Below are 144179 nucleotides of genomic sequence, written 5' to 3'. Positions count from 1 at the left end.
TAAATGCCCTCTCTAGACACAGATTTGCCATTTGCAAACTACCTAATCAGCTAACGTTACGAAGCAAACAATACTAGATCCAGGACATATGTAACCTGACACCGCCAGATGGATTGATTCACATGATTCACATTTGCACTGCATATCCATCTGGGAACTCTCTGTTGGAGATCTTTTTGGAAGGGGCAATAAGACTGGTTCCATATGTCTATCACCACCTATGTCGGTGATAGACAGCGGCTTGCTCTATATCTGCGCTCATTCCATCTGTGGGAGCCGCCATGTTGTTTACACTGAACAGTTGCTCCACCTGAACTCTGGAGAAAAACACACCGGGTACGCAAAAGTGGGAAGCAAGGTCAGGGCTATAGAGGAGGGTCGAGACGGGACCGGCTTATGGAGAGGAGAAGATTTAAGCCGTGTCTCTCCTCTGTTCTCATGGGCAATGTACGGTCTCTGTACAACAAAATGGATGAACTGACGGCGCTAATTCAGAGCCACCTGGAGTACCGTGAGTGCAGTCTGATGTGTTTCAAGGTGACATGGCTGGACACAGACGTTACAGACGAGAATGTCTCTGTGGATGGCTTCCACACCATTCATGCTGACCGTTACTGCACTGAGAGCAGTAAGCGGAAAGGAGGGGGGCTCGCCATTCTAGACTCAGACTCAAAATCAGGGAGACTAAAGATAATTATAGGAGAAAGCTTGATAGCAAACTCCAGCGAAACAACATGAGGGACGTGTGGACTGGCATGAGAACCATCACCGGGTTCCAGAAGACTGGTAGCACAGGGTTGGAGGACCGTGCGGACCAGGCCAACGAACTGAACCTATTTTTCAATAGGTTTGATACGGCAGCCAATCCCCCACATGACTCAGCTGCTGGCGGCCCCTTAAATACTGCGACTTTACCTCCCCCCCCTCCTCCTCCTCCTTACAGACTCCTTAGGGCGTGATCACACTATCCTTTTGGCCGCGGCCAAAACCGTTTTTTCAGCTAAAGTCTAGTACCTTTAAGTAGTGTGAGCGCACCCGCTCCGCGCTCAACTGGGGCCAGCTGGCCCTCCACGGCCCGCTTGAAATAGGTGGGCTTTAGCGGAGCCGTTTGCACATGTACGAGCACGAGCGTGCACACGTGTACGCGCACGAGCACGAGCCCTACGGCAGTAGCGTTATGTCCGCCTGTTCGGACATGTAAATAGAAGGACGGACCATACGCGGATATTTAACAACAACAACAATGGTGGTGAAAGGTTCATGTTGGTGTGGTGCGGAGGTGGAGTGTTTACTGCAGATTTGGTCGGATGAAAATATTCAAAAACAGTCGATAAGACGCACAAAAACTCTGAGGTCTGTGGAAAGATTTGTAAACAAAGCCACACACACGCGATCAATGCGTGTGACGTGTTACGGCTTGAAGGCGTATGGACAGCAAGAAGTATTGGCCGAGGCCCTGGTAGTGTGAGTACAAACGGGGCTGGGGCGCGGGGGGAGAGGGAGGGGGGACAAGTACCCTAAAGTCCGGGTCTCGGTCCGGGAGGATAGTGTGAGCGCGCCCTTACTCTCCCCTCACCACCTCACTTCACACCTACCTATTCCACCCCTCCCCCCTGCTCTACATCATGTCCTCCACAACCCGACGACCTCAGCCCTCTCCCAACGGACACCTCCACAGTGTCCCTCACGCCTGACCTGGTGAGAAGACTGTTGACAAGACTCCACTCTGGCAAAACTGCATGCCCAGATAGTGTATTTCCTAGGGTGCTTAAAGCCTGTGCCCCCCAGCTGTGTGGAGTACTGAGTCAAGTCTTCAGCCTGAGCCTGCACCTCCAGAGAGTCCCTGTGCTGTGGAAGACATCCTGCCTTGTGCCTGTGCCAAAGACGCCACTTCCCAGTGGCCCCCAGGACTACAGACCGTTGGCCCTGACATCCTACATCATGAAGACCATTGGAGAGACTCGTCCTGGAGCGCCTAAGGCCTAGGCCCTTCACTGATCCACTACAGTTCGCCTACCAGCCCAGCTTGGGAGTTGAGGACTGCATCACCTACCTGCTGAACAGAATCTACAGTCATCTGGACAAGCCTGTGAGCACAGTGAGAGTCATGTTCTTTGACTTCTCCAGCGCATTCAACACCATCCGTCCAGCTCTACTGGGTGAGAAGATGGCTGCGATGCAGGTGGTAGCCCCAATCGGTTCCTGGATTGTGGATTACCTGATCGGCAGAACACAGTTTGTACGCCTAGAAGCTGTGTGTCTGACAGGGTGGTCAGCAACACTGGGGCGCCACAGGGGACTGTCCTCTCTCCCTTTCTCTTCACCCTCTTCACCTCAGACTTCAACTATTGAGTCCTGCCACCTTCAGAAGTTTTCTGATGACTCAGCGATAGTTGGCTGCATCGGAAAGGGGGATGAAAGTGAATACAGGACTGTTGTGGGCAACTTTGTCACTTGGAGTGAGCTGAATCATCTGCAGCCCAACGTGACTAAAACAAAGGAGCTCGTAGTGGATCTGAGGAGGCTGAAAACACCTGTGACCGCTGTCTCCATCCAGGGGGGCCTTGTGGAAACTGTAGAGGAGTATAAGTACCTGGGGGTGTACTTTTCATAATAAGTTGACCTGGACTAGAAATGCTGTCTACAAAAAGGGCCAAAATCGACTCTTCTTCCTGAGGAGGCTGAGGTCCTTTAACATCTGTCGGACGATGCTGATGATGTTTTATGAGTCTGTTGTGGCCAGTGCGATCTTCTCCGCTGTCACATGCTGGGGCAGTGGGCTGAAGGTCGCCGACACCAACAGACTGAACAAACTGACCAGGAGGGCCAATGATGTCGTGGGGGAGAAGCTGGACACCCTGATGACCGTGGCATAGAGGAGGATGCTGTCCAGACTCCAGTCTATCCTGACAATTTCTACCACCCTCTCTACGACACACTGGCCGCAGAGGAGCACCTTCAGCAACAGACTCCTCGCACCCAGATGCACCACAGAGTGGCAATGGAAATCTTTCCTGCCTGTGGTCATTGAACTATACAACACATCCCTAGGAGAGTCGTTGGAGTGACAGTCGTTGGTGGGAAGTTGGTTTCGACTTTGTTAGTGCTCCATTGAGTCTTAACGACAGCCGTTGGAGTCACAGGAGCCCATTTGTGAACAGTTGTTCTTTGAGGTTAGATTGTTGAATCTCCTGGGAAGGGATGAAAGGGCAGCATTGTTAATTGGAGATAAGTGGTGTCTCAGACCTCCTCCTCTGTTTAGCGATTGTTTCTCTACTTTTACTTAGATGGCTTATTTTACTCGTCTTTCAAACCATCTGTCCAGGGTGTGGACATTGTTGTCATTAAAGGAGTGGGCTTTCTCCTTGAGATGTAAGTGGACAGCAGCGTCCAGGCCTGAGGAGTTAGCTCTCCTGTGTTGGGCCATGCGTTCATGCAGTGGTTGTTTTTGTTTCTCCATTGTAGAGATCTTTGCGTTTCCTCGTTTCATTGAACAGCATAAACCAGATTGCTTTTGTGGGTGTGTGGTGTTCTGTCCTTGGGATGTACTAGTCTCTGTCTGAGTGTGTTACTGGGTTTGAAATACACAGGGATGCAGTGTTTGTTGAACATCCTCCTGAGTTTCTTTGATACCCCAGCCACATACGGAATGACTATGTTGTTTCTCTTGTTTTCTTTTTCTTTCTCAACCACTTTGGTTTTCTTTCTGGAAGCAGCTGCCGTTTTCACAAAGGTCCTGCTGGGGTAACCACAAGTTGTGAGGGCGCCTCTCAGGTGCTTGCGTCCTTCCCCTTGGGCCTGTGAGCTGGTGGGTATGTTATCAGCTCTGTGTTGCAGTGTTCTGGTAACTCCAAACTTGTGTTCTAGGGGGTGGTGAGAGTCAAACAGTAGATATTGATCTGTGTGAGTGGGTTTTCTGTATACCCCAATGTGGAAGCTCCTGTCATTCTCCATATGAACGTCACAGTCTAAGAAAGGCAAACTGTTGTCCTTGACTTCTTCTCTGGTGAACTTGATGTTTCTGTCACCAGAGTTTATATGTTCGGTCAAAGTTTGCACCTCTTTGGATTTGATTTTAACCTCTGTGTTGTCAACATATCTGAAACAATGGCTCCATGTTATTCCTTTGAAGGAATTCAAAGCCTTGTTCTCTACCTCCTCCATTTACATATATGCCAAAATAGCGGATACTGGTGAACCCATGGCACAGTCGTGTTTTATCTTTTAAAAGTGCCATTAAACTGAAAATATGTGGTGTTCAGGCACAAATCCAGTTGGCAAATGTGGTCTGGTTTGAGATTTGTTTGGTTGTCTAATGAGTTGTCCTGTTTGAGCCGCTGTCTTACTGTGGCCAGAGCCTCCATGGTTGGAATACAGCTGAACAAGGAAGTCACGTTGTAGGATACCATGGTTTCACCTGGATCCATTTTTAAGTCTCGGACTTTGTTCGCAAAGTCTTTGGAGTTTTGGATGTGGTGTGGGGTGTTGCCTGTGCTTCACAATGCTGTAGGTGACAATGGGCCTGAGCGGGGCCCCCTCTTTATGGATCTTTGGGAGTCCATATAAGCAGTGGGTTGAGTCCCGGGGATAGAGCCTGTAATATTGTGATTTGTCAATGACCCCTTCTTTTTGCAGTTGCTGCAGACACTCTATAACCTTCTTTTTGTAACCGCTGGTAGGGTCTCGTTTCAGAGTTTCATAAGTGTTAGAGTCACTGAGTAGTGCAGAGATCTTTGCCTGGTAATCACTTGTGTTGAGAAGAACTGTGTATCCACCCTTGTCAGCTGAAAGGATTGTGATGTTGTGGTCTTTGCTCAGTGGTGTTGCTGCTTTTCTCTCCCCAATGGTGAGGTTCGACGAGGAGACCTTAGCTTGTGACAACATCATCCCGTATATGTCTGGGGTATCAGAGAAACTCAGGAGGATCTTTAGCAAACACTGCATCCTTGTGTATTTCAAACCCGGTAACACACTCAGACAAAGACTAGTACATCCCAAGGACAGAACACCACACACCCACAAAAGCAATCTGGTTCATGCTGTCCAAAGCAACGAGGAATGCAAAGATCTCTACATTGGAGAAACAAAACAACCACTGCATAAACGCATGGCCCAACACAGGAGAGCTAGAAAGCCCACTCCTTTGATGACAAAAATGTCCACATACTGGACAGAAAGGACAGATGGTTTGAAAGAGGAGTAAAAGAAGCCATCTATGTAAAAGTAGAGAAACTATCACCAAACAGAGGAGGAGGTCTGAGACACCACTTATCTCCAATTTACAATGCTGCCCTTTCATCCCTTCCCAGGGGATTCAACAATGTAACCTCAAAGAACAACTGTTCACAAAGGGCCTCCTGTGACTCCAACGGCTGTTGTTAAGACTCAATAGAGCACTAACGAAGTTGAAACCTACTTCGCACCAACGACTGTCACTCTAACGGCGGTCGTTGGCACTTGGAGCACAAATGGTTTCAGTAAAATCCTCGGCTTTGTGAAAGGTTAAATACCTGGATCTCCACACTAGATAGTTGGACCAGTCCCAGCCTGGTCAGATGCGTACATGAACTGATGAAGCCTCTTGGATGAGAGGTGAAATGTCTTCCTAGACAAATAACTAAGTCAAGTTGCTTTTGACTGAAATTGCTCTGGGGAGGGTTTTAATTACATTAATATTATTATCATTTTCTTCACATTTTTTTTTTTTTTTTTTGATTGAGGTCTAATTTTTATATTTCTCCGTCATCCTCAGCTTCCTGATCTAACAACTGATTTTGTCAACAGCTCCCCAACAAGCGCTTATCCACTGGTGAGGCACCTCCCCAATGGGCAGACAATCCCTCTCCTGCCCAGTCCTGTGCAGATGACCGGGCAGACAATCCCTCTCCTGCCCAGTCCTGTGCAGATGACCTCAGTTATATCTGTAAGCCTTTTTCATAACTTGGTAAAATATATAGTAAGTGGCGTTTTTCTAAAAAAAAAAATCTTTAAATTTACCATATTCCTTCTGTTTCTCTTTCTGTCGTGTATTTGTTGTAATGTGGAGCTTGCAAGGCCAGTGAACTCGGTGCCTAATATCCCTGGGATTCCAGGACCTCCAGTTGGCGGGGCCAGCAGTGGGTCTTCCTCTCCGTCTGGGTATAGTCTACACTCTGAGACCAAGATGGTGAGATTATTAGTCATATTGGTATTATTTTGTTTGTTGCAGGCTCTGAAAAACAGTGTTCACTTAAATAAACAATAAAAAAAAAAAAAGGCTTCTACGCTTAAAGGGATACTATTTTAGTCCAGTTCTGTGTCATGGCAACATGAGCAGTGTGTATTAATGAATGGTGTTTGGCTTCTCTCATAAAGAAAGAAAAGAAAGGCATGCCTTTATTAGTCCTGCAAGCGGATATTCACTTTTCACTCTATTGTTGTTTTATTATTTAAACACACATACACAGGCCTCAAGTATGCACACATGCACAAACAGGTCCTATACATTGCATTAATGGAGAGATGTCCAAGCGAGTTGCTGAAATTCCCCACGGAACGAAACATCGGAGGTCTGCCAATATCCGCAGCACGTCATTTGGCATAATCTTGCTAGGATATGTAGTAGTTTTTAAGTTTTAAGTATTCTCGTTTAAAACTAAAGCGTTTGTACTAACCAGATCCTGTAAAAAAAATAAAATAAAAAATAAATTCAAATCTGCGCTTTTTGACTCAGCTGTCACCTGACATGACAACAAAAAATGCCCAGAAACTGCTTGGGGTTCAGCAGGCTAAAGAGCTGTAAAAATAGTAATTCACCACATGTGATTCCGCACATTTTTAGTGAGCCTAAAGTTAAATGAGCTACATGGAGTATTGTCTGTGTGTCTGTTGTAGCGGCTGAAGGCAGCTCTAACTCATCAGGGCCCAGGAGCACAAGATGGGGCTGGTGGGGGGGCAGGATCCATCCCTGCTGTCCCTCAGCGACAGGAACAGAGCCAACAACCCACTCAAAACTCTGATGCACCATCACCTGCCCAACCCCAGGTCACCCAGGAAACGTAGCATAAGCTTACATACAGATCCTAACTAGGATCAGACAAATAAATGCTGACAGGTTACATGGGGGACCTTTTTATTGACATGAATGTATACATTGTAGGGATGTAACGATACACTGAACCCAGGATCCGCTATTCAGAGTATACAATGTGAAATTTTTTTTTTTCTTTTTTTACAAAATTAGATTAAAGACAAATTGAGTAAAAATTCCCTTTTATTAAAATCTACAAAATATAGTTTCTCTTTAGGGCTGCCACTCATTTCTTAACTCTGCAATTTCCCAGTTTGGGATCAATAAAGTATTTTTATTTTATTCTACTCTATAAGAAATTTTATTCTATTGATTAATCTATCGACTATTTTATTGATTAATCTAAACAAACCATTTTCCTCCAGAAAAGTGTTTTCATTCATGCTATACGTTCATTTTTAATTTAACAAACTGTATGTCAATGTATAATGCAACAAAATCTAAAATGTAAACATGTTTACATATTAAACTGAATAACTGTAGGTTCAAATTGGCAAAAGCAACTGCTCTGCTCTGTGTGTGTAGCGCCACAACCACACAGACCACCATGAAATTTTATTAACACCGCTCAACAGCACTGCCGCTGCACATTTAAATCTTCACGCATTTAATTCCAATTTTTAACTGTCTCTCAATGCATCATTACATCCATAATACAGTGACTTGCATCCAGTGTTTTAGTCTTGGATGCTTAGGTTTGAAACAATACAGAAAATGTGTCACTTCTGAATGAAAGCTCGCCATTCAGCGCCTACATGGTGTCTCTGCTGTTAGCCCATAGCAGTGATTGTATTCCTATAAAACAAAAAAAATGGCAGTAATGCACTTATTAAAAACCTTCAGTGCCACATCATGTAATTTAATTGTGCCTTTTGAGGAAAATCACAAAATTATAGTAATTAAACTAAAGGTGTGCAAAACTCAGGACATGCACCTAAAAGAGTTTGCTGCTTTCCCCCCCTCCTTATTCCTCAGGTGTCCCCTGCTCAGCCAACAGGGGGTCGGCGGAGGAGAGCTTCTGAAATGGACCCTGACGAGAGGAGGGAGCGCTTCCTGGAGAGAAACCGCGCGGCTGCCTCCCGCTGCAGGCAAAAACGAAAGCTGTGGGTTAACTCTTTGGAGAAGAAGGCAGAAGATCTTGCCAACATGAATGTGTCCCTGTCGGTGAGTCGTCCATTTCCTTTCTCTGTCGCTCCAGGGTTGTTACAGGACTTTTTTTTTACCATGCGCACATATTGCTCATGCTGGGAATGATTTGAGCGTTCTGTGTTGTATGTTGCCGTCAGACTGAAGTTAGCCTACTAAGGAACGAGGTGGCGCAGCTGAAGCAGCTCCTTCTGGCCCACAAAGACTGTCCGGTCACTGTAATGCAGAAGAAGGCAGCTTTCTTAGGTAACCATTGAGCTGACCTCCATTCTTCCTGTATCACTGCTTTTGTCAGGATCCATCTATCATCTCATCCATCTAATACATTCTTTTTACTCGCTCACCTCTCTTAAGGGTGAATGTTTCTTTCTCTGTCTTTAGCTGCAGGAGGTGAGGAAACCTCCAGGGAGACTTCCAGTGAACCCATCGGCTCCCCAGCGGCAGTTATCCAGCACGGCCCGTCACCACCCGCCTCGGCCTCCAGCCCAGGGGCCACCATCAATGGGATGAGTGTCCGCGCTGCGGAGGCGGTTGCCATGTCGGTCTTGGCCGGCATGGGATCGGGCCAGCCGGGAGGCGTTGTCATGGCGACGCAGCCACAGTCAGCCCCAAGATGATGTGCTGACGCAGGTAGCCAGGATGAACTCGAGTGGCATTTGGAGGCCGGACTGGTGCAGAGCGTTTGAAAAGGAGGGACCCGCCCCCTGAAAAACCCTACACCCAACTAAGATACCCTCTCCCCTCACAGCCAATGATAATCACACAGACACGGCACAGTGCCTCTGTCATCCGCTCCAGTCACAGCAGGCTCCCTGTTCAGAGACGCTTCATCACTCTCCGTATGTAAATATGAATTTAATGTCAGACACTCACTCTGCAGGGTTTGGGGTCATTTTTTTGTTCAGTCGTGGCCATTGGAAAAGGTTTTAGATTGGAATGAAAAGTATGAATGAAAACTTTTTATGTCAAAATCATCAGTTTATTTTCATTTCACTTAAAAATGCAGCTTCAGTCCAACTTCAGTTCCACACGCTGGCTGTGATGAGGTTTGTTGCTTTCCAGGCTGACAATTTTACTTGTATTTTTCATTTGTATGAATAGATTTTTATGGTCATCGACACAACGTTTGCTGATGCAGTGAAAGTACAGTGCGAGATTGGCTGGCTGATTTCAGTAAAAGGCAGCCTGGAAAGGTTTTTTTTAATGCTCTTTATGTTTACTTTTTAACCTGTCTTTAAGTTTTCTGTCTGTGTTCCTGAGTTCGTTCTCCTTAAAATACACATGACGGTTTAGTCAGCTGAGTGCATAACAAACCAAATTATAAATGTGTACACAGTTTACCCTGTGAGTGTGTCTGACTTTTTTTTTTTTTACCATCAGTTGTAACCAATTTGGAATGGATGGATATCATTACATTAGTCATGTGTGCCTGTGAATGTTCTCATTTGTCCAGGTCATCGTTATCCTCAAAGCTATTTCAGTCAAAAGCAACCAGACTTGGTTATTTGTCTAGGAATACGTTTCACCTCTCATCCAAGAGGCTTCATCAGTTCATGTACGCATCTGACCGGGCTGGGACTGGTCCAACTAACTGGTGTGGAGATCCAGGTATTTAACCTCTCACAAGGGCGATGATGTCACTGGAACCCTTCGTGCTCCAAGTGCCAACGACCGTCGTTAGAGTGACAGTTGTTGAAGGGAAGTAAGTTTCGACTTTGTTAGTACTCTATTAAATTCTGTAGCTGTAATCAACTCCACTATGGGTACCTCTTTTGGTGTCAAGTACAAGCCCTTGGCTAAGACCTTCTCTGGGTGGGTAAAATCTGTCTGACAAATTCTTAACCCATCTATTGGCAAAAACACAGAAATACTCACTTGGAGGCAAAAACTGACACTCCGGCACAGAAAGAAACACATAAATGATGGGTTAAGAATTTGTCAGACAGAGATCTTACCCACCCACAGAAGGAGGTCTTAGCCAAGGGCTTGAACTTTGCCATGACACCAAAAGAGGTACCCCTAGTGGAGTTGATCACAGCCACAGAGTCTGCTATAAAGAAAAACAACCTTACTGGAACTGAGGCTGAACAGCTAAGGTTAAAAGTGTCAGCAGCGTTGTCCCAAGCTAAGGTCCTGCCATCCAACCTCACCATTGAGGAGAGAAAAGCAGCAACAGCACTGCAAAGACCACAACATCACAATCCTTCCAGCAGACAAGGGTAGATGCACAGTTGTTCTCAAAACAAGTGATTACCAGGCAAAGATCTGTGCACTACTCAGTGACTCTAACACTTATGAAACTCTGAAACGAGACCCTACCAGTGGTTACAAAAAGAAGGTTATAAAGTGTCTACAGCAAATACAAAAAGAAGGAGTCATTGCCAATTCACAATATTACAGGCTCTATCCCCGGGACTCAACTCCCTGCTTATATGGACTCCCAAAAATCCATAAAGAAGGGGCCCGGCTCAGGCCCATTGTCAGCAGCATAAACTCGGTCACTTATAATATTACCAAGCACGTTGCCAATATTCTGGCACCACTGGTGGGCAACACCCCACACCACATCCAAAACTCCATAGACTTTGTGAACAAAGTCCGAGACTTAAAAATGGATCCAGATGAAACCATGGTATCCTACAACATGACTTCCTTGTTCAGCTGTATTCCAACCATGGAGGCTTTGGCCACAGTAAGACAGCGGCTCACACAGGACAACTCCTTACACAACCAAACAAATCTCAAACCAGACCACATTTGCAAACTTCTGTATTTGTGCCTGAACACCACATATTTCCAGTTAATGGCATTTTTTAAAGACAGAAACACGGCTGTGCCATGGGTTCACCAGTATCCCCTATTGTGGCAAATCTATACATGGAGGAGGTAGAGGACAAGACTTTAAACTCCTTCTAAGGAGTAACCCCGAGCCATTGTTTCAGATATGTTGACAACACAGAGGTTAAAATCAAATCCAAAGAGGTGCAAACTTTTACCGAACATGTAAACTCTGTGGACAGAAACATCAAGTTCACTAGAGAAGAAGTCAAGGACAACCGTTTGCCTTTCTTAGACTGTGACGTCCATATGGAGAATGACAGGAGCCTCCACATTGGGGTATACAGAAAACCCACTCACACAGATCAATATCTACTGTTTGACTCTCACCACCCTTTGGAACACAAGCTTGGCGTTATCATAACACTGCAGCATAGAGCTGATAACGTACCCACCAGCTCACAAGCTCAAGGGGAAGAACACAAGCACCTGAGAGGCGCCCTCATAACTTGTGGTTACCCCAGCTGGACCTTTGTGAAAACAGCAGCTGCCTCCAGAAAGAAAACCAAAGTGGTTGAGAAAGAAAAAGATAACAGGAGAAACAACATAGTCATTCCGTATGTGGCTGGGGTATCAAAGAAACTCAGGAGGATTTTCAACAAACACTGCATCCTTGTGTATTTCAAACCCAGTAACACACTCAGACAAAGAGTAGTACATCCCACGGACAGAGCACCACACACCCACAAAAGCAATCTGGTTTATGCTGTTTAATGCAACAAGGAGCAAAGAACTCTACATTGGAGAAACAAAACAACCACTGCATAAACACATGGCCCATCACAGGAGAGCTAACTCCTCAGGCCTGGACTCTGCTGTCCACTTACATGTCAAGGAGAAAGCGCACTCCTTTGATGACAACAATGTCGACATCCTGGACAGAGAGGACGGATGGTTTGCCACTCTAACGACGGTCGTTGGTACGTGACATCATCGGCCTTGTGAGAGGTTTAATACCTGAATCTCCACACCAGATAGGTGGACCAGTCCCAGCCTGGTCAGATGTGTACATGAACTGATGAAGCCTCCTGGATGAGAGGTGAAATGTCTTCATAGACAAATAACCAAGCCCAGTTGCTTTTGACTGAAATTGCTTTGGGGATATTAGTCATGTATGTATCAAAGCCTATTGACTGCATGGATTACTCAAGGCTGCAGAATACCACTGTTTGTATGTGCATCATCATACTATCACTGTATTGATCGGCTTTCCTTCCTGTTTTAAAACATCAAAGGATGCAAAAATTAGTGTTATGTAAGGATTCCATCCTCAGTCCTAATAACACGTAACACATTTGAAATGGTTAGCTTTAGAAGACCTTTTAATGATAATCAAACGTGATAGATTTGAAATCATTTACCCAGTCATTTCAGTTGAGGAAAAGAGTAGTGCAATATATTTTTCTATATTGAATATCAATGTTCTTTCATTTATTTGTCATGTGTAGCCCAGCCGCTGAGAGGTGACCAGAGAAAATGTGAAGAGGAGTATTCTCGAATGAATGAGATAGGTGATTAGTGCACACCTGTAGAGAATTACAGATGTCCTAGTCTTGGGTGCTTTCCAACATTTGAAAAGCCCTCTAGTATCGCGAAGTAGACGTTAATCATTTTGCAAGGATCTTCTTTTTGAGATTTTGAGTTTTGAAATGCAAATTATTTTATACCGCAGTGTACTTCCAAAACGATCATGTTTTTCCCCCCTTGCCACTGTTTGTGTTGTTTTTTAAATAACATGTCATTGTTTCAAGATGTTCATTTTTCTCTGTGGGCATGTCAGGCTCTTTTCCCATCATGTGATTGGTATGTTCCTTTATTTTGTTGAAGAGTATAGATGTGTTTCATGTGTTTAACACAAGTTGAACCACATAAAAAAGGTCTTTAATATATGGAGAGAGTTTGTCAAATACTCAGGCTTCAGGATGGGAAAAATTACTTGTGTATAGTCTCAACTAAAGAATATGTTGTCTCGGGCAAATAATAAAAATAATTAATAAAAAATAAGTTTCCACCTATCTCCTCATTAGCATTACGTTCGGAGAATTAAGCATACATTTTTTTTCCAAATGATAAATACCTAATGATCAATACTTAATGTAGGCAATTTCCTTACATATATCTGCCTAAAACATTAGCTTTAAGACCTCCTTGTATGTAAAAAGGCATGCTAACAGTGATGAACACAGAATTATCACAAACTTTTCAAACCAAAACTGCTTTTTTACTAGATTGTAAACATGTTTATTTCTGCTGCAGTGTTGCTGGAATTTTAACACCGGGGTCTGTGGGGATTGACTGACTTTTGGAGCCATTATCAAAAGGCCATTTCAGGCACCTGGGGTTGCTGCTTTACATTTACAGTAACTGTTAACCAGAGTTTTACCTGTAGTATCTTCCATATCATTGTTTTGATGCCCACATTACTTGGGGTAGGCAATGTTGAGCAACAAATCCATCTTTCATCATGTTGTAATTCAAATGTTCTAAGAAAACTTGACTTCTGCACTCACTCAGCTTAAAATTCTGGTGTTTTTGGGGAGGATTGGTTTTCAAGATTACAAGTGAAACGGTTCAGCTCAGTCGTTTCGTGTTTCTGTGTAGCAGGACCACGCTGAATCTATGGGAACAGAATTCTAATGAAACCGCCCCAGATTTTCCGTAGATTTAATACAAAATAAAACTCAGTGTCTACCCATATCCACCACAAGCAAAAAACATTCAGCTAACTTCTGCAGATTTTCATTCGGGATCACCGCTGAAAACTGAAAAGTATCCTCAGATGCCGTTTGGGTCTGCTGTTTAGGAGTCTAACGGCAGGTCCTGAGTGTATTGGGTGAACTGAAAGATTTAAGGCCATTAAGGAACTTAAAAACTGATAAAAATAACCTTAAAATCAATACTGGACCCATTTTTCACACAACTCATCTCTCCTTAACATTCTGAAACCAAAATGGCATTTTCAGAAGGATGGATCAGGAGAAAATTAACTTTGTTTGAGACCTGTTTCTGTCTCTGCAACAAAGTCTTGCGAGGTCTGTAAACACAGCTAAACTAACGTCGTCTAAAGTTTTACAATTCTAAACATGGCTGTTAGCTGTGTAAATATCTAATGTTGGCAAATGAAAATATAAATAAGTGATGTACATATAACTTTTCATCCATCCACATTTATTCAAATCAAATTAGCTCTATTTACAGTATACTGTATAGCACCTTTCATACATATAGAAATACAGCCCAAAGTGCTTTACATCAAAATAAAATAAAACAAACCCCCTTGACATCCCATCTCCTTCAATCGTGTAACACACACAAACACTGATAGGCTGAGTGAGGAAACACCATCCTAAGGTGGCCATCCCCACCGAGAGTCATCCAAGCCCACTTCTACAGGGGAGGCCACATTAAGCCCTGGGTCAGGACTCCCCAACTATCCAGGACCGGACAACCCCCAGGACAGCATCCCCGCAGGCAGGCCAGACAGAGCTCTCGGAGTGGGGGGCCCCCACGAGGAGAACAATGGAGCTGGAAACTAAGAGACAATAAATAAAAATGAAAAACCTCCTAAATGTTAATATGAATAACAAAAAAAACAGTGCATTTCAGTCCTTATCCAAGGTGGTGTAGGTTTGGTTGATATTGTTTTTGTGGAAAGTGGAGCCACTGAATTCAGGGCTGACCTAAGTTTACTGTTGAAAATGTTAATGATAAAATCGCAGGGTGCAGGTAAAATGTCAGCAGTGCTATTGTAAAAAAAATCAATAAAATTTGCAGCCACTTCAGAAGTAAGTTAGCACTTCCTCACTGTTCTCACGTTTCAAACAAGGCTGTGCCCACTTAGGAGACAGGAAATGTAGACCCTTGCATTGGCACTGCCTGAGGTCTATCTCCTGTATAGAGAATCTTTGTTTTTACCTATTGCAGCTTTGACTGTTCTGATTAAGTTTTGCTCTCGTGGGTCCATTAATGGCCACAGCAGGAAGCTCTTTCAGGGAAGAAGCTCTAAAAACCCACTGTACATAACCTGCCCAGCATCTAACCTTATGAACATAGTGGAGCATTTAGCAACTAAAGAGCCAGATGTTTCCCTCAGGAGTTGCTGAAGAGCAAATATGACATGGCCAGAAACATTGCTCCAAATGAATGCTAATATTTCTCTGTGGCTCCAGCTGTTGGATGTGTAAATAGGCTACTGTTAGCTAAGTTATTTATTACTATTTTACTTAAAATCTCAGTGTTGTGTGTTTGTACCTTTCTGCTGCCTTCATGTGGCCACAATTGCAGTTGTAATGCCGTCTTTAAATGGGTTTGTGTTTACTTTCCCCCCTCATGTGGTATTCATGACCTCATAAGTGGAAGTTTTCTGAAGGCTCAGAGTTCGCCAGTTGTTTACATGACTTTCCTATGTCGGAAGTTCATGATCTCAATTTGAAGGCAGAATACCAACTATCTACTGTTTAAAATATTAAAGCATTGTATATAAATACACTGGAGATTAAAATTAGAGAACAAGTTATTAATACTTGATTTATTCTTCTTCAGAATGGCTATACCACTACTGTAGTAGCATGTATTTTAAATAACCAAGGCACTTCAACCAAAACCTTTATTTTCTAAAAAAAAAAAAAAAAGGGGGGGGGGGGGAAATTAGAGAACACTTTCAGATTCCTCCCAGTTATTGGTGTTAATTTGGCACCTGGTGACAATTGACTTCATTGTCGGACACACACTATTTATCTGCAGCTCTCCTGGTTACTTTGAAAGATATCAGCCGCTCTTAGGTGACTGAAACCGTGAGACAGCAGGTCGTCTAGATGAAGGCCAAAGGGTTGACCCTCTCAGCCATCAGAGAGAGGTTGGACGTTCACAGTGATTTCAAGAATATTGAAACTTTACAAGGACAAAGATTAATAATATCACTTTAATATCACTTAAAAAGGCCGGTCCATGTAAAACAAGAGCACTAGAGGACAGGATTAATAGGGAATCAGTTCAACACTGCAGCTGGAGTTGCTCTCCAATTCAGTTCAGTGCCCTGTGCTGAACAGGGCAAGGATCTGTCTCAGCACAGTGTCTCGTCATTTAAGATAATTTGGACTGAAAGCCCACTCTGCAGTGACCAAACCTCTCATCAGCAGAAAGAATAAAAAGGTGAGACTTGTCTTTACTGAGGAGAATGTTGTGTGGACAGAGAAGAACTGGTCCAGAGTGACTTCAGTGATGAGAGGACGTTCAGTTTTTTGTGTCTGATGGGAAACATTATGTTCGGGGTAGGACTGGGGGGAGACTGAACCCAAAGTGTGTAAAGAAGGAGGAGGAGGGAGTGTCATGGTTTGGGGGATGTTTTCTGCAGCAGGAGTTGGGCCTCTTGTACAGCTACATGGCAGGGTGAACACAAATGATTATGTTTACCTCCTTCGGCAACATGCAATACCTTCACTGCTATTGTCTCCCAATCAGCTGCAATTTTTATGCAAGACAGTGCCCCCTTTCACACTGCAAAACAGGTTAAGCAGTTCCTTGAATGAATGAATATTGAAAGAATGAAATAGCCAGCCCCGAGTCCAGATCTAAACCCCAAAGAGAACCTTTGGAAAATCCTCAGCAACAAGGTAATGTCATTTTTTAATCCTATAGCTCTAAGCAAACATTGTTTAAATCTTCTCATCTGACACAGTGATTACTGTTCTTACATATTTCTCATTTTTTTGGACAAAATTAAGGTATATGCCTTGGTTATTTAAAAAAGAAAACATGCTAGTACAGCAGTGTTATAGCCACTGCGAATATTCTATCAAATTCTGAACAATAAAAAAATAAAAGTATTTCAGAATAAATCAAGTATTAATCCTCAAAGCAATTTCAGTCAAAAGCAACTGGACTTGTTTTTTTGTCTAGGAAGACGTTTCACCTCTCATCCAAGAGGCTTCATCAGTTCATGTACGCATCTGACCAGGCTGGGACTGGTCCATACCCAGGACCAGGCTGGGACTGGTCCAACTAACTGGTGTGGAGATCCAGGTATTCAATGATGTCACTGGAACCCTTTGTGCTCCAAGTGCCAACGACCGTTGTTAGAGTGACAGTCAATGGTGGGAAGTTGGTTTCGACTTTGTTAGTGCTCTATTTGTTCATAACAACAGTCGTTGGAGTCACAGGAGGCCATTTGTGAACAGTTGTTCTTCGAGGTTAGATTGTTGAATCTCCTGGGAAGGGATGAAAGGGCTGCATTGTAAATTGAAGATAAGTGGTGTCTCATAGTATTAATACTTTGTTCTCTTATTTGGATCTCTACTGTATATATTTTGTATGAAAATATAAAACAATGATTACACGTTTTTTTTCCGGTGACGTCATCACACCGAATGGCAGCCTAAACCAATAGCTCCTACGAAGAAAGAATAACTTCGCCCCGTTAAATCGTCTAATTTAAAAAACTGGGATAATACTTGAACTGGCAAGTGGGGCAACAATGGGAAAAAAGGATGGAAGCAAAAAAAGCACCGCCGGAGAACGAGCAAACGAAGAAAATGCGGAGAACAGCTCACCTTGAGAGGTACAAGATGAGCTGAATGAAGCTAACGCTAGCGTCACCTCTAGCGCTAATCTAAATGACTCTGCAAATATAGCAAAAGTTCTGGAGGAGATACGTGACTTCCGCAAAGACACAAAGCAACAACTGAACGATATTAAATCCGAGCTCACCAATGTTAATCGAAAAATAGTGGAGGCAGAGACACGAATTGAAAAGACGGAAGACCGTGTTCAAAACGTGGAACGGGTGCTAAACAAGATGATAAAAGTGATAAACCAACAACAAAATAAACTTCTTGATCAAGAGGGGAGGTCGCGAAGAGAAAATTTGAGGGTATAGAATGTCCCTGAAGGAGCAGAGGGGTCGGCTATGGTGGAGTTCATGGAGAATTTACTACGGGACACGTTGGAGATTCCCCAGACTACGAGCCTGGACATAGAGAAAGCACACCGGGCACTCGCCCCGAGACCTCCCGGGGACAGAGAAGACAAACCACGGTCAATCATCATCAAATTCCTCTGCTAGAAGAGATTCTACGTAAAGCTTGGGGAAAGAAGAAGGTGCTTTTCAACGGGAGATTAATTTATTTTGACCAAGACTACCCACGAGCAGTCCTGCAGAAGCACAAGGAATACTCTGAAGCGAAGCGAGTTTTGAAGCAGAGAAAGATCCGCTTCCAGACTCCGTTCCATGCTAAACTGCGAGTGTTTTATGAAGACGGGGTGCGGCTCTACCAGACAGCGGAGGAGGCGACTACAGATATGAAGGATAGAGGTCTACCTGTCAATGTGATTACACTGAAGGAGAGCCTGGCTGAGCAGCTATCCCTTCAACTTCGCCTGGGAAACGGTGGGAGGACCGAGACAGCGGGAGATGGGAGAGGGACGAGAGAAGAGCATCAGGGAGAGACTGCGAGCTTTCAGGAGACAGCACTCACCCCATCCAGAAGAGCTGTGAGCTCTGACTAACTTTATAAGTGTTGGTGAGTTAAACAGAATCTAAAATAGACGGTGTACAGAACTTGAGAAATACATATCCAGTTTGGTTCCTTTTTGAATCCACTCCTTTCCCCCATCTAAATGAGAATGTATACATGGGAGGAATGCACAGGGAAGCCCATTCTGTGTAATGGACAGAGACTTTTCTCTTCCTTTCGGGAGCTGCAAAGGGGGCCCTCAGCCTACGGGTAAGAGAGGCTTTCCCCCTCAGCTAGATGTTCCTTCTAGCTCAGCCCAGGGTCAACTAGAGACCCCAGCCTTGGAATCTAACCTTTTTCTTGCTTTGTTCTCTTATAGTTCTTGGTTCTGGTTTGTTCAGGGAGTAGATATGTTAAGTTTTCTTTGTTTCAATAAATTCAACAATATATTGGTAGGTAAATGGCTAACGAGGAAGTAAAATTCATCTCTTTCAATGTCAATGGGCTGTTAAACCCAATCAAACGTAGTAAAATCTTAACTAAAATGAAGAAGGAACAAGCCCATGTGGTATATTTACAGGAAACTCATCTGAATGACAAAGTACATGCCAAACTAAAGAGGATGGGCTTCACCAGTCTGTTTTTTTCTTCATACAAATCAGGACATAGGAGAGGTGTTGCTATTCTCATCTCAAGCAAATTAAAATTTGAAAAAGTATTTGAAATGGGGGATAAGGATGGCATATTTATTTTAGTAAGGGGGAACATAGATGGGAAGTCAGTTACTTTAATGAATGTATATGCACCCCCAGGAAGTGACATTCATTTCTTTCGGAAAATCACTAAAATCATGATAACAGAAACAGAAGGTCTTCTGATATGCGGAGGAGATTTAAATATACATTTGCAACCAAAGCTCGACTCATCTAGTAGAAAAATTCATGATAAAAACCCTATACACAGAAGGGTTAACACACTGTTTGAAGAAGTCGGGCTGGTGGACATATGGAGGGGCCTTTTCCCCAACAGAAGGGATTACACTTACTACTCTACCCCCCACTCCCTGTATACAAGAACAGACTATTTTATAACATTTGGAAAAGATAAAAGCAAAATAAACACTTGTTGAATTGGAACAATAGATTTAAGTGACCATGCACCTATATACTTATCTGTTGATTTTAACCTGCGACTGAAGAATAATAATTGGAAACTAAATTCAAGTTTGATGAACGACCCCCATTTTAGAGAGCAAATTAAAAAGGAAATTAATCTCTACCTAGAATTCAACGATAATGAAGAGGTCTCACCTCCCATTCTGTGGGATACTCTCAAAGCTGTTTTAAGAGGGAAAATGATATCATTGTCCTCATACAAGAAGAAAATGAGACATAAAACATTAGAGGCATTACAAAACAAGTTGAAGGAACTAGAAGGAAAACACAAACTGAATCTGTCTCAGGATATATTGACGGAAATTAAAAAAATTAGGAATGAAATCGATAATTTGACAACACATGAAATCAAGAAAAATCTAATGTTTTTAAAACAGAGACACTATGAAAGTGGAACTAAGTCTATCAAGATATTGGCATGGAACCTAAAGAAAAAGATAGCAGAAAACATGATTCATAAAATTAGGCATCCAAGAACAAAAGTTACCAAGAATAAAATAAGTGAGACTCAGGAAGCTTTTGAAGTGTTTTACAAAACTCTATATTCAAATGTCCTAGGGGGAAGCGTGACGCAAATTGATACTTTCTTGAATTCTCTGGACTTACCTACTCTAAATGAGGATGAAAATAATGCGCTGACTGCTGATATAACAGAAAGTGAACTAAAAGTTGCAATTAGAAGACTTAAATTAAGCAAGTCACCAGGTTCAGACGGTTATACAGCGGAGTGGTATAAGGAATTTAAGAAAGAATTAACACCTGTCTTACTCCCCACACTAAACTGGGCTTTAAAAAAGCCACAAACGCCTCCCAGCTGGAAAAAGGCAATAATTTCAGCAATACCAAAAGAAGGCAAAGATAGAATGGAATGTGGGTCGTTTAGACCAATATCTGTCCTAAACGTAGATTATAGATTATTTACCTCCATCATGGCCAAACGATTAGAGGAGTTCCTGCCCAAATTGATACATAATGATCAGACAGGTTTTATACAACAACGGCAAACACAAGACAATATTCGAAGGACGTTACACATTATGGATCATATACAAAAAAAATCAAATTGAGGCAATAGTGATAAGCGTGGATGGTGAAAAGGCCTTCGATTCCGTTAGTTGGGATTTCCTTTATAGAGTTCTACATAGATTTGGTCTACATGATACAATTATTAAAACCATACAAGCAATGTATGACAGTCCCACTGCCAGGATTAAAATCAATGGATATTTATCAAATAGATTTACCTTAGAGAGAGGGTCGAGACAGGGATGTGCATGGTCACCGCTACTCTTCGCATTATATTTGGAACCATTAGCGCAATACATCAGACAAAACAAGGATATCAGGGGAATCATTATTAAGGGTAGAGAGCATAAATTGGCGTGCTATGCAGACGACATTTTGATTTACCTAGGACAACCAACATACGGTCTACATAATTAAAGCAGTCATTTGAACAATATGGTCAACTATCAGGATATAGAATTAATGTAAACAATATGATATGCTGGTGCAACCCATCATATGCTGCTCAATGGAAAGGCATTGAGGAGAGCGTGTCTCCCATTCCCATACAAGCAATCATAGCCGATAATAATCTATAAAGTCACATAAACACTATTGATAACCCATGGGCGAAATCTACTCTTAAAACATGGAAAACTATTATAAAAGAACACAAATTAGAGGAAAATATGGTAATCCTTAAATGGTGTGCATACGACTCAGACTTTACACCCAATAAATTGGATACTAGATTCAAAGACTGGACAGCTAAAGGAATAACAGCTATTTGTAATGTAATGAAAGAAAGAACACTGCTCAGTTTTGAAACCCTTAAAGAGAAACATTCATTAGAAAAGCATGACTTTTACCGTTACTTGCAGATGCGGCATTACATTTGTCTAAAGATGAAAAACATGTCTGAGACAGGTAGGTGTTTGATAGAGCTGTTCAGGAAGGCATATAACTCAGACACTGGTGGCAAGATTATCTCATGTTTGTATAAGAGTCTGTTAAATCTTAAAATGCACTCAACCTCGTATGTTAAAACAAAGTGGGAAAAGGAAGGAGGAATTGTTCTATCCGATGAAGACTGGACAACAATATGGAGATACCAATGGAAGTGCACCAGTTCACAGAAATGGAGGGAATTTGGGTGGAAAAATCTAATAAGATATTTTATTACACCCACACAGAAATCCCACTATGTTAATAATCCCCCTGTCTGTTGGAGAAACTGTGGAAACCAAAATGCGAACCATTATCACATCTTCAGGGAGTGCTCTGTTGTTAAAGACTATTGGAGGGAGATACACAAGGCCTTACAAGACATTTTTAAACGTGAATTACCTTTTGCAAGTAAAACCATATATTTTGGATATATACCTCAAGACTGGTCAAAAGGAGATAAACTCCCAATGAATGCACTTCTTGTAGCCGGTAAAAAAAACTCTTACCAGGAAATGGTTATCTCAGGAGAGCCCAACTTTAAATGCATGGATGGAAATTACAATGGACATTTATAAAATGGAGAAGATAACAGCATTTGTCAACTATAGATCAGAACAATTTGCTTCCTGCTGGCAGAAATGGGTTTCCTACGTAAAGCCTCTTAGGCCTGATTTTACTTTTACTTATCAATAATAAGGTTACAAAGAAAATGTCACTCCCTAAAAGTTCTATTTTTTCTGTTTGTTTATTTAGTTTTCTTCTTTCCTTCTTTTTTCCTTTCCTCTGTTTGTCTGTTATGTGTATATACACAAACAAAAAGACTGGGAATTGTAGCAAATATGAATACATGAAGAATACATATATTTGAAATGTACTTTGTGAAGAAGCATATTTGTCTTGATGATGAAGAATGTCAATAAAAAATGAATTACAAAAAAAGAAAATATAAAACAATAACCCACAATGCATTATATCAATGTAGTGGTAAAGGTGTGGATGATAAAACTTTCATTTCGTTTCACGTTGTACAAATTGATCACAGACATGTGTCATTCTGGCTTCCATCTTTGTTTGGTTGGACAGCAACCCATAGCTACATGCACAACCTATTTTCATTTTCATTTTGAAGCAGACTGAATATTTACCATCCAGATCTTTAGAGGAGTCTTTTTGTATACTTTGTAAATACCCCCCCCCACACACACACACATACACACACACACACACACACACACACAAACACAGTTAAAAGCAGCAAAGAAGAAGAAAAAAGTAAAATAAAAAATAAACAAAAAAAGTCAGTAGCTGACTGGGAGCCAATGTAAGGTCTTAAGAACTGGGGTGATGTGATCTGACCTCTTTGTTCTGAGCTGCAGCTGTTTGATAGTTTTTTTTGAGGGTGTTCAGTCAGAAGACCGTTACAGTAGTTGAGTCTATTGTGAAACAAAACCCTTAATTCTGGATATGTTCTTAAGTTGATAAAAGGTTTATTTGGTGACTGCTGAAAGTCAGATCTGAGTCTATCAGCACACCAAGGTTTCAGACTTGGTCTTAAGTTTCTAAAGACAGTGACTGAAGGTGTTTACCGACAGCAACCCTCTTCTCTTTATTGCCAAAAACAATGATCTCAGTTTTTTTCTAGATTTTACTATAGTAAATTTGGGTCCATCCAATTTTTCACTTGCTCTAAACAGTGACATAATGACTCTATTGGACTGCAATCATCTTGAGAAGGTGCAAGATATATCTGTGTGTCATCTGCATAACTATGACATTAGAATTCTGCAGAATATCAATGGTCACAAAATAACACTTCAAGAACAAGAACCACTCTGAACCCTTTTAGGACTGTCCCGCTGAGTCCTGTTCAGCAGTATATTGTGATCCACAGTGTCAAACGCAGCACTGAGATCCAACAGGACCAGAACTGACACCTTCTCTGAGTCAGTGTTCAACCTAATGTCGTTTCTGTACTGTGGTGAGGTCAGAAGCCATCCATATTCAACCACTTGTCCCTATTGGGGTCGCGGGGGGCTGGGGCCGATTCCATACATCCTGGACAGGATGCCAGTCTATTGCAGGGCACATAGAAACAAACAGAGACGGATAACCATTCACACTCACATCCACACTCACAGGCAATTTAGAGTAATTAATAAACCTAACACGTGCATGTCTTTGGACTGTGGGGGAGGAACCTGAAGGAGAACATGCAAACTCCACACAGAAGGGCCCCAGCTGGGATTCGTACTTTCTCAACGATCTTGGCTATAGAAGGAAGATTTGAGACGGGTGTGTAGTTGGTTAAAATGGTGATATCCAAGGTTCTCTTTTTTAAGAGTGGCTTGATGGCAGCTACTTTTAGGGGTTTAGGAAACGTGCCTGATTGAAGTGAACAATTTATTATTTGCTGCAGATCAGTTTGGACAGAGTTTACAATAGTTTTAAAAAATTCAGATGGCATTTTGTCAAGACCAGACATTGATGATTTAAGATGCTGAACTGTTTCGTCTACCGTTCAACTGTATTAAACTCTGACATTACAGTTGATTTATTCCTAGTTGATTTTAGGGATTGAATCATTGTATTATTTTGCTGATTTGTGTGGATATTTAGCCTTATAGATTGGATTTTTTCATTGAAAAAGCAAGAGACCTGACCTCACTAAGGGGGCCCCAATCACTCCATCCAAATTTTTTTAAAATGTCAATATTCATATTTAGAAAATAACCAACTTTGAAACATAGGCTGTATAAAAAATGGACGTAGCCTCTCCTTTGGGGTCCACTCTCTCAACTTGATCCAATCGTACTCACCTCACCTACGGGAGCCGCCATCTTTGACTCCTTCTCATTTCCTCTGACCAAAATAGGGCATTGATATGACGTTCGGCGGAGGGAGATACATTAGTCTGTCTGACGTTTACTGGATTAGCCACATTAGCTCCACCGCCTGGAAGTTGTGAATAATCACAGTCCAGGTTGAGATGACGGAGTTAGCGGCTAATCCTGACAACTAGCATCCAAGGAGAAGTGAGGGCCAGAGGCTAGCTGTCACTCAAGAGACAACACCCCTAATTATTCATTAACTTTAACCTCCAATAAAATAAAAATAGCCTGTTACAAAAAAAAATCCCCCACCTAAGTGTTGTCATAGAGTCCTAAGTAGGTTTTAGTATGCTGTGAAAATGGCCTGTTTAACATGGGGGTCAATGAGAAACTGCTCTATTGTGCAAACGGCTCCTAGTGGCCACTCTCTCAACCAGGAAGTCGCTGTGGTGAGGGCTTGCTTTGAAAATATCTAAAATGTGCACTTTTTTTTTTTTTTTTACATTTCACATTTTTTATAACATAATGATGATGAGCGCTGGTCCGAGGACCCCCGCCCCGTGAATGTTTGCCCAGGGCCCCAACAGACCCTAGAACCACCTCTGGGTGGCAGCAGGTGAGTCGGATGTGGAGGAATGCCGTTTCTCCTCCTCCAGCTGTAAAAACACGACAGCAGAGGGAGCAGAGAGCCTGCTTCATCCCACCGTCCTGTCATGTGACGGACAGACTCCTCTGCCGAGTGGAGTTGCTCACATCTCCTATAGTCATGGCGGTGTCGGGGAGTCGCGAAGATGGAGTAAACACCACCACCACCACCACATCTTGATCTATCCTGCTCTTAGCTCCATGCTGGACTGTTCCCTGCAGTCATCACAGATATCGCAAACATCCGCTGCAGGCTTCTGTGCTTCAAACGATGGCCGACCGCGGCGTTGATCTGTCGGCTCTTCCTAAAGAGGTCAGGGACCAGCTGGCGGAGTTGGATCTGGAGCTATCCGAAGGTAATGTTTCCGTACAGCGGGGTTTAATAGTTTGAGCTGCGGCTGTAATCAGTGCGAAGGGAAGTTTTTAAGTGCGGATCTCGTGTTTACATGAATCAGCCACAAACAGTCGTCCGTGTGTCAGCTGGGTGAGAGTGCTGCAGTGGATCCCGGCACGACTACAACAAATGATTAAAAACACACTGACCTCCTTTTTTCAAGCTGTCATTTATACATCAAGTGTCCTTGTTGCTTTTATTCTAGGCCTATACATACAGGCATTTATTTATGTACATAGCTTGCGTTACAAACTAAGGTCTCTATGTTATTGATCTGACATGTTTTAGACTGTTTTCTTGTTTTAATCCACATTATATATCTGCCTGCATATATGTCATCAATTGCTCATCACCACAGCTATTTAAGCATAAACACTCCTGTCGAGGAAAAATGGGTCAAGATTGTCATCCCTGAGGCCGTGTGTGTGTGTGTGTGTGTGTGTGTGTGTGTGTGTGTGTGTGTGTGTGTGTGTGTGTGTGTGTGTGTGTGTGTGTGTGTGTGTGTGTGTGTGTGTGTGTGTGTGTGTGTGTGTGTGTTCAGCCTGAGACATCAGTGGACACTAAATCCAACACTCAGCTGAACTGTCAGAGGTTGAACCCTGAAACTGCAGCAGATAGGAGGGTTGTTTGTTTTATAAGAAAGAGACTGTGGGAAATGGAAATATGGCTGTTATGCAAGTCTCCTCCTCACACTGTGAATCACAGTGCAGCAGCTTGATTGGTGCTGTGAAAGCGCTCAGGTGCCCGGGGGTGGATGAGTAATGTTGTGTTTCACATGGAGAGCCAAGCGAGCGGGGATGTATTGGCCACTAATGATGATGCATCAGTCCCCCACTTTTGCGCAAACAGATACCTCGAGATGTCCTGGCCATGTAAAAGAACAGGTGAAACTTAACATGACATGAGAAACTTAAGTGGCAACAGGCATCCTCACTGTGCACGTGTTGCGTCTACTTTCAGTCATTTGAGTTGTAGTAACAGAGGAGCAGTGTCTGGTATGTGTTTCTCTCATTCATGAAAAAGCAACAAATCTTTCAGGACATGTGTTTGAGGATTTAAGTAGACAAACTAGCTGGCAGTCTTTCGATTTGTTGCACAACCAGCTGTGGATCTCCATGGTTCTCCCGGCCACGACGACCAACTCAAGCTCAGGCCTTTAACGTATACACTACAAGATGTAAACATTTGTTATTTAGCAAAGCAATAACCCACCTGTTTACTTTGACTTCTTTATTTATTTGTCAAATTAACGGGGTGTCACAGAGTGGTGCCGTGCTATGCTTTGACCTGAGCCGCTGCAGAGTTGAGTGTGTGTGTTCTGGTTAATAATAGACACCAATTAACTGTGTGATAATGAGGCTGTGTAACGGAGGAGGGGGTGTTCACCCTGCGTTCAACTCATTTAACATGAGTTAGAGGCAGTGGATTATGGGAAATCACTGTGTAATAATCAAGTATGTACTGTACATAATAGCAACAATATTTATCCTGCAGCACGTACGTGTCAGGGATGTAAGGCAGGTATAATAACAGATTAATTTGCCAATCATACCAGTTTTATGGTATGATTGCAAAAGCCCTTCTTTTGTGTGCTTTTGATTTTGTAACTGTTTACAGGAGTCACACATTTTCAATCAAGTCTAGAGTGAAAATGTATAATAATAATAAAAAAATGGGCAGAACAGTCAACAGCCAACGTAAAACGAGTCATTACACCTTGTTAATTGTTTATTGTTAAAAGGAGCCCCATTAGCCATCAAGTTGGATGGGCTAATCTTCCTGGGGTCAACAACAACAACAACAACAACAACAACAACAACAACAACAACAACAAAAACATCACTGAACAATGATAATCTAAAAGCAGTAAAACATTGAAGACATCATTATAAAAATCCTCCGAAAATATTCAGAATAAGCTATTACAGCGTTACATTCATTACTATATCCATACAGTAACTCACAAAATTAAATAGTGCATTCTCAGATGGTACTTGAAAGATACTTTGCTATATATATATATATATATATATATATATATATATATATATATATATATATACCTGTGTATATATATATATACCTGTATATGCACCTTTTTGTTTGAATATTATTTTAAAAGACTGAAAACTAATATCTGTTTTAACATTATCAAATTATATTCATAGAACAAAAAGTTTTTAATGGCTGCATCTATATAGCTGCAGCCTATGATTATATTTACATTATATATGAATTATTTTCTGGTGACAATTGGCCATCACATTCAATTTACAGGGATATAAAATAGAGAAGATTATTCAATGGACTAATCGTTTTTCAAAATAAATGAGAAACCTGTCATCAAATCCAAGTGTAGAAGTAATTCGCTTCATCTTGTCTTTCAGGTCTCAAGGTAAATAAATTGACCCAAGTCAGGATTGAGGTGAGGTCATGAGACTTGTGCCCTCTCCTCTTTTTCTCTCTCCATCTTTGAGTACAGTCAGAAATCACCGACCATCCACGCACAGCCAGCATTATCGGAGCCTGAAAACGGTATCTTTTGAAACCGGGTCCCAGAGTGGGAAGATTTGAAAATGCCCCCCATGGTGTTGTCGTTGTCCTTGTTGGTGTATTTCTGTTACAGCACCACATCCAGGACTGACATGTGTATTACAGCGTTTTGAGTCGGTTTCACTGGTTTCGTGTGGATGCAGATATTTCTTGAGTCGAGGCTGTGTGGACAGAAAACTTTTTACCAGGGAGAAAAAAAGGTTGTGTTTAAAGGCTAAAGAGTGAGTGAGTGGTAAGGTGACACCCCCAGAACGAGTGAGCGTCTGCTGGGGCCACAGAGGACGACGTCGCCATTATTTGTAACTTTAGATCAGAGACAACTCTCTTGCTAATATAAAAAAGGCCCAGTACTGTCCAGATGCCCTGCGCCCGTATCCACTTCTTCGAGCTCGATGAAGTGCGTTCGCCGTCTGCTCAATGCTGACGGGACCAGGCGAGCAGCAGCTGGCTGACCAATGAATCTGAAACCTTCTCATGGATATCTTTTACATGGCAACAATCACCCCATTGTTGCCCGACACATGGGACTCCCCTAGCAACCAACTGAAGAAAATATGCATCAGCAGTTTATTTCAGAGCAATAGTTGGCTGCATTGTGTGTGTTTGTGTGTGTGTGTGTGTTTGTGTGTGTGTGTGTGTGGGCAATGTGTGTGCAAGTGTGTATATGAGAGTGAGAAAGAGAGCAACTCAACCTACTACTACTAACCTCTGTGACTGTAAGGACACAACGAAAGCCATTGAGGGGATCAAAGACTTGGTGATTTAGCCGGACTGGAATTTAGAGCACTGAACCACAACTGTTTAAGCTGCTCAGCTTGGGAGTGTGTGGGCATCGTAGTGTTTGCAGCTCTTGTATTTATATTGTGTGAGTGATTTCGTGACAATGACCATAGATGATCTGCTTTGAAAGGCTGCTGTTTACAGAAGATGTCAGGCAGCACATGGCATCGATCGTGTCTCTCACAGAGATCTTGAACAAGTACAGAGAGTTGGCATTAAATGTCACGTTCAAAGTTTTTTTTTTCCTTAGCTATTGTGTGGCCGCTTGTATTTACACATAAATGAATAAAGCATCTTGTAGATATTCTCTAAGGTAAGGTATCACCAAGATTTGGACCCATTTGAGAACTGAAAAAATGCAGTTGGCTCATTTACTTTAATGGAGCTGTACTTCGGCATAGCAGGGGACTTAAAACAACGCAGGGTCAGCAAAAAAGTTGAATCATAGATTCTCCATACTAAAGATACTGCATTTCACGCTGCTTCAGTGGAATTAAATGTTATGCACTTCCTGTCTCCTAAATGGACACAGCCTTGTTTGAAAGTGTAGGTAACGGCATGTGGAAGGATGAAAAGTTATACGATAATTTTACTTTACGTTAGCTTAGCTGTGTTCCCAGATCTCGCGCGTGTTTGTTTCAGGCACATCAACATGTCTCACACAAAGTTAATATTCTCCTGATTTGTCCCAAAAAAAGGAGAGATGTGGCTTGTGAAAAATGAGTTCAATATTTACTTCAGTGATTATGAGGCTAAGGGATCGGTCATAATCTGTGTTCACGTTCTCCTAAAGAGGTGAGGCTGTGATGAAACATATGTGATGCAAATACAGGAATTGACTGAGCTACACTGTCTCGCTTCTTAACCATCTGCATGCAACACGTAATCCAACACAATGCTACACAGGCCAATCACATACATGCAAGTGCACATTCCTGTTAGATTACTTTGTAACATGAAAGCTGCATTTCTACCGTTTCCCTCACAATGATGGAAGACACAATAGAAGCTGCTGTGATATTTTAAACAACCTAAATCTACCTAAACAACACGTCAATGCAGTCCCCTGCGCTGTCTTAAAGCAAGGAGGTTTTTGGTCCCCTACAGTCATGCCTCTATGAGGCTGTATTTTGGTGAGTGCTGCCTTTTACTAAATGCAGGGTCAGCATGCTAATTTGCTCTCAATTACAATGCTAACATGCTGTAGTGCTTACCGTGTTCACTATCTTAGTTTAATTTGTTCACATGCTTAAATTTGATAATAAGCAGTAAACAAAGTACAGCTGAGACTGATGGGAATGGTATTCATCTAAGCAAGGTATTGGTCACATTTACATTTTGACCCGGCAGTGGTGCTAGAGAGTAAGTTAAAGGATCACCAAAGTTATTACAATTAATTCTTGGGCAACGTGAATGTCTGTACCAAACTTCTTGGCAATCCATGCAATAGTAGCTGATAGACAGACTGTCACTGTGTCCCCAGAGGAATGCAGCTAGCATGGCATGGCGTTGAAAATCAGCACTCGTGTTGATACTTTTCAAATGATACACAGCATGCCATCTGCACAGGCCCTTTAAATGAGTATAAATGTATCACATCCCCAGTAAAGCACTCGGACAGTTTTGCACAGATCGCACAGCTACATGTAGTAACTACTCCTTCATTGATTGCCGTCTTGTTCTCTACTGTAACTGCCCAGCTGATAAGTGGATGTTTGGATTTTCTAGTGACTAGCATCCATCCAGTCGCCCGTCTGAGATGCTGCTGCTGCCGCTGCTGCAGAGAGACAGCTTTTCATCTCCGCAGCCTGTTCCATACTGAGAGAGAGGGAGAGAAATTAGAGATTACGGTCCTGCCTGCATCTCTCAATCTAGGTCACAGAGCATCAGGGGGCAACACGCCTGGCTCATTTAGCCTGTGAGTCACACTAGGCCAGGACTGCTGCTGGGGATCTCTCTCTCTCTCTCCCTCACCCACCCATCCTGACACCAACTGCCTTCTCTCTCTCTCTGTCACGCTGCCGTTATTCAATGCTTTACTTATTGACAACAATTCCATGAAAAGACTAAAACCAACGATGCATCAGGCCAACTATCAATACATTTCAACTTCACAACCTCGTCTGTCCATTCATTCCTGAAATGGTTCACAAATGTATTGATTTTTTTTTAGTGCATTTGTTTTGAGTATTTTCAGCCGTTACAGTAGCTGAATATACAGTTAGTGCGCTAGTGAGTATTTATGGAAGCTGGATGATATATATGGGATCAAGAGCTGAAACATCAATGAATCCATTCGACAAAATTAATCAGAAGCCAATTTGATAAATTTGTTGAGTCGTCAGATTCTTAGCACAAATAGCAAACTCTTCACATGCACTTTTTTACTGTTTTCTGACATTTTATAGTAAAAACAATTTAGACATTTAGACATACATTTAGAAAATAATTGCAGACTAATTGAGAATGGAAATAATTGTTAGTTCATTACAAAGGAACATGTCACCCAGTAAAGTAGCCCACTGTTGTGTATGTGGCGGCCTGACAGCCTGGATCAATACTGGTGCATATGACCTAAAGCGCTTTTATGAAAAAATATTTTTTAATTGTTGAAAGTTCAATTAAATGGAATTGTTTGAAATTAAATATTGCAAGTAAGCCTAAACATTTGAAACCATTCATTTATCAATCGTTATGTTTTTTGAGGATATTGATAAAAAAAGGGACAATATGAGCTGTTCTGTGTCTGTGGACATTTTATTGACACACAATTTTCTCAGTGTTTCTTCCTAGAACAGGTTTTATTTTTGTATCAGTAAAAGGTCTTCTTAATTTTTGGCATAGTCGCCCACCAGCCGCAGCTGGGAATTACTCTATATCAGGCTTTAGATACAATACTTGTTTGTAGGATCAGTTGGTTGCTGATATTTTCATGGGATTTGTTGACAATAAGAAAAATATATCACCAAATGCATAAATTAGGACTGATGGGCTGGAAAACACTGGCTGTGTGTGTGTCTGTGCACATGTGTCACTGCGCTTATGCAAGCAGTTATTCATGCATGTGTGTACACACAGCATTGACAGGAACAGGAAGGAAGCTGATTTACCCTGTCTATTTAAAAGCTCATTAACTGTTGGAAAGGAGCTGTACTCTGATCTCCAGCCAGTGCTGCAGGCCACAGACTTGGTTTTACACCACAAAAAGAAGGACTCTTCTGCCACCAATGTCACACAGAAACACAACAGGATTAAAAAAACAAAAAACATCTTATGTTTATATAACACCCTATGTGTCTAATTTCACCATGCACATGGACCCACACAGGCATAAACACCGAGGATGCACTGAAGCCTTGTTTACAAAAAAGACTGAATAATTTAGACTAGACTTGAGCGCACACCCGACACAGACACGCACTGTCGCCTGGCTAGCTGAAGCACCTCACTTTCAAGTCCATAGCAAACTGCAGGTGAGCTCTCAACCTCTTCTGGGTTTAAAGCTGGGATTCACTAAACCTTCTGGTAATTCAAATCAACCTTCCTCTGATCGAACTGTTCTCTTACTTCTGCAGCTGGAAGCTAAAATAAACAACGCAAAGAAATGACAGTGGTGGAGGGAGAGGATTAAGTAGTGGTCAGGTCACTGTGCTGTTCACTGAATTATTAAAAAATGCCAAGTTGAAGTAGCTGCAGTCAGACTGCATGTAGTGTGCGCTTCAGACTCTGCACAGCAGTGAGTCCACTGCCGTTTAATCCAGGTTTCTTCCTATCTTATTACATGTTACTGTACACGGACCAAACTTGTACTTGTTATTTGTCAGTTCAGGAGTAATGATTGTGTAATTGACAGTGCGTTAATATTTCAATAAACTTTCAGTCTGAGACACTGAGTTAATTAATCATCATCTATTTTGATAGCCTCTTAAATCCTTTTATCAAATGAAAATGTCAAACATTCTTTAATCCCAGCTTCTCCAATTTGAGGAGTTTCTGCTTTCTTCTGTTTAATATTTTTGTAAATTGAATATCGTCACCTCGTGCTCTAGGAACTTGTAAGGGCCATGTCAATTGTTATCACTCAAATAAATAACTGGCAGATTAATCAAGATAGAATTGTTTGTGGCTGCCTTAATCAAAATAGGACATCTTCATATTGCTTGTTTTTATCAACAGCCAAAAACTCAAATACATTCTGTTAATGAGAAAAATAAGTGAATCATCACATATGAGAAGCTGACACCACTGAATGTTTTGAGTTTTTCCTGACAAATGACTCAATTATCTGACTGACAAACAGCTTCCTTCTGTCAATGTATTTATCTCACTCTTCTCAGTGCTGGCCTTTTATCATTAGTGTGGTTTTACATCTCCCTCTTGCAGCACCACATGGACCTGGTTGCTATGGACATGTCCCATGTGGTACCCTGACGCTCCGCCCCCAACACCCCCCACCCCGCCCGCTTACACACACACACACACACACACAGACACACACACACAGACACACACACACACACACACACACACACACACACACACACACACACACACACACACACACACACACACACACACACACACACACACACACACACACACACACACACACACTTTTACTTTGTGAATTCTCCATGAAGCCTCAACAGATTAGAAAGGCCATATGTTGGAGCCGCATGCCCACTGACACAATGGAGCGTTCTACTAAGCTGTTAAAACCATTACAGGGGAAACATGAGGTTTCTGCTACCCCATCATAACATGTCGACAAGATGTACCGTTCCAAATTCTGCTCCAAATCTTGAGAAGACGTAGCAGTTTCTTGCTTGAATTTGGAGCAAAAATACAACCTGTTCACAATAAGGTGTCCGGGCACTCTTGAAAGTACGTGACCATATTGTATTTCCCTGACATCTCGTGATAAACCTGTATGAGTGTTAAAGAAGTTCACCCACAACTGATATTAATATAAAAAAAATTTCATACTGGACTTATTTCCTTGGAATTATTCTCTGGAGCAATTTTCTGAAACTAGTTTTGTATACTACATGACTGTATTACAAACATCTTGTTGGGTTATAATGCCTGTCTGTAAAAAAAATCTTTCCATTCATTATTTATAAATGCCTTTTCCCCACCTATAGCTCCTGTTGCGGTATATTCTCAGTGTTTTTGTGGAGGAGGTATCGCCTCTTTAAATTCCTTTTTTTGCCTTGTGTGCTGTGTTTGAGGTTGTTTTTTTCTTGTCCTTTTAGAGCGGTTGGGCTGGAACCGTGCCTCCATTGTGGGCCTGCAACGCACATTGAGACATTGTGTGTGAAAGTGGGCTGTGCAAATAAACTTGACTTGACTTGACTGGTGAATCTGCTCACTGGATCATCTTCAGTGACAGCGTCAAATAAAAAATAAAATGTATCGCTTGGCCTGCTCCACGATGTTTCATACCAGTGTGTAAATCCAACAGGAGAATATTCTCTTGTAGGTGTTATGTTACCCAGCTTTGCCACTAAGTGTTGGAGTGTGTGTAAAGTGTAGTGTGTCAGGTGTGTCTGCCTCGCCCTCCTCTTTCATTCTGTCTTCTGTGCACAGAGAGCAGAAAATTTCAAGGTGGAAGGGAAACACCGTCTGAGTCACTTCCTCTTTTCGGTTAACTCGCTGCACTTTGCTGTTGTGCTTTGTAACCCCTCTTATTACTTCTACTGGTAATAACAGGGGCGCACGCGCGTGTAGTCGCTCCCTGTTGGAGTTGAGTTTAACAAGTGCGTGGAGTGAAACATGAATCACTCTGTTACCTGAGTTGGCCACACCCTGCCTGTTACTCCAGAGGGAGAGAAAGTGTGTGTGTGTGTGTGTGTGTGTGTGTGTGTGTGTGTGTGTGTGTGTGTGTGTGTGTGTGTGTGTGTGTGTGTGTGTGTGTGTGTGTGTGTGTGTGTGTGTGTGTGTGTGTGTGTGTGTGTGTGTGTGTGTGTGTGTGTGTGTGTGTGTGTGTGTGTGTGTGTGTGTGTGTGTGTGTGTGTGTGTGTGTGTGTGTGTGTGTGGGCTCTAGGGTTTAAAGCACTCACCAATGCCTGCATTACCAGTTTTATTGCTTGAGTCAATATGTGTTCATGTATATCTCCTTAGAAAAGATTATGCATGGTGAAGGAATAAATAGTTTAAACAGGTACCAAGACAACACAATACCGTTTAGCATCTATCCATAAGTGCTAAAAGCAGTAAAGTACAGGGTATTTTACATAATGTCAGTTCAAATAAATCATGACAAAAGTTATATCAGGACACCTAGAGTATTTCCATATAGAGTAGGTCTTGACCAAACTCTGATTTATTTATGATGAACAGAGACCCAACAATTCCCCCTTGAGCAAACAGCAAGTTGTAACAGCAGCATCAGAAAACAGTGACTTAGAAACAGTGGTGATGAAAACCTTTTTGTGGGAGGAATGTGTGACAGGCCCTAGGCTGTATGGTGAGAGGGCAACTACCTTGGCCGGTTTGGGGGGGGGTGGAAACCAAGAGATGCATAGCAACCACAATAAAAACATTAACAACCATGAGGATAACAGAATAATTGTGGCAGTGGAAATACTAGCATGATATGAATAGTAACAATAATAGCAGTAATAATAATAATAATAATAATATTGATGATAATAATGGAAATATGAGTAATTATAGCAGTAGTAGCAGGAGACGTCAAACAGGATCAAGGCAGCACGTTCTCATTCAGAGCAATAGCTCAACTCTCTGTCTCCCTGTATGACAGGAAAACCCCTCCGTAGGTAGACCAGTCTGCCTCTGGTAGATGGGTAAGGAATGACCATATTTGGTTAGCTCTTATCTTATATGCCCAGCATGAGTTTAGTCTAGTAGTAATATACATAATGAATATAATAGACAATAAAAGCCGGGCCACACCGCACACGTCAGCAGCGTGTGTGCGTTGCAGAACCTGTTGCTTTCTATTTGGCGCGCTTGTGAACAGGTTGGTGCAGCCACACTGCCTGCTTGAGCAGCGTGGAAACTAACGTTTCGATGTGTATATGTGACATACAATATGCAGACCATTGAAACAGCTGTCTGTGGAACAAGTTCATTCAGTTGGCTGTCAAGGATATTTTAATTTATTATAAGGTTATTGACATAGAAACACAATGGTATTGGTTTATGTCATACTGGCACAGTTTTTTAGACATTTAACCGTCTTGACCTTAGCACAGATAAAAGGAAATTTTGGAGGCAGTGGAGCACTTTTTGTGACTCTTTCTAGTGAGTCCAAAGATACCAAAGAATATGTCAGGTAATGCAATGATGCAACCATTACACTGCATATAGTCTTGGGTTTGAAAGTTTCACTCAACTTAGACATTATAGCTGGAAGGAAAGTTTGTCAAAAGATGATTTTTACAATAAAGCTGCCTAAAGGGAAATAAGAGTAAAATATGGCTGCTTAGTGGGTGATTAAAAATGTAATAAGTTTTGAATTTTGTCTACGCTGTCATCCTGAGCATCAATCACACAGTAACCTGAATGTTCTTTTTGAAAAACTTGCAGTCCTTGAACTCTGAACTGTCTGCTCCTCCCCTGAGATTTTTGGATCATTGACAAGCAGACAGCAAGTACCCACATGCATAGAGACACACCTGCCCTGCCACATATGCATACGATTAGATATGATCCTACCTTTAAATGTCAAACCACTTTTCACTCTGACTATATATATATATATTCTACAAAGTGTGAGTACAGTTTGTGACAATGTTAGACTCTCTCTTATTTTCCTAACAAGAAAACTGCATTTGTTTTTGCCAACTCAGCAAGAAAACTCTGTCAGAAGACAAATATGAAATACTGTCTGGAACATACATGTGTGTCCTGTAGCTGTGGTCAGACTGTGTGTGTGTGTGTGTGTGTGTGTGTGTGTGTGTGTGTGTGTGTGTGTGTGTGTGTGTGTGTGTGTGTGTGTGTGTGTGTGTGTGTGTGTGTGTGTGTGTGTGTGTGTGTGTGTGTGTGTGCATGTGCGTGTGTGTGTGTGTGTGTCTGTGTGTGTGTGTGTGTGGACACAGTGAGTGGGTGATCTTTGGCTGAAGGGGATGCATTGGCCTGATAAGTAAGTGAGGCAGCTGGGAGGTTTCAGTGGGTTGTTTGTTCTATGGATAAAAATGTACTGGCTCTTGAGGCTCTGGGAAGGTTGATTTGGCAATAAACAACCCCCCCACCCCACCCCATGACAATAACACACTTGAACTCATATCAACAAATGCAGAGATGGCATGGTACTAAACAAAGGGGGTCCCATTTGTCATTCTTGGTTCTGGACTTTAATATGTTCTCGTCACATAACTAAAGTCTTGATTTTAACTGGCTAATTACATTTGAAGATCTGACTTGGAACTGTAAAGTGGTGTTGCCTGGTGGTTTATCTTCAAATCTGGCTGGAGTTGCCTGTTTTCTGTGAGATATCAGCTAGAAATACCTGTTTGATCATTTTTGGCGAACGGGTGGGACATGTTCAAACTGTTATCCTGAGAAAGCAACTGAGTGAGATGCGATGAGGGAGAAAGAGAGAGAGAGAGAGAGAGAGAGAGAGAGAGAGAGAGGGAAAAAGCAGGGAAAGAGAATAGGAGGTTGGTATCTAATTGCTATTCAGATGGAGTGCCCGTGGGGTAGAAGGAGAAAGCAGTCTCGCTGCGATTCAAATAATCCCAGGCTAGCGAGTGCAAGAGTGTACGAGGAGGCACAGCTTTGATGTTTTCTCTCTTCACACTGTGGAAAAATAAAGCATACCCTCCGAGGTGAATAAGTCTTCTTCGCCAAATGCATTTGTCAAACCGAGACGAAAAGAGGATAGCTGTGGCAGCTCCGTGAAAAGCCCGACTGTTGTACTGGTCGCTGAAATGTTTTTTATTGTAGTGACCTCCACCGTCAGGACAGACGGGTCACTGTGGGGGAAAGTGGGTTAATGAGTGAGGCCCTCAACACCTCAGTGGAGCCACGCTTTGCCTCTCAAGCAGGTCTCTTTGACTGATTCTCATCTTTGGTTTGGTATACTCTCATATACATTTTTCTCATATTCAAGTTGTCAGTTTTGCCACATTTTCATTTCCTGACTGATATTATGCAGCTCTCTTCACTGTAGCTCACTTATTGGATGCAGCCCTTTAAAGAGTTTTAACTCTTCAGCTTCTACTGCTGGAGCCTGGATCTGATGATGCAATAATAAAAAAAAAACCTGAAAACAGATGCATTTCAAATCATCCAGATGGAAGAGTGATTACTTTGAGATTCATTTAATGCCATGCCAGCCCCTCCCCCACCACTGACTCCATATCTCTCTCTCTCTCTCTCTCTCTCTCTCTCTCTCTCTCTCTCTCTCTCTCTCTCTCTCTCTCTCTCTCTCTCTCTCTCTCTCTCTCTCTCTCTCTCTCTCTCTCTCCATGTGTGTCTTTCTGCAGAGAAACTGCCTGTTCACATGAGCTAAAAATAAATCATGTGATGAGCGAGGCCAACTGTACCGCTCATGCATTACTTATGGAAGTGTTTTTTTTTCTGTCCTTAAAGTAGATATTGTGTTGGAGTGGGCTCTTAGGCTATATCCTCCAAACATGAGCAGCGCTCTCATTTCTGTCCACTCTACTGTAGTGTGTCATCAGTGTAGTGGTTTATCTGAGTAGACGTGCAAGAACTGCGATAGTTGTAAAGATGTTAGATCGCATATATTGTACAATTAAATATTATCACTCAAATATTGTGCATGTTCAGATTTGGTTTCATCTCACATATAAAGTGGTTTAGAAAATCTGACTAAACTGTTGACAATGAAACTCTATTCTTGACCTTGGGGGTTGACCAGGAGTCTTCAATCAGGAATCTTTTATATATATTCCTTTTTATATATACATTTATACATCATGTTTTTATGTTCAGCATAAACTTGGAAGGCACAGTGAGTCCCTAAGCCTTGCTGTATCTGTGGATACTTCAGTAGCTACCATACATTAAATGTTTTTGTTTTTGTTTTTTTCATGAAAAGGTAAATTTATCTTTGCTAATAATATGTTGGATTCTTTTTTTTTCAATGTCAGTATATCCCTACCCTCCACCAACATGAACACTTACTGTACCTACATACATAGGCCTCCATGCATATCCAGCAAATCAAAGCAAAAACAAGAAAAACAATCCTACCAGTAATACTGATAATATTTTTCATAATAATAATAAAAATAATAAGACGAGACAATAAAGGGGAATAGAGAAGGGTTATCATAACATCATAGCATCATAACATTACATAAACTGGATTAATAATAATAAAATATGGTATTTTAATGTTTGGGAAAAACGTGGTAAACAATAATTTGTTGTAGAATGCAGAATTATCCTTTAATATGGTGGTATATTCTTATTGCTATTGCAACTGAAGTCAACTATAACTCCCAGCCCCAGGATTGCACTATACTGTATGCTGTGTGTGTGTGTGTGTGTGTGCATGCCCAAAAATCAGTCATCTAATCTAACTCTCCTCTGTTGTGTATTTGGGAAGAGTTGACATTGGCAAACATCTTCAACCTTTCATCACTGTGCGTCTCCGCAGTCAAATTTTGTAATCAGGGATTAACTGTCAGAGCTCCAGGAAAGTATACAAATAGTTACTGCTGGTCACAAAATCAGACTGGCCAACATCATACAGGGTGGAAACATCCCAGCGTTGTTACACAGACAGCAGCAGGCTTGTTTAATCTTAGTTTCTTATTCTTACACATACTTTGTTTGAGAGCAGCCGGAGCAGCCTTTGGTGGAGATACTGAATGAATCATCACTGCAGCTCAGCACTAGAAAAGTGACTGCAGGCTTTCCAGATGTTTTTTTGGTACGTGTTTGAAAGTTGAACAGTTTTGCCCACAGAAGACTTTGGCAGTCACTGTCTCGCTTCAGGGCCAGCGGAGAAGCTCAGCTGGCCCTGTGCTCTGTCTGGTGGTGGTGGAGGAAGATGCAGATGGGCTGTCGCGCGCTCGTCATTTCCCTCATGTCCCCCACCTCTCTCATCCTCCGTTTATCTGTCTGTCTGTTTGCTCTTGGTTTCTCTGAATCCTCGTGTCTCTCGCCCACACATCCATATGTTTCCAAATTTAGTCTTGTTTTGTTGTTGTTGAGGCTGGAACTGAGCCACAGCCATCCCTGGAGATTACTGCAACAACGTTGTAAATCCATCTGTGTTTCCATCTTGTCCTATACAAAGTTTTTTCTTTTGTTTTTGTGGTCAGTAGTTTTTTTTTTTATAGTTATATACATTTAGATGCATCATATGGCTATGTAAGAGCTGAGAGGCAGGACGTAGCACGTAAGGACAATACTTTGCTGGCAGATGAGTTAGTTATTGAGGTTGGGTTATCCTCTAATACATGCAGAGGTCTCAGACTCCTTTAATAAAAGGAGATGTAATTTGCCCCCTGAGCATAATAATCCTTCACCTAAAAAAGAGCGACCCTCATGGGCTGCCACAAATCCCATCTGAGAGAACCACTCCCTGGCAGGTGGTAGGGTGATCGTTTTCTGTTCTGTGACTTAACAGTATGCTTTCTCTCCAGCTGGGATGTCTGGACCCAGTCCGACTGTGCTACAAGGAGGGCTTGATTTCACAAAGTTTTCTCCTCTCTGTTGCTCTATCGCCATTGTTGTGTTTGAAATGTGCTGCTAGATCACATCCAGACACACCAGAGAATGTAGTTCAGTCTAGAAGTGTTCAGTGTATCAAACTATGAAAATTATGCCCTTACTGAGTCAGTTTTTATTCTTAAAATGACACTTTTTAAAATCCAGAATATAGAAATATCTGTTATGTAAAGATGTTAGTGCTGCTGGCAATGTGAGTGAAATGATGTATATTCTAATCTTATTCAATATAAGTTGATTGCACTTCGCCTAATTGTGCCCAGTTGGTATGGGAAGTCACTCTTCTCTCTGATCTTTTACAGGTGACATTACACAAAAGGGCTATGAGAAGAAAAGGACCAAACTCCTGGCTCCTTACATCATCCATACTCCAGGTAAAAGAAATCACCTCTTTTGCTTTTTTTTTTTTTACCTATCTCTCTTTCATTTTCTCCTCCGGTTATACACAAAGGAAAATACCATGCCATGTCTGTACTATGATTTTTAGTGTCTTATTTCCATCAGTTATTTCATCCACTGATTTGGTATTTGTAAAGTCTGTTTGGCTGGAGTTCGTCATACGTATGCTGTATTTATAAAATATATATCTAATATTTATTTGAATTTTTATTTGTATAATATTTATTTGTATTTCATTTCATTACAGAATGATTGCAGGAAATGTAATTAATCTGTAGTTTGCAGTACATGTTATGTAAATACTGATGACGCTCACTGCTGCCTCCTAGTGTTACCATCTCTCTGCCCATCTCTCCTCATCCCACTGATGGTGGAGTGATGATGATGAATTATTAGCTCCATCTCCACGTGAAGAATCGGATGGTTTGATGACCAAGTAGCCGGAGGAATTTACTAAAAAATCTAACTGATGAAAATCAAATGTTTCCTGTTGTTCATCAAGTTACTGAATGTGACCGTGTCCTTGTGATAGGATTTCATCTGCTATTTTCTATTGGGATTGGCACGAATCACCCTCATCTGTGACCTAATGTAGCCGTTGTGTTTACTGTGTGCAGGCCTTTTATACGTGATATTAATATGATATTATTATTATAAGATATATAGCGTACAGCAATAGTAGAAATCACATTTACTGACATTTTCAAAGATTCCCAGTCCGGAACTAGTTTTTCACCACATGAATGCGTCACAAATGTCCTCTCTAGCAATGTTGACTATAACCAAACTGAAACATAATGTGCCCCATGATTGGGATTTGCACGGAAATTTCAGGGGTTCAGGGATTTTTGACCCGTGTAACACATTTCTTCCAAGTTTCATGAAAAGAAAAGTTTCACGAAAACCGTTACAGGAGTTGTTCTGCCATCCTGCTGATAAACAGACAAACCAATAGACCTCATTGGGACCAGAGGTGATAATGATAATAATAATAATAAATAAACAAAATAAACACAAGAGAAGGAAAGGCTGAAAGAAAAATACAAAATAACCAGCCAAATAAAGTTAGTCTAATTCCATAATAATGAAATCAAGGCATTTAATTGTGCAATGAATTACACATATAATGTTTGGTAATCAAGATAAAAAAGTCCCATATCAGATATCCTGTTAAAGTTAAGTACATGATTGTTCTCCAGAAAATCAAAAGTTCTCACTTTTAGCGACTCAGAAATAGTAAAGCTGTCTTTTTTTCTTCTTCTGTGGACTTCGGCTTTCCATCGATTTCAAAGAGGCAAAAGTTAAATTGGAGATCGATCGCTTTCAGGCAGCGACAGAAACAAGCAAATAAGCAAGATTCTTATGTGTTAATAATACAGTTAATGAATTATGTTTCTTTGACAGTGGAACCGCCCCGTCAGAATGCCGTGCAGTATCCTGCTCCCAGTTCCTCCTCCAGCCACGCCCCTCCCCCGTCCAGCTCGTCCCGTTACCGAGAACGTCGCTCCCGCAGAACGCATCGCAGTGGAGGAACCAGGGATGACCGCTACAGATCAGGTCAGAACTCCAGCATCAAAAAAACTACACTGGGGCGGTCGGTGGCTGAGTGGTTAGAGCAGTCTCCCCATGTAAAGAAGCTGAATGACCTTGAGGTAGCGGCACCCCCGCTCTCTCTCACCCCATTTCCTGTCTGTCCTATCTAATAAAAAGGCTTGAAAACTGCCAAAAAATAATCTTTAAAAAACAACATTCAGCTTCACCTTTTCCCCAAATGTAAAACACCTCTGATGCACTGGAGACATAATATTTTTCTCGGATAACTGTGCACCGTTGAAGCCCACATCGGCTTCACTTGTTGAGCCAGCCTGTTTTTAAGCTCAGACACTGGGCTGCTTCAAAGGGACCAATTAAAGCAGAGAGAGAGTGTGTGTGTGTGTGTGTGTGTGTGTGTGTGTGTGTGTGTGTGTGTGTGTGTGTGTGTGTGTGTGTGTGTGTGTGTGTGTGTGTGTGTGTGTGTGTGTGTGTGTGTGTGTGTGTGTGTGTGTGTGTGTGTGTGTGTGTGTGTGTGTGTGTGTGTGTGTGTGTGTGTGTGTGTGTGTGTGTGTGTGTGTGTGTTAGAGAGAGAGACAGACAGACGGCAGTGAAGCCCTGCAGCTGCGAAGCACCACAGTGAGGACCCCCAGTCTGTGAAAACAGAATGATTCCTCTGCTTGACTATGTGTGAGGAGGTTTTGAGGAGAACAGAGGGGATACTGATCTGGAGGGGAGAACCTGATGTTGACGAAAACAAAACGAAAACAGATCAGTAGAGTTGTTGAAAGAGCACAGGGCACGTGAGGAGGATGTTAGAGTGTCTGTTAGCCAAGATTCAGACGGTAAAAGCATCCTCCCTCCAGGCCGGTCCATACCCTTCTGTTTCTTTCCTTTCTTCCTGCTCGTCTTTTCAAAATTCTTGCCTCCCTCACGCTCCAGTATGCTAAATATCAAGCTGACAAATCTAAAGTCTGTTTGGCTGGAGTTCGTCATAGAAAATCTGTACCAGTAAGAGAATGCATTTTATCTGATTGAAGGATTCAGATGGAGATTGGGGAGGAGGATTCGACACAGAGAGGATTAGAGTAAAAATAGATTTCAAATTGAGATTGGTGCAATGTATCAAGACTGGACTGAGGGAAAGTAGTGCAGCATTGTCTTGGGCTATAAGTGTGCAGCGTAGAAGTAAAGTTTTGTAGGACTGACGGGTTGAAAGAGACGGCCTGCAGGAGAAGAAAATAATTTTTTGCCGTATAATGAGCCGTCCATTTGACTCTGTTCAGTGTTCTACAATTCCTATGCATTAAAAGTGCCATTTCATCTAGGCTGTCATCGGTGAAGTGTCTGAAGTGAACGGAAATCCGCTGAGAAAACACTCATACATAGGGGCTGATGTATTTAAGAGTACACATGGATTTGGATGAAGTCAGAGCTAATACTGAAACAATCAATAGTTTACTCTGTACTGAGCAGTAAATTGAGATTTCACACACATATGATTAATCATAATTTTTGTGGTTCACCTACAAGTGTAGTAAATGGACTGAATTAATGCAGCTCGACCTTCTGGACGACCTTCTTGAAAGGCCAGGACATCAACACAAGTCCGTAAGAGTTGTCTTCTGGAAACTATACTGTTTTTACACAATTTCATCCAGAAGTTCAGTCAGCACAAACAGACAAGCTATGCCATCCCAAGAGCTACGCTGCTGGCGCAAGTTTTAAGAGACCCAGCCTAAACAAATAATAAGAAACCACAAATCGCTGCAGTAATGAGAAACCGAAGAAGTTAAGGCCTTTATCTTTTTATGGCCTGCAGAGAAAGTGCAGAACAACCTTAATCTAAATATCTCTCCTCTCCTCAGGCTTCCTCCAGTTATTAAACAACCTTCAAAACTGCGTTCACCAAAATACAATATCGACAGGTTTGAGGCTGCTGCCTCTACAGTTACACATGTATGTTAATGATTCCACTTATTAAATGTGTAAACCCAAGAGGTAGGTATGAAAGATAATACCCGACTGTGCCTACGTCTCAGTGTTAATTGGAGTTGGTGTAAAACACATCGCTAGCCTCCCATAAACCCCACGGTGCTTATCGCCACGGAGACAGCCCTCATTCTCCCAGATATGTGTAAGCAGTTCTCCTGATGCTCCTGTGTGAGGGTGGACAATGGTGCGTTAGGAAGAGGATTTAGTCCCGAGAAATCTGTTCAGCAGAATGCCAGTTATGTAATTATGGTCCCCACTGCTGCTGTGTGATGAGCTGTGCTTGATGGAAATGGTTTCCCCTGAGTTAATAGATGTGATTTGTCATTTGGCTTTTGTTGCACATGTTTAGTTACGTAGTCTGAATGTGTGGCTGTTCATGTGGTCCCTTTTTAATTTGCCTGTGGGTGTCATCAAGTGAAAGTGTCTCTGCATTTATTACTGCGTGTAGGAAAATGTGTGGGCTAAAACGCAGCTTCGCACTCTCCTCCCGTTGTGGTTTCCTGATATTTTAATTAGCTGTGTCTTCATCAACAAAGCCTCACCGAAACAGACCTGAAATTATGCTGTCAAAAATGACTGGAAAGGAATGAAGCTGGTTACCACCGCATCTTGTGTTAATTGTGTATGAGCTGAGAGCAGAGTAACCAGTGATTTTTCCTTCTCGGATTATTTAATTCTGATATTATTGTGATAAAAAATAAACAATTTTGTTTAGCAGATATGTGCTATTATTTTTTTCACAACCTGTTAAATGAGATTTTTATTTATTTTTGTTTGTTTTTTATTATTTTTATTTCTTGTTATTTTTATTTCTGGAGGGTAGCTTACATTGATAAGAATTCAGGATAGGCATATATAAGCAGTATGCTTCTGCCTGTGCCTTTTCAATCATTACTTAACACTTCTGTATGCTGACTGAATAAAAACACTGCTACAAAATACTAGTAGATGAATCTGATCAGATTTTTTTCTACTTTACATAATAATTGTACAATAGTTCACATCATCACTGCATTAACTTTTTTTCGGGACATTCTTTGTTTGTAGGATTCTTTACCTGCCTTTAGACTTGAGGAACCAGGATCTAAACTTGGTTCCTCGGCCGTGGTTTCTTTCCTTGGCTTATTTTGAAGCAGAACAAATGAGCGTTGGGTTATCCGATCCCCTTGGTTGGGACCCCACTGATCTAGAGGAGAAAATAACACAGTTCAAGCAGCAGTTAGCGAAATTATTATTAAAGAACAGAATATGGCTATGTGTTGTGGGCAGAGTGGCTCTTCATTAGTTAGTCTTAAAAGCTGTTTTCATTGATTCCTTCGTTGTTTCTTTGCTTTGAATCAGATCCAAACTTGCCATTCTTAACTCAGAGTGTATTATGTCTATGCAGATATTCACACTGAGGCAGTACAAGCTGCCCTGGCTAAACATAAGGAGGAGAAGATGGCATTGCCCATGCCTACCAAACGACGTTCCACATATGTCCAGTCTCCAATCGAAACCCGCACACCACCAGGTAGGACAGGAAGAAGCACAGTCGTAAATAATAATTTACCTTTTAATTAGGATGATATAATACTTTGTGCTCTCTCTTGCTCTCAGACTCCTCGTCAGGTTCTGAAGACGAGATGTCTGCGCGCAGGCAGTCATCTGTGGTCGCTCCTCCGCCCATGGTCAATCCCAGTCTGCAGAGTCCAGACTCTTGGATCAACCGCACCGTCCAGGGCTCCTCCACCTCCTCTTCTGCCTCCTCCACCATGTCCCACGGAGAGGCCAAGCCGCAGCCTCAGAGCCAGCCTAAGCCTCAGCCTCAGCTCCAGTATAAGCCACAGTACCAACCACTGTATCAGCCTCACTACCAACCCCAGTACCAGCCTCAGTCCTCAGCCCACACTGCAGCTGTGACGGACATGCTGGCTCACAGTCGCATTGGTAGGACGCTAAAATATTCATGAACACCACTACTTTTATTGGTATTAGTTGATAACAAATGCAACGGTTGTTCACTGAAAGGATTTAGATCCAAAAGAACAATATCATTACATGTTTTAAATGGATTTAGATTTTCCCCTTTTTCATACTTACTTTATTTCAGAGTAGATACTGCTTTCTATTGCGCTCAATTACATAATATTCAGTGCCTTGTATTGTAATTAGAAAACATGTTGAAAGTTAAGAATGGCTTCAATCAGACTGTCCTCCCTCTCTTCACCTGCAGCCCCCTCAGACAACAGCGCCCCCCCTCCAGATGTGACAGCCGTAGCCCCTCCGACCAGAGGCCCACGGGTCGACCTGCCCTCCAACAATGCCGCGGTCAGAGGAATGAGCCGTGGTCAGAGCCGCTCAAGCATGATGGAGACTGCGGACGGTAAAGGCTACACCGTATTACGTTTTTATTTGTTTGTGTGTGTTTGCGGGAGCCGGTGTCTGACCCCACACACAGATCTCTTCTCTCTTCGAAATAAGTGTTGTCTTCCAGCAATGACGTATCATTAATCAGACTTTACTCCTTTCTTTTTCTTCTTCTTGATCTTTCTCTGCCTTGTCACATGTGTATTTGACTGGCTGATAGGAAGAGGTAATATCCAGAGTAAGGAAACTCCTTAATGTATAATGTCCATAGCCTTCTGTGTTTGCTGTTGTACCCTTTCTCTCCCTATTGTTATTAGTGTAGTTAAGTAATAATTAAAAAATAATAGCCACAAAAACAACATCCACGCACAGAATGAATCCTCACGTGTGATCCCAGACCAAAAAATAACAACCTTTACCCCAAGTGGTCACTGTGTTTTCCTTGTGTTGTTGCCACCCACGTATGCTGCTTCTCATTCCCAAAAGGTATGAAAATAAGTAATTATAAATTAAATCTGAACTAAAGAATAGAGTCTCTTGTGGATGAGGAGCAGCAGACTTTGAGATGGTAAGAAGTTCACACATGTAGCATTTTGTCACTGGATGTTCAAGCCACTTTGTGTGTGTTTGTGGTTTTCCTGCCGCTGCACCTCTGTACCTTCATCCAACTTGTAGGAGTTCCTGTGAACAGCAGAGTGTCCACTAAGATCCAGCAGCTGCTCAACACTCTCAAGAGGCCCAAGAGGCCGCCGCTCAGCGAGTTCTTCACTGACGACGCAGAGGAAATTGTAGAAGGTACGAGGCTTCATGAAACACTCGACCACCGTATTCCCAATAAGCCCCTTAGCGAAATGCTCTCTGGTAAGCAGTAATGGAGTGTAACGTTATATGTCTAGGGCTTTATTATGAAAGGTGAGAATGGAAGTAGTGAAGTTGTAATGTGCTGCTGTAGTGTAATGTGGAGGGCAAAATAGTTTGCCATCTTGATTTTGACTACGAATGCTCTGTGTTATTGCTGTGTAACCTTCATAAGTACCGGCACAATTAAAGCTTCCATAACGATATCACAGTAATCGGTTACATACCTAAAAGTGTTCTGTTGTCTCTCTCACAGTGCCCCAGCCAGACCCCAACGTACCCAAGCCGGAGGGCCGTCAGATCATGCCGGTGAAAGGGGAGCCTTTGGGAGTGGTCAGTAACTGGCCCCCAGCCCTGCAGGCAGCGTTGGCCCGTTGGGGTGCCACTCAGGGGAAGAGCCCCGCCCTCACTGCTCTTGACATCACAGGCAAACCGCTCTATACACTGACTTATGGTGAGACACAAGACTGTTAATATACAAATGTACTCTGCTGCATTGAGAGCTGGTTCTAATGAGTTCCTGTTAAAAGTTCAAGAGTTCATTTAGATAATAGAGCGAGAGAAGACTTATAACCTGCCCTCCTTACTAACCTCCTCCTCCCCACTCCACCTTCTGTCTGTTAGGGAAGTTGTGGAGTCGCAGCGTGAAACTGGCGTATACCCTCCTGAACAAGCTGGGCACCAAGAACGAGCAAATCCTCAAACCTGGCGACAGGGTGAGAGACCTGACGCACAACAATACACACAACAATACACACAACAAAACGTATGACAAAGGAGGTGTCATGTTAACCAATTAAAGGTCCCATATCATGCTCATTATCAGGTTTATACTTGTATGTTGTGTTTCTATTAGAACATGTTTACACGTTTTAAAGTTCACAAAAAAATTGTTTTTCTCATGCTGTCATGAATATATTTACATTTTTGTCGTAGTGCCTGTCTCTTTAAGGCGGGCAAAAAATCCATAATAATGTTTCATGATATTGTAATTCAAGTGTTCTGATAGAAAACTAGACTTCTTCACTTCGTCTTGGTTCTGTTTTCAGCCTTAAGGAAATCTAGCCAGTAACAGGAGGCTTTAGCCAAATTGCAGCTTTAAGCCCCCATCCTGAAAAATTATTGGTCAGTGTCAACAGGTCTGTCACATCAGTGCTCTCTTCATACTGCACTGTCATTGCAGCTAGTGAACAACTGTAACAGCTCTGTAGCGGCACTTTCTACCTATACAGTATATAGTACATAAGTCCTGACAGCCCGTTTAAAGACACAGTTTCTGAATACAGGTTGTGTGCTTTTCTCTGTGGATTGAGCTTTTTGATACTTTTGCAGTATTTATAGAGCACCTCGACCTGCTTTATAATAAAAAACATGTTTTACAATATGGGACCTTTAATTTAGCGCAGAGGAATACAGTGTTTTGCAGTATTTGCAACAACAAGGTGCTGAATGTAAAGTGTAATGTTTTGGCAGGTGGCACTGGTGTACCCCAACAGTGACCCTGGTATGTTCTGGGTGGCCTTCTACGGCTGCCTCCTGGCTGAAGTTATACCTGTACCTATTGAAGTACCACTGTCTCGCAAAGTAAGAAAACTATTCAACATTTTGAGTATAAATATTGAAATATATATATATATATATATTTCTGTTTAATTATGAATATGTGTGTGGTGTTTTTAGGATGCAGGCATCAGTCAGGTGGGGTTTCTGCTCGGTAGCTGTGGTGTTGGTCTCGCTCTGACCAGTGAAATCTGTCTGAAGGGTTTACCCAAAACACCCACTGGGGAAATACTGCAGTTTAAAGGTCAATAAGCTTTTTCTGAGATTATTAAACTTCATTAAATAATTGGAAATGTATCTTGTTTAAAAAATATACTCTTTTATGAACTGTTGCTGTAGAAAATATAATCTCAGGCCATCATCAGACTGTTTGGGAAGCATTGTATTCTGTTTTAATGAAGACGCTCCTGGTGCCTTTCTCTGATAGGCTGGCCTCGAATGAAGTGGGTAGTAACAGACTCAAAATACCTGACCAAGCCTTCCAAGGATTGGCAGCCGCACATCCCCACTGCTAACACTGACCCTGCATATATAGAGGTAACAGAGCTGCTGACTGGTGTGTCAACTGATTGCATGAACCAGTCGATGCTTTTAAGGAGACTAATATTGCATAACTGACTCTAGTCAACCTGCATCCTGATAAAAAATAATATGAAAGGTAAAGCGTGTTCATAAAGTAGTCATCTTTCCCTCGTTTTTCCTCTATGTGTAGTACAAGGCCAGCAAAGACGGCACAGTGGTGGGCGTGGCTGTGTCTAAAGTAGCCATGCTGACCCACTGCCAAGCACTGACGCAGGCCTGCAACTACTGTGAGGGTAAGTGCTGACGCGGCTTGTCATCATTACCGATCTTCTGAAGGTTGATATCATCAACACAGTTGTTATGAATCTGAAGTTACTTCTGTCTTTCTTTTCACTTTAAGGGGAAACTCTTGTGAATGTCCTTGACTTTAAAAAGGATATGGGCCTGTGGCACGGAGTTCTCACGGTAAATGTCATTAAAGAACAAAAATTTGTTTGGGCCATGATGTGAAAAAAAAGCAGTGTATTGTATTAACCGCTAAATTGTTTGTTTCCAGGCTGTGATGAACAGGATTCACACCATCAGTGTTCCCTATGCAGTAATGAAGGCTTGTCCTCTCTCCTGGGTACAGAGGGTCCACATCCACAAAGGTAACACTGGTCTTTCAGCTTGAGTAATGCCGTATAACAGTAAAAATGAAATAAATGTTTAACATGACATGACATGCCACTCTTATTTTCCTGCAGCTCGTATAGCTTTGGTGAAGTGTCGTGACCTACACTGGGCCATGATGGCTCATCGGGAACAGAGAGACACCAGTCTGGCTTCGTTACGTATGCTGATTGTTGCTGATGGTGCTAATCCCTGTGAGTACTTGTGACCCACCAGCCTTTTTAAATCAATTTTTTTTCAAACGACACACATTAAATGTAATATGTTGAATCCCCTATCTGTGGTCGTCAAGGGTCCGTGTCATCCTGTGACGCCTTCCTGAACGTGTTTCAGTCCCACGGGCTGAAACCTGAGGTCATATGTCCCTGTGCCACCTCCCCTGAGGCTATGACAGTAGCTATACGCAGGTATGTAAGCACTGACCCATATTTATTTTTTGTATTGGATTGTTTTAGCATTATATAAGAGAAAAAAGACAAACAAAAAAGAATATAGAAACACCTTCCTTATTGTAAGTCTCTAGTCCCACCTAAAGGCATTACATGCTCAAGGCTGATTTTCATTTTTACCGGTCTAGCAGGGTGGATGAAGACGTAGTGTGTTGTGGTGGGTGGTGGGCAGATGGCTAACCGTAAGAACAGATGGGATGGACAGAGATGCTCATGTTCGATCGAACTCTCTCCTCTGTGCAGAGCGGGAGTGCCGGGCACACCCCTCCCTGCCCGTGCCATTCTTTCCATGGGCGGCCTGAGCCATGGCGTCATCAGGGTCAACACAGAGGACAAGAACTCCGCTCTTACCGTACAAGATGTGGGACACGTCATGCCTGGAGGTGAGGATTAAAGGAAAGGATATGTGACTCAAAAGGAAAGCATGAAAAACAAATGACAGATAGGTGCTTTTGGAAAGAGCTACGGTATGTCAGACATTTAAGCCAAATAAGAAAATATGAATGTTATGGAAAAGATTTATTTTGAAATTTGGTTCTGGTTGGTTCTTACACAGGAGTGTCGAATCTTGAATGTTGGATCTTTCCACAAGCACCTGGACACACAGACAGGAAAATGCTCTCATCTGCATTAACACAAGAAGATGAGATAACTTAACACTAAATGTTCCTACCAATGATATGGGACCTTTAACCATTATTTAACCTTATTTCCATGATGGTGATGATTTTTTTTACAAGTCTGTGTTGACACTTTTATATAATTGTTGTAATACCTAAATATAATACAGAAGACAACAGGAATCACTTTCCATATATCCGAAGTTACACGGAAAATATATGCTGCTCCTGAATACTTTTGAGTCAGCAATATCGGAAGAAAACCAATTTAGGATCTTTAGCTTCTAGGAAAAAGCAATATGTCAACGTAAAGTTTATCATCTAGAGGGGAAAAGTCATGTGGTCCAAAACCAAACTGTGCTAAAGTGTGCAATGTAATTCAGTCTATTTTTAAAAGCTGTAGTTGTCTGAATGTTGTCTTTGTGCTTCTCCAGCTCTGATGTGCATTGTTAAGCCAGACGGGCCTCCTCAGTTGTGTAAAACAGACGAGATAGGTGAGATAATAATCAACTCCCGCGCTGGAGGCAACATGTACTACGGCCTGCCTGGAGTGACCAAAAACACCTTTGAGGTATAAAGTAGGATTATTCCCACAACCTGACTGTGCTGATACAATCAATTACTTAGTTTCTTTCTGTCCTTTGCGTGTGGTTGTGTTCAGGTGATACCAGTGAACGCTAACGGAGTTCCCATTGGGGAGATTCCATTTGTGCGGTCAGGACTCCTGGGGTTCGTTGGCCCAGTAAGTAAGACCGTTTCATTACAGTACACCATCTGTGGTAACTTGAGCCATCCTTGAGACCATCCGTCTCTCTCTTGTCTTTGAATGAGTCTGTTTCTTTCATTATAATGACCCCGCTGTGTACCCCCCCTCCCCCGGCTGCGTGCAGGGCAGTCTGATCTTTGTGGTGGGGAAGATCGAGGGTCTGCTGATGGTGAGCGGGCGGAGACACAACGCTGACGACTTGGTGGCCACTGCTCTTGCCGTGGAACCGGTCAAGACTGTGTACCGTGGGAGGTGAGAAAATTATTCTTTACAACACAAAGTGTGTGTAGAAAGATGGTGAGCACCTCCGTTGGTCAAGTGTGAATCCTTATGTATCACTACTGACATCTGGTGGTACAAAAGAAACACAGCAGCCCCAAAACTGATCTTGACTGGACGTAATAAATAATAAAAACATTTGTTTGTGTGTTTGTCAGGATTGCTGTGTTTTCAGTCACAGTGTTTTATGATGAGAGGGTAGCTATTGTGGCGGAGCAGAGGCCAGACGCCAGCGAAGAGGACAGCTTCCAGTGGATGAGCCGAGTGCTCCAGGTAGATTAACTCATCATCTTCTTGCAAATGCTTTTATTGTAACCATTTTTGGTGTATAAACGTGAAAATAAGACAGTATCAAAACACTCAATCCACAGAGAAATGCACACAGCCAGTATTCAGAAACTGTGTCTTTAAATGAGCCGGCAGGACTTCTGTACAGTTGTGATGTCACAACAACCAATCAGAGCAGACTGGGCTTTTTTGGGGGGCGGGTCTTAAAGAGACAGGTGCTTAAACAGCGTTTCAAACAGAGAGTGACTACAGGTGTATTCGGACAGACAGCTGCTCCTATTCAAATAGTGTGTTTTATGAACATTAAAGCATATAAACATGTTTTAGTAGAAATACCAAATACAAGTATGAACCTGAAATGAGCATAATATGAGAACTTTAAAAACAGATTTGTGTAATTGTTTATTTTGTAAGAAACTTTACTGTTGTTGTTTCCTCTGCAGGCTATCGATAGCATCCACCAGGTGGGCCTCTACTGTCTGGCTTTGGTCCCGGCTAACACCTTACCTAAAACACCCCTGGGTGGCATCCACATCTCTGACACCAAGCAGTTCTTCTTAGATGGCAACCTGCACCCCTGCAACATCCTAATGTGTCCCCATACGTGTGTCACCAACTTGCCCAAGCCCCGCCAAAAGCAGCCAGGTAGGCATCTCTTATCTGTCCCTCAAAGATTAGAGAAATTGTTGACTGTTATGCATGTGAGAGTCAGTCAGGGTTAAGAAGCGTCTCTGGTCAGTAATGTTGCATAATGCACGCATAACACTTTCTGAATTTAGAAAGCAATGTTTCTGCCACATTGGTTCCTAGCTGTGACAGCAAATGTCACGCAATCCACATACTTGAACACTCTGGATTAGTTTTGTGACATATGTGTTTCCTAAATAGTAATGCAGTTTAGGATGTCTATTTCCAGTTAAGTAAGAATTAAAATCATGGTGGATTTTTACAGGATTTCAACAGGTTTTCCGTTGTCTAAATGGTGCTTTATTTCAGAATGTGCTGTTTTTTTACGAGCATTTCTCTTTATCTGTTCTCCTTTCCTTCTGTCTTTGTCTGTCTGTCTCGCCCTGTCCTGCCTACCCCGTCCCTTCCTCTGTCTCTCTCACACTCTGGCTCTCTTGTAGTTGGCGTAGGTCCTGCGTCTGTGATGGTGGGCAACCTGGTGGCAGGGAAGAGGATTGCCCAGGCTGCAGGCAGAGACCTTGGCATGATCGAAGACCAGGATCTTGTCCGGAAGGTAACATGACCATGAACATTGTAGCTCTCACTTTCAATCAGCCACTAACTCTGCATCTGAGAACTTTTTAACCACTTTTCCAATGACAAATGAGCCACAAGCATGTCGTTCAGAATCAACAGGACACACATGACCAGTACCAATGCTCACATTGTTTTATAATGGTGAATATTTTGGTTTGAAGGCTTCCCGCTGCCAGTGTAACAATGGTCAAGGCTCAGCCACAGCTCAGTTTTATAGATGTAAGAAACAAACTGGACTCTTCTCTTTTTTCTGCTCTCATCTCTCTTTGGATGTAGCTCTGTATGTGGCCCACTGTGATGGTAAGAAAGTCTGCCTTCTGGTACCCCCCCCCCCCCCCCCCCCCCCAACCCCCCACGCCTTGTCATGCTCTAATGTATATCATATTGTAGTTTAATTTTGTGAGCTTATGTTCAAATGTAACACAAGCAAAAATTTGCATGTTTTTTCATGTTTTATCTGTTGAAAGATATGCACCTTCTTTTACTTTCCCTTGTTTTTACTGCACCTCTTGAGTTATTGTTCATTATTTTAAGAGCTGGATTGGCTCAAGAGTATGTGGTGTAAATTGTTTGCACGTTGGCCAGAGATAATTAATGCCTGGAAGCTGTGTACTGAGGTATGCAGTCTCTGAGCACCACCTTATTTTGTTTTATTAAGGAGTAATAAAGCGATCTATAAAGGAACTCCTCCCCTGTATAAGCCTTCCATAGTTGTCTTTGTAGTAATGTATACATATTATTTATTCACACCCTCAAATAGACAGTACAAACATATATATATATATATATTTTTTTTTTTTAATTTCAGCATCAGTATTTGACAGAGGCTCTACAGTGGAGGGCACAGACAGACGCAGACCACGTCCTCTTTGTTCTTCTTAATGCTAAGGTAACAAACTGATCTGTCCAAACGCTGAGAAATACAGTATGCATACTTTGACTGTAATGCGCAAGATTAATGATATTGCTACATTAATTACTCCTTGTGTTTTTGGTGACCTTCTGTCTCTTCCTCTTTGCATTATTTCCGCTCTTCAGGGTGTAACAGTGAGCACGGCGACCTGTGTCCAGCTTCACAAGCGAGCGGAGAAGATAGCCGCAGCGCTCACTGAGAAAGGCAGCATCAACACTGGAGAGAACGTAGTTCTGCTTTACCCACCTGGTTGGTTCTGCCTCTGGCTTCTTGTCGGTGTTGACATTTTATTCACACTGTGATTTATTCACACTGAGCTTTCTCACTATTTTTTTTAACTACTCCATCTTTCTCTCAGGCATTGATTTGATAGCTGCCTTTTACGGCTGTCTCTACGCTGGATGTGTGCCTGTAAATGTCAGACCTCCACACCCTCAGAACCTTGCAGCCACGCTGCCTACTGTCCGAATGATTATTGATGTAAGTTGGTTTGTCTTATTGCATGCAAATGACTTGGTGTGTACATACATGTTTGTTCTTTCATTACCTCTGCCAATGAGGTTATGTTTTTGGCTTGGGTTGTCTGTTTTTTGTGTTAGGTTGTCAGTCTGTCTGTCAGCAGGGTAATGAAGACACTACTCTCCTAATGTGCCCAGAACTTGGTAGCATGAGCCAAGAAAAAAAACATTACATTTTGGAGCGGATGTAAATCATATTTCATGGCTCACCTGATCCCTTTTCTTTAATCTTCGTTGTCACACAAATACTGGAAACAGCTATTGTTTAAATGCTCAGAGCAATAAAATATAAAGACATTTCTTTGTAGTATCCATGTTGTTTCCACATTACAACTTAAAGCTTATTGCCGGATCCCACATCAATTGACTTTTCTCTTTTTTCAATTGACAGTCACATGTCAGTTCACGTCCTGGGCACTGCCGAGATACCCTTGATCAAGGCACGGGTATTTCAGGCTGTTTGTGTGTAATACAATAACAGTGAAGTAACAGTGAAACAGGGACATTAATAAAGTATCTCCTCGTTTTCTTAAAGGTTGACAATTTAAGCAGCTGCTCCTATTCAAATGATCATGCTTGTGTTTTGTTACCAGGTCAGTAAAGCTGCATGCATTCTTACCACTCAAAGTCTCATGAGGACTCTGCGCTCCAAAGAGGCTGCTGCTTCTGTAAACATTAAAACGTGGCCAACAATCATTGACACAGGTAAGATACCAAATTATGGGTGTTTTGTCCAACATTTTGCCTCATGGAGTCAACTGGAATTCATTCATCATTTATTCAATGATTTACACCTGCTCTTCCGCCTGTGACATGTCAGATGTCTTCTGTGAAAAGGTCATATTCTCATACTCTGGCAAAACTACACCATATGTGAATACCTCTTATCATGAGGTCATTTATCAGTAAAGTTGTAATACTCCAAAGGTAATACTCCAAGTGCCTGGTGCATGTCATTATTGCGCAATATAATTTAATATTTACTTTGTTCTCTGTAAAACAGGCATTGTTCTTTTTTTGCAGATGACCTTCCTCGCCGCCGGCCTCCGCAGATCTATAAGCCACCCACGGCAGAGATGATCGCCTATCTGGACTTCAGTGTGTCCACTACAGGCATGCTCACCGGGGTCAAGGTGAGACTCATGAGCTTCACATTAAAACACTGCACTGTTGCTATGATCCCAGTCCAATACCCACATGCTATCACATATACCGCTGCTGATCTTCTTCTGATGTCTTTTTCCTTCATTCACTGGGGCTCACACCTTAAAAGTGGTTATAACTGATATTCTTATTGTAACAATGTAAAACTTGGTGAGGTGACAACAACAAACCTTCAGTGATATATCACCCGCTCTACAGAGGTTTATAGTGAGTTACAAGTCGTCCTTTTTGCTGTCCGGCCCACAACTGTACTGTTTTGGTTCACTGTCACGGCTCTCATAGCATTCACAGCATCCATAGTGTATCCAGGACCACATTTTGCCATGATTACGCACACACACACACACACACACACACACACACACACACACACACACACACAACCACACACAACCATACACACACACACATATACACACAGACGCACCAGCGTCACTATCGTGGCTGGTAAACAGAGTGAATATTAGACTTACATTCATCCTGGGGCCAGACAGGCTGCCATAGAGAAAACAAATGAAATGCTGATGTTGCGTAACTGCTGGATGTCTAAAATGTTTAACAATTTAAAACATTAGCAGAGAAAGTTGATCTTATTTTCAGACTGGAAAAGGCCCATTGAGAGTGATGATGAGACTCGTTCCATCATAGAAAAGATACAAAGGCTCCAAAGTCGAAGCAGGCAAGAGTGCTTGACAGAACACTCCTGTGGCGGGTTTCACAAAAACAGACTTTGACCTTTGGCTTAATTTACTGCTAGTTAGACTTTAGATAGATGTCTAAATTCATTTTAATAACATAGTTAGTCAGGCTTAAAATAGTCTAAAATATCTACACTAATCTAGCCGTAAGACTGGTCTAACACTAAAGACAAGTCTAAACTATCTTTGTGATAAGCAACAGTGTTAATGTGACATTTTCCTTTGAGTGGGTCTTCTTGTTTGTTGCAGGTCTCTCATGCAGCGGTCAGTGCAATTTGTCGCTCTATAAAGCTGCAGTGTGAATTGTACTCCTCTCGCCAAATAGCCATCTGCCTGGATCCTTACTGTGGTCTGGGCTTCGTCCTGTGGTGCCTCGCAAGGTTCAGTAAAGCTACAATACACGTATGCTATGTACTGGAGGCTCCTCTGTCGTATTGTTCCTCCTCCATTCATCGACCTTTTTCCTCCCTTGTGTCTTGTCTTATAGTGTTTACTCAGGTCACCAGTCCGTTTTGATCCCTCCCTTCGAGTTGGAGAGCTGCTTGTCTCTGTGGCTGAGCACGCTCAGTCAGTACCGCATCAGAGACACCTTCTGCTCCTATTCCGTCATGGAGCTCTGCACTAAAGGACTGGGTACTCAGACTGAGTTACTCAAGGTAAGGACAACATATATACATAGAGAGTCATGAATTGACGAACGTAGTATTTCTGAAGGACTCAGTCATTTTGCGTGTGTGTGTTTCAGGCTCGTGGTGTGAACCTGTCGTGTGTGCGGAGCTGCGTGGTGATAGCAGAGGAACGCCCACGACTCACCCTCTCACACTCCTTCTCCAAGCTGTTTAAGGACATCGGGCTGTCGTCCAGAGCTGTCAGCACAGCTTTTGGTTCCAGGGTTAACCTAGCCATCTGCCTGCAGGTACACAGACCAACTTAACCTGACTTCATATAGAAGTACACTTTCAGTTATACCTAGGTAAGAGCCAGATGGGCCTGTTCTTTGTGTGTTACAGGGCACCACTGGTCCTGATCCCTGTACAGTTTATGTAGACATGAAGTCCCTTCGCCATGACAGGTAAGACAGGTTGAAAGGAAAATTTTAAAGGGGTCTTAAGTGTCATAAACTTAGCTTTCTAAATTTAAAGTTCATTACCCCAAGTGAAGGAGTTCAAGTACCTTGTGATCTTGTTCACGAGTGAGGGGATGATGAAGTGTGAGTTTGGCCAGAGAATCGGAGCAACGAGGGGGGTGTTGCAGTTGCTCTACCGCACTGTTGTGACAAAAAGAGAGCTGAGCCGGAAGGCAACGCTCTCGATCTACCGGTCAAGCTTCGTTCCTACCCTCACCTATGGTCATGAAAGCTGGGTCATGACCGAAAGAACAAGGCCGAAATGGGTTTTCTCAGAAGGGTGGCTGGAGTCTCCCTTGGAGATAGGGTGAGAAGTTCAGCCATCCGTGAGGAACTCGGAGTAGAGCCGCTGCTCCTTTGGGTTGAAAGGAGTCAGTTGAGGTGGTTTGGGCATGTAGTAAGGATGCCCCCTGAGCGCCTCCCTAGGGAGGTGTTCCAGGCACATCCAGCTGGGAGGAGGCCTTGGGGAAGACCCAGCTGCCCCTGCCACCCGACCCAGGATAAGCGGTTGAAGATGAATGAATGAACGAAATGTCTTACATCTGTCTTATTGTATACAGTTTATAGTTTAGGTCTTAGCTGATGTTTCAGAGATCAAATGTGGATTGTATGTATACAAATGATTGATTGTATACATCTGCTTATGTATGGGAATTTTTCAGAGTGAGGCTGGTAGAGAGGGGAGCACCTCAAAGTCTTTCTCTGATGGAGTCTGGCAAGGTGAGATGCTACATATGTATACCTTGTGGTGCATGTTGACAATGTACAAAACTGTACCCTTTTTCAACCAGAATAAGCACATACTGTATATGCAGGCTTTTAAAATGCTGGAAACTTTGCTAAAAATAGGCGATAGTCTCTGTTCCCATTGCCAGTAGACGATAATGCCTTTTTTAAAAGGGTTTCATGTCTCCACTGATTGCTGCTCAGTCATAGCGTCACTTTTTCATGTACAGATACTACCAGGTGTTCGGGTGATAATTGTGAATCCGGAGACCAGAGGTCCACTTGGTGATTCTCATCTAGGAGAGGTGAGATGTATAAGCTGTACAACATGACAGTATTTTGAAAAAGCCTTCTTCCGTCTGAAACCAAGCTGTGACCCGGTGCGTGCTTCTCTATCTTAGATCTGGGTGAACAGCCCTCACAATGCCAGTGGCTACTACACCATCTACGGAGAGGAGAGTCTTCAGGCCAACCATTTCAACACCAAGCTCAGCTTTGGAGACCCGCAGACCTTATGGGCCAGGACAGGATACTTGGGTTTTGTGAAGAGGACTGAGCTGCTGGAGGCAAACGGGGGTTAGTACAGTAAATCCTAGCAGAGCTAAAGTCTAGATTTAAAACAAAATAGATCGGACTGATGAGTTTATCATCAGATATATTGTAGATCATGAACTTTTTACTGCTCCCCCCACCCCTCCTTCAAACAGGAGTCTGAATTGGACTATTTTATTATTACTGTTTCAAAAAAATTGTGATATATCTTGTTTTTACTGTCATGTAAAAGAGGAAGCACACTCCTAGTTGCTTACACATTTTCTTTTACATTGTCTGAATACTTTTCTGGGTTCATTATGTTGCCTGTATTTCTGTGCTCAGATCGGCACGATGCTCTCTTCGTGGTTGGCTCACTGGATGAGACTTTGGAGCTAAGAGGGCTGCGCTACCACCCAATTGACATTGAAACCTCAGTGTCTCGAGCTCACCGCAGTATAGCTGAGAGGTGAGAATGATCCTTATATACATACTTTCTTGACACACACTTTTGTTCCAAGGAAACTACATGTTGACCAGTGGAGATATGCTAATCCGATACTCAGTAGCTGTGTTCCAAATCGTTCCCTCATTCACTCACTCACTATTCCCTATATAGTGTTTATTAATTAGTGCACTATATAGGTACCAAACAATATTTCGGACACTACATAAGAATTTTCTAACAAATCGTTGCATCAGCAGATGTGCCAGATATATGTGGGACGGTAGTGGGTGCATCCAGCTGCAATCCCATTTTCCAGTCTGTTTATAATACAAACCTGCTCTCAGGAGGACAGTCAAAGGTTATATTGATGTTGCATGTTCATTGTAATGTTAAATCCCAAATAAATTTCGATGGTATTAAAGTGTGGATTTGTTAACAATGGTTGTGTGTCCCGATTAGAAGCTGTAATAGCCCACAGCTAATTTATTTCACGAGTGGGTAACAGTAGTAAGCTTGTGAGTAACGGTTGTTCGTAACTGTAGTTATCTCTGAGATACCTGGCTACCGTTAGCACCACTTCTGCTTTCTTTCTTCTTCTCCCCCGTAGTCATTGATTGTATAAAAAATGGACGTAGCATACTTGTCGTGGTCCCTTCTCTCAACTTGATCCAATCGTACTCGCCTATGGGAGTCGCCATCTTGTCAGACTTTGATTCCGCCTCATTTCCTCTTACCAAAAAAGGGCATTGTTGTGACGTTAGGGGGAGGGAGATACGGCCATCTGGCTGACGTATACCTCCGAGGAGAGGTTAAAAAAAAAAAAGTACCCCCTTTAGTGTTGTCATGGAGATATGACCTAAACATACAGACTACAATGTTTTTTTTGACCAGGCCTTAGATAGGTTTAATTATGCTGTGAAAACGGCCTGTTAACATGGGGGTCAATGAGAAATGGTTCTATTATAAAACCTGTCCCTAGTGGATACTCTTTGAACTGCAATTTTTGGCACTTCCTCATTGGATCAACCAGGAAATTGCTGTGGTTGGGGCTTGATTGTGGTATACAGAGTAAAATATAGTTTACATCGTATGTACACTCAAATTACTTGTGCATTCTGGGTATTTCAAAGTGGACTTTATGGTGAATGAAATTAACCTTGGAGAATTTAAACACCACTACAGGATTGTGTACACCCTATATCAGGGCTTCCCAATCCTGCTCCTGGAGGGCCACTGTCCTGCATCTTTTAGGTTTCTCCCTGCTCTAACACACTTGAGTCTAACGATTTTCAAACCTGTGACACACTTCAGCTGCTTGATAACGGGCACATCATTAGATTCAGGTGTGTTGGAGCAGAGAGAAGCCTAAAACGTGCAGGGTTGGGCAGCCCTGCACTATATATTGCACTACTTCTATGATAGGGAATGATTCTGAACACAGCTAGTGTGAGGTAGATACTGGCCAAAATCACAATATAATCCGACCCATACTGCTAATCCGTACTAGAAAACTGTGAAAACAATGTTCAGAGCCATGAAAGGAACTGCCAGCTGCCAGGTTGCAGTTGCTGTGTGCGATGTTTTATAATGGGTTTTTTTCCTGGCCTTGTCTTACCTTTTCCTTCCTCATTCCTCACAGTGCTGTGTTTACGTGGACCAACCTTCTGGTGGTGGTGTCAGAGCTGTGTGGTTCAGAGCAGGATGCACTGGACTTGGTGCCTCTGATAACCAACGTGGTCCTGGAGGAGCACCACCTCATCGTGGGTGTGGTGGTTATCGTGGACCCCGGGGTTATACCCATCAACTCCAGGGGAGAGAAGCAACGCATGCACCTTCGTGACTCTTTCCTCGCTGATCAGCTGGATCCCATTTATGTTGCTTACAACATGTGAGGGGTTCGTGGTGGTCCGGGCTCATTTAGCCATCTTCCACAGTTTAGATGCTTCTGCCCCATCACTTCTGCCCCAGCACTCGACTACGACTTTGGCAGAGGGTGAGAAGGAAAAGCATTGCCACCCAGCGCTGTGTGACACCAGCATATCTTGGCCACTGCATGTCTGTGATTGGACCTACCATGTTTGGAGTTCTTCACTGTGTTTTATAGATAGAATTTTGCAATTGGGACAGAAGCAACATGTACTGCATATGGAAAAGAGGAAAAAAGACCCCTGTTGCACTTTTTTTAGGGAAAGGGTGAGCGAACACATACAACAGGATCACTTTTGAAATTAATTATAAATTAACGTCTTTGTGAAAAAAACATTGTCTTGTTCTGAACCGACCACAAACCTCTTAAACACTTTCCCTTCTGTGTCTACACAGATTCCAAGAGCTACTAAGTAGATCAATAACTTGAAATATTTTTTACATGCAGCTTTCAAACAAACACATGCACTGAGCCCTTGCCATTTCTCACTAACATGGATGAATAAAAGAGGGCAGATGAAAGCAAACCATTAAACACGTAGCCAGTATGTCCCATGATAATAAAGCCAAATGCATCTTCACAACTTTCCTGCCCTAATATATTTCCTGCCTTATAAAACTTCAGCCATACATTCCTATCTTAATTTTTAATGAATATGTTATTAATGGCTGTTTAATCTCCTTTGGTTTTGACTAAAACTGGTAATCCTGACAGATATCCAAAGGTCTCAAAATAAGAGGAAATAGGCCATATTCTGTACTGTACCTATAAAGGCCTGTTGTATTTTAGATACTGTACGTTACTGTATAGATATTTTTAATTGTATAAATGTATAAATGGTTGACTGGTGTTTCTCGGTTGATGGTTTATGGATAGATAACCCATCTGAGATGATAGATGATAACTGTAGCAGAGAGGATTGTAAATAAGATTTAACAGTTTTGACAGTACTTTTGAAATGGAATATAAGTTGTATAATGGAGGGTAAACATAAGAAGCATTGTTAGTCAGGATAGATATAACATTGCACTTTCTCAAAAAATATCTATTTTATTATAACAATGAGGCATTATAACTAACGGTTCAGGAATATATATTATTCTAGGGATTCTTGCTTGAGGAGCTTTGAGAGTTTACCGGAGGGCTATCACTGTTAATGCCAGGGAACTTTCCTGTTGGCCATTGAAAAAAAGAAAGAAAGAAGAAGAACTGTCCGTTTTCAGGCTACCGAATATTTTGTAAAATGTAAAGAATTAGGCCCACAACTGTTCATCTAGTATCCATTGCCATTATACTTTGTATTGCTAAACAGTCATACCCCTCTCGGTTTTGTATTGCGTAATAGAGCGAGTGTTTGAGAATATGGCCCTTTCCTTCTCCTCGTCACAGTCAAAATGTATTCGAACTGTGTTTTGTCTTTGTGCAACTTTGTAAAGAATTACTTTGAATTCCAACAGAATTGTTGTTGGCACTTAAAGTCCGTAGTCAATAGAGGCAAGTCATCATGTATCTGGATTATTTTCTGCATTCTTTCACTGGATTTAAAAGCACTTGTGAATTCAATTGCAAAGCTGAGCCACATCTGAACCATCTTTGGTTGGCAAGTGAAGTGTATTAAAAAAAAGGTTAAAAAAACAATCATATATATTTGCATCAAGATGTATTTGGTTTCCTGTAATCTTGTGCGTCCCTTGTGCTCCTTGCCATAATTTATAGATTCTTTGTACTGGATTATACTGTATTTCAGTGATGAACACTTAATGTCAACATGTAAATAGTTTTTCTGTTATTTTTGGACTTTTGCAATTGTCCCATTATGACATTCAATCATGCCAAACACAATATTAGAAAGATGTTTAATCATTTAAACGTAAATGGGAATATGACCCATTGAATTACTGCACTTTGCACTGGTGGTACTTACAGTAGGTGTCTACTGTGTGGACTAACTATCCCCATTTCATGTTATATTAAATGTGTTGCTAATTTTAGAAAATATAATACTTGACTTTTGCTTTTGCCCAGTTTTAGAAAAAAGACTTATAGCACTTCAGATTTAGCTTTAACATTGCATCCTTCATTTGCAGCAGAATGTTTGCATGACTCAGCCGAGCACACAAAGAAATCAGCTTGAGGCACATTTCATCTCGAGGCACACGTAGAAGATACATATATGTATGAAATTGTATATTCAGGGAACAAAACTAATAACACAGGGATGGACCAGGTGGTCCCTTGGTGCAATCTGTGAATAATACCCACAAAATGTAGACGTTTGTCAAGACAAATCTCCTTGTAATGAAGGCAGACCTAATGAGCAAAAAGAGGGGTTCGTGACGAACGACGTCCATCTACCATCTACCTGCTTCGCTGGGAAGTCTTCAAGGGCTTCGTTTGGTTTCCAGCTCTTTTTCTCCGTCAGAGTTCTTACACACTATGCAATCCCGAAGACAGTGCAATTTAATTTAAAATCTTGCACAGTCTGGTGAAATAAACATGATGCTTAAACATTTTGTAACAACTATGAACAGAGGACTGATTAAATTTAACCAGTAGTGTACTTAAGACTGTATTAATCTCTCTTGAGTTGATCTATCAATATTTTGTGTTTACACTCTTGGTATGATGTATATTAATTATTTGGTGAATTTTAAACTGCTCCATGAGGTTGTGATCCACTGGTGAATCTTTAATGTTAGAGAGGTGTTTTAAGTTGTATAGTTATGAAATCAAGGTGGTGCACCTCTTCCCATTGTTCTCACTTATTTTCTATTTTGGTTTGTTGTACTTTGTTTTATACTTTATGTAAAAGTAATACAGAATAAACAAAAGCATTTAATCATTTCAGCGGTCCTGATATTGAAGAGTTCAGCAGTAACAGTAACATTTAGGTTGACTTAAAAGCATAGTCTATTTGGATTATCACTCAACTTGAATCCTTATAGTGAATGCATGTCTGAAAATGTGTCGTAATGGACAGGAAAATGACCCCCCCCCCCCCCAAAAAACAAAAAAAACTCCAGTGGACGGCTTGCTTAAAAGCCCAACTGTCTGTGAAATATCTCCCTTTGAAGTAAAACAGGGAAGCCTTACTTTTATCACTGGCCAGACTGCAATTTGATATATTACATATTAAGCTGGAGAGCCTATAACATTTGCTATCAGTCACTCATACCTCAGCTCCCTGTCTGTTTCTTCCCTTCACAAAGATTAGTTGCAATATTTATATATTTGCAGTAGTACAAACTGGATTTCTGTGGTGACCATAACTGGTAGTGACATTCACGCAAAAAAAAAGGTTGTATTACAGTTTTTCTCTTGCCTGATATCAGTCAGAGTTGTCAACTCAGGCAATTGGTTCTCCATTGTATTCACGCAAACACAAACACACACACACACACACAAATGTAACTATGTAAACAATTCTGAAAGCTTGAATCAACAACTCTCCAGACTGCTAAACTGACTTTTCACTCAAATACAAAATCTAAGTCAATCAGACCTGAACACTTAAATGTTGCCAGTTTTGCCATAGGTTGTTGGAAAGCAGCTGGTAGGGAATAAATAAATGTAATTAAATTTAAATATGAATGAATGATTGAGCAAATCAACTTGCATTATATTTATGTATCAACACACTTTGTTGCCAGTTTGTTCAAACGCTTTCACCAATCACAGAGCCCAGAGGAACTATTACGTAATGCGTCTCTGCCGTTTAGCACCGCCCATTTCCTTTGGGAAAAAAGTGGTCAGCTATTTTTTTTTTTTAGCTGACATCTTGGTATTTTTAGCTGTTAGCCACTGCTGCTAAGTAAACTTTTCAAGGTATTTCTTGTATCAAAGTATACTGAAGAATTTCACGAAGTCCACGCTGTGAGCAAGAGCAGTTACGCGGCACTTGAAAAGGTAAATTTTGGCCGGCTGATTGATAATTTAATGCCCATCTGTCTGGCTTTCTGCTCCGCTGTGAAGTAATGGCGGCGGTTGCTTCGTCAACTCCTCGCCGTTTTACGAAAAGGGAAGGTGTAGTTAGCTTAATGGCTCCCCGTATCGCTGACGTCTATTGACGCGGTAACTTGCGTGCCAGTGACAGTGTGTTACACATATTTGCCCATTGAGACAAAAAGCTCATCCATCCTGTGAACCAGAGTAACAAAACTCAACCCGCATGCAGCTCTAAAACGGTTGTTTTTAACGGTTTCAACCGGTTAACGTCCGTTTAACTGAACGTTAGCAGCCGTTGACTAGCAACGGTCGAACAGTAACGTAGCAGTAATGATCGAAAGGATAACTTTACATTTCGGCTGTTACACGTTTGTTTGGGATGAAGTCACCCGCGTAAAAACGTAAACATTTGCATTTAAATCATTAGGGTAAAAAAGTTAACAATATTGACTGTCGGGCCTAGCAATGTTCCGTAAATCCATGTTAACGTTATTGGCTAACACGATTGAAGCAAAGAGGAAGTCGTTTTTTTCAGTTTAGTTAAATTCACCTGTTTATCTTTAGAATAAACGGTTAGCCAACGTTAAATTAACAAACTGTGTGATTTTTATATCGATCGGATTTATTGCACATTGTTCGGGAAGAGTTGTTTATTTTATCAACAAATAGCGTTCACGGCGGAGTAACTTGCAGCATTTTACAGGCAGCGCCAATGACAGTTGTTACATTAGTGCGATTGTAAAACGTTAATATTTATTTATTTGTCCCCAGCTAATATGGAAGAAGTACAGCAGGGCAGCAATGGCACTGATTTACAGACTGCCACCACCATCACACCCGCTCAGTTCTCACAGATAGCCCAACAGGTAACTAATAGATCCCTTTCAAAAATATCATTAAAAAGCTCATAATGCTGCCATTCTATATTGACACTGTAGCCATTGCACTGCTAATACCAAAGGTCTAATTTGTTTATGAAATCCATGCTGAAAGTACACTTTAAGGTCTTTAAATTGGCTTATTAACACAGCTACATTTTCAGGTTTATAGATAAATGTGTAAGATGGATCCAGGAGGACAGTCATGTTGATCATGAACCAAGTCCACATAACTCTCATCTTGTCAGCCTACTGTATATCAGCATAGTAAAAGAAAGGCAATTGAAATCTAATCGTTTTTTAAAGGTGTTTTTTTTTGCATTTTTTCAAGCCTTTATTATATGGGACGGAGAGGAAATGGGGTGACTGCTCTAACCACTGTGCCAGCGGCCGCCCCAAAATCTAGTCTTAAAGATTGCATCGCAAACAAAAATCGAATAAAGTAATCTGCACGATGAAATTTGAAGTACTTTAGTTTTTATTTTAAGTCTTATCTGGCAATTTTGTAATATAGGGAGGCACTACTGAATCTGGGATTTAGTGTTACTAGTCAGTTTGATGGAGTCTTGCTCCTCTGTAGATGTCTTACTTCCACTTTCTATCTTGACAGTTAAAGCAGAAAACAGTTTGGTCCTTCAGGACATGACGTTCCTGTTTGAGTTTATTGCATCTGATAAGGCAGTGGTTCTCAATTTTATGGACGTTTAAGTATGCTTTAAAGTGTAAAATATCTTAAATGAATACATGCTTAAACATATTGCCATTATGTATTCACTTCACCCAAATTACACGTTTTCCATCGATTCCTTGTGCTTTATAGTCATGCAGATAGTTTTATAAGCTGTCCATCTAGATGGATAAAAAACCCAAACTGTGCGTGTCATCCCCCCTCTCTCTCTCTCTCTCTCTCTCTCTCTCTCTCTCTCTCTCTCTCTCTCTCTCTCTCTCTCTCTCTCTCTCTCACCACTTTCTTGTCAAGCAGCTTTTCTAAAAAAAAAAAAAAAAGGAAATAAAAGACCCCCCCCAAAAATGCATTAAAAAAAAACAATAGAAATTAGGCCTAATCCAGAGTAACCGGGGTAAATCTGAGGAATATAATCAAAATTCCCTTCACTTACATTGTATTACAATGGTGGCAGAAGCGTCAGTGGTAGATATCTCAATCCTCGGCACGTAAAACCAAAACCGTATCCATGGCTTGATGCCCCAAGAGTTACTTGGGAAAACATGTTTTGTGTAATTTGGGTGAAATGATGACCCTTTTTAAACTATTTTATATGAATGGTCTCTGCAAGCTTTTGAAATCACTTTTTTTGCACACATAAATTGCCAGCAATTACCATGATAAGTATGTTGTTGTTTCGTGAATTTAAATTGTTTTTGGTCTTTTTGTAGATGTCCCTGGGTGGTAATTCTGTGGCTGTTGTACAGCTGCCAGGGGGTCAGTTTCAGGTTCAAGGAGTGATCCAATCTGCACAGTCGTCAGTCATTCAGTCCCCTCAGATGCATACTGCACAGGTGGGATCACCTGGTTTTCTTGGCACTGTAATCATTCTTTCTAAATGATAGCCTATGTTTAATTAATCTCCTTAGTTTATTTTTACAAACCGTCAATATGCTATTTTATATGATTACTCATATGCACATTTTTAATCCACCTCCCTCATACCAAGGCCCTGGATTCAGATAGTGATGATTCCCAGGACTCATCAGACAGTGGTGCTACAGCCCATAAGACCAGAGAAATACTGGCAAGACGGCCTTCATACAGGTAAAAACCAAACAAAAACACAAGCATAGACACAACACAGACAGTCTTCTGAGGTGAATACTAACTCAAGTTACCCTCCTCCTCTCAACCCCTAGAAAAATCCTGAATGAACTTTCATCTGAGGAAGTGACACACACTGAGGGAAAGGATAACAGCCCGGTATCCACAGGTGTTGCAGTGCCCTCCACACAAATCTACCAGACCAGCACCGGCCAGTACAGTATGAATGTCTCCCTTCAATAATACATGCATGAAAAAGAGTTGGCCCCAAAGTTGGATCAGTTGGCCTCTGAAATTGAGAATTTGTTTTCAAATGTTATGAATTAGTAGGCTATTGAATTAATGAAAAAAACATGTTGGATTTTTGCAAAGGGAAATTTGGGGTAATTATGATGGTACACAATATTACTTATTGTATGCTTTCCTTTAGTATGCTTATCAAACCTTCAAGCTCATGGGAAAAATTACCAAAAATTCTGTATGATTTAAAAAAATATATATATTTTTTTGCATTACTCTGCAGTACCCAGATTATTAACCCAGCCAGCTGGAATGTGATTACTATGTGTGCTTTACCATAATCTGTTGCCATCTGTGATTAATTCAGTCACTATAGCTGCCAATGGTACAATCCAGCTGGCGACTTCGGGGTCTGAAGGCATTCAGGGGCTACAGACTGTCTCCATGGCCAACTCTGGTGGAGCCCAACCAGGCACGACTATCCTTCAGTATGCCCAGACACCTGACGGCCAGCAGATACTGGTGCCTAGCAACCAGGTTGTTGTACAAGGTGAGCAAAAAATGGCACATTATGAGAAAATTAATCTTAATTTCCAAGATTTCTAAGATGATTGGAATTTGATAATGTATTCACCTTTTATAAGGCGATTCCTATGGCTCATTTGACTGCTGGGAAGATGTCAAAATGTGTTAGATGTTCAGACAGACAATAGCACTTAGTTAAAGAATACGGTCGTTACAGTTATTTGAATTAGAGGGGGTGCTGCCACAGAAGACTTTGACAAAGGTAAAAAGTTGACACTAGCTCAGCTTCCTGCTGTGTAATTTATTTGTGCCTGTTATAAATTCCCTTAAGAGTATGCAAATACAGGTTAAAAAGGTGTTAATTAGTTGAATATAATCTGATTTAGGTGTTTGAATATTTAGTCAGGCATCTTTTAGTTAGCCCGTTATTTGGTCAGGCTGTATATCGGACAGCTATTTTTGGGTTGCTGGGGTCCTTACAGTGAGTGTGTTTACATGTGTTTACGCAACTAGCAGCGTTTTTCTTCATATAAAATAAGTGAAACGTCGACGGTGTCCCTCGTATTCTCTTACCGCAATATGCAAACAGGTGAAGAGTTCAATAGTGACTGATAAGCCTTTCTTCATATTTAAGCAGCTCACTTGTAGTTGACCTGAAGTCACTTACCCCACCAATGCAGCTCCTTGATCTCTTTGACACTATGGCTTTAGTTCAAGGTGCCTTTCTTCCAACAGAATTGTTTGATTAGAGTGTAATTAATATCTAGGTTCAGCGTTTTTAGAAGTCTGTCCCAAACGTTAAAATAGCTCATCCAATGGGCTACTATGATATGTGTGTTAATGGTTAACAGAATAACTGTAAATATCTCTTAAGTCTTAATACTGTGTGGCAAAGTGGTTATAACCCCTGCTGCCGTCTTTTGACTGTCATGTTTCCCCTCAGGTGCAGGAGGAGAGATGCAAACATACCAGATCCGCACAGCACCCACATCCAGCTCCCTTTCTCAGACTGTAGTTATGACGTCTCCTATGGGACTACCTCAGGGCAAGAGTGACGACCCAACAATGAAGAGGGAAATCAGGCTTGCAAAAAACAGGTAAGTCTTCCGTTTTTTTTCTGAGTTTTGAATAGAAAAATTAAAGTCAGAAAAATGTGAAATCACCTTCTTGATGAAAAAAGTCCAACCGTATTTGTCTATAATGAAACTATTAAGTATATTAAACGAACATAGATGGATACAGCAAAGGAGATTACTGTTTCGAGTGAAATTGAAGTTGAGATGTCACGATACCAAAAATTCAGTAGTCTGTGCCAATACCAGTGAAATTACATTCTTAACGATACCACAGTAAAGATCCCATTTACTAAAACATTAATTTTTTTTAGCAAATATTAAAATGGCATTTCTATAACAGAAATACAGAATATAGCATAACAGAACACAGTACAGCTGTTGGTCAAAGTGTAACAACTTAAAATTCATACATTCGACAGAAAGAACAGTTTGGCACGCACACATGCAGACCTAATTACTTACAGTAGATGCAGTTATTTTTACAGACATGGTGGTGGCAGATTGATAAGACCGGCTGAAATGTAAAGAGGCGTGCTAGCCGAGGCTGCATTACTACGAGCTACAGGCTAACGTTAAACCTACAGCACTTATGCTACATAAGATATGGCATTATTGCAACAGATGTGCTCAGGAGCCATCCCAAACATCATGTAACGTATATTTCAGTTTGACAGATAAAAAAAGAAAAAGTTAACTAATTAAAATCTCTGGATGCTGTTATATATATATATATTTATATATATATATATATTTATATATATATATTTATATATATATATATATTTATATATATATATATATAAATAAATCGAAAATCACTGTGGATTAGTAGCTGTATCGTAGCTGTCCTCATGAATGCCTCCAATGTTAAACGTTACGTTACCTATCTGATCTGTTTTTATAGTTTTCTTTTGAGGAAATGTGTCAGTTGCATGTTGAGCGTTGCTTGTTGTTACAGTTAACGCTAAAACGGAAGTATTGTCTCCCTTGGTCTGAAAACTGCAGTAGCATCGTTTGCATAGTAGCTTCAGTGGATTGATGATAACGCCACGGTTTATCAACTAGTCAGGGGATTGCTGTAGTTCACTTCCACATTGGGTTTGTTATGTCATGTGAGTTCCACTTCTCCGTGACCTCCTACATCTGAATGCAAGTCTGACGGGCACACTCTATACTGCCCCCATTAGTTCAGGAAGAGTCACTCCACCGAAACCTACGGTGCTTCGGGTGCCTCAAAAAAATTATTATATGAAAAATAAAAACATTTAGTTAGTTTTCTTATTTTAGAATCAAAGGGTATCACAAGTATCAGTTCTCGTGACATCCCTAAATTGAAGCTCCTCTCATTAATGTTTTATTAAAGGATGCATGTTCTGTTCTCTACTTGTTTTTATTTTATGTCGCAAAAGTGACAGTACTGTATATTCATTTCCTAATCTTTCAGACTAAGTGCACATTTTTGTCTCTATTTCAGAGAGGCAGCCCGTGAATGTAGACGGAAGAAAAAAGAATATGTTAAATGTCTGGAAAACCGCGTAGCTGTTCTTGAAAACCAAAACAAGACCCTGATTGAAGAACTCAAAACATTAAAGGACCTTTATTGTGTTAAATCAGGATAACCTGTTAGAATAGAGGTAGAGGACATAAAGTTGGAGTGGACCAGCTCAGCCATTTGGACATGAGCAGGGATTCTGGGAACACTTTATTTCAGGCTGAGATTTTTTTACTCTGTTTGATATAAAAGTGACTTGTGCAGTAAGATATACTCAAACAAAAAAAGAAATTGGCCATTTTTCCACCTGCTGTTTTTTAAGAGTTTGCTAATGCTATAACATTTATAGTTGTGTACATTTTTCATACTGGGAGGATTGAAATTGTGAGCTTTAACTTTAAGTCTCAGTTTTTAAATGTATCGCTTTTCTTTTTGTCTGCTGTTGGAGTCTTTTATTTTTTAAATCCTCTAACAGCATCTGTATAATTACCACACAGACATAATTCCTGTTTATATTGTGAACCAGCAATTCTCCTCATTTCCCTATAAGGAGATGTTACAATTGTCATTCCTTATTTTTGTGCAATGGAATATAAAGGGTAACAGAAATGACGACATTGAGTGTGTTTTGTTTCTTGGCAGTTACTTAGACAATCAGGGAAAAAAAGCACACCGTCCAGGTAATATTTATTATGTACATCTTGGGAGGGTGGGGAAAAAGAACAAACAGTGTATGAAATGTTGCCGATTCTGTAAGTAAATAAATATATTTTCACTCAGTAGATGCAGTGTGGCTAATGTGTTTCTTGTTCAATGGAAATTGAAATCTATAAAAATGACTGCTTTTGGTAAAATTAAACCTGCAGACTCACTTAAGACCCAGTGTTTTCAAATTAATGTTACAGACGGACCACTTAAAATGTTGGTAATTAAGGTGCATAGAGACAAACTTTAAAATTATAAGAATATATTTAGCAGCGCTGTGACTAATGACTGCATTTAGAGTGAAAATACTAGAAACCTTCTGAAGCCTGTAAGAGGCACATGAAAGCCCATTCCACCCTGCAGTCATTTAATGGAATATCCCATGATGTGTGGTCTAATCATCAGAGTAACCTCTGGAGCCTCAATGTGTTTTAGGTGAAGTTCAGAGAAACCAGCTGTCTCCAGATATTTCCATGTTGCTCTGGTAGTTATGCACCCGTCTCCGAGGTAGTACCACAGAGGCTCAAACACATGCTGGAAGAAGAATGTCCAGGAGGAGGGATCTGAGACAACATGCTCCAAAAAGTAGAAAGCTCCACCCTGTAAGAGAGCCAACAAAGATGGTTGTACACTGGAGATCAAAATAAGAGAACAAATTGTAAATACTTTATTTATTCTGAAACATTGTTCATTTTTACTGTTCAGAATTTGGTCCTTGCATGTTTATTTTTGTTAAATAGCCAAGGCACTTCAACAAAAATTTTGCTATTTTGTGAAAAAAATAGCAAAATTAGAGAAAAGTAACTACAGTGTATCAAATTATGAACAATAAAAAATAACTGCATTTCAGAATAAATCAAGTATTAATAATTTGTTCTCTAAATTTAAACGCCATGTATGTTTCATCAAATCAGCTTCTGTACCTTTGAAACAAAAACTACACAATAGATGCAGGGCTTGGTTTAAAATAAATATAAGTTAATATAATATATAATTAGTAGCACATAACTATTACCTGGCCGGTTCTACATGCTACCTCGTGCAAGGCTGGATTACCATGCGAACCCGGACCCCTAGAGGGCCCAAAAACGCCCAAGATTCACTGCCCATCAACTGTTTTTTGGACACTGGGATTTGCAAAACTTGAGTGCAACTATCAACTAAGGCATGTCATGCATTATTTGTTTCCTACTCTTTCAGCCGTGTCTTGTAAAAAGGGCCCTGTGACAAAATCTAAAATATTTATTTTAGCACAGGTTGGTTTGTGGGTCTGTGTGTGTGCACGTCTATTTAATATGAATTTGAAAGCAGCCAGAGTGTGTGTGTATATCTGTCGGTTGGGTTTGTTTAGTGCCCCATGCCCAACTAACAGGTAAATCCAGTCATGTAGCCTACGACTTGTATCTTTAACTACGTCATTAATGTGCATTACGTCTCTAATAAAATATTTCCTGCAGCACATGAAGGCAGCACATTGAGACTCACTGTTTTGAGGATCCGTCTGACCTCCTGCAGCACGCGCTGCACGTCGCTGACAGAGCAAAGGACTAAAGTGCAGACAACAACGTCCACTGACTCGTCCTCCACCTCCTCCATGTCCTCCCCGCTCACGACTTTAAACGTGTCATAGGTCAAATGCGTGTTCGCATCCATGCTCATCCGCAGGTACTTCTCGAAGTGCGGGTTGGGGTCTGTGCAGATCACCGTGCAGCCGTAGGGGTAAAACTTGAAGTTGGCCCCGCTGCCACAGCCGATCTCAAGCAGGCGAAGAGTGCCGTCGTTGTTTGCAAATTTGCCGACGTTTCGGAAAAGATCCCTCTTCGTTGTGTGCATTTTATCGTTGTATGAAAATGTTATATTGTAGGCAAGCAAGGGGAACAGGCGTTTGTACATACCGTACAAGCCTGTGATCTCCATTAGATGTAATGGTAAAGTCAACACAAAACAAAGCAGTCTGCATAATTTCATGAAACAAGACCTCATTTTATCCTGAGCGAAGCAAAGCCTTGTAAGGGGGATTTTACAAGATCAAAAGATTACACTCCTGAGCGATGAAGTCTGATGTATTTTTACCACACGGTGGCGCAAATACACTAGATCAGGGGTCTTCAACTTTTGTTTAGGCCAAGGACCCCTTAGCTGAAAGAGATGAAATATACTGCTGCAAATATTGTTTTAAATTGAGTTGCAGATTAAATTTGACCCGACAGCTCGGGCTGCCTAAAGCCTATACACACAGCTTGTTATGGTGCTTACTATACTAAAATATTACAATGATACTTTTTAACATATTCATATGTTAATGTTAAACATACATTATGAAGGCACATTGAATCCTTCAGCTCAGTTGTATCTGTGCATGGATACCTTGCCTATAAGACAGTAAGCCTATCATTAAGGTTGTGTAAATGTATTTTTTTTCACAAATGTATCTTTGCTAATAATACATTACATTAATGTTAATGTATATTTTAAGCCAGTTTCTTTTACTTATCAAACAATTTGGCAAACCCCCTGTTGAAGGTCTCTGCTGTGCATGCTTGGGGAAAATGTGAGTCCAAAGTACCCCAAGATTTTTGACTTTCCGGTCCAAACTTTCCATATCAATATTTGTTTAATAAGAAAATAATAATTCAGCAGGGTCAAACGATTTAATCGCCAACATTAATACACAACACAATCTTCATCACAGCTAAAATATTGTTTTATTTAGTGACACAACTGTAATGTCATAAATCAAACATTGAATCCAGCAGTAACACACTAACACTGATTCTTTATGGCAGCCTCATACCGCATCATTAGCAAGCATTTTGGAGATGGGAAATAAGATCAAACAAACGTGTTTCATGTGCTGTCTATGTAATATTTTTAATAAACTTGCTAAAATAATGGGTCTATACAAAACAGGATTATTGTGTTCCAATACAAAAATGAAATCAGAATCAAAGTGATTGGTGTTATTTCCATCACTGTTGATCAATCATATAGAGAAGATTAAAGGTGCTTGGCATATTCATGCACTGCTTGTCAGGCAAGCTTACTACGAAGCTAATGAGATCATTTATTTTACCGCATAACCTAGAATGTGTGGTTTGATCATGAACATGAGCGGCGCTTTGATGTGTCTCAGTTTGAGGTCAGAGAATCCAGCTGCCTCCAGATGTTTCCATGTGTCCCGGATGCACTCACATCCATCCCCAAAGTAGTACCACGGAGGCTGCAGAACATGCTGGAAGAAGTATGTCCAGGTTGAGGGATCTGCAACAACATGCTCTAGGAAAAAGAAGGCTCCACCCTGCAAAGCAAATATTACATGTGTATACTGTGCAAATTCACAATGAATCCATTCAACCTGATGCACGTTGACTACTTTTCTCCCTGGAAAAAATGGGTTTCCGTACTCTTCACATGTCACATGAACATATTTTCTTACATTTTATGTTGTAAGGCCTCCTGTTTGAAACTGAGGATCCTTTGGTCCATATTCAATGAAACTTGATTGAGTAGATACCCATAGAGACAGAATAACAGTAGAATGGACATTGAACTGTTTGCCAGGGTCATGTTCAGAAATTTATAAATAGAATTATATATATATTTATACATATGTGTGTGTGTGTGTGTGTTTTATACTCTTTGCTCGGAAAGTGGTAATCTGAGCACTCGAGGCTGTAACCCCCAAACTGGGACAGTGGCTCCAGCCAACTCAAGAACAACACGTGAGATCTCTGTCCAGAAGAGCGCAGTCCTAGGAATAGCTTAGATACTGTGAAGAAGCCTCAGGCTCCTAGGCCTCTGGCAGAGGACCCGAGCTTGGAGGAGAAATGACGCCCAGGATGGGACGTGTGGGGAATTTAATAGAGATGCACCAATCCATTTTTTTTCCGATCCAATCCGACACCCGATACCAATTCAATACAACTGTTGAGTGAATGAACCGTATACCTGTCCATGTGAGTGAAGGCATCAGGCTTAATATAAACATCTAGCCTTGTTAAAAAAAGGTAACAAATGAACACAGCTATAAATGTACTTAATATTATTTAACGTATGCACTATATTTTGTTTCTGATATGTTATGTAGCTACAGGCTGGCTGGTTAAAGGTATCGAGCAACCGTTAAGGGTTGATAAAAGGCATTGAGAAATTCAGGGGCATCAATTTATGGATTAAATCATTTCAAATAATTAGTCCTTGGCTGCTGCACCTGTGGGGGATCATGTCTCTGCTTTCCATGTTTCCGTTAATACATCATATTAAATAACTAGAAATAATTGAAGTAGACTTTTTTGTGTAGTTAGGCTAGTTAGTTATGAATTTCCACTGGTGAATGATTAATCCAGTAGTTGCACAGTATTACAACAGAAGCTTCACTCTAGTACCATGGACACTTTGACTGTTTCACAACTGCTTAAATACACTGGAGATCAGAATTAGAGAACAGAGTATTAATTCTAGATTTATTCTGAAATACTGCTGTTTTTTATTGTTCAGAATCTGAAAGAATAACAGCTGTGGCTGTACCTGTTGTAGTGTGACTGTGTCTTGGTTATTTAAGTAATTAAGTTGCTAGTACAGCAGTTGTATTGATTGATTAGAATCTAACTTCAATAACAGGCTGTGGCAGCATTTATTGTGAGTATAGGCTATTTATATTTCAGCAGCCATAGATGACTTACTGGTCTCAGCATGCGGCGTGCCTCTCGCAGAGTTTGCGGTATGTTGTTGACAGAGCAGAGCACCAGGGTGCAGACAACAGCGTCTACCGACTCGCTCTCAATTGACCCCATGTCCTCCCCCGACGCCACCACAAATCTCTCAAATGTGAGGTGGTCATTCTCGCCGATGCTTTTCTTCAGATATTTCTGAAAATGAGGGTTCGGGTCAGTGCAGATCACCTTGCAGCCAGGCGGATAAAACTCAAAATTTGTTCCTGTTCCGCAGCCGATCTCCAAAATTGTTAAGTGCCCGCCAGGCTTGTTGAACTCGGGGAGACTGCGAAACAGCTCCTTCTTCTTGTCATACATTTTCTTGTTGTACGATTTAGAGATCCGGTATAAACAAAACGGGAAGATGCGTTTGTATATTTCATACAGGCCGAGCGCCTCGGCCAGATGAATGGGCAAGCATAACACATTTACGACTAAAGTGCAAAATTTCCTTAGGAAAGCCATTTCTACTGCCCAGTACCCACGACCTCCGTGACCAGACAGTGGTCAAGCTCACCTGTTGCTGCAGGCGATCAGCTAAAGAAGGAAGTGAAGTCTTTTCCGGTTTTCAAAATAAAGGTTGACATGTAAAAACGTAACCCGTCACTTACCGTTAATGTGAATTAAGAAATGAAATAACCACACGGTAAATCCTATTTTTGTGCATACTCCATGTTAGCAAACAGCACATCGGTGGTTTACTCCATCTTTCTTCCCCCTTTTTAAGGATCAGACTATAGAGTGGTGTTCAAATGACATAACCATTTTCTGTAAGGCTGTTTAGGCACTGTTTTTGACGTCGCAATAGAAAAGACATATAAAAATCTATATGACAGACTTTTTATTTAAAACTTTTTCCAGCATACACAATATGGTGCGGTATAGAGTACAGAGCCAAAAACAACAATCAGTGTCCCACTACTTCTCTAATCCTCAGTTATTCTACTGTACCTTTAGATAGATAGATAGATAGATAGATAGATAGATAGATAGATAGATAGATAGATAGATAGATAGATAGATAGATAGATAGATAGATAATTACAATACAATAGAATAAAAATAAGATAATCCTGTTTGGGAAAAGTTGTGGATGCTGAATTTTTTGTGTAGTGACTGCACTTCTCTTTAATATTTTCAAAAATACTTAACATCCATTTTTTGAGTTTGAGAACATTTTTGGTTTTGTAACATAAGAGCATGTATAAGAATATAATCACATATATGCCAGATCAGACCACCCCCCCCCCTATCCTATTCTTAAGTATTTCCATGGCTCAGTATATTGAAATGCACTGAAATGCAGAGTAGCTGAATGAATGCAACTCCATGCCAGCCTTTTGATTTCCTGTCCTTCAGACCTTCAGCTGCAGTTCTTCAAAAGTCCACCAGATAGAGACATTGTTTTGTTAAATTCAAAACAGCTTCTTTATAAAATCTTTCAGCCCTGTATTTTGAAGGGTGAAGCCTTAGACTAAAGGTCACAATAAAGTGAATGGGATTCTTTTTTTAATTTAATCTGAGCATTGTCTATGTATTTGTACTCTCAAATTTGCAAACAAACAAAAAGGCTTCTCCTGCTTCGGACAGCATTGTAGAATATTTATGGAACAACAAAAACACTCTAAAAATGGGCACACAGTTACACACACAGCTGAATGACCAATATAAATTTTATAAATTTTCCCCAAATGCTTTATTGAATTTTGCAGACAATCAAACAACAGCAAGTACAACAGTTGTGCGGTGTATCAAGGCGTCTGCCTTAAAGTGAAAAACAGGAATAAAAACAAAAAACCCCAACATAAATCCCACTATCCCTCCCAAGAACCTTTGTCAGACATGGTCACAGTAACCAGCTTAAGTAATTGAATAACATATACCATAAGTAGATAAGTAAGGTACGATGAAACAAAATAGAGTAAAACTATAGCTAATAGCAAAAATAAATAAAGTAATTCAAGAAAAAGAAAACGAAAAGGGGGCAGGGGAGGGGATTTGGTCCTTCCAAGCATTAGGAAGAATCCTCAGCATCATCAGGAGTAACAGTTTTACTCATAAAAGCCAGCAGCGTTTTGTGGAAAGCTGTCAAAGATCCCCTCTGTGAAAACCAAACTTCTCTAACTGTAGCCATTGTAAAATTTCATGCATCCAACGGTTGTGAGTCGGTGGAGAAACACGTTTCCATTTAAGGAGAATGTTACGTCTGGAGAGCAGGGTGGTAAAAGTCACGACACGCTGTGTAGTAATGGGCAGATTTTTAGATGGAGGAAGCCCAGAAAGAGAGGTCAGAGGATTTGTGTGTTAAGAGTCTGTTTGAGGATTTGAAATATATTGGAGCAAAATTCAGCAAGCTTCAGGGACGTCCAGAACATGTGTGCGTGGTCGGCTGAGGACTGCTTACAACAGTTACAAGCATCACTGTGACTAGGGTGTATCTTAACCAGTTTAGTGTTGGTGAAATGGGCTCTATGAAGCACCTTCCACTGTAATAGGCCGTGCCTGGCACAAATCAAAGATGGGTGGACCAGTTTCAGAATGTCCCTCCACTGGTCATCAGTAATGTCTACCACCAAATCCTTTTCCAATGCATTTTTAGGCGACACAGTGGGGACTGGGCTCAGAAGAGCAATCTTATTATAAATGACACATATCAGTCGTTTGTGTTGTACGTTTAGAGCCAGGAATTGGTCCATCTCAGCTTCAGGGGGGCGGTTTGGAAAATGAGGGAATTGCTTTTGGTTAAAATGTCTCATTTGACGGTATAAAAAAGTGTCTATTAGACAGGCTGTATTTGTCCAACATAGATGCAAAGGACACAAAAACCCCTTCATCATACAAGTCATTAAGCGTTTTGAGGCCCTTATCTGACCATATGCGGAACATAGGATCAGTGCAGGAAGGGAGAAACGCAATTATTCAAAACTGGGCCAAGGATCGAAGCACTTTGCAAGCCGCACTGCTTCCTGAACTGTATCCAAATTTTAATGGTACTGGTTTAGGGGAGACCTTAAGGGCAGTTATGGGGAGCTGTGAGCAAATCGTAGAAGGCAAAGAACAGGAAGAAATTTGTTATCTCAGTATGAGCCCAGGGTGGGCAGACGTCTGTAACTCCACCACAGAGTCAATATAAAAGTTCATTAATGTTGCAGGCCCACAAGTAGTGGCGGAGATTAGGGAGTGCTAGTCCCCCTTCAGGTTTAGGGAGTTAAAGAATATGTTTTTTGATATGGGCGGGTTTATTATCGTATAAGCGTTAATTTGTTGATCTAGATTAGTAAAAATTATTTATTAAGACAAATTGGGAGGTGTTGAAAAAGATACAGAAACTTTGGTAAAACCATCTTAATAAGATTAACCTGGCCTGCAAGGGACAGGAGGAGGCCCGCCCATCTAGACAAGTCTGACTTGCATTTACCTGTTAGCAGCTGGAAGTTCTTTTGAAAAAGGTCCCAAGCTCCAAATACTTGAAACCCCTTGTCAGCTGTTTTAAAGGGAATATGGGTTGTGGGAGTGATCTCGCCAAATTGTTGACAAAAAATAGCTCACTTTTTTGAATATTCAATTTTTACTCTGATAAATGCCCAAACTGATCCAGAATTTATAAAACTGACGGGGGCGGTTGAAATTAATAAGAGAAGGTCATTAGAATATAAGGTAAGTTTGTGGACTAGACCAAAATGAATGATGCCTTCAAATTCATTATGGTTTCTAAGCCAGATGGCTAATGGCTCGATGGCTATGTTTGAAATATGCTGAACGGACACCGTTAGTGTTTACATATGCAGAGGGGGTTACACAGAGAAGCTTAACCCAAGAAATAAAATTAGAGCCAAAGCCAACTTTCTCAGAAATGAAAAATAGAAAGCCCCACTCTACCTGGACGAAAGCTTTCTCTGCATCTAGCGCCACTACACGACCCAGGTGAGAATATGATGTTGAGCAGCCTTCTGGTATTGGAGAAAGGATGTCTCTCTATAGTGAAGCCTGTCTGGTCTAGTGAAATTACTGATGACATCACACTTATGAGGCGGAGGGTGAGGACCTCAGCAAGGATCTTACAATCCACGTTTAAAAGTGAGACCGGTCTGTAGCTGCCACATGAGGTAAGATCCCTGTTTTTTTTCAGGAGCAATGAAATGGATGCCTCATACAAGGTCGCTGGCAGTCTGCCTTCAGTAAAGGAGTCGTTAAACATTCTCACAAAGATGGGAGCTAATAGCATCGAGTATGCTTTAAAGAACTCAACTGTAAAATCCTTGGGACCAGGAGATTTCCTGTTTTGCATAGACTTGATCGCTTCATGCACCTCCAACAGAGAGATGGGTCTACCGAGTTCCCTAGAGATATTTATATCAATCTGAGGGTATGTTGAACGGTCTACGGGATTAGGGGTCGCTGCAGTAATTGCCTGCATTCAGAACTATATAGTGCGGTGTAGAAATGAGAAAAAAGACTTTATGATAATCACTGGATCAGAAGTGTGGCTACTGTCCGGTAGTTGAATTCTAGAGATCAGTCTAGAAGCACTAGCTGCGTGGGCCTGCTGTGCCAAGAGTCTTCCTGCCTTATCATCCTGCTCAAAAAAGCTTTGTTTTGATTGTCACAGCTGTCTCTCCACTACGTGTGTCATTAAAAGACTGTGTTCTGCATGTAGTAGTAGCCGTTTCTTATATAAATAAGGGGGGGTGGGGGGTTGTAGAGGTAGAGTAAATTCCAACAAGTTTTTACAATTCCTCTGCAATTTCCACAAGAGCGGATTTGAGTCAAAACAAAATCTTTAAACTTACTATCCGACCGTAATTGTGAACTGAACCTCCATGCTTAACGGGGAATTGTATTCTGTGGAAAACTGATGTCAACTGTAGTAGGAGCATGGTCAGAATTGACTATTGGGTGATATTTACATGCATTCACACAGGCGAGGAGATTGTTATTGGGTAAAATGAAATCAATTCGGGAGAATGTGTTGTATACACGGGAAAAAAGAGAAAGGATTTCTAAACCTTCAAGGATCCAAAATTCCGAACCGTGATGCATATGTTTTTACTACATGTGCTGGTTTCAATAGTGTAGTCTGTGTAGGGGAGGATCTGTCAAGAGTCACATACTGCACTAGGTTGCAGTCCCCACTCATATTAATGCAACGACTTTAAGCGTTTGAGATTTTTGCAAATAGCCTTCTGAAAAACTGTTCATCGTCCCAGGTGGGCGCATAATCCGAAACTAAGACCACTTGTGTGTTCTGAAGTTTGCCCAAAACTATGACATAGCGGCCGTCAGTATCTAGGATTACATTTGGTGGCTCAAACAAGACCCTTTTATGAATGATGATAGCTGCCCCTCCAACTCTATCAGTAAATTTCGAATGGAATAAGTGGCTCATCCACGCCCTCTTAATACGTGAGGTGTCGGCTGTTTTGAGATGTGTTTCCTGCAGAAACACCACATCCCCCTTAACCTTTGTATGGTATTCGGGTCAAAGTGACCCGTTTCAAGTTTGTGCAAGAAGAAAAATGGTACAAGTATAATTTTTCTACCTGTAACTCAATGGCTTCAGCTTATTTTATGTGATAAACATGAACAAACAAAGAATAATAATTGAGCATGCATACAACTATTCCCCACACATTTACAGCCTTCATATGGTCTTCAGTGTGACCCGCAGTCACAGAGGCAAACAGAAACATGCCCACACACACGAACACAAACATGCACACACACGTACCCCCACACACACACACACACACACACACACACACACACACACACACACACACACACACACACACACACACACACACACACACACACACACACACACACACACACACACACACACACACACACACACACACACACACACACACACACAGATAATGTTACATTATTATAATCTAAGCACAAAGAAGGTGTTTCCGCACTCTTTACCCTCTGTAATGTTAATTGTGTTCTAGTAAATTGAAATTGAGATAAAGACATTATATGTTAATGGTTTATGAAGTAAACTTTTTAAACCCCAAATATGTCCTGGGTCAATTTGACCCGAGGGATACCAGAGGGTCCCAAAAGTGAGGACCAGACAACGGTTAAGGTGCTTACAGATTTTAATTGTGTTGTTCTGCCCTTAGTATTCCAGGAAACTAGACGCATTCTAGTACCTGTCTTTACAGCATTAGCCATAGAAACAATAATAATAAGTTAGAATGGCACTGCGTGACCTGAAGTATTCTGTAGTGAAATGGAGGAAGAGAGTGGGGAGAAACGGTAGCTTAAAAAACACACACAAAACAGAACAAAACAACATAAAAGGGAACAAAACAATGCCCTCACGATGACAAGCCTGGCAGAGTATAGCAACACAGGTTTGAAGCCCAGGTTGTAAAGCTCCAACATCACCCCTATGTATTTCTGGCGTTGTTCCACCACCTCCGGCACGTAGTTCTCGTAGATGGCGATGGGGGAGCCTCTGTACTGTAGCTTGCCTCTCCTGGCCCGGGCTTCACGTATTTATTTTCTCTTTCACCTGGTATCTGTGCAGCCTGATAATGACTGGCCGTGCTCTCGCCCCCGGCTTTGACTTCTCGGATAGCGTGCTGTGAGCCCTGTCACATTCTGGCAGTGAGTCTAGGAAACCTTTGCCGAAAACCTCCATGAGCAGCTCTGCAAAGAAGGCTTACGACCGTTGCATCTCCACTGCTTCAGGTAAGCCAATGACACAAATATTGTTCCACCGGCTCCTGGACTCCAGGTCGGTCAGTTTAGCCAGTCGCTCAGCGTTGCTCTGCATTTTTCTCGAGGGAGCCTATCTTCTGAGCGTAGTCGGACACTGTGGCGTGGACGTGGTCCCGCTTTGCTTCGAGCATTGAAATGGAGACTTTAAGGTCAACGGAGAGGGCTTTGAACTCGGTGGATAGGGCTGTGCGGTGTCCTTTCCAGAGGTTAGCAATAGCTGCCATGCTAATCTTTCCACCTGCCTCGTCTGCGGTGCTAACCTTCACCTCCTGGTCTTTTACAGTCAGTCTGATCGCATATCTTGACAGATTTCGGTGGTGTATCCGTCAAACGAGACAAATATTACTATTTGTTGTGACTTTAGGGATCCTATCAAAAGTAGCAGGAGCGAGACTCGACCCGCGTCTGCTCCATCTCAGCCAAACCGAAGGTCCCCAGTACACATTTTAACAGTCTGTATATTTAAGACAGCATGGGGTAGAGGGAACTGTATTAGTTAAAGTTATGTAGAACATGCATTTATGCATTATTTGTGTTCAAATTATTATTATGTAGATACAAAATAAAGTGTCAGAAATGTTGTGTCAAACTGTAGTTTCAAGAATTGGTAAAGAGGTTTAGATAACATTGCCTTGGTCACTTTAACTTCCATTATATGCTCAGGCTTGTCTTAAATGTGTCACATCCTAACTTAGGTTTGATTCTAAAGATAATGTAAGTTAGCTTAATCACACACTTAGGCTTAAGTTATTTTCATAGCAGGTCAAGATGAAAGCAAATATGTTGCCAATCGCAATACCAACCCCAACCAGAAGATCAATGACTGTTGTTACATGAACAGTGATTTTTTTTTCTGCTTACGATGCTGCGGTCTCTTGTCCGTTATTGAAACTAAAGGCATTTACCGACACTCCCTAACAATTTGCTGAGAGTCATCAATTATGCAGGGTAGCCGCACGCACTGGGAAGGGAGATAGCAGCAACAATATGGCGACAGCCGCAGTTACTCTCGACTGTTCTCTACATCTGCAGTCCAGTGACAGCTGTCTGGATATCTGTTAATGCGAGAAAAAGTAAGTAGACAATCTGTTTTTCTCTGTCTGGTATTACGTGTCGTGGGATGGATTGCAGTCCTACTTTGTCGACTGACTGCATCCCAGTGCCGCAGAGCGGTTCCTCTCTCAGCATCTTTTCCTAGCGTCTGTGGAGGGCTCCTTGCCAGTACATGGATAAATATGTATGCGAGGTGCCGGTTAGAAGAAGGGAAGATATGATTTTTGAAGGGGGAACATGGATGTGTGACAATACGCGGTAGAAAACAGGGAGACAGCGGGTTATTTGGGGTGTTGGCCTGCCTCTGGATGGAATGACATTTCACTGTGTCAGAATGTGAAACATACGCATATGGGATGTAGAAGTAGGATCACGTCAAACTTCTCTGAGTGGCGACAATAACTCGCCTGCATGCTCTAAGTGCACGAATAATGCGTCGCTTGCAAAAATCATTTTAGGTAGCAATTTCCTCGCTATTATTTTATAACTATGACAGTTTACCCCCCCACCCCCATACACCACCTCTGCGCCCCCTCCCTCTTGCAATCTCGTTGGATACTGTATTGCGTGAGGAGGTAGGTGCGTCTTTAGTTTGGCAGTCCTCAAAGGGGCCGCGGCACCCTTTTGTGGTCTTTTCACGCAGTCTCAGCTATTAAAAACACATTTCCTCATCATGGCATTACTCTATAAACCTGCACCATATAGTCTCTAGATTCATGTCGCCAAGACATTATTTCTACGGGTGTGGTATAGCTTTCAGGCCGTTTTAGTTTCTTCCTTTTTAGTTGCTGTAAATAATTTCACCTTTGTATGTGTAATATTGTTGCGCTGATGTGCTATCATGCTTTGAGTTGAGGCCGGGGATGAGTTGTCAGGACACGGTTTGTGCATCCAGCTGACCTACTATGAGTTTGTTAGAGCATATAGTAGCAATAAACCACACTGCAGTATTTTAGGCTTTGGCCCTATAGGACAGCGGCGCGCCTCCGTATTAAAAAGTGGACTTTCCCGAGGACTTCATGGGCCCCGAATCACTCTCAGGAAATGTATGGTACCTACACAATGTGAAGGGGAGCGGGTGGTCTTCACCTCACACGGGAAGAAAGTTCTCCGAGAAGTGGAAAGGTTTTCTTAATCTGTTTACAGTGGACCATATGTCCCATATTTGAGAAATTCCACCTTTCAATCTCACCCCTCGTCTTTCCTCTTGATGGGGAAAAACGTGTTTAACTGAATAATCATAACTCGTCAAAATGTCCAGTCAGGACGTCATAACTTTACCTGAAACTGACTCAGCTCGGGCATGAAGTTGCACCCACCCGTATGGGATATGAGGGACCTCTTTATAGGCTTATTTGGCTGCCAAGTTATTATCTCAGTAATGTTTGACTTGGGCCATTTCGGCTCACATATTATCAGTGATGCTTTGGATTTGGTCCGTTTTAGGGACAGGCAAGGTTGAGGCACGATTGCAGGAAATGAGTAATTCAGACGGCAACAGCCTCACTGTGTCTCCGCGGTGTCCGGTTAGCTCCATCAGATGTCAGGATATCATCAACAGTGCATAGAGCACAATAAAAGATTTTTCCAGGACAGGTGTCGGGACAGGGGGCAGTGGTGCGTTTGGGTGTATCTCTCAGCACGGAGGACGCATTGTAGGATCAATAAAGCTGCTGAACCGGACAGCGACAAGTTTGTCTGTTACTTGGAGGGCAAACGAGGGTGCCGGAGTTGTTAGTTTTCGATGTCATCCATCAGTTTTTTATTTCCGGACTCACTTGAATGATAACATATTTAACAGAACACAGAGCGGTTATGGACTGCGCGCCTTTGGAGATGCTGATTACGAGCGCTTATAGAAGTCATTGTAATTGATTAGGACTGGACCAAGCTATGTTTTTAAATTAAAACGAGTTAGTCAGATTGTTGCTTTTCTTGCCGTGTTTTTCATGTGACCTATTAAGCTAGTGCACTTCATCGAAAGCATTGAGCAACATCTGCAACATTTTCAGGCAGTTTCCCCCGCTCGCCTTGCAGTTTTACTGCCTGTTTTAAGGATGATCCCAGCGTTATGTACAAAGTGTACATGCACTGCTGGTCATGCTATTGCATCCTGTTTTGAATCACCTTGACGGTAGATCAATTGATGTAGCATTGGTGGAAGGAGAGTTGGAGGTTGTGCCGAGGTTGGGTTACTTGAACCAGACTTCATCCCTCTTCTGGTTTGCTGTGCTTTTTCTCGAAGGTACTGGGCTGTTGGATCTTCAGTATATCTGCCTGTGGAGTTCTGATTTTTTTCCTGAGTTCTTTCCAGGTTTGTACCATTGTTACTGCTTCCATGAATGTTTGCACACTGTCTAATTTTTGATAGTGTGGACTGTGACTTGCCTCACAAATATGTTGTATCGAATAGCATGGCTATCAGCCAGCTGGGGAGAGAAATTAAAATGTTGAAGGAGCCTGGAAAGATGCAGTAGATAATAGGGCTGGGCAAAATGTTCAGAATATTCTATCCCGATATATGCAATTTCATATCTCAGTAACGATATATGTCATGATATAGCATGGTAATGCCTGTTTATGTATTCTCTACGGAATTAGATACTTTAATTAGTTTAAGAACATATTGCAAAATTAACATACTCTGCAAATATCTATGGGATCAATGCAGTTCAGCTGCTGGTGTTTGGAAATTGGACATTATCTATTGTTTTGCCGATATCTGGGCCCCCTCCTGGGCAATATGACAATTTTGATTATTAAACCAAAACTGACATTTTCAAATAATATTCCCTCAGGTATTTCAGATAACATTCTCTGAGAAGTTTAAGGTAATATGCTCGTTATAATCAATTCAGACTGTGTAATTGTTTATCATGATATCTCGATATATGATTTCATCATGATATGATTCAATTAAAATACAATAAATCACTGTATTGAATCATCGTCCAGCCCCAGTTGATAATCTTACCGTTTAAACAATTAATCAAGGCGCCAGAGGCTGAATGATTTCGTTCTTGCAATCATTCTTTTGACAAACTAAAACTCTTTAGAATGCTTAATTATCATTCACTAGGATTCAAGACACCAGAATTCACACTGTGGCCTGTGTTGGGTGCACTGTTTCTATGATAAACATGGGCCAGGTGACATTTGTTTTTAGTTTTCTAAATCCAAGAAAAGGACCAGGTTGCTGGAATTGTTTGTCACAACAAAACAACAAACACAAAACAACAACACATGTTTAATACGTATTTAAAGTCAGTTCAGTCAGTTCATCCTCCTTCAACAAATTATTACGCAATCAAACCCATCTGTTCTTTTCTTTATCATAAATCCTACAAACATGTAGCACTACACACTTTGCTAACTTAGGGCACTCTCACACTGTTCATCCGTACCGTGCCCAAGCACGTGTCACGGCTAAAGTCTAGTTCGTTTGACCAGTGTGAGTGCAACTGTACCACGCCTAGGTGCGGCACGCTCGCCGGTCACGGCCCGTTTGGGAGAGGTGGGCTTTTGTAAAGCACGTTTGAACATGTAGGAGCACGAGCGTGCGCATATGTACGAGCATGAGCGCGAGGCCTACGGCAGTTCTGACGTCAAAAAAAAGAAGGACGGACCATGCGCAGACATTTAAAACAATGGCGGCTAAAGGTTCACGTTGGTGTGATGCGGAGGTGGAGTGTTTACTGCAGACTCAGTCAGATGAAAATATTCAAAAACAGTTTGACAAGACACAAAAACTCAAGGTCAATGGAAAGATTTGTGAACAAAGCGACGCATCGCGATGACGTCAGTCAATGCGTGTGACGTGTTACGGCGTGATGACGTATAGGCAGACAAGAAGCATTCCGCCGAGGCCCAGGTAGTGTGATTACAAACGGGCCTGGGCCGCGGGGGGAGAGGGAGGGGGGGACAAGTACCCTAAAGCACGGGGCACGGTACGGATGGACAGTGTGAGTGCGCCCTTATACATCTAGCATTATTATTGGATGCTTTACCAATGTTGATAGCTAAAGAACAAAATGGTTAATGACTGTTATATTTGTTGATTTTTTTTCACATTTAGGTTCAGCTGCACAATTTTTTTAAAGAGAGTTGATGACAATATTTAAGTTTTAATATCTGTCTCTCTTGACTTTAGATTGTTTGGCTGATAGCATGTAATATCCTGTGTGCAGGAAGCCCCTTTATTTTATATCGTTTGTTGGTGAGAGCTGTTTGGACTCAACCAGAGAGACCTCCAAGCTAATGTAGTATTATTAATGAGCTTAAAGCTGCATAGAGCTGCAGGCCTGCATGCCTATACTCAGTGAGACCAGCAGTGCTACCAACACATTCACAACATATTCCTATTCATTGAAACACAACTCTAAATGCTTAATTTTGGTATGGTTAAATACAAAAGAAATTAATGAAACCTTATGAAAGAGAGAGTCAGACGGATGAGTTTCTGGTGGGATAAAGAGCCCATCATTTGTGAGCATAAACACAAGAATAATCAACTTGATATGGCTTCTTGTTGTTCATAAAGATGAGAGCTAAATAGGATTCAGTGCTGTCTACTGTCGGTGCTGGGTACCGGAGTTTAGGTCATTTGGGTTGATGGAGAGAGCAGAAATTGTGCCTACTGGCCCATGTTCCAAATGTTTCGACTTTTTTTTTCCAGCCCTATTTTGCTTTGTTTGCGTTCCCTGGCAGAACTAGAAAATTCCATCTGTAAGGCTTATGACGACACTGAAACTGAAAAGGATGCAAATGTCTAACAAATATGTATACGAATTTAATTATAGGCCTCTGTCCAGTCATTCATAAAATGACAGTGACAATTAAAAACACTAGACAACATTATTTTAAAGGAGGATTTTGTTGTACCTGTCACTTTTCTAATTGATCAATACCATATGCTCACACTTTCTCACCCTGTGTCCTTCTCTTCCTCTCAGAGTTGAATGCCTGGGATGGAAAACAAATAAAGAGGAAATAGCTGCAGGATGAAAACATGGCCGCACCGCTTATGGCACCCCCAGGACCTGACAGCTTCAAGAAATTCACCCCGGAGTCGCTCGCTAACATCGAGAAGCGCATTCAAGAAGAGAAGAACAAGAAGCCACCCAAGCCCAAATCGGACAGTAGTCACCGTGACACGTATGACGAGAATGAACCCAAGCCCAACAGTGACCTGGAGGCTGGGAAGAGCCTGCCGTTCATCTACGGCGATGTTCCTAATGGAATGTCGGGCACACCGCTGGAGGATTTGGACCCATACTATATCAACCTGAATCTGAAAGTGAGTTGTCACACATGCCAAATGCAGTAGTCAAATGAACAAAGCATTTGCTTAATGTAGTTGAGAGCTTTATACATAGTGAGGACACTGACAGATGTATTCTTTAGCTGTTGTGCTGAGCATTTGAATGAGGTTGGTCTTTACTTTTCATACGTGAAATTGCCAGCATTGTGAACTAGACATATAATAGTAATATGAAATATGCTGTCATAAAAGATTCATGTATCATTCAATTCTTTCAAAATGAAAGTTATTTTGTTCACTACAGAGATGTGGATAAGATAATGGCAAAGATGACCTTGAAACATTTAGAGCTTTTGAGTACTTTTTAGTCCCTTCTACAGGGGCATAAAGACAGCCACTGCATCCTTACATCATACAAGGCCTGTGAGTTTCTTAGTGCACCTGAACAATGAAAGCAGAGGCAGAGGGACGCAGTGACTAGTAGTGAGACCTCAAAGGAAAACTCAACAGAGGGAACAGCAAACATTGTAATATTTTGACACCGGCGCTCTCGTCCAAAACCTTTCACACACTGAATAACGGCCGTCATCTTCCGCCGGCAGGGGATCCTAGTGCAGTTACTGATCGACTGCTTCTCAGAAAGACACTTTACATGTCCGTGGAGGTCGTCCTTCATCACAACTATAGCAAACTAAATTATTTTGTAACAAAACACACTTACAGATGACAAATACTCTGTCCAGGAGTAGGCCTGTCTTATGGCTTACCAGCATGTATTCAAGGCAGTGGAATTATCATTTTTATCATGTATTTCAGGTATTTATGCAGTTTAAAGTTATAGGTACAGCACTAATTAATAGACATTTCGGCCGTAAATGTACCAGTTAAACCATCTTGGCTGATTTTCAACTACAGTTCCCGGGCAGGTCCCTGGGACCAGTATTGCTGTGCTGTTATATATAATATATATATATTCAATACGAGTGAATGTAGTGTCCCCGGCTGATTGATGGTCGGATTCTTTAACTGATGGTTCACAAGTGTTTATTTTTGAGCAGAATAGATGATACAGTTGCTCCATTAAATCTTTTGACACCTTGAAGACTCTGAACACGCCGTGAACACACCATGAACAGACCGTGAACACACCGTAAGAGCTATGGAATGAAACAAAAATATATATATTACCATCTATGTAATAGCATGTTCAACAATATCAAAATGAACTGTCTTTTACAATCATGATGTATCCCCTTTTAACCTATTTTAGCTTAATTACAACCTCAGAATAAACAAACATATCTAACTTAAAAAAAGATATTTTAACTGTTTAACTGTTTGCAGCTTTAACCTCCAAAAACTGTTATTAATGCACACAAAAATAATGCTGTATTTATTAAATACTAGCAAGCAGTTTACTGAAATAATCGTCCCCTTCAGAACAACAGATGCCCTGAATCATGCCAAAACAGCGTTATTAATGGCTTAAAATACACCTGTATAAAACGATGCAAAGCAATAAAAGGACATCACATTTTGATTAAGCATTAAGCACCACATTAAAACAAAATGATGACAAACCTTGTGCACTTATCAGCCAGGTGCTAAACGAACCTGTTTTCTTAACCTTTTGCCCTTTTAATAGACCTATTTGCCGTGCACTTAACTTCATGTAACTTTGTCAATTTTTCTTTTCAGGTTACACTCTATCAAAATAAAAGCACAGACCTAAAAACAGAAAAAAACGTAAAAATAAACTCATTTTAAGAGATTTCTTATGAAATGAATACTTATCACAACTACACATTTTGGGAGTATGCTGTGCTATATTGAAGGTAATTTACACTCCCACCAAATTATGAGTGATTTTCAAAACAATATGGAGTGCAATGCATGAATAATTTCTAAACTCAGTGTGACCTTTCACTCTTAAGACTTTAGTCTATGAGAATGTCCATGAATAAACTCTTCATATTCTAAAGGATAAAGCTGTGGAGGAAAGAGGGTGGTTAAACAGTCTCTAGGAGCAGGATCAGTTTCTGCACTGGACGTTTGATGATGGATGGATTGCTAGAACGCTGATCCTCCTTTCCCATCTTCTGGTCTCCAACACAAATCTTTACTTTCATCCATCTTTATCAGTCACTGTATATATTACTTTAGCCAACTTCCACTCGTTTCGTGACTCCATGACGATGTCACCCACCGTGAGATTTCTTCTAGGAGTATGCCAGGGCTGTCTGGTGGCAATATTAAAGAGGTATGTTCTTCTCCAACGACTCCAGTATTGCTCTGCAAGATGTTGAACATGACGCCATGTCCTCTCTGATGAATCTGCCAGGAGGTGTGTTAGGGTTGTGAGGGTTTTCATGGTGAGCAGGTGAGTGGCCGTTAGTGTCTCTGGACTCTTTGGATCACTCAGGTTGTCTACTATCAGAGGACGACTGTTCAATATGGCCATAGCCTTATACAAAAATGTCTGCAGCGAGGAGTCATCCAGCCTGCCTGTTGAGAGTGAAGAAGTAGAACATTCCTCACCGTTCTAATTTGCCTCTCCCATACCCCTCCCACATGGCTTGAATGAGGGGCATTCATGCTGAAATCACACTGCCTCTCAGCCAAAAACATCCAATTGCTCAAGAGCTTCATTTAGCTAATTTTTAGCCCCAAAGAAATTAGATCCTTGATCAGATCTTATCTGACATACTGCTCCTCTTATGGCAATGAAACAACGGAGGCCATTGATGAAGGCATCTGTTGACATGTCGTCCAACATTTCAATATGGATGTCTCGACAGCAAAGGCAGGTGAAAAGGAGGCCGTATCACTTTTGCCCTTTGCGTCCTTGTTTGGTGAAGAACGGACCGAAGCAATCCATTCCAGAGTAATTGCATGGAGGTGATGGGTCTACAAGCTCTGAAGGCAGATCTGCCATCCTCTCTTCTTCTGTAACTCTCCTGAGTTTCCGATATGTAACACATTGATGCAGATGTGCTGCTGCTGCTTCCTGGGATCCAGTATCCATTTGATCTGATCTCATTGATTTTCATGACATTGTGCAATTATCATCTTGGTGATGGCATGATCTTTTGGCATGATCACTGGATGCTTAACTGAAGTAGGGATAGATGCATTTTTCAACCTTCCTCCCACCTTGAGGGGTCCATCTTGATCAAGAAAGGTATCCAACTGACGCAGTTTGCTCTGAGAAGAAAGTGGAATAGTCTTACTGAGCAACTTTATCTCTACTGAGTTTACTCGTCTCTGTAGGTCCTTTATGATGATGCAGCGCGCATCCTTTCGTTCCTGTACAGTGCTGTGATCTGTTGACTTATCACCCCTTGCATGACGGATGAGGTGAGCGATGACTTGAGTTGCTTTTGACCACAACAAAAAGTTTGACAGGCGATCAGAAAGACTCACTTGCTCGGATGTGTGTAGTGTCTGAATCCTTTTGACTTCCAGATCTCCAATCTGTACTTGATGATGACATCTACTGCTAGGGGTATCTCCTCCTCCCATAAGAACTGGGGTCCTGAGAGCCACTGTGATGTGAGAATCTCACTTGCTTTTAAACTTCTAGAGGCAAGATCTGCAGGGTTATTGTTGGTAGAGACGTATTTCCACTGCCGTGGAGCTGTGCTGAGGTGTATTTCCTGTACTTGGTTTGACACAAACGTGTGGAAATGACGTGCCTTGTTAGTGATGTACCCCAAGACCACTTTGGAGTCAGTCCAGAAGTATCAATATCGGCCAAACCAAGCTCCTCCTTTAGGGTGTTGCTTGCTTCGACTGACACAACAGCAGCTGTCAGTTCCAGTCTGGGGATAGTTGTGACTTTAATAGGAGCTACTCTGGATTTTCCCATAACCAGAGCACAGTGAACATCTTTATCTTCATTTACATGTCTTAAGTAGGAACACTGGCCATAACCATATGTGCTTGCATCGGAGAAGTGATGTAGCTCCTTTTTCAGGACTTGTCCAAAGCAAGCAGGCACATAGCAGCGTGGCATGGTGATTTTCTACAAGTTTGCAAGATCATTCTTCCAACGTTCCCATACTGGTTGCAGTTCACTGGGGAGGGGGGTCATGCCAGCTTGTGCCGTGCCTGCACATATCCTGAAGCACCTTTTTTCCCAGTGAGCAGAGAAGGGGCAACAAAGCCCAGTGGATCATACAGAGAGGCAACTTTGGATAGTATGCCACGTCATGTTGCTGGCTGGTCTTTTAGGCAGACACGAAATCTGAAAGTATCTGATTCAATATGCCAATGGATATTGCATTAAGGTTGACATGTTTCCACCAGAGGAAAGTAGATAGTCTCTGTTGGCTTCACACACATGGAACTGATGAAACATCTTTTCAATGTCACAAATCAGTGCTACGTGGTGCTGTCTGAATCTGATGAGTACACCGATTAGGCTATTCAGCAGGTCAGGGCCTGACAGAAGATGATCGTTCAGGCTTGTTCTCTTGTACGTAGCGGAGCAATCAAAGACCACACAGAGTTTGTCAGGTTTTTTGGAGTGATAGACTCTGTAGTGGGGAATGTACCAATTCTCTCCTTCCTTTTCTTGATCATGTACCTGCCTCACCCCTTCAGCATCCTTTGGCTGGATCCTCGGCCACTTTGCCAGTTTTTCTCTAAACGCTCTCTGTATAATGAAGGGCTGACCACACCTTTTCGTTGAAAGGTTCCATGAAGTGTATAGGCGCCGTCATTACTTCTTTAAAATATGCCATCAAGTGTCTTTTGTGCTGGACCTCCCACATACTTTGTCAGATAATGCAGTTTGTCATCTGAGGAAGTATTCCTTTTGTCTATGAATGAAATTAATGAGGCTTTCCACTTGATGAACTAGACTGGGTCGCAAGTGAATAAAGATGGTTCTGGATTTGGGAGCCTGTTCATAGTTATGCTATCTTGGACTGCTTGAGCCAGGTAGGTCACATCTGTCTGTGAAGGTGATGATGTTGTTGGGACATATGTGGACTGCTGGATGGGAGCTGAAGACACAGGTTGCTGTATGAACAGCGGTTGTTGTTCACTATTGCTGTGATCAGCGGAACAGACACTAGCTTCCTGCATTGCTTCTTGGTTATAGGTTACCAACCTATCTTATGTCTTATATCCTTTTCTGCCTTTGGTATTTCTAACTCACGTTTCTGAGCTTCAAGATCTTTTCTCTGCTCTTCCTCTAGGAGTTGGATTTTTACCTTTTGTCTTTCCTCCTGAAATATCACTTCATACTCTGCTTCCTTTGCTGCTAAGTCTGCTGCTGCATCTGCCCTTTTAGCTGCTATCATGGAGCTCACAGAGTGTTGGCTAGAGTGTCGACTTGAAGGTGAGGCCATGGATCCATAGATGGAGCGAGCATAGTCTCTGTTAAGCAGCTCACACACTCGTTGTTTTACTGCTTCACTGTCAAATTCCCCATATATGCCTGCTATCCTTTCATATGCAATCTTAACAATGTCGCTTGTCACTGCTTCACGGGCATCAATACGAAGTCTTGTCTCGCTGGATGGATTAGGTGACCTCTGATTTCCACATAGATACAAATAAAATCCTCCATTCCTTTCTCTAGTGTGTCTACAAGAACCGCAATCTCTTTCTCAGGAATGTCTAATTTCTCTCTAGTCTTTGGTCTTCCATAGTTCATAAAGGTGATTGAGCCTTTTTTCCTTTTATTTGAGCCTCCTCTCTCTGAAATGCAAGCATCTTCTCGGTGGGGTTCTTTGGTGACCTTCGCTGTCTTTACAGATATCCATTAGCTGGTCTGAGTCTCTATTGTCTAGAGGTGCGTTTTCTGATGCTTCCATTTTGTGAGTGGGTGCCACAACCTTAGACCATCACATCGAGTCTCTCCACAGTCATCCTTGGACATGAGTGTGGTGGGACTGTTGAGGTGAAGCTCTTACTGTAGCGCCCCCGGCTGATTGATGGTCGAACTCTTTAACTGATGGTTCACAAGTGTTTTTCTTTTTAGCAAAATAGATGATACCGTTGCTCCATTAAATCTTTTGACACCTTGAAGACTCTGAACACACCGTGAACACACCATGAACACACCATGAACACACCGTGAACACACCGTAAGAGCTATGGAATGAAACAAAAATATATATATTACCATCTATGTAATAGCATGTTCAACAATATCAAAATGAACTGTCTTTTACAATCATGATGTATCCCCTTTTAACCTATTTTAGCTTAATTACAACCTCAGAATAAACAAACATATCTAACTTAAAAAAAGATATTTTAACTGTTTAACTGTTTGCAGCTTTAACCTCCAAAAACTGTTATTAATGCACACAAAAATAATGCTGTATTTATTAAATACTAGCAAGCAGTTTACTGAAATAATCGTCCCCTTCAGAACAACAGATGCCCTGAATCATGCCAAAACAGCGTTATTAATGACTTAAAATACACCTGTATAAAACGATGCAAAGCAATAAAAGGACATCACATTTTGATTAAGCATTAAGCACCACATTAAAACAAAATGATGACAAACCTTGTGCCCTTATCAGCCAGGTGCTAAACGAACCTGTTAGTCGACATTTTCTTAACCTTTTGCCCTTTTAATAGACCTATTTGCCGTGCACTTAACTTCATGTAACTTTGTCTATTTCTCTTTTCTGGTTAACTCTATCAAAATAAAAGCACGGACCTAAAAACAGAAATTAACGGTAAAAATAAACTAATTTCTTAATTTCTTATGAAATGAATACCTATCACAACACATTTTGGAAATATGTTGTGCTATATTAAAGGTAATGTACAGTGAATGCGATTGCACCGCAAGATGTGTTCTATGCAGCTTTTTAGTTTCTCACCCCCTATTTTCATTTCACAAAAATTTTGTATTAAATAAGAAACTGTGTTTCTGCTATTTGACAAAAATACAGTACTTTTATTATTATTTGTTTCTGTAACACTCCTTTCCCGGCACTAGTCCTGTGGTGGTGCAGTAATTAACAACTATTATGTGTATTAGATAATCATTAACCCTGTCTTTGGTATCAAACATGAAACTAGGACAGATTTCACAGCTTGGGCATTTGTATCATTTCTCTCTATTTCTTTTTGTTACATTGTTAATTGCCTCTAAACTGCTTCTTCTATTTTTACATAGGACATTTTGAGTTTGGTGTTGTTTTTTTGAGTTTCAGTGCTTTTGTGAGGGTTGAAACAGATAAACACATCCAACGATAACCTTCTAAAAATCTTAGAACATAACAGCTTTGAAGGTCATATCAGTGTTACCGTTATTGAAGATCATATTGGTTTTTTTTTTACCTCAGAAATAAATCCCCCCTTTTCTGCTGTACTATCACAAACAGCAAAAAGCCCCCCAAAAATATTAAAGAAGATAGTTGGCCCACTTAACCCCAGGCTGTGCCCTTACTGTAGCTCTGCACTAGGGAAAGAGAAATAAGGAGTGAAGGCAGAAGATGGCAGGAGAGGACAAGAACTAAAAGGGCAGGAGTATGCTGTAGTGCCCTTAGCTGTTAGACGTGTGGACTAGCCTGTCTCCTGTGTGGTGGCAGTGGTAATGTGTCCGCGGCCTTTACAGCAGTAAGCAGCCCAGTCAGCAGGACTGGCAATCTCAGCCAGCAGCACTCCCTTGTAGGGCGGATGAAACCATCAAGTGTATGTGCCTTTTCTGATCTATTGATCCATAACCCTAGTTCAGTGGTGGCCACAGGAAGGGTTGCATTCTTGTCTTATTATCCTTCCCCACTTTGCTTATTGCCCAGTGCATACTTTTTTACCTCTCTTACTTTCCTTTTTGGTGTCTCATGCTGCAGAGTTTAACATGGCCTCCTCTCACATGTAGGACTAGGTATCTCCACTGATTTTCTTTTTGGATATTGATTCACAAGGTCCCAATTCGAATTGATTAGATGTATTTTAATTACAATACTAATCTGACTTGGATATAAAAATGATTCGTAGAGAACTAAATCTATAAATGGTTAGCCTGATATCAGATAGAATTGTCAACTATTTACACTACGTTTCCATCTTCAGTCTGAAATTTCCTGCATTCTAACTAATTACCATGGGGGTAGGGGATTCAAATCACAAGAGATTTACGGCCTAACTTCCGATTTTGGGGTATGCTAACTTGAATGTGGATAAAATAATTCAATCAATCAGATAATGATATTGAGATGAGTCATTTCACAGAATTTGCAACCCTCAAAACAATTCATCCACAGTTTTACACATGCAACAGTAGTGACAACAGACGGTAACAACGGAATGAATGGAGTAGGCTACGGAAAAGCACGGCAGAGCCTCTGATGTAAGCATGTTTCACTAACTTGGTGATTGGCTAGTGATGTAAACATGCAGCTTGACAACCCTGTTAGTCCCAACCATGGTGCCGATTGGCTAAACGTTAGTTCCCCCCTCATTGGCTCATCTATGTTTTTAAACGAGAAACCACAGTTTCATGTCATGGTGCCAGAAGAATCAGTCAACTCTGTGGAATGGGTGCGTTCTAAAATCTGGACCCAGGTAGGTAAATTGTACAAGGAACCCTCTAATCTGGTGCTATAATAAAAATATTGATGTGTACATTAAGAACACAGACTGTATAAAATATGGATGTTGCCTCTGTGATGTCACCCATAGGTTTCAGATTTGACAGAATATAGCTCAAAGTCGGCGGCTCCTGTTGGCATACATTTTAGTGCATGTGGCCGTAAAAAACAAGTGAAGTCACAATTTCATGTATTGGGTAACGGGTCTGTGAGAGCTGTATGGAGGCAGTTCCAGACCAAACCCTTTTGGAGCCTGCCTCACGTGGCCGTTCGAGGAAATGGAGTTTTGAAACTTCTGTGTTGGCTTCATTTCTCAGGCCAGAGGTTATCACTTGATCAAGAATTGATCCAAAAGCAGTTACATTAATTTACTTTTATTTAAAGGTATAATGTAATAAGTATCACTTACTGTTAGTAAACACACAGCATTCTGCTCCTTCTCTCCTCCTCGGCTCAAGGGTCAGAGAGAGAGTGAGTGAAAAGAGCCAGCATCGTTCAGTGAGGACAAAGCGTCTAAAAATACGTGGATGATCCTTACTACTTCTGCACTATTGGGCTCATAGAGTAGGCACACTAGAGACTTCCGCCAGCTGGCTACTTATGGTTTAGCACTCTAGCTAACTTGAATGGAGATTAAATGATTTAATTGTTATGGGACCATATGAAAATTCTGATGTTACCACAAATCATTTTGCAGGGGGTTGTGATGCTTGAAAAGATGTATCCAAAGATCTCTTTTGCCATGTAAGTCAGTAGGTAAAAGTCTTTTTGGGCCGCATGGCATCACTTGACAGACACAGAAGCTGTAATACCACCGTTTGGCCACTATGTCAAATTGGACATAGTGCACTTCCTGGGGGCTGGGTGTAAACACCCTCAAATGTCCCACACGTACAAAAAATAATAAGAAAAGAGAAAATCCAAGTTGAGAGTAGGGTCTCTGCAAATACACCACCACAGAATCCTAGTGGGTCATAAGTGATGATTGAGAGGGATTACTTTTGTATTGGTTTATACATTGTTTTTTTAAGGATAATTCTACATATTATACCTTTTAACATGGACACACTACAACATGTGCAACTCTACTGACTCTACAGTCAGTGAGTATTGAGTGACAACAAAAGTGCATACTTAAGTGCAGAGGGTGTGGTGCAGAGACAGTGTATCTACCTAAAGCCATACATTCATAAAGCGGTCAACTCTGGAACGTTATTCAGCCCCCTTCCTGGCAAGTTAGTATGACATAATACCTTGCCTTGGGTCTTCTGGTTTCATATGGTTTCAATATGTCCACTCTATCTTTAAAAGGCTACAGCCTCTTAAAGAGGTTGAGATCACTGATTGTCTAGCGGGTCTCTTAAAGCTCTAAAACCGAGCATGCTGCAGCCTCTTAAAAGATAGAACTCTGTATTTTATATCATTTAATCATATCGGATGATTCAAATGATGCTCAATTTGAATGATAAAATCAAAATTTTAAACCCAGCCCTGTTCACCCATCTCCCATTCCTGCATATATAACAAGATATGATGGTTTCCAAATGGTGTTTTCTGTGATTAGTTAGTTGATTCGAGCATTTGCTACATTAAATGAAAGCTCATCCAGATGGTTAAACACAGTGCAAAAAGGAGTCTCAAAGTTTCCGATACTTAAGTATAGTAGGTTACTGTACACATTTTGCCTCTTTGCGCAAAGCTTCAAAGCATTGTTTCTTACAGTTTATGTGGGGAAAATGATGGTATGATGGTAATTATATATCATTTGTTCTTGTTTTTGTTTGATAATCTATTCAGTCGTATATAAACATTGATATGGCCCAGCTCTCCATAACCTCAAAATTACAGGGCAACCTCCAATTTTTGTTTTTCTCAAATTATTTTGGCAAAAGTTGTGAAATATGTTTATACCTATATTACCCCTGACCGTTCATCTACAAAATTAATGATATTTCCAGATAACTTTTGGTTAGAATAGTGTGCCATTACAAAGATTAGTGAAATGTTAGCTGGTACAAAAGCCAGCGGAATAATTGTCTGATAACAGATACTTGCTGCAGGTAGTAGGCTTTTAGACTACTAGTTAGTTTATCTAACTAGGCTACTGCCTATCACCATATTAATACAGGTTCTGATTTCTCGTCATTTTGCTTAGTCAAGATCTGCTGACCTCATCATACCCATCCATGTGTTGTGTCAGCAAGTTCAATAAGTCACAGGTTAAGACCTAATCTTCCCTCTTTGTCTTATTATCATTCATATAAATAATTATCCTCATCCACTAACATATTTGTTCTGAGGTAGTCCCTCTAAGTGTATTCATTGTTAGCGTCCATTGTTACTCTGCTGTTCCTGTCCTCACCTCTCCAGGCTGCTTGTCTCCTCTACTCGACCGACAGTCATCCTATCGCTCACCATTGCACTGTATGTCAATGAGTGTGTCTAAGTGTGTACGTGTGTGTGTGTGTGTACGTGTGTGTGTGTGTGTGTGTGTGTGTGTGTGTGTGTGTGTGTGTGTCTGTGTGTGTGTGTGTGTGTGCATGGGTGTGTGTGTGTGTGTGTGTTACCGTCAGCTGCAGGAAACCTGATCACAGCACTCATGCATCAAAGAGAGGAAGAGGGGGCAGTGGCGAGGAAGAGAAATGCAGCGTTGCAGTTCTTGTTTTCCCCTGTGATGGGGAGAGGACTGCCTGGGCTTTTCAAATGTCTGATGTGATTAGGCAATGATAAAGCTGCTGTGGTCATACAGGAAGAGCAGGGTGGAATTGATGGAGGGAATAGTAGTGTTCTACATGTTCTCACATCTGTGCTTATGTGTAGGGGGGGTTGTCGATATACATGAAAATACTGTTTAAGATGATTCAGCTTGAATTGGACCAAAAGCGGTCTGAACAGCTTTCAGGTTTTGTTGATGCATTCTTCTGAATGTGGTATTTTGGTGACCATCTTATACAAGAGTGTGCAGCAGACCAGTTCTTTCTGTTCGGGCTTCTGCAGCGCAGCAGCTTCTAGTGAGCATACAAAGGGAGCTAGCAGCTAAAGCAGCAGAAGCACCAGCCCCTGAATCTCAGCATAAAGCACTGTACACACCATTACATTTTGTTCCTGTCCCATCATCTCTGTCTGTGTGTGTGTCTGTGTCCATTACTCTCCTTTTCCCTCTCCTTTCTGCTGCCTCCTCTACGACGTCCTTTTTTCAGGGTGTAGTAAATTAGAGGGAGGGCCCGGCTTTAGTGCTCTGTCTGAGTCCTCAGTCTCTGATGACACAGCATCCTCTTGTACTGGGCTGAGTGAGAAAAAAGGGGAAGGGAGGTGGGGGAGGGGGGTTTGCAGCACAGCATACAGGTAAATAAGTGGGATGACGCATTTTTATGATATGGTATAATATTCAGGGAAATTAATTTGCAGTTATACATATTTTGAGACATTATTAGCTGAGTTTCTCACTGCAGTGAGCTCATTTACAACTACATGAGTTATGGTTCAGGTTATAATGCTGAGAGATATAATATCTGTGCTGTTGTCACAAAGCATCAAACTTTCATGGTGAGCAATGCTGAAGCTGTTATACTGTTGATATTTCTGCTTCTCTGTATATTCGATGAAGATGCAAAGATTAAAGAGACAGGTGCGATATTCAGACAGTTGTGAGAAAAATGTTTGTTTTTTTAACAATAAAACATATACATATGTTCTAGTAGAAAACCAAAATACAACTATGAACCTGAAAATGAGAATAATATGGAACCTTTAAATGATTGATCGATTATCAAAAATTTGGTTGGCAGTGAGCATCCACACTGATGAACGATACGGTGGCACCAAGCATGCTCACTAATTGATCAAGAGAGCAGTAGGCCAGCAACTCCTGTGTTCTGCGGTAAAACAACTGTTTTTGTTTTGGGCTGTCCTACAGCAAGGTAAAGCAATGAAAAATTATAAATATAGCCTACACTTGAACTGGTATTTATTTATTAGGTTGGCCTTTTTAGGTGGCTAAAATGCATTTAGTTGCTGCCTCCGTCCACAGCAGTATTTGTTAGCTTAGCCTGTCCACTTTGGTAATACACTGACTATGGATACTGGATAGTACGACATACAACCCCACTTAAAAACCCCAAACTATCCCTTTAAATATCTGTTAAAACACAAAGCAGTATTTGCTAAATTGAAGGAGGATTACTTTCGCTATCGGCAGTCAGCCATCATGATTATAAGGTTAGCCAATGGGACTTCCACTGCTGTCGCATTTCACCAATTATCAATCCTAAAGTAACGTCCCCAAGAATAAGGTGGATAGAGTTTGAACATGACACCCTGTAAATTCGAATGGATTTTGATTGGTTGTCAGTGTTTCTATCATTCATCAAATTGCTTCGAATGTGATCCCAAGGATATAGTTTGCCGCTTTTACTATAACTACTTATTATAGTTGTATTGTGGACTCCACCATCCACTTGAGTTAGAACGATTTTTGAAACTATATTTATAGTTATTCTTCTAGTTATCATTCTTGATGTGGACGGCCCTAAAGTCTCTATTGTTTCCCTGCTTAGATCTCCCTGAGCTCTCTCTCTTTCTTTGTCTCCCCCTCATCATCTCATTCTCAGTTTCTCTCTCTGCTGCATGCCTACTCAGTCCTCCTCCTCCCTCCTTCTACCCGTCCATCTCAGGTTTGGCTCTCTCCCCTCTGCAGCTCTCTGGCTTTCGGTTCTGCATCACTCTACCTCCACCCCCTCATCTCTCTCTCTCTCTCTCTCTCTCTCTCACTTCGGCTCTCATTGCTGCTGTCCCATACCCCTGCAAGCCCCTCTCCATATCCATGCTCCACTATTTCTCCTCCTCACATACACACAAAAGCACGCACACACACACACACACACACACACACACACACACACACACACACACACACACACACACACACACACACACACACACACACACACACACCGTCCTTGCAGCTGCATTCTGCCTCCTGATTCTTGCATATGTGCCTTTTTCTTTAACACTCTGTGGAGAATTAGCAACGTTTTACCGGCTTTGCAGCAAATTCGTCTTCCTAACTGTGAAGCTTGCTCTGCTGAGTTGTGTATTTCTGCATGTGTATGTATATTTAACTATAAAGGCAGATCGGTTTTATAGTGTTTTGTGTGTATTTGTAAGTGTATTTCTGTGTGTGTGTGTGTTTGTGAGAGAGACCCATGGTTCCTGTCGACTTCCATAGTCACTCCATATTTAAAGACATTGTTTTCAGTGGTTGGACTACGTGTCCATAGAGTTGGGATAACTGCGCCATTTGTACCACGATTAACGGTGATCAAAGCTATGATGCGTGCACAGAGTGGTTTTCTATACAAAAGGGAACGGCACAGTAAAGCTGGTGCTGCCTATATATTATACATAATATTAGTAAGTAATATATAGTTTACTGTTACTTCTTCTACCTTCCTTCTGTGCAGACGTATTGCTTGAAAACCAGCCTTTTTAATAAGCAGTGATTTCCAATTAACAGACTGCTTACTCGATTCATCTCTGACCACATATTTTTGCTCATATTCTTAAATTGAAATGAGTTATTGTCAGGAGATTAGAATAGGCCATTTTATTTTTCTTTATTTGGTATAGGCATTAGTAGGCTACAGGCCTATTGGTGTCCTCTGATGAAGCCTTTATGTTACAGCTAATTTGTTTAGTCATATAATTAGATTTAGTCCATTTATGATTCAAAGATTTCACATTATTTAAATTGTGCTGTGAAAATGGACTATCTGAAGCTTTCATTAAGAAAAATCATATATTTAGTATTTTCTAACCTTCAATGACTGATCCATTTTCCATTAATTTGGCACAATCAATTAATGAAATTGCCAAACATTTGCATTCCTTGTTGTAATTATGCCAGGATGCCAAGTCAACAGCTGATTAATCTGTCTACAGATTATCAGAGGTCATTGAGAAACTTAAGCCTCTTTATAGTTGAATTGTGTTTTTTTTTTAACCAAATAACTCAATAACAATGTTCGTTTACAATAACTTCTGTGTAGAAAACGCCAGTGTACAGTACATACAGTTCCTACTCTAAAATGTATGTTTGATGCTTTCATACCTGATTAATAACAACACTTTCACTCACACTAGGTTGGAGACTTAATTTATCTGTTGGGCCGCAGACTAAAGAAAATTACACTTCCCAAAACTAGCAGTTGGTGGTAAGATGTTGCTGATCATAACACCACATTTGGTTTATCAGAGATGCTAGCAAAGCAACACATTGTATAAAAAAAGCATCTTTACATTACAGTTATGGCTGAAAATGACAACAGATAAAAACAATTTTGCCGATTACACATACAGTATCTCCGCAATGTAAATCAACCGCCAGTTGTTGTTAGCATGACGCTGCAGTGATTCGATCTATAGTTTTCATCTACAGTTAGGGAGATAATTGGGCCCACTTCTTAATTAGTAAAAATAAACTATTCCCCCTCTTTTTCTGGGGAAATCCTAGAACTCCCTCAAGGACCCCACAGACCCCTGGTTGAGAACCACTGCTGTAGAGGATGACCTACATTGAAACTCAAACTCAAGGACAAAGCAGACATGTTTTCTTCAAGGTGTCTATAAGATGTTTATGTCTTCAAATATTTTTGTGTTATCAAAAGCCTTTAAAGGGCCTCAATAGGATCTCTCTATGCCATAATGCTTCTCATTGATTACCATATGGAACATACTTAGGTATGCTGTGATGCGCTAATGAGCTATTGCTCATTTTACAACCTCCCCTTCCATCCACATACTGTATTTGCTTGGTCAGCCAAACACTTGACCTCTAAGAGAAAGCTATACCCTCTGGACATGACTGTAGATCCTTTGTGTTCCTTTTTGTATTGTGTTGATTAAGTATAGATCATTCTTTTCTCCATGTGTCAGGTACAATAGTGAGAGGATATTTTAAGTAGTGCAGATGCTCTATAGGCAAAAAAAGAAGCGGAGATGGGAGGGGAGGGAGAAACAGGGAGAGAGGAGTCTTCTGATGCAGAGAATACATTTTGTCTTTCCCCAGACTGCAGACGCTATTTTTAATTTAATTAGATTTCAGGACATCACTTGTCTCAGGACACTTCTGGTCGCCTCCCCATTTCTTTCTAGTGTTTCCCGTGGTGTGAACCACCAACTCATTGTGTGTGTATCTTGCAAGTTACTGGTGCCATATGCAAGCCCAAATGCTTTCTATACACGTATGCTTTTTCCACTAGTCACGATCATTATCAGTGCAGTGAATTTTCAATTCTTTTAAAATATTTCCAGTTTACAGAAGCTGTAAACTGCATTCTTAAAAACTCAAGTCAAAGTGATATGAATGCTGATATAATTTGGTATTGTTATAGTTTGGTTCTGCAATACTGGTTTCACACAGGCATTGATGTGTTTTCTGTAAATATAGACAGGCAACATGGTCAGTGGTGTCATAAATACACAAGAGAGGATGTGGTGAAGAAGAAGAAAAATAAACCCTAGCAGTGTAACTTACAGATTCTCATCCAAACCACACATTTATTCCAGGAGTCTATTTGTTTGTAAATAATGCACATACTTTTCACTCAGACCCCACGTTATATTTGTCCAAAATTGGGCGCAAACATCCACAAATCACACCCGGGTATTCACATACAAACACATTGCTGAAACACACACTGCTGCCTCACCCCAGAGCACAGCCCCACTTGGCCCAGTGCTGTTTATGGGTGGGGTGTGGTTGTTGAGAGCTTAGAGTCAGCAGATCTGCTCCTGATCGATGACAGCATTTGCGGTTCTCTTCCAGTAAGAGCTTTAAACTCGGGCGAAGAGAGTCATTTGGCCACTGAGAGGGGAGAGAGCTTCCCATGCACCTGTCTGTTGCTCACAGAACTACTGTCATGGTAAAAAGCTTGCCAGGACAGACACTCTGATGCAACCCGGACAGAGGTGTTAACTGTACTCCTGGCTCTCGGGGGACTGGCCAAAGAGAGAGTGATGTCAGCGAAGTAAAAGACAGCCTCATGTCCTTGGCATACTGACTATATGTGCCCTTTTCTATACCTTTATCTTTTTACTGTATTGTTTTTACCCCATGTGTTTCGCATCATGTAGGGCCATTGCAACCTAAAGTACTTTGCTCACTGTTGTCTCACTGCTAGTAGGGTCAAGATTTTAAAATGGGAAAAGTAACAACACAGTCTCATCAAAATGCTATGTTCAAATTGATTAAAGTATCACCTGCATTGTGAAAAATCAGCCTTACCCTCTTAACACAGTCGTATACTAAGCTTTCCTCCACTGACAGGGCAGCACACTCCTCCTTTGGCCAGTGCAAAGCCACAACAATGCGCTCGAAAGCACTGAAATAACACTCTACTTCTGACTCACGGAACACAGGCACAAGAGAAATATTTTTACCTATATCAAATAAGGTGGACCTGGGGGCCCCTGAGCAGCTACTACGCTCCCCTTTTCCAACTCCAACTGACGCATGCGGATAGCAGAATCAGCTTCCAGCTTCTCCAGCTGGAACTCCCGCTCCTCCCCGCGAGTTTTCTCCTTGGCCTCTAATTCAAGACGGACTAAACGGACTCTAACACGGGCGTCCCGACTTGATCCGGAAGATGATTTGGCCAAAGAGTGATCACAACGCGGGAACGTGACCGGCTTTACCTCAGGGCCAGCAACCATCCCCACAGGTGTGCTAACCATGGGCGCCACAGGATCCGTAACAGCGCAACTATCAACCGGCAACACTGCCGCCTCAACCACTACATAGGAGGACTCCCCCACCGCCGGAAAGAGAACTCCATTTTTAACTTACTTGTCAATAACACAATCCTTAAGCTCCTGTTTACGCAGAGAGCGTGACACAGAAATACCGTAGTGGTCGGCGATTTCACGTAATTCTTTCTGCATCTTCCTAATTGAGCTATAGTAGGTTTAACTGCCGAAGCAGCAGCAGCACCTAACAAGAAAATAAACAAAACAAACAAGTTTTATTCAGGCAATTATTTACACTGAGTAAACAGGACCCCTCCAAGCTTGCCTAATGTAGCTTAACCTATCTATCTTCTGGAGCTTGCCGGGCTCGAGGTAACTATAAAGGCGGAACTTCGGCAGCAAGAACCCCGAACGCCTAGCCCCAACAGAGAATCGAGTCCTCCAAAATTATACCAAAATTATAATAACCCGGGGGGAAGGAGTCGAGGACAGTTGTTTTTAAAAAGGTAAGGTAGGTTTTTATGAACCTTTTTAGTAAATTAAATAATAACAAACAAAAACACACCCAGCTTCCTAAAGCTGTACAAAAGCACACCGCTTCTCAGGTAATGACGAGGGTGAGAGAGTCAAAGAGGGAGAGAGCAGATCCCCTCTTTTTAAGGCCCTGCTGATTGGAACCGATGTCAGGTGAGGAAAGGCGGGGACTACAGCTGGGGAGCTAAAAGAAAACCAACCAAAAAACAAACCCTCACAGCCGTAACAGTGCAAAGGTTTGTAGACCATGTGTTGAATAGTATGTGCCATATAATCACTGTAGTTCTGGAAATGTTCTTACTATCTTGTTATCTCTTTGTCTCCCCCTCTCTCTCTCTTTCTCTCTCTCTCTCTCTCTCTCTCCACAGACATTTATAGTCATCAACAAAGGGAAAACACTCTTCCGCTTCAGTGCCACGCCCTCCTTGTACATCTTAAGCCCTTTTAATCTACTTAGGCGAATAGCTATTAAGATTTTGATACATTCATATCCTTTCAAGTGATTCATTTTCAATGCTTTGCAGTGAATGAAAACATTATATATATATATATATATATATATAAATATATATATACATATATATATATATAAATATATTTATATATAAATATATATATATATATATTTATATATAAATATACACATGTTTTTTTCAGATTGTGTCACAATTCTTCAGTAAAAAGAAAGCCAATGCACGATTAGCTCTAAGCTTTACTTTAATGTTAAAATGTGATTATTAATTTGCGTTACAATTTATCGGGTGTTATGGGTAGCACTGTTCAAACTTTCCTTAACTTCTGTCTTCTCACGTTATTCAGCATGATCATCATGTGTACGATTTTGACCAACTGTATATTCATGACATTTAGTGACCCCCCAGAGTGGTCCAAACAAGTAGAGTAAGTACGCGTACATAATTATCCCCCAGTCATATCCTCGTTTGATGTGCCTGCCACCATTTTACTCTCTTCTCTCTTTGTTTTCAAGGTATACTTTCACAGGTATCTATACGTTTGAGTCACTCACAAAAATTGTTGCCCGAGGCTTCGCTATAGATGGGTTCACCTTTCTCAGGGACCCATGGAACTGGCTGGATTTCATGGTCATCTCAATGGCGTAAGTATTTTAATTCATAGATATTAACAAGCTACATATAACAACTATGGTCAAACATAAAAAGGAAAAAGCACTGCAATCAAAAGCAAGACACTAAAAAGGGGATTTCAGTGTGACTAATAAAAATATAACATTTTAGCATATGGATAGAAGAAATCTGTGAGAAGTGATTTTTTTATAGCACATTCTAGTTACAACAAAACGGCAGGTAAATACCAAACGGCATTATAACTCAGCCACTCAACACAGGTGTAACTAATCCCATGATAACGACTGCTTTCCACTCAGGCGTGATAATATTAGGATATTATTGTGCTCACTGCTATGGCTCACGAGACATATGAGTGGAACAGAGCATCCATTAATTCTATTGGTGAAGCTTGTTTTTAGTTTTACGGGTCAAATATTTTCCGTCAGAAAAATGGGAGTTTAAATAAACATGTTAAATAAAAAAATGTTAAATTAACATTTCAGTGTAAGTAAGAGTTGGATGATTAACTTGATTCCATCATTGTTTGGGTATCATAACACGCCCATCAAACCTTTCATCTTTTAACAAAAAACAGTGGTTTTTGCAGTTTGCGATTTTTGTTTTTAAAATGAACTATTGACTATTGTTTCTAGTTATGCAGTGTAGTGGATAATGTAGAACCTTTTTGTTGGGGTCCTCAATCACGCTGGGTTTGCAGGGTTTAATTCACAAAAATGACCCACTTGCTCTACATTATCCTGCTTATTACATGGCTACTCACCTCAGAAATGAATAATTTGGCACTAAATTTTGATTTAAACAAAGATTTTATTTAGTTAAAATGGTCCTCAAGAGTCTGTTTTTCATAGCAGCAAGAGTAGTTTGCCGTAATTGACCAATCAGAATTGAGTATTCAACAAACCCATTAAATAATTTACATTTAAAGATGACCAAAGGCAGTTTTCCCCAAATCTAAAATGTGCTGGAGGAAAACAAAAAACACATTTTAGTCAAAATGCTGCCCTCTACAGTAGAGGGCAGACACCGTTTTGTTAGCATATAGTAAGCTGTAGTTACCTAAGACTTACTGAGTTTAGGTCTTTCAACACATATTTCTTCTCCCCTTTTATTTCCAATAATCATAATATTTCACTATTTTGGATCACATCACCTCCACTGTGGACAGATTTTTTTCCTGGCTGCTGTTTGCAGGCTCCTAAAGACTAGACTGAGTTCTGCTTGTGACTCCTACAGGCAGTACGAGTGCTCTCTTTATTGGTTATTAAGACTTAAATTTTGGAGTGGATGACAAGTTAATCAAGTCGTTTTTGTGTTTTTGTTTAATGATTTGTGGTGGGTTATAAGGGGAGTTGATAAATATTGCAAATCCAATTCTAAAGAAAGTTACCCACAGCACCTTCAGTCTACATCAGTCCATAATACCATGTTAATAATGCTTATTAATGTTATGTAACAATCTATTATTTCTTTCCTCTGTTCGGGATGGCTGCTGAATAACTGTATCTGATCCACCTTGCAGGTATATAACAGAGTTTGTAAACCTAGGCAATGTGTCAGCTCTGCGTACGTTCAGGGTTCTGAGGGCTTTGAAAACAATTTCGGTTATTCCAGGTAAGACAGTCCAGGTGTTTGTGTGTGCGGGTGGGCGAGTCACGGGGTTGATGTTAGGTGTGGTTTTGTTTCAGTCCCTCTCCTCTCCTCGTCCTCCTCCGTTCTCTTTCCACTGGTTGGACAGGCGTTCTCTCTCTCACCGTGGTGTCCCTTCCTGGTTTTCGATAGTGGTGCTGGTGTCGTGCTCTTGCGCATACATACATGCGTGCGTGCGTGTGTGCGTGCGTGCGTGTGTGTGCGTGTGGTTATCGTGTGTGTTGTGTGTCATGGGGTTCTGTTCTGTGTGTCATCCTACCTTGTTACAGATACATAACAGAGTTTGTGGACCTTGGGAATGTCTCGGCGCTGAGAACGTTCAGGGTTCTCCGAGCCCTGAAAACAATTTCTGTCATTCCAGGTGAGACTCCCATTTAAACACTAAGGCTGAGCTTACTTTATCTATAACCTGTCTTTATTTCTATTATTTTGATTATTTTTTTCTTAAAAAAATTTAAATAGGATATCTTAGAGAATTCATTTTTTTTTATTTGCTTTTTTTTTTTTTACGAAATCAAAAATGGTAGCAATACATTTTTGATAGGCTTAGCAGTCTACTGGCAGTCTTGAGGGCTCACTTGTCCCATATGGACAGCTGGGCTTATGCAGCATATCAGACTATGTGGCAGCTATCTGTCTGTAGATTTCTACCCCAAGTGAAATATAAATTAATGTCCAAAACAATGCAATTATATTGAGGGATGGTTTAGATATTAGTTCCAAAGAGTTGACTTTCAGGATGTTATGCTGAGGAGTTAGATCATAGACTGTACGTATATAAAGATGGACAACATTTCTTCACTTCCCACTGTACAAAAGTGAAGCCAATATATCCTGCATAGCTGCCATCTTGTAATTTTGTAACTACAGTCTGCGCAGTAGTGACTGGGGGGCATCAAAATCCCGCCAATACATCTGCCAACCAATCACAGCTGTCAGTCATGATGTTTCACTCTGTTTTTATAGCATCAAATAAGTAAATAAAACCAAACTTATCAGAAAAATTAACACTTGAACAAACATCAGCGTGATAAGAACTACCTAAAATGACAGAAACCATCTTTGGGTACTTTGATTTTTTGGCCCATATTCTATCTGCTATCATAGAGGGGGTGGGACATAGGACCCATACTGTAGCCAGCCGCTAGGGAGCGATTGAGATGTTTTGGGTTCACTTTCGGGGAGCTGTCAAGCCGTCCATCTTTATAATCTGAACAAACCATTTAGGGAACAAACATGATCAGGAGTAGTTTAAATCCGTCACATCTGGTTTGTGTTCAGTTTTATTTCATACATTGGTCCAAATTCTCACAATCTATGACACTATTTTCTTGTTTCTAAAGACTATTTGATTCCCTAAGACTGCCAAGCCTAATTTGACAACACATCAATTCTGCATGAAGCTTTGAGACACATGCTTTTAACGAGTTTGGCTGTAAGGGGCTTTTCATTGGATTTTGTTATCCTTTTGTTAAGAGTTATTTCAGCCTTTAGATTTTTTCAATTTCTTTTTTTGAAGATCTTTGTCCATCCTGGGAGTGAAAGGGAAACTAAATAATAATTAAATATAACAAATGAGCAAAATTCTGTGCATATGTATCAGATTCAATACAATATTTTTTCTAGTGAGCACACAGTAATACAAAGGCTCATACACACTCAGAATTCTTGTAAAACAACGTGACACTATGAAGTCACTGTATTTCACCAGATGTACACACATGCTCATGCAGATGCACATGCAGATGCACATGCACATACCACACACACACACACACACACACACACACACACACACACACACACACACACACAAACACACACACACACACACACACACACACACACACACACACACACACACACACACACACACACACACAGCGTTCAGTGCTGCTCTGGGCTAAACCAGCCTGAGGGCTCGCCCAGCACTGCAAGAGTGGGATAAAGAGTTTCCTGGGATGGGAAAGGTTCTTCAGTTAAGGCAAGGTCACCATCGAGGTTTACAGACAAGTGATGATGACACCAAGTCAATTCTTTCAGCCTTGGCGTTTAAATGACCTGCATGCCACCTCTCATTGACCCTCCACTCCCCCGCCCAGCGACCAACTCTTCCTCGCCTGTCCTTTCTTTCTCCTCTTCACTTCCTGCTTCCTTGACTGAGCCTGGTTCAGTGCGCTATCTGTGGTCCTGCTGCAATCATTTGATTTGGTGGATGCAGCATAATAAAGAACTGCAGCTAGTCAGGAATGTTCACATAGATGGACACAAGGAGTGATGGGAAGTAGTAATCCCATGATACCGTTTTCTCCTCCTGTTCTTACAAAGGTGTTACTGCTTCAGACAGCTTTTTTATAGAACTGTTTACTGACATGGGGTATTTACGGTAAAAGTTTGAAAATTTAATGTGTCTTTCTGATGGAAACATCCCCTATAGCTGCAGTGTTTGTTGTGCTGTTCTGTGTTTTATGAACAAACCTGAATATGACCTCTGTATCTGTGGTTCAACTTGAATGCACTATCACAGTCAAATCAGTGTGCTGTTATTACATACTAGATTGTCATGTCTTTAATTTTATTGAATGTTTCTAGAAATGTCTATTTTTTTAACCATCTAGTTAGAACTTGGCTCTAAATACATCAATCCACCAAAAATTTTAATTTGAGGGAGACTGCAAAACTACTCTCATAATATGTCCTGCTGCTCAGGTGATAACAAGCTGAGAGTGGACTTTTAATGCAGAATCTGTGCCGGGTTTTCCCCCGGACATAGGCTACTTTTTATAGTACACTTTAGTTAAAACATGCACATGAAACTCTCCAATGTTTGTAGTTGGGACATGCTGTGTTGTAGGCACAGGTGTTTAGTATTTTTTTTAAAGCCAGTGGAAACTATTTTTCTGTGACGTTAAATAGTCATGACTAAATATGTGAAAATTGAATTTAAAAGGTAGAAAAATCATCCTTAAGTGTTATTTATTAAGAGTTCAAAAGTCGGTGGGAACACTCACCAACAACTGTCATCAGATTCAGAGTCAAGTGTTGGTTCAGAGTCAAATCCTAAGTGGTACATTGGAGTATGTGATTTCCAACTAACACCTAGAAAATTTAAATCACAGTGAGTAGCACGGACAAAAATATAAAAACTGGAATGTCTTGAGAAACTACTGCCACGTTGGCAGATAATTGTGTGTTTATGTAGAATCTGATCATTTATAATGAGAAGCTGATTTAAAAAAATAGGTTATCAGGGCCTTTGACATGCAGTGTCTGCTCTTAAAGACAATTGTGGTGGTGCACATAAGCATATAAGCCGATGATAATACTTAAAATGGGCAGATGGTGCTTTGGAGATTCTTGACTTTACAATGACACATACATTCACGTTTCTTAAATTGTTTCATACTGCTATGAAAAGGTTAGAACAAAAGACATCCAGTTACATGATAAGACTTCATTCTCTTTATCTGAAATAACTAGTAGTCTAATAGGTAATAGTAGCCTGAAGTCTAGTATCTAAATGAAAAGAAACAAGCAACAAAAGACACAAGTGAGAAAAGTAGCACAAGAGAAGAGACCTCCCAGGAGATGTGGAGATGGAGGACAACATGTTTTTCTGCTTCTGAGCTGCAGAGTTGTGCTCGCACGCACGGACTAGAGCTACATTTACCTTATGGGAATACCTGCGGCATTACATTACATTATTTATGTTTGGAAAAAAATAAATTCCTATTTCTGTGCTAAATATCTTTCACAACCACTTTGGGTTCTCAACTTCCTTCTATAAACTCTCTGCTGTAGGCTTTATTGTGTTGTTACTGTACAGTAGCAAATCATGTACCAATTAAACAATTTCAATGACTTTGTTACATTTACTGTATATGATAATATGATAGTTATAGCGTTTTTGATTTAAAGTCCTCAAATAACTTAACTTAAATGCAAAAAAATAAATGAAATGAAACAATTAATGTATTATTCTTTACATACATCAGACCAATTCACATCCCTGTGGTTACCTCAGCCATTTTGATTACTATAATTATATTGATTTTTTTACACATCAGCAAATATAACCATATCTCTTATAACTATCATTTTACGTCAAACAGAGCTCCTCTTTGCAAATTGTGATGATTTTCGCCTGCTGTCGAGGTGTTAAAATTACAGTCTAACGTAATACCCACAACATGGTTAGCAGCTCTCTAAATAATTAATTAAAAACGGAATGACAGGGAGAACAACAACAACAAGTGCAGTCTACACAGTCACTTTATACTCTGAAGCAATGCACTCAACAAACAAAAATGCATTTCTGGTGTTGAGGCCTGGCAGTGTGGGAGGTGCTCAAGAAATACTTCTGATGCTTGCCAAGTTTAGATTTATGTAAGAGGCTGTCCAAGCACAGGGGTTAAATACAGATTTAGATATATGTTACCTAACTCAACTTTTCCCTGCTTGACTTGAGTCCGTTCTGAATAGCAGCTATAAAACCAAACTCAGCTTATGCACTCTTGCAGTGCCAAAAGTTGCAATTCTTTTTATTTTTGTCTATCTGTGTGTTTGTTTGTTTGTTTTGTGTTTGTGTGTGTGTGTGTGTGTGTGTGTGTGTGTGTGTGTGTGTGTGTGTGTGTGTGTGTGTGTGTGTGTGTGTGTGTGTGTGTGTGTGTGTGTGTGTGTGTGTGTGTGTGTGTGTGTGTGTGTTCAATGTATATTAATTAACAGGCCTGAAGACCATTGTGGGTGCTCTGATCCAGTCTGTGAAGAAGCTGTCCGATGTGATGATCCTGACCGTCTTCTGTCTCAGCGTATTTGCTCTGATTGGACTGCAGCTCTTTATGGGGAACCTTCGGCAGAAGTGTGTAATCTGGCCAATCAACATAACTGAGCAGTACCCGCCAAATAGCAGCAGGATCTTTGACTGGAAAGAATACATCATGAATGACAGTGAGTGATTACCTTGACACTCAGTTAAAATAGTTGCACATGATTGCACAGGACTTAACATACATACATACACTCTTGGTTTTGTTTTTGTGTATGTATTTTTCCCCCCTAAAAAACATTAAAAGACATAGTGACTAATTAAGGTAACATACACATTTTTGCCCAGTGGCTAATACAAGTGACTGTTTCCTGTTCTTTATAGCTAATTTCTACTTCCTCCCTGGTCAGCTCGATGCTCTACTATGTGGAAATAGCTCTGACTCGGGGTAAGTTATCATATTTATACTTCAGTGTTTTGGTAGGTGTCTCCCATTTTTCTGTTGTTATTTTGCACATCTTGCGATGCACTTGGACATGTCATCAGTGATGTAACCAGGCACACACGCCCCCCAACATCTTATGTTGACTGAAGGGCTCTTCAGAGCAACTTCACCACACAGGATTTAAACAAGAAAATTTAAAGGTATTGTAAAGGTAATTATAGTTGTGTGGGCCACTATTTATCGCAGTTTACAAAATAAATATTTCATACACATACATCAACGTTTAGACAGTCTAAGCATTCAAATGTATAATTCACAAACCAGATCTGTTTGGGCCATGAAATATTAAAGTAAATCATATCAATATCCTTTTCCTCATGGTGTACATGTACAGTAAGCTTTCATGCACAAGCAAACAACAACAACAAGGCATTTATCAAGACTTTTGTTGTATCTTAGTCTGCCAGTGATGCCTATATCCGTAATCCCAATTGTGTTGATGCTGAAGTGGCACATCTTAGTCATTTTTTAAGTTACTGTTTGTGCATTCCTTTGTGTTCATTTCAGACGATGTCCAGAGGGCTTCACATGTATGAAGGCTGGAAGGAACCCTAACTATGGTTACACCAGCTTTGACAGCTTTGGATGGGCTTTCCTCACCCTCTTTCGCCTCATGACCCAAGACTTCTGGGAAAATCTATATATGCTGGTAAAGCAGTGTTCTTCTTTGTCTGTCTCTTTTCCTTAGTCTCAAATTGACAAATAAATGTCCAGAGGAAGCAAAAAGCAGGACTGCATGTTTTTTTGTCACAGTATGACCTATGGATGAAGTATTTGAGACCTATATTAAAAGCCTCTCTAGTCCTACCCAGAGAACTAAAACCCCCTAAGCAGTGCTAATGGTTGTGCCTTCACTTCATCATAAAAAGTATATATATCATCGGAATACCTGAATGAATCAGCAAAGGTGCCTCTCGCCATCAATTCGTTTGCCCTCTGAATAAAAGGGAAGGAAGGACAGCTGATCAGAAATACTGTGGCTAGGAGTGTGTGACTAAAAGTGTGTTTGTCTTTCATACAGGCAGAAAATAATTCAGTTATTTGAATTTGTTATGAAGCACTGAACAAAGCTGAATTATTTTTTGTGAAATTACCTTTAGAACAGTCATGTTCTCCGACAAATGTGTTTTTTAAGAGACCACTGAACCAGAGTTACATCTCCGTGCACAGATATCTGTTAAATAAATAGATAATGTTCAATTGCACTGCCATGACACTGCAATGGTATTTCTTTCCTCCTCCTCCAGACCAGCACCATCACAGCCATTGATTTTGCTAATAGGCCAGTCACTGTTTCAGAGTGTGTGTGTTGTTGTTGTGTGTGTGTGTGTGTGTGTGTGTGTGTGTGTGGGTGTGTGTGCAAAACTGGGAATTTCTGCACTCTTAAGGCTTCCTTCCTGTCTGGAGGTTTTCCTGCAGAAATCTATGAACCGCATATATCTCATCATTCTGACAATGTGTCTGTATTTTCAAAGTTAAATAACACTAATTTGTTCTCACTGCTTCGTCTGTGTGTATCTGTCAGACTCTGCGAGCCGCAGGGAAGACCTACATGATCTTCTTTGTGCTGGTTATCTTTGTGGGCTCCTTCTATCTGGTGAATCTCATCTTGGCTGTGGTGGCCATGGCTTATGAGGAGCAGAACCAGGCCACTATTGAGGAGGCGGAGCAGAAAGAGGCTGAATTCAAGGCCATGCTGGAGCAGCTCAAGAGGCAGCAAGAGGAAACACAGGTTGGGCTCACTCTCCTCACACACATACACCTTCAACTGTTTATCATAGTTTATGGTTATCATGTGCTTTTTGTTTTTTTGTCTTAGGCTGCTGCAATGGCAACATCTGCAGGCACGGTGTCAGAAGCTGCTTTAGAGGATGAAGGAGGAGGGCACTTGTCCCGCAGTTCCTCTGAGGTCTCCAAGCTGAGCTCCAAGAGTGCCAAGGAGCGTCGCAATCGCAAGAAGAAATGGCGTCAGAAAGAGCAGGAGAAAGAGAAAGGAGACAGCGAGAAGGTTGTTAAGTCTGAGTCAGACGATGGCAGCAAGAAAAGCACCATTCGTTTCCCAGGAAGCCGGCTGGGAAGGAAGACATCCATTATGAACCAGGTAAAGTTAAGAAGATGGAAAGCAATACAGTAAAGTAAGACTGCTGTTTGACTAAGCATATTGGCAGAAACCTCGTATCTTGTAATATTTTTTTTTTTCTTCATAAATCAATGCTATCAATCACTCTTTATGTCTGTGTGGGTTTTTTTTAGAAGGTTTTCACAAATGAAAGGTATTCAAAAATTGCTTGTGACTAAATTTTGTTACACCATTGGATCCTCAAACTGTTAGCAAAACCCCATTTTCCTTAAAAAAGGACGGTTTTGGGCATACAAGGTTTCCGCTCCCCTCCCCCTGAACCCAAAAAACAAATAATTCCTATAACATCAGCGGTTTCGCTTCTGGACAAATTATTAGTGATGTTATAGGAATTATTTGTTTTTTGGGTTCTTTCAACCATACCTTCCAGGGTTTTCCCTGGGTTCTTAGAGTGCTAAGGTGCAAATTACGGCCCACATTTATTTGCATATTGGTGACATCATTGCACAATTATTTACGTAGAGCTTAGTAGTTGTCAGTTGCAACCAGCGAGAGATTACTAAAAGCAAAACATGGAGGGGTGGCCTCTCTTGAGCCGTACCCATCTTGAGGCTCTTTCTGCTGCGTGTGTTCTTTAATTTATGAGTATATAGACTACTAAACTTAAATGAGGAGAAAATAATCTCAGTTGTTCGACATATAGATCATCAAGAAAAACATAAATGGCAACAAACGAAAATACATTAATGAAAGCATCTGAACTATTATTTTGTATAATTTTGTATAATTCCATTGCCATTTTACGATATATTACAATGATGCAGCTCTCAGGTTATAACAGTGATCGAGAATGATGAAAACAAAAGTTCTCACTCTTTATCATTCTTGTGCCAGTTATTTTGTGATAAATTAATGTGCTGGGGTCTGAGGATACTCCTCTGATAACCTTTGTATTTGTACATTACACCAATGATAAGCCAATCTGTTTGATGTGCTATTATCCTTTATTTACCTTTATTTTCTCTCTGTCCTCTGGTTTATTTTTTGTTAACTCTGTGCCCTACTTGCCCTCTTCACCTTGTCCGCCCCTTTTATTTACACATTGACTAACTCCTGCTGTTTTTAATAACTCATCAACTCTCCCCCTCTGCATCTGTCTCTCCCTCTTCAGTCACTGCTCAGCATCCCAGGTTCTCCCTTCATGTCGCGCCACAACAGCCGCAGCAGCATCTTCAGCTTCAAAGGCCGTTCCAAGGACATGGGCTCAGAGAATGAGTTTGCCGACGACGAGCACAGTACAGTAGAGGAGAGTGAAGACCGTCGAGGCTCCCTGTTTATCCCTTACCGCCGCAACAGCTACAGCGGCTACAGCCAAGGCTCATCCCGCATCCACCCAATGGCACCCAACTCTGGAGGGAAGAGGAACAGCACAGTGGACTGCAATGGCGTGGTGTCTCTCATCGGCCCTGGGCCCGGCAGACGGCTTCTGCCTGAGGTGAAAATAGATAAGGCAGCCACTGATGACAGTGTAAGGACGTCCATGGGACACCAATACAGTTTAGGCATGATGGTGGTGGCCCCAGTCTCTGCAGCTTCACATCCTCTTCCCCTTGGCTCTTGATCCTCTTTTCCCTAACTCAGTAGGACCCCCTCCCCCTGAATATCTAGATTCTGTGTTATTATTTAATCATACACTTCCTCTCTGATCTAATGCCCTTTTTCTGCTGCTTCCTTTTTAACAGCTCTAGAAGGTACTAACCAGCTGAAACATTATACCTGAACTTTCTGCCTTACCAGCATCATTATAGTCATTTCATTGATTAATATCTAACAATAATGCAACATGATATCAGCCCCCCCCCCCCCAGTCCCCCTGATAACTCTATCACCAATCTTACACATAAAAAGTCATTGCCATTCATAAAAATACAACTATCAAAAATACAACTATCAGCCTTTTACGGGAAAAAAACAACAACTCACTCCCTAGTTCTTCTTCTTTCATTCTTAGGGGTTTATCATGCCCAGGCCCACATCCCTGATTTTATCTATTTCTTTCTTTCTTTCTTTCTTTCTTTCTTTCTTTCTTTCTTTCTTTCTTTCTTTCTTTCTTTCACTCCGTCTGCCACCCTCTCTTTCCTTTTTGTCCTCATTTATCCTCTACTCCTGAGCCACTGGATGGTGCAAGAACAAATCTAAAAGTTTTTTCTATCATATTATTATTGTTATTGTTATTATTATTATTATTATATCTAGCATGGTAGATCCCTGTTTTATTCTCAACCAATCTAATTGCTTTAACCTTTTTACCTTTCTTAAAATGTAGCATGGTGTAGCAGCAAATGATGTCTTGAATTCCCCTCTGTTCTTGACATGCATGTCATTGCATGCAGTTTAATGTTGTTTCCTTAGGGATTGTGTCTATGTTATGCACAGTAAATGATGAAGGCTTTAGAAACCGTACCGGATATTCTCAAATAAAAGCCAGTACTTTAACAATGACTGTTTTCTAAAAATGTAACATCATGGAAATCAGGGGAAATTAGAAGTCCTGGTTCTTTCCTCAGTGCTGGCAACTATTTGAGAATTGACAGTATGAATTTGAAGTGTAATGTATGATATGTTGCAGGTAATGCTGAAATTGAACAAGTCAGGTAATTTTGGGAAACATACATTGTAAAAAAGATTGAATGATCTGATATGAAAAGCTGCATTCATCACATTAGGTAGCTGAGCAGCATGAGTTTTAATGTGTGGTGTTTGTGGGTTTGCATTCATGTGACTATTGTCTCTCACTGACGTGTCTTTCTCTGAGTACAGACTACTGACGTGGAGATTAAGAAGAAGCACTCTGGCTCTCTCATGGTGTCTGTGGATCAGCTGAACTCCTCCTTCAAAGGAAAGGACCGTGCCAACAGTCAGATGAGCGTAGTCACCAACACACTTTTAGAAGGTACAGACCTCATGCCAAAATATGATCTGTATTAGTTAGACAAAAACAGCCAATGAGACATCCAGATAGAGTTGATGTATTTTATTCACTAGGAAGTTTATGGAAGTTTATGGAAGTAAATATATATATATTTATATTATATATTATATATATATATATATATATATATATATATATATATATTCACTTGTGCGACTCAAGGAACTTACTCCTGTACCTGCACAAGAGTTTGTTTTACTTACCTTCATTCGTTTCTTTCTTTTCCATCTATTCCTGCAGAGCTGGAGGAATCTCAAAGACAGTGTCCTCCCTGTTGGTACAAGTTTGCCAACCGCTTCCTCATCTGGGAGTGTTTTCCACTTTGGCTGAAGATCAAGCACATAGTCTACTTGATTGTCATGGACCCATTTGTTGACCTGGCCATCACCATCTGTATTGTCCTCAACACCCTATTCATGTCCATGGAGCACTACCCAATGACTGAACAATTTGAGGGGGTCCTGTATGTAGGCAACCTGGTGAGAAACTGTAGCCCTTCTTTTGTCCTTCCAGTGCCATTTGTCTTTGTATCTTTTTGTGCCTACATGTGCCTCATTCTCTCTCTCAGGAGTTACAAAAGCATTGCAGGTTAATTTTGCCCCACCTAACCTCAAAACAATACATCCATGCATCCATGCATCATTTGGTATGTGCACTTACACGATGCACGGTTCAGGATCACGCTCAGGTGACCTGACACACAGACACACAGACACACACACACACACACACACACACACACACACACACACACACACACACACACACACACACACACCGAAATATAGAATAGCAGCTTTAGTAATGAGATTTTCCACTGATCTGTAAAGGTCTGTTTTTTTACTCAGAGTACATATTAACCAAATGTACAGCAGACATTTTGATGTTTGTGCTCTGCCCTTGCTGTCAGATATCACCCCAGCACAACTGTCTGAGGGCAGTAGCCGTCTTGGCACCGTGTCATTACTAAGACAGGAAATAAGGTCATAGGCGTTGGCATGCTATCAGGAGCGACACAGGGACTGAAGTCAGAGGAATCAGCATGATGGTTGGCGCAGTATGATTCACTTGGTGTTCTCTGCAGCACTGATTGGGCACATGATTAGGTCCAGTGTTGGGTGGACTATATGGGACAGGCTAAAACAATAAGGTTCTGCTGGAACATGGTGTCGCTGCTCTATGACCTTGCCCTGTCAGAAGAGTCCTCACTTGAAGCAAATCCCAATCCATTTTTAATCAGCACTACATAAAAAAAAAATGCAAGCAAACAATTTTTTTCATTCTACACTCAATTTTCTTCTAGACTGAGGAATGGATTTGAAACTTTGCTGTTTATATGTTTACCATCATGGTATTATTATTATTGGAAGTAGTTTGAAAGATATAAGATTTTTTGTCGGATTGAGTGTGATGTAACAGTCTAAGAAAACAAAAATGCAATTTTATGCTACTGTTCTGGATAGCAGTGTATCTTCAATGGTAACTTCACTAGTAAAATGTATCCAAAAAAGTCCAACCAGTCCACTTTGTACACCCTTATCATCCTGTTTCACCATGAAATACAATGCAAAATTTCATAGAACCTACTTACGTTTTTGTGGAAAAATTGTAAATTCAACCCCAACATTATAGATTGACTGTGATGTTCATCCCATTGTTGTTGTTTCTTTCTAAAAGAAGAAAGACCCTAAACTTTATGTGATCATTTGTGGGTCTACAGGTTTTCACAGCTATTTTTGCTGGAGAAATGTTTGCCAAGCTGGTTGCCATGGATCCCTACTACTACTTCCAGGAACGCTGGAACTGCTTTGATGCCTTCATTGTGACTCTGAGTTTAGTTGAGCTGGTACTGGCTGATGTGGAAGGTCTGTCAATGCTCAGGTCATTCCGATTGGTAAGTGGAAGAGATGGGAGACAGCACTTGTTTACCTCTTCTGACCCTTATGTACAGGCAAAAAAAAGTTTGATTGTAAAAAATATTAATCTTTCAACTGTCACACTTTGCATAATGTTGATTTTTCTTTATTATCATCACATTTCTGTCTTTAAAGCTATATGGTGTAAAACTCTAAACTCACTTAAAGTCTATATTTTGTGGTGGACCAAATAACATACACATGTTGGTAGTCAGTACATTTGCTTTATGTGGTCTTTAAAATGAAATCAGAAATATGAGTCAGTTCAAATCCAAACACTTTTCGATGATTGTCCTAATATGAATAACTGTGTCCTGTTTCTTTTGTAGTTAAGAGTGTTCAAACTAGCCAAATCGTGGCCCACCCTCAATATGCTGATCAAGATCATTGGTAACTCAGTGGGGGCTCTGGGTAATCTGACCCTGGTGCTGGCCATCATCGTCTTCATCTTTGCCGTGGTTGGCATGCAGCTGTTTGGCAAAAGCTACAAGGACTGTGTTTGCAAGATCGCTGAGACCTGTAAACTGCCACGCTGGCACATGCATGACTTCTTCCACTCCTTCCTGATTGTGTTCAGAGTGTTGTGTGGAGAGTGGATTGAGACCATGTGGGACTGTATGGAGGTGGCAGGACAGACCATGTGCCTCACCGTCTTCATGATGGTCATGGTCATCGGAAACTTAGTGGTAAGAAAGAAAATGCTATTGCATGAAAGAAGCCCGTTCTACAGTCATTTCCCAGCTGTGAAACCATTCATTTACTGTGTGATTGTACGGGTTACAACTTTTGTGATGTTTGTTTCTGAGGTGCTGAACCTGTTCCTGGCCTTGTTGCTGAGCTCATTCAGTGCAGACAACCTTGCTGCCACAGATGACGATGGTGAGCCCAACAATCTCCAGCTTGCGGTTGCTCGCATTAAGTTTGGGATTGCCTGGTTCAAGACTAACATGCGGCTGCTTGTGGCCACAGTGCTTAAGAAGGTACCATATAATTAAACATCTATATGTATGACCTATTCTTGGTTGTTGAATAGGTTGATATATAACAATTGTTACATAAATTTGTGTTTTAGTCAAAGAGCTTTATGATGGCATTCTTGTTATCTATTTTTTCACTCTGGAAAACAGCCTATAGAGGATGAGCAGAAGCCTCTGGATGAAATGTACGAGAAGAAGCTCAACTGCATAGCAAACCACACAGTGGACATCAACCGTGAACTGGACTATGCTAAAAATGGCAATGGCACCACCAGCGGCATTGGGAGCAGTGTGGGAAAGTATATGATTGATGAGGACTACATGTCCTTCATCCACAACCCCAACCTCACTGTCTGTGTACCTATCGCTGTTGGCGAGTCGGACTTTGAAAACCTTAACACGGAAGACTTCAGCAGTGAATCGGATGTGGAGAACAGTAAAGATGTGAGTAGGAGGGACTGGTAAGAGTATGAGAATGGAGGAGAGATGTGAGCAGAGATATAGCAGTGGTGATGTCCTTGCTTAAGAGTTTGATGATAGTTTGGGTAAATGATTGCTTGTTGGAGGGAGACCACGTGATGGTTTTACTTTGGACAATGTTTATTAGAGATCTGGGACAATTCAGAGATATACCATTGCTGTGATAGTCTTTGTGTTTAATAATTTAGTTTCTAAATTCGGATTTTAACATGGTCTAAACAAATACCACAATACAGCTACTTTACCAAAAAAGATAACTTAATAAGTCAGAGTGAACAAGAGTAAATATGTATTTGTTTAGGTTTGTGCCCATGTGGCATCTTTTATTCCATTAAGCAGTGCTGGTCTGAGCTGCCACACTGAAGACATTTAGTTCACTTGACATTTCAGAACATCCATTTAGACACAAGAGCTGTAACACTGAGCCTGAGTGCTGACCCTGCAGACGGAGACAAAGGGCAGTCCTGACGAGACGACAGACAGAACTATACCATCTATTGTATAACATGAATGTGGGAGAATGGTCAGACCCAAAGCTTGCAGGGAAGTCTGAAGTGTGGGTCACCTTGACCTGGTTTGTAGTGGGAAGAAAGGAGATAATGCAGCAGCATCACTGCTGTACCTGTATCAGGTTCATATTCCACTGGGCTCCCTCAACCAATCACAAAACAATCGTCCCTGCACCATAGCCAGCCACGGGGTACACTGCAGGGAGCAGACACAGGCAGAGCTGCTAGCAGCCAATCAGAGCTTAAATGTTTTTAGAAGTTTTAGAAATGGAGAATTTCACATTCATCTTTATTATACCTTAAAACTCTGAAATTCATATTCAGAGCAATTCTTACTCTAACACATAGTGTTATTTTCCATCACAACAGATTTCCTTTTTGTGCTGAACTGACTCTTGTTTAACTGTGCTTGTACAGGCATATGTTTAATTCTTTCAACACAAATAAACAAATCCTTCATCACTGAAGAATCTATATTTATACACGCATAACAGTGACCATCATTACATGCTCTGTCAATCACTGGTCAAGTTTAATTACTTCCTTGTGAATCTGTTAATAACTCTGCAGAATAGGCAGTAGCAGAGTGAGACCTAGCTGCGCTACATGGCTACAACATGTACTCCTCTAGCAATAAATCATGTTATGCATATAAACCCAAAGGGGCATTACTGTAATGACTGTACTGGCACTGTGCCGTATCCATACGCTTTCAGCATTTCACCGCTGAGCCTGTCATGTTCAGAGAGAAAGTCAGAGGTTGAACTGATCTCTTTGGTCCTCTGTTTGTCCTAGCTGGATGACACCAGTTCTTCTGAGGGTAGCACAATAGACATCAAGCCTGATGTGGAGGAGGTTGCCGTGGTGGAGGTAGTGGAGGAGTATGTTGACCCGGAAGCTTGCTGGACAGAAGGTAGGTGTTTAATGTCTGACCACTTTGCATTGTGTCCTTGGTAGTATTATGCAGCTATGCCTTCTGTGTATATCAGCAGTTTGTTTTTATCTGTCATACAGAGTGTATTGCCAAGTACAAGTGCTGTGATGTTCCCATCACTCATGGCTGGGGGAAACACTGGTGGTTCCTGAGGAAGACGTGTTACCTGATTGTAGAACACAACTGGTTTGAAACCCTCATCATCTTCATGATCCTGCTCAGCAGCGGAGCTCTGGTAAGAGCACACCTGCACACACACAAGTATGAGTGTTTCCACTTTTTTATACGCTCATAAACATCGTACTAATGCCACAACTAGAGCTTCTAATTACTATTATGAAGCACATATCAAATCAAAGATACTCAGTGCTTTACAACAGCATGATAAATGTTGGAGATACTGTGAACAAAGAAGAACATTGCACAAAAGAGATAAAACAAGAATATGGTATTCATTCAATGAAAGTGAATCTCATTAGGATGTGCGCAAACAAGATTATCTGCTTTTCTTTCTCAACTGCTCTAGATATGATTGTTGCTAATGGGCAGCAAAGTGCTGTAATGCACATACCTTTCAACCAGCAGAATCCAGCTTAGGTTTGCAGCTTTCTGGAGTGGGAAGGCCTGTGGCCAAATCAAAACACTTATGTGCTGAAGAATGGATATAAGCAATGGCGTATGGAAAATCTGTGGGAATGATGAGTGTAGTTTGACAGAAAACTAGTTGATAAAGTGTCCTTTATCAACCAATGTTCCGCTACTATGCAAATAACTCGTTCTCTGAATAGGTAAACAAAGCCTATAAGCTGCTTACTTAAGTAAATATGTTTTAGAACAATACAAATTGTGGTCAGTCATTCTTCACTGAAATTCAGAAACATCCTATATCGATAATTGTATTGGTTATTAAAGCTTTCATGCCATTTTTCTCAGTTTTGTAGAAATCAAACAAACAAAATGCTGTAGGGAATGACTTACCTTACACTTTACTCATATGCAACATTAACATGTGTAATGTATCAATGGTGATTGGTGAAAGAGATCATGATTCATGTTTCTTTATTTATACATATAAAACATAAAAAAATATGTACAATATATAATTTGCAAGTGAATGTGAAGGAGAATTGCCTTAAAAACATTCAGGGGCTTGATGAGTGCCATTCTCCAGACTGCCATAATTATGGCATGGTAATATAGACAATTTGTATGAACCTATCATCCTATGACACACAAGCACACACACACACACACACACACACACACACACACACACACACACACACACACACACACACACACACACACACACACACACACACACACACACACACACACACACTCACACACACACACACACACACACACTCACACATACACACACACACACACACACACACACACACACACACACACACACACACACACACACACACACTCACACATACACGCACCAACACACACACACACACACACACACACACACACACACACACACACACACACACACACACACACACACACACACACACACACACACACACACACTCATTCATAATACATGTATGTACAAAAATTATCATTAACAGACAAAGAGCATACATTCATGTGTAATTGCTTTATCACGTTATCTAGTTATCATAAGTCAAAAAAAGAAAGAAAGATGTACCCATATAAAAAAAATAACAAAGACCAAAAAAACAAGCAATAGATCTAAAAGGTCTTTAAACGTGTATGAGGAAAATATTGGTTGGGCAGCCCATATGGAACGCAAGGGTTAGCCATTTTAGCCATTATCCATGTAATGACTCTCTGGTTCTTTAGGCCTTTGAGGATGTGTACATTGAGCAGAGGAAGACCGTCAAAATCATTCTGGAGTATGCTGATCGGGTTTTCACCTATATCTTCATCCTGGAGATGTTACTGAAATGGGTGGCCTACGGCTTTGTCAAGTACTTCACTAACGCCTGGTGTTGGTTAGACTTCTTCATTGTGGATGTAAGTATATTTGCACATAATTTTGTTGTATTCTAAACAAGAATGCAGTTTATACATCGTTTGGTTCAACTCTTCGTGATGATATTTTAAGATTGCAGCATCAAAGGAAGGCATGGATTTGAGAGACTGTCTCACTGATCAACTTCACCATGTCCACTTTTGAGAGTTAGTACTAGTGGTAGAAAGGTTAAAAGATTGTTTGTAGTTCTAATACAGATATTTTTCTATAATTTTGATAAGATCACCATTTCTAAAAGCCTCTTTGTTATTGTGAAAGACAAAGACAACATACAGTAAAAAGTTAATTTATTTATTTGCATTTTGTCAATCCATGCACACATGACAGAATTGTTTTTAAGGTTACAGGTTACATTATAGTAATAACACTGACCTTTTTTTTTTTTTACAAAAATGTTTCCACCATTTGGATAATGCCTACAGTATCAGTCTGTCATCTCATACTGCAAAAGCTGAGCAAAGGGTACAGGATCTAAAAAACATGGTCTATTCCTTGAGCTAAACCTCGGAGAGCTAAGCAGTTCCAGTAACCTAGTGTGTATTGTTTTGAATACATTCTCGGTCAATATTAGGCTATACTGTTAATGTATCTTACATAAGAAAGTGTTAATGGGTCACAGCTTAAGAAACACATTTCATTTATTTCCTATGTCATATCCAGGCTTTGCTGCAGTGCTTTGTGAGCCACATTTTTGCAGTCAGCAAAATGATGCAACTTCAAATGGTATTGTTAAAAATGGGGGAAATTAGCACAGAGTCGGTGTGGTGTAGCAACACTGGTTTTCACAGAAATTTAGACATTGAAAGTGAACCTGTAATGTGATATTACTGGTAAAAATATATAAACCCTAGTATATCTGTCCTTTCCAGCTCTGGAGTGTTGAGTCATTCAGTGTTTCCCACCTGACAATTAATATTGTCCACACATGGTTTGTCCTTTTCTGTCATTTGTGCATGATGCGTTTCTATCTTAAATTTCTTTCTGGGTCAGTATTTGAAAAATAAAATAAACATTTTATGGTATGCTGAAATGCGTTAAAGTTGAAACTACAGTAGAAAGCACTAGGGCTGTACTGAATGTCATTTTTTGAATGTAGCTTTGATTATCTGTCATCAGCTTTTATGATGTCATTTAGTCATAATTGAAAGGCTAAACGCCAACAAATATTGATTAAAGCAGAAAATATTATGAGATATAAACATGTTGGGAATGTTGGAAAAGATTACATCTGTCTTTCGTCAGTGCATTTTGATTTTTTGAACTTCACAGCGCTCTGGAGTTACTGTAAATATTTGAATCACACAAGTTGGACAATGTCCTAAACAGCCACCGCTAGAATCTAATTCTACAAATAGTATGTTGTATAATATTTATCTACAACTGTGCAGAAAGACATGACATGACAATAGATATGCAAAAAAAACATTGCGCAACATTCAAATGTTGATTCAGAATTTGAATGTCACCAGTATGAATGCAGCTTTTGATGTATTCAGTACAGCCCCAGAAAGCACTGAACTGCATTTTGATTGACAGCATGATTGATCTTTCCAGAAGCAGCGGACTACGGGCGATGTTAGCGGCCCCTGATAGCTTTGCCATGTTCTGTCTGGCTGTCACCTTAATGTGATGTATTTCCTGTTGAAACAGGAAGTTGAGGTGGGACATAATAATTGTTACAGCAAGCCTTGGGGATGTCATCTAGGAAGAAAAAGGCAGGGGCAGGATTTTATCTTCAAACCTACCAGTGCACAATTAGGTGAAATATTCACTGCTTTCCAAAAACTCACACTTTTTCAGGAACTTTAAAGGCATCATTTGATTGTGTCTTTAATGTTGTGGTGTCATAAATTGAAGAATAGGACCATGTAAAAAGAGACTTATCTCAGAATGCTGAGAAAAACGTGTCTGTCATTTTGTAGTTTTGTCTTTATTCCAATAAGTGAAAAATAAATCAAATCAAATTATGCCCCCGTGCAAGAGTAAAAATATAGAGTAAAAATACGGCAGTAAATATGTGATGGTTACCGGCCAAGTACTACTGTATCTGCTATCATGCATCGCGCATGACTTCAACAACTAGTGAATTTCAAATAGTACTTTTTTCTTATAATTCATCTTTTTTCTCAGAATGTTGAAATTTATCTGAGAACTCATATTTGTCATCCTTCTCCTAATCCTTTTTACATGTATTCAATGATGTGTTTGATCATTTATCCGTCGCTAAGTCGTTCATTATCCCAAGACCACCATTTTTCACTTGACTGAGGCGCCATTTTGTCTGCGATTCAATATCCTTTGTCACATGATGAAGATGCACTAATGTATGTTCCTGTTGGTTTTGAATTTGTCTTTAGATCTGCCCCAATACTCATACTTATGGTGTTTGGGAGTATTCTAGTGTGATGTGTCTCCCGTGACTCCCACCGTGCCCCAGTCACCATTGAGACCACGAGGAAGTTTAGGGGAGTTTATCAGAGCTCAAACTTGATTAATGAAGACACCCTGTTACATGGCTGAATCAAGCTCAGATGCTTTGTTGATTGAATTTAATTTCCACATGAGATTCGATTGAGATTTGAGACAATTCAATTCAATTTTATTTATAGTGCAAAATCATAAACAAAAGTTGTCTCAGGACACATATAGAAAAGGTCAAGACCACAGTCCATGACTTATTTATGATTTACAGAGACCCAACAATTCATCCATGAGCAGCAACAAGTCACACTATCTTTAAAAATACTACTAATAATATTTATATACAGTAGTTATCCAGCAATCTTGTGCACACAGTGGCGACGAAAACCATCCTTTAGACAGCTAGGAACTTCGAGAGAGAGAGAGAGAGCGAGAGAGAGACAGATGGACAAAAAGACAGGCAGCCAGACACAAAGACAAACAATCCCAGGGTTGCAAGCAACCACAAAATTAATGTTAACTATAATAATATTTATAGTAATGTGGATATGACTAACAAGTTATGGCAGTTAATATACAAGACTGGTATGAATAGTAGAAATAATTGCAGTTAGGGTGAAATATGAATCATAATGGTAAATATGATTGTATGATACAAGTAGTAGCTATAACAGCATGGGCAATATATTTTCACCAGAATGATTTATTCAGTGAGAAATCATACAGTATATAAGATAATTAACCTTCTACCCGTGTGAAATGGTTGAAGACACCATTTTATTTCTCCTATATTGTTGGACTGCTAATTTATAGAGGTAGTTTGAGAGAGAGGAGAGATGAATTATGTTCTCCAAGTTGTGGGATCCAGTGCTCATTCTCCAGTTGAAAGGTTCAAATATGCAGAAATCTCAATATTTTCTAAACTTGCCTCTGTGTTGGGCAGATAACTTATCGTGACTTTCCATGAAAATCTCTACACCTAACACTGACCTGTCCTCTCTCTCACAGCAGGTGCCTATAAACTTTGTCTCTCTTTAAGTTAAGAGAGACATTGTGCAGCTGTCAAGAGGGACTGAGGGGTCGGTGTTTGAGGGTCCAGGGTAAGGTTTATGTGCTGTGTTGGGACTCGTACTTTCACAGGTTATCCTCTCTCTTCTAACCCTGAAAGTTGTCCTCAACCTTCTGCGTTTTCTCTCCCCCTCCTTAAGTAAAGACGCTCTCCGGTGTATAAACTGTACTGTTTTGTACTGTGGACTGTGTGTATATTATTGTGTCACATTGATTTAGTGTTTGTGAATACATCTCTCCTCTAATTTTTTCCCTTTGTTTGACTCTTTATCTTCTCTCCCTCTCACTGTGTCAACCACAAGTTTCTTTCCAGGTGTGCTTACTGTGCTGTTAAGCTGGTTATCACACTTGACTGGCTTGCCAAACTAAACCAAACACAAACATAAGCAAACAAACACATAAAAAAGAAAACTTGGGCCATGTACATTTTATCAACCTTTACCTATTGTAATAACCTTATGTTATACAGTATAGATACATATACTTACACATATAGAAACTATATATGTACCTATATATATATATCTGTATATAACCATTAAGCCATCCTTTCAGTATATATAGGGCCCACCTTTATCTCAGTATCCCCTTTAACTATGTGGGTCCTCTCTTCCTTTGCCTCTGTCTTTCCTTCTTCTTCTGTCCCTATCTGTGTAGGTGTCTATAGTCAGCCTTATAGCTAATGCGTTGGGCTACTCCGATCTAGGCCCGATTAAATCACTCAGGACACTGAGGGCCTTGAGACCCCTCAGGGCCCTGTCACGTTTTGAAGGGATGAGGGTAAGACCTAAAATACCAGCAACTGGTCCTTCTGCATGCTGATTGAACAAAAGCCTCAACGCATGCTAGAGATGGTAATATAGATTTTTTTTTTTTGTTACTAAAGGGAAATTTTATAGGTGAAAGCTTCTATCAATGAGAAGCTTTTTGCATGAATGCAGATCACCTCAGATGGTCGCAATACATCTGATTTGATTTATCATATTTCATTTCATTTATTTTAAATGTAGTACTATGTTAAGGCAATTTGTAATGATTTATCCATTAAAGCTATAAGAAAACATCTTTAAAATCTTTAAAATCTTATGAAACACTAGACCATGACAGGGATTTTGACCTGAATGATGCAACGCATTATAATAATTACTCAGCTCTGAAGTGTTCAGTGCCAGCTGAGGGAACAACTAGAGGTTGGTATGAACCATCACACAAAGAGTCACAGGACAGGGTTAATGTAGACTGAGGTTATGCAATCTGCAATAATGCTCAATTAAACAATGTGTTTACGTTTATTTTACAGTTTTGCAGTATGCACCACTTGATTGATCCTTGACTGTATGTAGAATTCTCATGTCAATCATTTGAATACCATGTGACCCCTGGAGGCCTCTTTACTGAGATTTGCCTGAGAAAGATATTTTTTCTCTTCATCTTACTGCTACAATAATTTGGTTCTCCGGATCATTATTTTAATGTGTGATTGGTTGGATCAGCCTCTGGTTGTTGCTGGGCAGAAAAAAAGAACAAATCTTGCCAGTGTCTAAGTTCAGCATCCTCTGACTATTGCTCTGCCTCAAGTGTCCTGTTATCTGATCTTATCACAGTTTGGCTTTGGCATTGTCACACTGGAAGATCAACAAACTTCTGGTTGCATACCCCTACCCCTCCCCCCCTTGCCATCCTTGCTCACCACTCCTCAGTGAATGTCATCATCATGATTTTCATGATCACCATTTTGCAGTATTTATAGTAACTAATCATATGTATGCTTTGTCTATATAATATTAGGCAGATCTCTAAAAAGTTTAGATGTTTGATGTTTGGCTGTATAGTTGTTGTTTTTACTTTCTGTTGCCATGGCACTTTTGTGTTTGGAAATGCACATTCATATGGTGTCCTCCTACATACACACTGCTTTAGTGCAGAATAGTTTATATCAGCCAAACTCAATTGCTCCATTGGCAATATTTGTAACCCTGTAGCAATCATTGTTTGGGGATACTCAGCAAATGTTAAATGAAAACTTACTTGCACCGAGTGTATTATTATTGACATTAGCTTTGCAGATCAGCATACATACACAAAGTGTCTGCTACAGTTAGTTGTTGACATGATTGTGTACAAGTCATACATCTATGCAATCGAAAATACTATATTTGGATGTGTAGGTAAAAAAATGATTGCATTTTATAGGGGTGTAACAACATATTGTGACACAAAACACTGCGATTCAAATAGTGGATAATATGGATGTGCAGCTGAAAGTGGTTTGTAATGTAATGTCGTAAGCAGGTCATTCTTGCAAACTAAACCTGATGCAGGACCAGGCAATCTAAAGCAATCAATTATTCGACACATCATATATGACACAGAATGCTGATTTATTAAAAAAATTATGATCGATGATCAGAACTGCTGTTTATTCTGATTCAGAAAGAACAGAATGTATAATTCCATAATTATCCAAATCATTTTGCATAGATATAGATTGTTAAAAAATAAGGAGAAATCTTTTATGTTGTCAATTGTATTATTCAAATTTAACAGACACGAAAACAATGTTTTAAGAACGACTTATTGGGAGTAATAAAAGAAATAATGAGTCTCACTTGGACAGTCACATTTTGGTTTTACTCCAGCTTTGTTAAAAGACTGAGTGCATCAAACCATGACTGAATTGTGCCGTGTTCCATGAACCCACAGTATTGTTACACCCCTCATATTTTATTGTGACGGGCTTCATCTTGTGCCAAGAAATCAAATAACACACAGAAAACCTCTAATTGAGGTAAAGAATGTGCATTTCTGTCTAGTTGTGTGTTGATGTTCTTTTGTGTGAGCATCCCCATGCAGCTGGCGTGTGATTGCTAACTTACAGGGGCTCTGTTTCCTTGCTATTTTCTTCAGGTTGTGGTGAACGCCTTGGTGGGTGCAATTCCCTCCATTATGAATGTGCTTCTGGTGTGTCTCATCTTCTGGCTCATCTTCAGCATCATGGGTGTCAACCTGTTTGCTGGAAAGTATTACTACTGTTTCAATGAGACGTCTGAGGAGTACATAAAACCGGATATCGTCAACAACAGAACCGAGTGTTTTGGACTCATTAATTTAAACTACTCGGAAGTCAGATGGAAAAACGTCAAGATCAATTTTGACAATGTGGGTGCAGGATACCTGGCACTCCTGCAAGTGGTGAGAAACCTTTGCTGTCACTTTGTATTTGTTTCTCTCCTCTGATATTTTAAAACCCTGTCTTCTAACACAATGTGTCTGCCCACATGACAGGCAACATTCAAAGGCTGGATGGACATTATGTACGCAGCAATAGATTCTAGAAAGGTATGACTTTTTTAGAATCAGACTTCCAGATCAACGTAGAGCGGTGCAGTTTTATATGAACTTTCACTTTTGCCACTTTACAGGTGGAGGAACAGCCTGTCTATGAGTCCAACTTATACATGTACATCTACTTTGTCATCTTCATCATCTTCGGTTCCTTCTTCACCTTAAACCTCTTCATTGGTGTCATCATTGACAACTTCAACCAACAAAAGAAAAAGATAAGATTTATTTTCCTCACTTTCACTTACTGTGAAGATGGTTTGTAGATAGAGTTTTGGAAAATGTGCTTATTCTACTTTCTAGATGGATAGACGATAGATGAGAAGATCGATAACCCCCTGTCTGCCCATTAAATAGGAAGCCAATGCTAGCAGCCAGGTAGCCTAGCTTAAAAACTGCAAACAAGGGGAAGGGTTAATTAATGACTTTTATAAAAGCTGGTAGGAAGATTGTGTATGTTTTAAACTGAGTCCGGGTGTTACATTCGTTGTGCCAAGCTTCCTGGCTGCTGGTGGTACCTTAACTGTACAGACGTGCGAGTGGAGAGTAGTCTAGTTATCAGCTGGAAAGTGACTGAGCGTATTTTCAAATTATGTCAAATTACAACATACAGTATAAATATTAATTATTAAGCGTTGCAAATTGTAACAAAATTGTTTTGTCCCTTCACTTTGGAGGTCAGGATATCTTCATGACAGAGGAGCAGAAGAAATACTACAATGCCATGAAGAAACTAGGGTCAAAGAAGCCACAAAAACCAATTCCCAGGCCTCAGGTAAGTATTGTTTTGCACTCTCACCTTTACTGCCAAGCAGGTTTTTATTTGGAATTTCTAAAGATTAATAAATCATGCCAAATATTCCTCCTTCCTTTCCCTCCCTTTCTCCTCAGAACAACATCCAGGGCATGGTGTTTGACTTTGTGACGCAGCAGGTGTTCGACATCTCCATAATGATCCTTATCTGCCTCAACATGGTCACCATGATGGTGGAGACAGACGATCAGACAGAGGACACAGAGGTGGTGCTTTACTGGGTCAACTTCATCTTCATCGTGGTCTTTACTGCCGAGTTCGTATTGAAGCTCTTTGCTCTGCGTCACTACTACTTCACCAATGGCTGGAACATCTTCGATGTGGTTGTGGTCATCCTTTCAATTGTGGGCAAGTATTAAAAAAGGGTTAATTGTGAATGGTAAAATAAGTTTGGAATTGAAAATAGCTCATATATCGCTCATATTAATGGGCTCTGAGAGCACAGCACACACAGGTGGTTTGCAGGGTCACTTTTCTCGAAAGTATAAAGCTGTGCAATTCTTTTTGGTTTCGACATATCTGTCACTACGTTTCTGCTGCTTCCCTATACAATATCAACAATCTATGGAGCTCAAAAACATACGGAAGGCAGGCGTTTTCTGATGAGTCAAAACATCTTAACTGAATATATCATTACATTATCATTTAGCTGCTGCTTTTTTTCCGAAGCTACTTACAATAAGTGTACTAACATATTATACATACATTAACATGACAAGAATCTTGTTAGTGCATAAAATAAATCAAATCAGCTTCATTTTAGAAATTAAAGAGAGACAGTTTTTCAATTGGAATCATGCAGTCTGAGCAGTTTTCAGTGTGCGATTGAAGATGTGTAGTGTTTCTGCTGTCCTAGTGTCCTTGGGGAGCTCGTTCAGTAAACAATACACCAATCCACCATTGTGGAGCCCAGACAGTAAACAATATTCAATAAATGAAGCAAATATGAAAAAATAGAAATAATAGACGAAAATGTCCTTAGTAAATGTATTTTATATTTAGTGAAAGTGAAATAGTTTAAAGGAAAGTATAAAGCTTTTTATTTATTTAAAGATGTACTCATTTTCATCTGTTTAATTGTCTTTTAAGTTACTATCAAAGAGTGAGTTAAAACAATGCTGATTGATCATGTGACCCACTAATGAAAGCACTTCTTCTTGCCTTTTTGCTGAGTATTGCAATATCTGTGTCTGTGGTGACATTCCCTCTCTAGCTGTAAATTAGCCATCATGTTAGTTACGCTGCTGACAGTGGTTGGTACTCGGCCCAGATCGCCACTAAGGTTTATCACTTGTAATTGGAAATCGAGAACTTCTAACTCCTGAGTCAGGCTCGTAGTAAGGGCAGAAGTGTAATAGGAAAATGTGTGTGTGTGTTTGTGTGTGTGCGTGTGTGTGTTTGTGTGTGTGTGTGTGTGTGTGTGTGTGTGTGTGTGTGTGTGTGTGTTTGTGTGTTTGTGTGTGTGTGTGTTTGTGTGTTTGTGTGTGTGTGTGTGTGTGTGTGTGTGTGTGTGTGTGTGTTTGTGTGTGTGTGTGTGTGTGTGTGTGTTTGTGTGTGTGTGTGTGTGTGTGTGTGTGTGTGTGTGTGTGTTTGTGTGTGTGTGTGTGTGTGTGTGTGTGTGTGTGTGTGTGTGTGTGTGTGTGTGTGTGTGTGTGTGTGTGTGTGTGTGTGTGTGTGTGTGTGTGTGTGTGTGTGTGTGTGTGTGTGTGTGTGTGTGTGGATTTAAGAGGGTTAAATATAGAGAGGGCTGAAAAAAGAGAGGTGAATGTGTTTCAATCAAGTTTATAAAAGAGGGTGATGGTGAACGTGACAAGATGGAGGGCTCTGAAAGATCAGGCTCGCCTGCAATTACGTCTTACCACCAAAGAGTCCGCTAGAAACAAGTTATCTCAATTCTTATGTAGTACAACTTTAAGACTCCATTCTAATTATTAACCAGTCCGTTTCTTCCATGAACAGCAATGTGTTTATATAGAAACACATTTATTAATTTCTCTAGATGATCCACAGACTTTCCACAGAGAATAACTACAAATAACAGACTGGTATTAGTGTGTTCTGATTTTTTTCCACACAAAAAAATGAAAAAATTATGAACGTGCTGTTCTTGTTTGATGCCATAATAGTGTGTTGTGTGTGCAGTCAAAGCAGTGTTTTAGTAATAAAAACCCTCTATATATTTTAACCAAATGTATGTTGTGTCTCTTGTTGCTCCCTTTCAACTTCAGGAATGTTTCTGGCGGACCTTATTGAGAAGTACTTTGTGTCACCAACACTCTTCAGAGTGATTCGTCTGGCTCGTATCGGCAGGATCCTGCGTCTCATCAAGGGGGCCAAAGGAATCAGAACTCTACTGTTTGCCCTGATGATGTCACTTCCTGCCTTGTTCAACATTGGCCTACTTCTTTTCCTGGTTATGTTCATTTTCTCCATCTTTGGCATGTCCAACTTTGGCTATGTGAAACACGGGGCTGGAATCGATGACATGTACAACTTTGAGACCTTTGGCAACAGCATGATCATCCTGTTTATGATCACCACGTCAGCTGGCTGGGACGGCCTGCTGCTGCCCATCCTTAACTACCCTCCAGACTGTGACCCCTTACTGGAGAATTCTGGCACCCCCAACACAGGAGACTGTGGCAACCCTTCTGTGGGCATCTTCTTCTTTGTTATGTACATCATCATTTCTTTCCTCATTGTGGTCAACATGTACATCGCCATTATCCTGGAGAACTTCAGTGTGGCCACGGAGGAGAGCGCCGACCCACTCAGTGAGGACGACTTTGAGACCTTTTATGAGATTTGGGAGAAGTTTGACCCTGATGCATCCCAGTTCATCACCTATGCTAAGCTTTCTGACTTTGCTGATGCACTTGAACACCCACTCCGAGTCCCCAAGCCCAACACCATTGAGCTGATCGCTATGGACATGCCTATGGTGAGTGGCGACCGCATCCACTGCCTGGACATCCTGTTCGCCTTTACTAAGCGTGTGCTGGGTGACAGTGGTGAGTTGGACATGCTGAGGCAACAAATGGAGGAGCGTTTTGTGGCAGCCAATCCCTCCAAGGTCTCTTATGAGCCAATCACAACCACTCTGAGGCGCAAGCAGGAGGATGTGTCATCCAGAATCATTCAAAGGGCCTACCGTTCGTACCTGGCTAGGCGGGGTTTTGTCTGTAAGCGCAAACCAGCCAATAACAAAGTGGAGAATGGCGGGAACAATCAGGAACAAGAAAAGAAGGAGGGCACTCCCTCAACTGCCTCCCTGCCCTCTTATGACAGTGTTACCAAACCTGACAAGGAGAAAGAGGATCACAACAATGAAGGCAAAGGAGGGAGGAAAGAGAAAGGAAGAAACCAAAAAGACATCAGGGAATCTAAATGTTAGAGCGTTGGAATAATAATCACAGTAATAACAATAAAAATTATAATAATGTAACTTCAAGCAAAGCGAGAGGAAACTCACCCACACAGATGTACAGATTATTTCATTTGCAAGTCAGAAAAAATAATACTCAATAATTTTGTTTACAGACTTCATTCTTATATTGATGCAGAGGGAAGCAGCCTGGTCTCTTACAGCTTGAAGACTCTTGAACTTCAGTCAAACCAAACATAATCAGCATATTGTGTGACATTGTTGTATCTAGACTTCTGATCTTACCAAAAGGGAATGAAAAGCAGACAAGGAAACATCTGTGTCTGCTGAAAGGCAGGTAGCTCACTTTACCACTCGTCTACAGATGAGACAAGTAATTCTACACCGAGAGGTAGAATGAAGAAAACATTAAAGGAATGGAGTGCCTGGACGCAAGTAGTGGTTCCTATGGAAGACAGTGTTGTGAAGGAAAAACAAGGATGCTACTTGATGCTGAAGAACTGTCCTCTCAAAGCAGCCGTTGACTGCTTCTATGTCATTTAGTACTGAAATGTGTAGAGGAGCAAAATGACACACTCACTCTATAAGAGCAAACAGAAGGATGACTGGTGAGTGAAAGACACAAATGACAGAGAGCGTTGGAAGTACTTTTCCGTTTTATTAAAGCTAGAAATTGTTCATTGAGTAGCAAAAATGCAAACAGACAAAAAAAGAACAATATTCAACATTTTGCCCATGTCACTTAACTCTTCTACTCATTTTATCTTTGTTATACCCACATCAAACGGCTTTTTTTACATGGGCTTTCACACCAATTGGTTAAGGGTCTGTTTATTATGGGGTCAACTCGGGCCAAGGGCTTACATTTACTCAGAAAGATTTCCAAACAAATACATAAATAATTGTGCTTGTTCAATGCATAGAAATGACTTGCATGATGGCATGTTTTGATCAGAAATCTTGCATGAATTATCATAGTCCACAAGACACTAATACTGAGACCACAACAGTGGCTCGACTGTAAGATTGAGACATTGTCAAAATTTGAAAGCTCAGAGTTCAGAGTAATTTGTTTAACAAAGATAAGTGATATTGGGGTTGATAATCTAAAAATGGATCGGAATTTTTTATCACATTACTCGACCCATTTCAAAATGTTTAAATTGTCGCCTCTATGGACAGAAGAATGGAATATGTTGGTGAATAATGCCACCATAGTGGATCAGTGGGTGAAATCCAAACAATTTATTTGCTGCTCTGGAGAGTGTGTACGATGTGGAAAAGGATGTCTGTGTGTTTCATGGGACTGAAATGTTTGTTCATTTGGATTGAAACGTTTTCAAGGGCGCAACAATGCAATGCTTATATTTCTAGTTTGTATGCACCTATGTAATGTTCCATACCATCTGCCTTTAGTTTTGTGTGAGCGGGCATTTTAGGAGTCCTACTGTCGGTTATAAGTGGTTGGTGGGGATTTCACGGGTATGGCAAACTCCTTTCAATTTCTGATGTTTCTCTGTGGGTGGTTAGACCTTTCTGAAAGGGCTGAGAAGAGTTTTGATTATTGTTCTGTTTACATAATTTTGTGTCATGTAGTGTATTTACATGTCTGTGTTTTTTTGTTTTGTTTTGTTTTTTTCCCTGATGTAATCTTCATGTTTCAGAAATCAGTGTGGGTAATGAGTCTTATTTGACACACTTTTATAAGCCACATCTAAGACGATGTTGAGGGAAACGGTCCTGTGCTGAAACTTTGTCGGGTGTTAGCAGTATCCTATTTTAATGAGAATCAGAAAATGGTGAATGGGTGATGAGAACATTGTGTGGAGAAGCCAAAGAGATCTGCCTTGTTATCCCTTGTTGCCCTTTGTCCATGGAGTGGGATTGGGTGAAGTATGCCCTGCCCATTCAGTTATTTCACTGTCATTATTAGACAGAGACCCTAGAAATGTATGCAATGCTTGAAAAATTCATCCCTTTTTCTCAGGAGATATTATAGATGTACTATTATGAGCTCTGCAACAAAATGCAAGTGAATGTGATGGGAGTATTTATGAAATCATGTTTTACTCTTTTGTGTTCGATACCATGTTGATGGACAATGATCTCGGCCGGTCGCCTTAACTTGGCAGCCGCCCGGTCAGGGGCCAGTTTGGCGCTTCCTGCTTATGACACTTAGAATTATAGGGCTAGAAGCATCTCAGTGAAACAGCAACATTTCGGTCGCTTGTAATGGCACCGTTTATATTGATAGCAGATTGCATTTGTGGTTAAGTCATTATGGACTGTAGTCTGGTCTCAATTAATTTCGATAAACAAAATAATAATGTTCACCACCCCCTGATAGCAATCACAGATATAGGAAACACTGTGAGGAGATGTCATAAGAGTAAATTGGGATATGTTGGTTTGGGCAGCATCAAAGTGGCATGCTCAGTGGATAGGCCCCAGACTTCTGTATTTAACAACAAGTGCTCTGAGCCTCGCATTTGCCATTTTTTCCCCTCACATTGCTCTATTGCATAACAAATACCAAATAACCAACCGAGCACTGGATGCATTCTAATGGTACTGTGAGCCTAAGCACCACACCACAGCTTTTGCACTTCCTGTTGTGCAGTGATGTCACTTCCTGTTTATGAATAACTCCCTCATCCGTTCACAAGTTCTATGGTCCAGTTGCTGCATGAGATCTCCAAAATCAGTGTGGGTGTTACCTTGAACCAAATAAAACTCTGAATGATAAGCATAAAAGCAACCGCCGTCCATTTTCTCCAAGATCACCATGGATATACAGATGCGTGTTACAGAAAGAAACTTAAAAAATAACACATTCATCCGTTCGGGTAAGAAAAAAAGAGATAAACAAATACAGTTCCGGCTATGTTCTATACGGCACAAACTGCAAAAGCGAAGAATGGACTTTTTGAGAAACTATAAATAATGTAATATATTATTTTATTTTAACGGCATGTGTAGTTTTTTGTAAATACAGGATTACTTAAAAAACTACAGCTATTAATCTAACACTAAATATTAATAACCGTAAATAGAATGGCTTCCAGCTGACACCCTTTGTCACACTTGTTAGGCTGTGACACATTTGTTAGATGGAGTAGATTTTTTTGAGTCACTTTTCACACACAAAAAGAGGAGAGTAAGCTAAAAGAATCTATATCAAAAAGCAGAAATTGTATTTAAAACTGTATAAATCAAGACATACATTACAGAGCTATATTACCTACATATATATATATATATATATATATATATATATATATATATATATATATAGTATATATACTCTCCTGTCCACTCCTTGCATTGACCACAGAGTGTAACTGATCATGCTTTCTTTGTGTGGCATGTTCAGAGAATAACCAAAACTCTGGCCTGCCCAGGACTCCTGCATACTGGGTACCAGCGTACAATGCATGGTGTTGTACTGGCTGCTTGCTGAGAATTGTGGAGCCTGCCTTGATGAGAGGATTGCACTACCAGCATACCCTTTTGTACATTTGTGAAGATGTCTTGCCCCTAGTTTCCTATATTACAGTGCACACAAAGATAACACAGACACAGACACACACACACACACACACACACACACACACACATACACACACACACACACACACACACAGCCTTTTACCGGAAACCGCTGGTTAACCAGTATCCCCCAGTATGAGCCACAGCTCACTTTGTGTGACAATTTTTTGCTTGTTTCAGCTCTAACCCTCCTCCATGTTTCCCCCTTAACACACTGCTGCAGTTTGGAGTTGATCTTTAATTTCGCTGTCACTTTCAATATGATATATATCATTATTTAAGGGTTAGTTGTCTTAACTGTCTGTGTGTTTGTTTATGGTGCAATATCTCTTAACGGCACGTGCCTTTTTAGCTTCCTATTTAGTCTGTCAATAAAATCAGCAATGAGGATCTCAAAACCCATGGGAGTGAATCAAAACGGAGCACGATAGAAATGATGTATTGAGTTCAAATTTAACTTGTAAACTGAAAACTCACCACCTAGATTAGACTGTCTGGACTAACATCTTGTAGAGTCATGTAGTACAAGTGCTCTCTCTGTGTGTGTTCTGTTTACCGGCTCTTGGGCTAGTAAAGGGAACAGCTTGCCTTCTGTTTTACACTTCTGTTCATTTCCAAATGTTGGTTGACCAATCAGTATATGAGGCCATTCTTTTGTAGCATGACTGAGATAAATTACTTTTCTTTCCTGAAAATAACTGAAAAAAAAAATCTTTCTCTTGCCACTAATACAGTCAGAGAGAGGACGTGTGTTGCACAACAACATGGGACGATTAAATGAGAATCAGTGAAAGAATATCTTCATTTGAGCACGAATCTATTTCCAAACAATAAAGCAGCCTTCCAGTTACACCTATGGCTGGTGTCATTTTTGGACCAACATCAATGACTGTCACTTTGTCATGCAACATGCCAACATGTCTGCCAATAGATGTTTTTGTTGCTGTTCAATCACCTAATTTACTGTGATAAGTGTGATCATGTAAATGTTTAAGCATTTTTAAGTGATGTGAGACGTATTGATGCTCTAAATAAGGTGATTTTTTTCGTATGTGTTGCAAACATGACAGAGAAAATGTTTGAAAGCTACACAGGAGACAGAGAAAGAGAGAGAGAGAGAGAGAGAATATACTATAACAGAAATCTAGATCATATTGTTTTTGTTCATGTTTAAACAACACTTGAATAAGATTATTGTTCAAATTTATGTGGTTGGGTGTGTCACGGTGCAACAGCACTGAAATCACTATAAAAGCAGGCGTTTGTGTGTGTGTGTGTGTGTGTGTGTGTGTGTGTGTGTGTGTATAAAGTGGCGCACTGAA

General features: G+C 40.9%; 5 protein-coding genes across 9 annotated transcripts in view; 4 read left to right on the top strand and 1 right to left on the bottom strand.

Annotated features, from left to right (window-relative positions):
* atf7b (activating transcription factor 7b) overlaps positions 1 to 12933 on the top strand; it is a 17149-nt gene extending 4216 nt beyond the window's left edge. Inside the window, exons 7-12 of one of the 4 annotated variants that reach the window (XM_083939928.1) lie at positions 5785 to 5923; positions 6047 to 6166; positions 6874 to 7023; positions 8045 to 8233; positions 8356 to 8382; positions 8597 to 12933. In XM_083939928.1, coding sequence (XP_083796054.1) covers positions 5785 to 5923; positions 6047 to 6166; positions 6874 to 7023; positions 8045 to 8233; positions 8356 to 8382; positions 8597 to 8725 — 754 coding nt within the window. In that variant the 3' untranslated portion in view covers positions 8726 to 12933. Of the gene's footprint in view, positions 1 to 5784; positions 5924 to 6046; positions 6167 to 6873; positions 7024 to 8044; positions 8234 to 8355; positions 8462 to 8569 lie in introns of all 4 variants that reach the window. The other 3 variants (XM_083939926.1, XM_083939929.1, XM_083939927.1) reach the window with 3 other exon arrangements.
* Positions 12934 to 25376: 12443 nt separating this feature from the next.
* dip2bb (disco-interacting protein 2 homolog Bb) lies at positions 25377 to 64853 on the top strand (the record flags this gene model as incomplete). Its single annotated transcript, XM_083939925.1, has 38 exons — positions 25377 to 25461; positions 40811 to 40882; positions 42312 to 42464; positions 45820 to 45945; positions 46032 to 46361; positions 46648 to 46797; positions 47457 to 47576; positions 47896 to 48093; positions 48264 to 48355; positions 49113 to 49223; positions 49320 to 49443; positions 49627 to 49736; positions 49912 to 50014; positions 50122 to 50186; positions 50278 to 50371; positions 50468 to 50587; positions 50686 to 50800; positions 51086 to 51225; positions 51897 to 52033; positions 52124 to 52204; positions 52353 to 52480; positions 52666 to 52780; positions 53239 to 53440; positions 53923 to 54035; positions 54867 to 54947; positions 55097 to 55220; positions 55330 to 55451; positions 56083 to 56194; positions 56513 to 56622; positions 57601 to 57731; positions 57839 to 58007; positions 58097 to 58267; positions 58362 to 58423; positions 59140 to 59197; positions 59434 to 59508; positions 59605 to 59779; positions 60080 to 60203; positions 61822 to 64853. 38 exons carry the CDS (start codon positions 25377 to 25379, stop codon positions 62072 to 62074), a joined length of 4851 nt encoding a protein of 1616 aa, XP_083796051.1. The 3' UTR covers positions 62075 to 64853.
* A 1030-nt stretch (positions 64854 to 65883) lies between these two features.
* On the top strand, positions 65884 to 72776 carry atf1 (activating transcription factor 1). 2 transcript variants are annotated; one of them, XM_083938723.1, is made up of 8 exons: positions 65884 to 66015; positions 66826 to 66920; positions 68328 to 68450; positions 68606 to 68703; positions 68799 to 68923; positions 69311 to 69493; positions 70412 to 70565; positions 72019 to 72776. In XM_083938723.1, exons 2-8 carry the CDS (start codon positions 66831 to 66833, stop codon positions 72161 to 72163), a joined length of 918 nt encoding a protein of 305 aa, XP_083794849.1. In that variant the 5' UTR covers positions 65884 to 66015; positions 66826 to 66830; the 3' UTR covers positions 72164 to 72776. The 2 variants fall into 2 exon arrangements, with proteins under 2 accessions (XP_083794849.1, XP_083794850.1); XM_083938724.1 differs by lacking the exon at positions 65884 to 66015 and adding an exon at positions 66333 to 66455.
* A 328-nt stretch (positions 72777 to 73104) lies between these two features.
* LOC310965858 (uncharacterized protein) lies at positions 73105 to 77951 on the bottom strand (the record flags this gene model as incomplete). Its single annotated transcript, XM_083939611.1, has 4 exons — positions 77424 to 77951; positions 75815 to 76039; positions 74227 to 74730; positions 73105 to 73341 (listed from the first exon to the last, which is right to left on the bottom strand). Exons 1-4 carry the CDS (start codon positions 77916 to 77918, stop codon positions 73105 to 73107), a joined length of 1461 nt encoding a protein of 486 aa, XP_083795737.1. The 5' UTR covers positions 77919 to 77951.
* Positions 77952 to 85156: 7205 nt separating this feature from the next.
* scn8ab (sodium channel, voltage gated, type VIII, alpha subunit b) lies at positions 85157 to 142344 on the top strand. Its single transcript, XM_083939035.1, has 28 exons — positions 85157 to 85261; positions 90194 to 90537; positions 108716 to 108846; positions 109167 to 109247; positions 109336 to 109464; positions 111373 to 111464; positions 115829 to 116050; positions 116253 to 116316; positions 116881 to 117022; positions 117899 to 118105; positions 118193 to 118474; positions 119625 to 119948; positions 121274 to 121406; positions 121686 to 121924; positions 123166 to 123339; positions 123691 to 124047; positions 124168 to 124341; positions 124489 to 124782; positions 126123 to 126240; positions 126342 to 126496; positions 128086 to 128259; positions 132425 to 132547; positions 134675 to 134959; positions 135053 to 135106; positions 135190 to 135327; positions 135780 to 135884; positions 136001 to 136271; positions 138152 to 142344. The coding sequence occupies exons 2-28, from the start codon at positions 90250 to 90252 to the stop codon at positions 139315 to 139317; spliced, it is 5922 nt and encodes a 1973-aa protein (XP_083795161.1). The 5' UTR covers positions 85157 to 85261; positions 90194 to 90249; the 3' UTR covers positions 139318 to 142344.
* The last annotated feature ends 1835 nt before the right edge of the window (positions 142345 to 144179 follow it).

Source organism: Echiichthys vipera (assembly GCF_963691815.1).
Source record: "Echiichthys vipera genome assembly, chromosome: X".
Taxonomy (NCBI): domain Eukaryota; kingdom Metazoa; phylum Chordata; class Actinopteri; order Perciformes; family Trachinidae; genus Echiichthys; species Echiichthys vipera.
Note: the sequence above shows the minus strand (reverse complement) of the source record. Positions and strands in the feature narration are given on the sequence as shown.

Excerpts from the sequence above, each read along its gene's own strand:
- atf1 (XM_083938723.1), top strand. The coding sequence starts at position 66,831 with ATGGAAGAAGTACAGCAGGGCAGCAATGGCACTGATTTACAGACTGCC. Across the intron at positions 68,704-68,798 it reads GCAAGACGGCCTTCATACAG|AAAAATCCTGAATGAACTTT; the intron begins GTAAAAACCAAA and ends CTCAACCCCTAG. Across the intron at positions 68,924-69,310 it reads GACCAGCACCGGCCAGTACA|TCACTATAGCTGCCAATGGT; the intron begins GTATGAATGTCT and ends TGATTAATTCAG.
- scn8ab (XM_083939035.1), top strand. The coding sequence starts at position 90,250 with ATGGCCGCACCGCTTATGGCACCCCCAGGACCTGACAGCTTCAAGAAA. Across the intron at positions 124,342-124,488 it reads TGGCCACAGTGCTTAAGAAG|CCTATAGAGGATGAGCAGAA; the intron begins GTACCATATAAT and ends TCTGGAAAACAG. Across the intron at positions 136,272-138,151 it reads GGTCATCCTTTCAATTGTGG|GAATGTTTCTGGCGGACCTT; the intron begins GCAAGTATTAAA and ends TTTCAACTTCAG.